The following is a 140342-nucleotide window of genomic DNA, read 5'->3' as shown; positions in this document are numbered from 1 at the left end:
AGCAATTTTGGGGGCCCCTTCCATAAAAAAAAGGTGCAATACTCTAGTAACATGTATTTGGATATGTAAAAAGTAACCAGTCAAATAGATTCAAAAATTAAATTTTAATAATTTGAAAACATACAAAATACATTATTTGAAAACATTAAATGCTTTAAGGGTATGTATACATTTGCAATTACATAATGCTTCTTATGAAATCGTTTTATTACGAATTGTTCTGAACATTAATTATACAGTTGTGCAGAGATATAGGAAGAAGGGGACACACATCAGGTCCCAAATGGGGCTCTGGGTGATCACTACTTCCCACCACCCAACACAGATGTAATGAGGTTAAGTGGTGTCCATATAAAGAAATTAAAACTACTGAATATGCCTCAAGATAGGCTTTTAATGACTTACGGCTATAAATGTATTACAGACAGAATAAGAAAAGAAAAATTAAAGACCGGCATTGAATAAGGATTAATATAAATGACAAATTATATTGCAAACAAGCACAAGTACCGGTAATGTTATGCATTAGCTACTTATTATTATAAAAGCATGTCCTTACTTTTTACTGATGACAGGCATGAGTACATGCAAAGTTGTTATTGCTTATTAACTATTAACCTTACAAGTTCTATTCCTGCCCTTAATAACCATAAGTATAAACAAAGGTGCTATAAATTGCCAATTTTCTACTACTTCTAAACAACTTAACACTAGTATTAAACTTTAACTACTATTTTAATACTGCAGCATTAATATAATCAGAGATCAAATTATCCTGACACTACCATTCTTAATACTATAGTGTTAGTACCACTTGAGCAGCTCGAGCAACCCAGACTTAACCACAAGTTTCAAAGGTGGTCTTAATAAACTCTACCCATGGGCATGACCTATTTTACTGCATAGGAGTCAGCATAAAATGTTGCCTGGTTGCAGGTGTCTTTTGACCACAAGTTGGAGCTTAATTTTGCAAAGCTTGCTTTTTAAAGATAATTTTACAAAGCTCACTCTATAAAGCTTCCGGAAGTTTTAGGCCTAACACTGGCAATACTGTTGTTCATCTTAAGCTTCCCAATACTCTTGCTCAAATTAATCACAAGGTGCAATTTTTTTCCTCGCTTTCATTTTGGCAAACTCATTAATAATGTCATCAAAACTTATGTCGTTGGCCATTTCATATTCTATGCTCAAAGTCAGCAAATGGTTCAGCCTTTCTTCCCCAGTGGCTGAACGCAAACGATTTTTAATCAATGTTAGCTTACTAAATTCACGCTCTCCTGATGCTACTGACACTGGCAACACTATTAGTAGGCGTAAACAAATACAAATCTGTGGAAACACATTTTCCAACCCTTTTTTGAAGAGAGCATTAAGAAGTGTAAGTGCAGAGGTTATATGTCCATCAACTCTTAAGTTGGAATCGTCTTTTATTTTGTAAAAGATTCTAAGTTCCTCTTTAAGATCTTCTCTCTGGAGGTCTTTTGGATATGCTGTGGCCAAAGTGTCAACAAAATTTTCTATAGAAGATTCATCCACTGTATCTGGCGGAAACAAAATAGGTGAAAATAAATTTGAGACCTCAGCCATTCTTTCGCCAAGATCTCCTAGCTCTGATAGAAGCAAATCCATTGTAAGGAAGAACACCTGTACTTTGAACTGAATATAGCGAGAGTTAAACGTATAGTCTGCACCCCCTGTGTCATCAAAGAATCGCTTGTTCTTCCGAATCCTTGAGTCACTTTTCATTTTTGGGTCAATGCCGAGGCTTGAAGCGACTTGTTTAGCTTCTTCAAAAAAAATTGGCCAAGAATCTTTCAGTGTTTGAATTTCCTTGACTAAGTTGCTGACATGTTTAGCTCCCTCTTCCATTGTTAATTTGGAGCTTTGTAGGACCTTGTTCTTATCATCAATACACTGAAGCACTTACTACAATTTATACTTCATATTGTAGTAAGAAGTACAAATTCAAATGACTTAAGCCACTTAATTAAACAGTCAACATCTGCCTGGATTTCAGGAGGTAAATGAAGCTCTTCTTCAATTTTAATTAAACTTTCCAGCACACCGATGTGGTTTTTGATTAGGGGGCGAACAGCATCAACTCTTGCGCTCCACCTAGTTTTAGATACAGAGTGAAGAGATATATTCGCAGTGGTCTGCAAAATTTTCCATCTCGCAGGGCTAAGAGCAAATACTTTATAGAGTTTATGCACATTTCCAAAATATGTTTTTATCTCTACACTGGTTTCCATAGCGTGGATGCCACAGAGGTTCAGCGTGTGAGTGCTGCATGGAGAGAAATAGGCTTGGGCATTTTCTTCCAAAATTCTTGTCTTTACTCCCTGAAATTTTCCTGACATGTTAGAGGCATTGTCATATCCCTGCCCTCTGCACCAAGATAGTTCTAAGTCACATTCTTTTAAAAACCTCTTTATCTGTTCTGCGATATCTGCCCCAGTCTTCTTTTCAAAATCTACTAGTTTAACAAATCTTTCATGCACATCCCAATTTCGGTTTTTTTGCATCACATATCTGAGAATAAATACTAACTGCTCTGTGTGTGAAACATCAGGTGTACCATCAACAACAATGCTGAAATATCGGGCTTTTCTTACCTCTTCAAGAATAGAGTTTAAAACTTTCTCCCCACACAGTTTCAAGAACTCATTCTGACTACACCATGACAGGTAGTGAGCCTGCATTCTTCGACCAGACTCTCTGCATTGAGCTACCATCTCTAGATGTTGTTTCACCTCAGTATCGTACCTGCCCACAAGCTTCAGTGTTGACAAGAAAAGCCCACAATCATCATAATCAACAGTAGAATGGCTACCACGAAATGGCAGATTATTCTTTGCTAGGAAAAGAATTACGTCAACAATGGCAGTTAATATTTTACGCCATTTTTCCTCCTCCTGTTTAATACTATGTTGTAATGCTGCATCAATGCCTCTTTTATCACTGAGTGTCTGAAATAATTCCTTCCACTTAATGTAATTGCTCAAATGTGAAGCGTTTTCTTCATGATTCTTGATTTTCTCGTAAATCTTTTTCCAATTATCTGCAATTCCACCTTTGACAAATTTTGAGTGCTGTATTTGCTTACATTGAGTTTCACTTCTGTAGAGACTGCAGGGAAAACAAAATATTGCTGCAGCATCTTTACTCCACACCATCCAGTCTCTTTCAATAGATTCGCCATTACTTAGATGTTTAGAAAAAACGATTATTGGCAATTTCCTGCCAAAAGAATCACGAGGAAAGGTTTTGGGCTTCTGTGGTGGACCCTTCAATACAATAAGATCTCTTTTCTTTATATCTAGGTACTTCCAAGAGGCAGAGTCATTACTGCACAACTCTTCTTTGTCATTCCCACCTATAGCAGCAGGACTAGTCGACTGTACCAGTTTCTCAGTTGTAGCAGTGTTACCGCTGTGTTCTCCATCGTCTATCCAAAGAGGCTGGATTTCCTTCTCTTCCTCCACAACAACCATAAAACTGTTTTCTGAATGTGTTAATATTTTGGATTCCTCACACACCGCCTTTTCTTTTTCTCTTACAACACCACTTTCACTTCCCACCTCTGAAGAGCCTTCAATGACAGCATCGCTCAACTCAGTCAACTGACTTGACTTATATTGTGCCTGAAGAAATTTGTGAAGAGTTATTTTTCCCTTTTCTTCTTGCGTCTGTCTAGATCTCTTCTGCTTTCTCTTCTTAAATCCTGAAGCATATGTACATTTCATTTTTCTAAACGCACGATTGTTGACTATGTGATGATACCTGCAAACAAATTAATTCCCTTGGTATCTTTCATTTTGTTAGTGTGACACTGTATCGCATAATGTCTTATGGGAATATGACGTAACTGGAATACGGTATACTGAATCTATGCTACATATGCTATACAATGTATCTATATAAAGGTTATGATCCACTGAATCTATTAATCCTATCTCCATGCATGTGTCATTTTTCAATTCAAAATATTGGCTGTGTACTGGCTTGATTTCTAAATAACCTTAGTAGAGCATTTGGTCAGTTCCTGGAGAAAGGAATGTTCAAGTTAAGTCCCTAATGAAGAGACACTTAAAGGACACTGGATCTTGGAATGCTCCAATCCAGATAAGAAGTCTACTTGAGGACCCATGGCTGCTACCTGGTAAGAAACTGTGAGTCATGCATTAACATGTCACTTGCCCAGGTAACTCCTAAACTCCATCTTGGAGCTGGACTGTGAGTGCATAGGAGTGAGGAGGAGGTCTCCAGTCCACCTAGAAGAAAATGTCTATTTAAACCCCTGGGAGACCCCTCCATGGTGGTCTTCAGCTGACTAAAGAGAGAGCCTCCCTACCCCCAAGGATACTTGACAGGAACTGGAGCAAAGGACAGTAACTACAGGGGGTGCGAGTGACTGCTGGACCCAGGATAAAAGGAGATTAGTCTGTAAAAAGGAGCATTCTGGAACTGGTGAGGATCTTATCTTTATTCACTTTGATTAGACATACTTTGCACATTTTATTTGGCTTGGTGACTTACTTTGTTCTGGCTGTTACTACTTGGAACAACTTAAATCCTACTTTCTGTATTTAATAAAATCACTTTTTACTTTATTAACTCAGAGTATGTATTAATACCTGGGGGAGCAAACAACTGTGCAGCTCTCGCTATCAGTGTTATAGAGGGCGAACAATTTATGAGTTTACCCAGTTAATGAGCTTTATACTGGGTAAAACGGATTTATTTGGGTTTAGACCCCATTGGGAGTTGGGCATCTGAGAGTTAAAAACAGGAACACTTCTGTTAGCAGCTTTCAGGTAAACCTGCAGCTTTGGGGCAAGTAATGCAGACCCTGGGTCTTTGTTGTAGCAGACGGGTGGGTCCGTCTCAGCAAGACAGGGTACTGGGGTCCTGGCAGGGACTGCAGGGATAGAAGAAGTAGTCTCTGAGCATACCAGGTGGGGCGGTGGCAGCTTCCAGGGGGTTTCTGTGAGCATGGGTGGCAAGTTTGTAAAAATGTTGGTGGTGCCCAGAACCCACGCCCCAACTCCGTCCCCCCAAACTCCGCCCCCACCTGCCTAAGGCTCTGGGAGGGGGCTTGGCGGGGGAGGTCTGGGGTGCAGATCCTGGGCTGGGGATTAGGGTGCAGGAGAGGTGCAGAGTGCAGGCTTTGGGATGGAGTTTGGGTGCTGGGTGCAGGCTCTGGGCTGGGGCAGGGGGTGGGTGTGCAGGAGGGGGTGAAGGGTGCAGGCTTTGGGACAGAGTTTGGGGTTGGGAAGGGGTGTGTGGGAAGGGGGAGGGGGTGCACCTTCTGGGGAGGGAGTTTGGGGATAGGAGGGAGTGCAGGGTGAGGGCTGTGGGGCTGAGGATGAGGGGTTCATGATGCAGGGGGGCTCAGGGCTAGGGCAGAGGTTTGGGGTGTGGGGTGAGGGCTGTGGGGCTGAGGATGAGGAGTTCATGATGTGGGGGGGCTCAGGGCTGGAGCAGAGGATTAGGGTGCGAGGGGATGAGGGTTCTGGCTGGGGATGAGGGTTTCATGCTGTGGGGGGAGGCTCAGGACTGGGGCAGAGGATTAGGGTGCAGAGGGATGAAGGTTGGGGCTGAGGATGAGGGGTTCATGCTGCGGGGGGGTTCCCCCCGCCTCCCCTATGTGGCTTACCCCCACCTCTCCTGGTTTCCTCTCTCTAATGTACCCCATGTGTTGCCCCCACCCCCACCATGCGGCTTACCCCTGCCTCTCCTGGTCTCCCCACTCTCAGAGCCTCAGCCACCGCGGTGCCCAGCAGCTGCCCTCGACAGCGCGGTGGCAGCGTGGCTACGGCGTGACTGGAGATCACAGCCCCGCCCCCTTAGCACGCGGCCGCAGCTCTGACTCAGCGGCGCTATCCAGCGATGTTCCTGGCCGGGTTACCCCCGCGCCTGTCTGTCCCATCTCTTCAGCGCCTGGCCCCTGGACAGCGCGGCTCCGGCAGGAGCGGAGCTCTCAGCCCCGCCCCCTTAGCCCGCAGCTCTGGCTGAGCGGGAGGCGGCAGCGCTCACGCCGCTGCTGTACTGTCCAGGGCCGCTCCTCCTGACGGCCCGCTGAGGCGCCGGGGCTGGGGAGTATCAGGCAGTCTTGTGCGGCCGGGGGCCCCTCCGGGGCACAGGGCCTGGGGCAAATTGCCCCTCTTGCCCCCCCCTCTGGGCGGCCCTGCCGGCAGAGCTCTGCCCGCCCGGGGCTGCAGCTGGTTCTCTCCGGTTCCTCCGCACTAGAGACTCCGCGTGTCACGTGACCGGGGGCAGGCACCGCCTCTGGCTGCTTGAGACTGGAGCATCCCGGGGAAAACCAGATGGGTCATTAGTGCCCAGCAGCAGCAGCCCCCGCCCCCTTCCCTCCTCGCCTCCCCCAGCGCCTCCTGCCCGCTGACAGGGGGGGAGGGAGAGGAGTTGGACGCGGGAGTGGGGCATTGGGGAAAGGGAAGGGGTTGGGGCCTGGGAGGAGCCCGAGGGGGGGGCAGCCCCCCAGCATAGTGGAAACTCGGTGCCCCTACATCCTACTAGTGCAACCTCAACCAGGGCCACGCGGGGGGGGGTAAGTGGGGCAATTTGCCCCAGGCTCCGGGTCCCGCAGGGGCCCCCACGAGAGTTTTTCGGGGCCCCTGGAGCAGGGTCCTTCACTCGCTCCAGGGGCCCCAGAAAACTCTCGCAGGGCCCGGGCCCCCGGAGCTTCTTCGCTCCCGGTCTTCGTTGATGGGGGGTCCTTCCTCTCCGGGATAGAAGGACCCCCCGCCACCGAATTACCGCTGAAGCGGGACCCGCCGCCGGAGTGCAGCCGGATCTTCGGCGGTAATTCGGTGGCGGGGGGGGTCCTTCCGTTCCGGGACCCGCCACCGAAGTGCCCCGAAGACCCACGGTGGGGGCTGCACTTCGGCGGCGGGTCCCGCTTCGGCAGTAATTCGGCAGAGGGGGGTCCCTGCCGTGGATCTTTGGGGCACTTTGGCGGCGGGTCCCAGAACAGAAGGCCCCCCGCTGCTGACCTACTGCCAAAGTGGGGCCCCCCGCCGCCGAAGACCCCAGGCCCCCGGAATCCTCTGGGCGGCCCTGACCTCAACCATTTAAATGCTGCAAAGCGGAGGCCGAGCAGCAGGATTTGGTTCAATTGCTGCTCTCAGCACAATTCCTCAACGCCGTGCACGGTGTATCCAGGAGACAGCAAGTCTCGAGTTTTGCAAGTATATCGCCACGATTCCCCCCTTGAAACAGCAGCACCCATAATTCATAGCAATCTAAATATCAATAACTGTTAGTGAGCCCAGCCAAATAGTCTTGAATGAAAGCTAGAGAGAGCTGCCATCGGAGTCAGGTACTGGACACGTTTGCCTCCCTGGAGAGTATTCGGTAAAAATCTGTAGAGATGTAAAAGGTATTTAACTACAGTCTCTTTCTCCTGAAAAGTGGGAAAAGGCAAAGGCTTAAAGCTGCCTGTAGGAGAATTTTCAAAGCCATACAAGTGATCTGGGCACTCAATTCCCACTGATTTCTAAACTGGTTTTCAAAATCCCTCACCACAAACAAATAAAAAGAAAGGCTGAGTGAGCAAACCCCTCACAACAACGCATAAAAAAATTAAGTATTCTATAGATTTAGAAACAAAACCAGCTGTTATAAACTTCCCAAAGCATAATTTAAAAAGTCATATTTTAAAGCTTTTGCATTCATTGGTTTAATACAACCCCTCCCCCCGCAAGTCTATGCTGTCTCCCTCCTGCTTCTCCAGCGGGAAGAAGCAGCGGGCATCAGCGCCAGACAGCAGCTGCATTCAAGCAATCCCGCCTATTCGGTGCCTGATTGGAAGAAAACATTGTAAAAATCGTCCTCCAACAATCCCTTTCGGAAGCACGTCTCTAGCTAAGCGCCGGCCATTTCTCCTGCAAAGACACCCTCCCTGCTGCCAGTCCCCGGCTACCCTGATTAACGTCGTAATGACTCGTTTTTTAAAACAAGTGGTCACGAAAGAAAATGGATCGTACCTTTTGCAAACAGCTTTTTTGTCAGCAGATGGCCACGTTCTTCACAGAAGTGGGGGGAGCACACTTTGTAGTTTGTACAGGTCGAGTTTATTGCCTGTCCCAGAGGCTCCTAGCACCCCTCAGTTCCCTCCCACAAGCTCCCTATGTGCCCTCTCCCATCCCACTCTTTTTAGGGACTCCCTGAAATTCCCCCAGTCTCAGACCTTACCAGAGAATCTCTGCACCCTTATTCTCCCCATACCAAGTTCCCCACACTTCTTCCCACACCAAAGGCTCAGTTCACACCCCCATTCCCACTTCCCCATGGCAGGGACTCTGTGTTCCCTCTATTCCCCCATGCCGGGGTCTTTGTGTACTCCCCATGCCAGGTTCTTCCAATCTCCATAGGACTAGGGGTTCTGTGTACCTCCACTTATCCCTTCGCTTCATTTCAGGGCCCCCATTCTCTCCACCACTGTAGAGACTGTGTGCACCCCTATTTGCCTCTTCTCCCCCATTCCTCCCTCCTTCCCAAACCAAGCTCTCCCAGTCCCCTTACCTGCCAGGGGTTCTGTGGGTCCCGTTTTCTCCTCCCCCACTTCCACCTTACGCACTGTACTAAGGGCTCAGAGAGGCTCCCAGAAAGTTGCATACCAACGAACTGGCAGAGCATTAGGGGTAGAAATAGGGGCTACTCGAAATGGGGGAGAGGGTGGAGAAAAGAAGAAAAAGTGGAAAGTGGAGAGAACTTGCAGAATTAATATCCCTGAGCCTATAACTTTAAACTAGAACGAGGGCGGACAAAAGAGAGGGACACTGCATAAAAAGGTGGACTTAGAAGTTCAAGCAATTAGAAGTTCAATTAAGCAACTGTTTAAATAAAAACTGTTGTATTTTACACTGCATTTTCTTCTTCATGCTATTGGAAAACTCGCTGAAAAACACCCACATCCTCCCACAATACAGAAGTAATAATATTAGTTACAATCACTACATCCCTTCTCTCTATATACACATCAGAAATAAAAGTTAAACACCAACTTCAAAAAAATGTTTTTAATGTAGTTTATACAGACTAACCACTCAGTCTGTGTTCTTTCCCTTCTACAACCCCCAGAGGGAAGAAAGAAAAATCGTCAATAACAGACAACAACTGCATCAAAGCAATACTGCTTACTCGCTTTACACTCAGGAAAGAGCACTTTAACTCATCCTCCTACTTAGGGAGACCAATCACTTTGTGTTAAAACAACCTCCCACGGCTATAGTCTAACGTCTAAAGCGCCCATATTTAGTGGTTATAATGTGTAATTTAATACATCAAATCTCCCTATGATCAGAGAGACAGCGAGACTGACAAACAGCACACTGCATGCTTGTCTCATTGTGGCACCTAACATATGAAGAAACTTTTTTAAATGCCCTCTTTAACTTCTGTTACAAATAAACGTCTTCCCAAATTTCACCAATCACTTCTTCTAACTAACAGAGGAACACTCCTTCAGCCAATCAGATATTTCTTCCATAGCTCGTACTCATAGAGGTGGGACTAACAAACGGGAACTGGCTACGGAGGAATGATGCATCGGAACAGTTACACACAAGCAGGAGGCATTGCAAGAGCTGAAGGTGCTAACGTGCTTCAGAAGAGAGGTACAAAGTAAGCAATCCGCTCTTAAAGCAATGACGTCTGTTCCCCAGAGATCCCTGTTAGGCCTGCTCTACACTACACATTTATACCAAATTTAGCAGTGTTAAACTGAATTTAACCCTGCACCCTTCCACACACTGAAGACCTTTACCCCCAATCGGGGCTATTGCAGATTATGTATTCCTTACGCCACCTGATCTTAAACCGGCTGCCCAGCTCCCAATGGGGTCCAAACCCCAAATAGATCCCTTTTACCCTCTATAAGCTGTAAAATCCTGTCAGCGTGTGAGCTCATAAGTTAGAATCCTGATAGTGGCAGCTGGGTGACAAAGAAATCAAAAGCCAGCAGAGTTGTGCAGCAGAAGCGTGCTGGACCTATAACCTAGAGATCAATGGATCAAAACCATCCTCTGCTACGTGTGTGGACCCTAGACAGATTTAGATTATTTAAAGTAAACCACGTTTACTATTTTATTTTAATAAAGGTTGTATTGCTCTAAACCCTGGCAGGGGGGAGAGGAGATGAGCCTGGCCTTTAACTGGGAAGGAGCAGAGGCATGGGAGGCATGGCCCCCGTGAAGTGTGGGGCCAGGTGATGGGGGACACAGCCCCCCAATTTTTTTTGTCTAGCCCACCTCAGTCCCCCACCAAACGAGAAGAGTCTGATGCCACCTGCTGGTCACTGGGTGTCACTGCTGCTCCATGGGAAACATGCTCTGTGCATTACCCAGACTGGTGAGAAACACACTCTGTGCATTACGGTGACTGGTCCGTGGGGGTCACTGCTCCTAGAAGGCAGACACACGCTGTGCATTACGCCACCTGGCCACTGGGTGTCACTGCTGTATCAAGGGAAACACCTTCTGTGCATTACCCTGAATGACCACGAGGTGTCACTGCTGGTCCAAGGGAAACATGCTCTGTGTTACCCTGATTGGCCACTGGGTGTCACTGCTGCACCCAGGGAAACACTTTCTGTGCATTACTCTGACTGGCCACTGGGTGTCACTGCTGCGCCAAGGGAGACATAAGAACGGCCAGACTGGGTCAGACGCAAAGTCCATCTAGCCCAGTATCCTCCTGTCTTCTGACAGCGGCCAGTGCCAGGGGCCCCAGAGGGAATGAACAGAGCAGGGAATCATCCAGTGATCCATCCCCTGCCACCCATTCCCAGCTTCTGGCAAACAGAGGCTACAGGCACCATCCCTGCCCACCCTGGCTAATAGTCACTGATGGACCTGTCCCCTGTTTAGTTATCTAGTTCTTTTTTTGAAGCCTGTTATAGTCTTGGCCTTCACAACATCCTCTGGCAAGGAGTTCCACAGGTTGACTATGCAACTGCCCTGAGTTTACCCCCCCCCACCCCGGGTTATATATGGAAAAGAGGATGAGGATGAGGAGAGCCATGATGTGTCTGTCACTGGCTGGTGCCTCAGTTTCCTCTAGGCAGCAGTGCTGCAGGCTCCTTTGGTCAGTTCCCATGCAGCTGTGTCGGGGGAAGGGGGAGTAGAGGCTCATGCTCCCCAGCCCCATGCCCCTCCAGCAGCAGCTGGGGAATCCAGGCCAAATTTAACCCTGGTAGCTGGGCCGGGATTATCCTTGGCTGGGGTAGGGCTGGGGAGGAATTTGGGGGGAGACAGATGCACCCGCTGTGAGGGGAGACCCTCCCATTCCCTGCCAACCCCCCTCACTCCTTGCAGCACTGCGCCCCCTAGCACTTCTTTCTCTGTCATGGGGGTGTCTGCTGCCTGCTTCTCCCTTAACATCATGTCTCCCCCGAGGCACTCGTGTTGCCCGTCCTGTGCAAACAGGCAGCCTCTGGTGTGCCTCGTGGCACTGCCCTGCAGTGGGGGGAGGAAGCTATTGGATGGAGCCATATCAAAATATGGGGGTGGGCAAGGCTGGGGACCAGGACTTCTTGGTTCTCCCCTCAAATGTGGGAGGGGAGGGGAGGGGAGGGGGGTTAGTGGGTAGAGTGAGGGAGGGGCAGAGCTGGGATCCAGGGCTCCTGCTTTTTCTGGTTTTCTCCACCTCCTGCAGCTGCCTTGGTCCTTTCAGTGCATTTCCTCTTCCAAATTCATTTGCTGACTTGTGCAACCCACCCCAGAGGTGGCTGCATCTCTGTGTTGGGTGAGGCATCCTTGGCTGCATCACCTCCTAACTGCGTCTCTCTCTCCCTGCAGGTGACCCTGCAGCACTTGGCAAACATCCGCAAGATCATGGGGCGCTTTGAGCATTGGGCAGGCAGGGGTCAGGTGCCCAGTCCCCCCCCGCCCGAGAATGGGACCCAGCCCCCCCTACTTTTTACAGGGATTAAAGAGGGGCAAAGGGGGGGCAAATCAGAGGAGGGGGGTGGCCAGGGTCTGAGCAGGGGGTGGAAATTGACTGGTCGGGGGGTCAAGCAGCTGGAGGCAGAGTTAGGAGAGGGGCTGAAGGGCAAAGTCAGGGAGGGGGGAAGGAGCCGGGTTAAGCCCAGGGGGAGGCGCTGCCAGAGGGTTAAACCCCGGCACAGGCAGGGGCAGAGGGATAACAGTTACCCCGGGGGACTGAAACTCCAGTGTTTGCAAAAACAGGGTGGGGGGAGCAGAGGGGCTTTTCTATTTCCCCTCCCACAGGCAGCACCTCTCAGCATGGGCTTCCCAGGGCTGGGCTCTTAAAGGCACAGGCATCCCACTGCCTAGACACTGCAGCTCCTCTCTGATGTAACCTACTGAGGTGCTGCAGTAGGAGACTCAATTCAGTGAAACCGGGCATTCCCTATACGCCCCCCAGCCAGGGGGCTGTGCACCCCTCCCCCGAATTTCCCCAACATCCCCCAGTGGTCAGCTAGTTACATGCAGCGCTGCCAATCATGGGCGCCAACTTATATGGGCTCCTGGGGCTAAATCCCCAGGAATATTCACAGTCAGGGGCTCTGCTCCACCAATATTTGGAGCTAGGTTTCTCCCCTTTAAATCCCAGCCGCGGCAGGGAATTAAAAGGCTCTGGGTTGCCCGCAGCCGCAGGGAGCCCAGAGCCCTTTAAATCTCAGCTGCAGCTGGGAATCAGAGGGCTCTGGGCTGTCCGCAGCCGCGGGGAGCCCAGAGCCCTTTAAATCTCAGCTGCAGCCGGGAATCAGAGGGCTCTGGGTTGCCCGCAGCGGCGGGGAGCCCGGAGCCCTTTAAATCCCAGCCGCAGCCGGGAATTAAAAGACTCTGGGGTGCCCGCAGCGGCGGGGAACGTAGAGCCCTTTAAATCCCAGCCGCGGCCGGGAATTAAAAGGCTCTGGGTTGCCCGCAGCCGCGGGGAGCCCAGAGCCCTTTAAATCTCAGCCGCGGCCGGGAATCAGAGGGCTCTGGGCTGTCTGCAGCCGTGGGGAGCCCGGAGCCCTTTAAATCTCAGCCGCGGCTGGGAGTCAGAGGGCTCTGGGTTGCCCGCAGTGGCGGGGAGCCCAGAGCCCTTTAAATCTCAGCCACGGCCGGGAGTCAGAGGGCTCTGGGTTGCCCACAGCCGCGGGGAGCCCAGCGCCCTTTAAATCCCAGCCGCGGCAGGAATTAAAAGGCTCTGGGCTGCCCGCAGCGGCGGGGAGCGTAGAGCCCTTTAAATCCCAGCCGCGGCCGGGAAATAAAAGGCTCTGGGTTGCCCTCCCCTCCCCTCACCTGGAGGAGACGCGAAGGGGACTTCTGGCCAGGAGACGGACATCACTCACCTTAGCAGCTGCTGGGGCTTCCATGAGTGTTTGACCCTATGATTCCCCCCCTGCCCCAGCCCCAGCCCCCACTCCTGCCCAACGCTGGGGAAGGGGTAGCCCCATGCCATCCCCTCCCACCGTCTCCCAGTGAAGCTATGGTGAGGGGCAGCAGGCTGCATAGGGGAGGCAGGAAGCCACATGTGAAGGCAATGCCCTCTCCCCCAGCACACACCAACCCACCCGCCACAGGAGGGATGGGAGAGGGAGTCTTCCTAGACCTGAGCAGCTGGGGCTTGGGTGAATTTTATGACACCTTGCTCCCCTGCCCCATAGCCACCACCCTGCAGACCCCACTTCTGCCCCATGCTGGGCAAGGGGCAGCCCCATCTCCCATCCACAATGAAGTTATGGTGAGGGGCAGCAACATGGAAGGCCACCTGTGATGGCAACCCCGCCCCCCCCCGACCCAGTACCCATCATAGGGGAGGTGAGTGAGCTTTCTGGACCTGAGAGGGGCCCTAGGAGCATGTGCAGTGACTGTGGTGCAGAATGAGTGTGCTGTGGGGAGCGGGGGGGGGGAGGAGGGGTCCCTCCCCTGGAGCTTGCTGCTGCCTGTGGTGGTGATGGGGAGTCCTCTCTGGCCCTAGCCCTGGGGCAGCCTGTCTGCACCCCAAGTTCCTCATCCTCAGCCCTGCCCCACCCCAAAGCCTGCACCCCCAGCACCGAGCACGCTCCTGCACTGTGAACCCCTCATCCCCAGCCCCACCCCAGAACCCTCACCTGAGGGGAAAAACGTGCAACTTAAATTTGGTGGTCAGTTTGGAATATCATTTTGTTTAGCACGATACTTGACTATTTTACACCCCTTTAAAGTATATAACTAGTCGTATACAGGTGTTAAAAAGTGGGAATGTTCTTAATGTTTTCTCTGAATACTGTGTGAGTGCCTCAGTTTCCTCTCTGCATTTCTCAAGGCTCTAGATGGTGGGATAAGGGGGTGTGATTGTTGTAGAGCCCTAGAGGGACAGTGTGAGCTGTCTGCACAGAGAATGGCTGAAACCTTGTCTCCTGGTAACTGATGGCCTGGGCCACTCTCCTGCAAGGTGCCAACTGAAGGTGTTGGAGAACAGAGAGATCGGGTGGCCTCCTAATGCCTGGAAAAGAGACAAAGGCCAGAGGAGGGAGTGTCAGTGCCTGTGCGGACTTCCGGGAAGTGCATGGTGTGAAAGGGGATGCTGTGATGCTTTGGAAGAACTCCATACAAAGCCAGTCAGGACTCTGGGGGAGCCTCCTCTCTCGGAGCATACTGTCTCCAGGGAAAGAAGCTTACACCTTCCTGGGTCTGACCTCGGAGCATTCAGCATGCCCTTCCACATCATGCACTTTCCACAGCGAGTCTGCCCAGGCGGGTCCTGGGGCAATCAGAGGTCCCTGCACCCCAACTCCGCAGTCAGATGTGACTCTCAGCCAGACAGTAAAACAGAAGGTTTAGTAGATGACGGGAACACAGTTTAAACAGAGCTTGTTGGTACAGAAAACAGAACCCCTCTGTCAGGTCCATCTTGGGGGTGGGGGGGAGCCCAGAACTTGGTTCTGGGCCTCTCCCCATTTCCTCAGCCAGCTCCAAACTGACACTCCCTCCTCTGGCCTCTGTGTCTCTTCCGGACAAGGAGGCCACCTGATCTCTTTGTCCCCAACACCTTCAGTTGGCATCTTGCAGGGAAAACTGAGGCACCCACACAGTATTCAGAGAAAATATTAAGAACATTCCCACTTCATCACAACAGGTGCAACAAAATATAATACTGTATATTGAAGTAGGCAAGTGCTGCTTCTGACTTTCCACTTTTAATTGACCCTTGTAATCTTGTGGAACTGACACGTTGTAGCTTCATTTTATATCGGTTTACAGGGCGGGAGCGGGGGGGCACCACCATTTTGGGCCCCACCAAAAATTATACAAACCTGCCACCTATGCTGCCAATGTTGTCAGTGGTTGCAAATCTGAATTGAAATTGCAACGTTAACACACACTTTAAAAGCAGATACAAGGTATGAAAAATACTTGTACCTAAGAAAGTAGAATAGGTTTGAAAAGTCTGGTTTCCTCACCCAGCTGTTGTGTTTGCTGACAATGTCGGTGCATTGGCTTCGGCAATGTTGGCCAACCTCAGAATTTCAAATGATGATTTGGAAGCAAGGTGTGAATGAGCTCTCCCCTGACAGCTAGTGACGAGCCAGGGTTGGGGGAGGCTTTGGGACCAGACTGTATTTACATGAACTCACCTACTCTGCCGAGGTGTCCAGCAGACAGAGCTGGGCCACCTCTGCTCTAGGTGCCCAGAGGAGGAGGGAAGGTGTGTGGGGCTCCTCCTCCCTCCTGCCAAGCCCTGACTATCAATCCCAGCCCTGACCCTCCTTTCTTCAAGTGCCATGTGGGCCCCAGGAAAAGTGTGGAAGGAAGTACCAGGGCCAAACATGTGGGCACCAGGTGAAGCAGCAAGAAGCCCAACCATCAGGATAGCAAGTTCTAGAGCCCCAACCCATTGTGACCATCACAGCCAGAGACCTGGCTCTAGGAGGTGTGAGTCACCCAACAGGATGGGGAAGACTGGCTCTTGTACAGCTGGAGACAGGGAAGTTGAGCACTGTGAGCTCCAGGGCTTCACCACAAGGTCCCACTGAGATTTGAACTCAGATTGCAGGATTCAGAGTCCTGAGTGCTGCCCGTTACACCATGGGACCAGCTCATGCTGCTTTTTCTGCACATCGGTGATCCTCATGGGGCTGGCTTGTGTAAGGGGGCTCTTGGCCCTTTACTAAAACTTAGTGTGTGTGTGGGGGGGTGGTTTGGTTGGCTAGCTCCCAGCACCAATAGAAGGGCGAAGGGCCAATGGGAAATCAGGACCCTGAGACTGACAATCCCCAGGGGCAATGGGGAGAGGCCAAAGCTCCAAGTTAGCCGCACTGACAGGCCAGGCAGTGTAATGAGGGAGTCACCAGGCCAGGGGGGCCCATCCTCCGTGGGAGCTGGAACTGCCTGGGCCAGAGTGGGGCAGAGCTAAGGAGAGAGCAGGAACCCGAGAAGAGCCAGGGAGCAGAGCTGCACAGGTGTAGTGCCAGAAACTGCTCCCTGTAGGACTTTGCTACCTGCAGCAGCTACTGACACCTGAGGTTGTTCTTATTTGCTGACTTGTCCTAATTGGCTAAAACTTGACAGTGGTGGGGGATGGAAGCATAAAGGCTTCATCCTCCAAACAACCCTGCCTGGTGTCCATCTGTATCTATTACCTCTTAACACAGGATTGTAAACAACAGAGTGAGGTCATTTAACCATCATTTATTTTGCAGCTTCATTTACTGTGCTAACAATGTAGTATCCTGACACCGATACTTCCGCCCATGTGCCCTGTGGGTTGGATTCATTTTAGTGGGACGTGGGACATGTGGAGGATAATTTAAACTCTTAATGTCCTTATGGTTTCCGTGCAATATACGTCTCTGCTGGAGCGATTTCTGACCATTGCACATCTATTGTATTTATTACAATAGCACAAGTAAGTCACACAAGTGACATAGTCTAGGGGCTTGGCTACACTTGCAAGTTAGAGCCCATTAAAGCAGCCCCAGGGGTCCTAACTCCTGAGGTGTCCACACTGGCAAGGCACATGGAGCACCTGGGCTCTGCAGCTAGAGCGCTCCTGGTAATCCACCTCCACGAGAAGTATAAAGCTCGCGGAGCCTCAGCTGAAATGCCCAGGCATCAGTGTGGATGACGTGTTGCATCACTGCACTGTGTTTGGCCTCAGGAAATGTCCCATAATCCCCTGAAGTCAAGTGCCCACTCTGGTCATTGTTTTGAAATCGGCTGCAGGCATGCGGATATCCCCTTTCAAAGCTCCGTTTCTGACAGCTGGCTGCTTATCTGCTCCGGGACAAAGCAACCATTAGTGTGGAATGCTGCTGTTGTGAGTGTGTGTGAGAGAGGGGGGGTCTGCTGCTGTCCGAACACACAAGACAGCATGCTGACACACTCTCACCCCCCCAAACACACTGTCGCTCCCCCCCACGTACACACAACACACTCCCTGTCACACTCCACCCCCACCCCCCATTTGAAAAGCACGTTGCAGCCACTTGCACACTGGGATAGTTACCATAGTGCACTGCTCTCTGTGGCATTGCCAGAGCTGCTAATGTGGCCACTCCAGTGCGCTTGCAGCTGTCAGTGTGAACACACGGCAGCGGTTTCCCTGCTATGGTTTAACTCCCAGCGATCTACCTCTGCAAGTGTAGCCAAGCCCTAAATGTGCCAGACCAACCGAACTCAGTAACTGCCCTCCACCACCATGTGCAGGGAGTAGGGGCACCGTGGAGCACACACCACACTTGCCGGCTCAGCCTTGTGCATGGTGGGGTGGCCACCTCCCCGTTGATGGGACCTGGTCCCACCATCTCCATGGAGCTCCAGTCTGCCCTGCTGCCATCCCTGTCTGTGTTGTCTTCTCTAGCAGTTGACTGGAAGGTAAGCATTGGCCGCATGCCATGTAGCCGTGTTGTCTTGAAGGGTGAAAGCAGGAGGAATGGTGCCTTCAGCGCCCACCCAATATTCCATAATCTAGTTAAGGAAAATATTTCTCAATGAACTCTCAGTAAAAGATCAGAAGCAGCCAGTGTCCGCATCAGTCTACGAGCATTGGTATTTTCTTGAAATTTGTCAGACCAACCTAACTAACACCCATTTGAAGTTCTTCTTTTCACACTGTCGCTCATTCTCAGGGGCTGCTTTGCCTCCAGACAGATCCATTCTCTCTCAGGACAGCCTTGCTCTTTGTGTCTGTTTCACTCACTGAGGTGTCGGAGTAAACACCCCCCTTCCTTCTATTCTCAGACAAACACTAGTATTAAGTGTTTGCTACTGATGGGTCTAGAAAGCATTTGTCAAGTGGAAGATGCCCTTTCTGGGGGATTGTTCCCAAGATCCAGTACTTCCCAGTATCCCAAATGTCTTCCAGTGTCCTTGGTGAAAATAACACCGAGGCTTCTTTGCAATATAGAAGGAGAAAGGAGTTTTTCACCCCAGATGGGACTTGAACCTACAATCTCTGGCTTTGAAAGCCAATGCCTTATCCAAGGCCCTGAAATGCACTTGAAAGAAGGATGGAAATTTCCTCTCAAGATTGCACATTCTTTCAGAAGCCAAATACCCCATTTAATGGCCTTACAGAAACGTCTTCATCCCCTGGCAGCGAGGCACCTGGGCAGGTCGCTGACAGAGCTGAGCACAACCTTTCTGTCAGCCATCTTTAGAGAAGAACCCCACCCTAGAGTCACCCCTCCCTCCTTCAGCATCTCCACGGCTGTGGCTCTGAGTGGCAGTAGGATGATTATGGGGCGAATCCGGGGCTGGAATGGGGGTAAGGTCAGCCTGTAAGGAGTAACCAGGTGGGGCAGACCCAGGGGGAGGCTGTGGGCTGCTGGTCGGTTTTGGGATCCGAGCTGTAGATCAAAGCTGCACAGTGACCTGACACACAGGGTTATAGGGCCGACATAGTGACCCCCTTACTGGCCTCGGTGACCCCCAAACCCTTGTTACTAAGGGCATTGAGGTGTCTCTGTCCATTAATAACTTCTGGGAGCTCCCCAGCAGGCTGCGGGCATCAGCCGCCTCCTGCCTCACAGGTTAGACTCTTGGCGCTGTGCCAGCCGCCCCCTCGATTGCAGGCCCAGTGTAAGAAGCAGGAGGCCTGGTGCTGTCACAAAAGGGTTTTGATTAATCGACCTCTGTGTTATGGGCACAGGACGCTTCCACTCAGTAGCATAGCTGGGGGGGAGGAGGGGAGCAGCTACGGGTGCCGGGTTCCTCCGGTGGGGGTGTGGAGCAGCCGTTCATTTTCCTGTTCACACTCCTCTGCAGTGTGAAAATCGGGGCGGGGAGGTGGAAGCCCCACCTCCCTCCCGAAATGACACCCAGTGGGGGAAGCCAGGACAACAGGGTGGGGTGGCAGGTGGTGGCCAGACTCTCACCGCCAGGGTCTAGTCTAGCTCAGGGTCCAGCTCAACTTCCTCCCTGTGCCACTGGCCCCCAGTCCCCTTCCACCACCAGGTCGACCCGGGCACTAGGGCAGGAACAGGGTGAGGCAGCAAGTCAAGCTGAGCAAGGCAGGCAAAAGCGAGTCTTGTCTTTATGGGCCGCTCCCAATGACATCCTTTTTATGTGCAACTGCTGCAAAAACCTCCCAGCCAGAGAAGCAACAGGCCAAAATGCTGTCATGCAGCTGCCAAAGTAGCGCAGTTGGGCGAGCATTAGACTAAAGATCTCTGGTTCAGTCCTGGGCTTTGGCAGGCCCTTTCATCCCTTGCTTTTTGGGATGGGCCGGGGCTTGTTTTCTGGGAGGGCAGCAGCACCTTTACCTGAGGCAAGGACCTGATTTTCAGCTCCCCAGCAGGACAACAGAGAGCATGGGCTTCTCCCCCTAGTTGGCCCACCTGACCTATAACGATGAGAGATGGGAGCTGTCTTTCCCACGTGACTTATTTGTCGACCCAAAATGGCGGGAACAGAGTGAGGCAGGACGGCCCTCAGAGATGGTGCCAGAGGGGGCAGGGACTTGGGAGGAAAGCTCCTCTGCAAAGCTGAGTGACGACAGTACTGGGGAAGGGGCATCTGGCACGTGGAATGTGGCAGGGATTCAGAGGCCCAGGAGGAGGCACTTGATGTTAAGGTGTGAAAGGAAAGGTCTATAGTAGGAACTGGCTCCCTTCCTCTGGACCACTTGGTGTTGGGGGGGATTTTAATTGTCTCAGCCGGCCTGACAAACGCTGGTCCCGTTTTCTCAACTGTCAGAGGAAACGTTTTTACAATGAGCACTACCTGGCGCAGGTCTGTAGCGAGGTCAGCTTAGAGGACGTGTTTCGCCATAATGGAACCAGTGGAGGGTGGGTGGTAGCCTCCTATTCCTCTGACCCGAGCTCACACCAGCCGCAGAGGGGATACACCTTTCTGTGGGGACAGGCCACAAGTCACACTGACCAGATTTCCGTGAAGGAGAGCACGTCGACAGCCCAGTGCAGGGTGGTGCCAATGGACTGTTCGGATCATGCAGCTCTCACCGTGTGCTCAATGTGGGCAATTCCCTGACCCATGGCAGAGGATATTGGAAGCTGAACATCCAGAGCTTGCAAGATAAAGGAGCACAGGGGGGCGAGGCCTGGCGAAGTTGGCAGAATGGGAAAGCATCAGAGGGTCCTATGGCAACCAGGGGGATTGGTGGGAGTCGATGAGGGAGGAGTTGGCAGCTTTGTTCCAGCAGCTGGGGAAACACCACAACATTAAGGAAACCAACAGTGCCAAGTCCTGCAGCATCGCCTGTGGGATTTCCACAAGACCATCTAGGCAGGGGAGCCAGTCAGCGTGTGACTGTACGACCGGATCAAGCGACAGCTGCCCGAGTTCCAGGAGATGAGGCTCCAGCTGGCCGATATGAGTGGGAGCACTGAGTGAAGGGAGGGGGCGGCCTCCCCTGACATTTTTGCAGCCTGCAGGGAACAAACACAAAGTAGGGGGATGCGGGGACTCAGGGAAGCAGGGCCGGCTCTAGACCCCAGCGTGCCAACCGCGCGCGTGGGGCGGCATTTTGCCGGCAGGGCAGCAGGCGGCTCCGGCGGACCTTCCGCACTCATGCCTGCGGGAGGTCCACCGGAGCCGCGGGACAGCGGACCTCCCACAGGCATGACTGTGGAGGGGCCGCTGGTCCCGCGGCTCGGGTGGACCTCCCACAGGCATGACTGCAGAGGGTCCGTTGGTCCCGCGGCTCGGGTGGACCTCCCACAGGCATGACTGCGGAAGCTCCACCGGAGCCGCGGGACCAGCGGCCCCTCCGCAGGCACGTCTGCAAGAGGATACCAGGAGCCGCGGGACCGGTGCCCGGCAGTGCGCCCCCTGCGGCATGCTGCCATGCTTGGGGTGGCCAAATTCTTAGAGCTGCCCCTGCAGGGAAGGCCCCACGGACGCGGTAGATCAGGATTATAGTTGATGGAGGAGGAGAGAGAGTCCTGCGAGAGGAAGCTGCTGGTGGGACGAACATGAGGCTTTTAACTAGGGGGTCCAGTGTTTGAGCCCTAGTTTTAGCAGCTGGCTTTTAAGCTGCTGTGCAGGCCAGTTCAGCTGTCAGGACACTGACTAGTGCAAGCTGAGCTCAGATCTCAGTGGGAATTTGGGACCTGTTGCTTCAGACCTAAGCATAGGTGGAGTTTCAAGGCTTTGTCTTGCTCTTTCAAATGATGTGGGAACCGGTGTTTTGCCTGCTGGCTGTTGTGACTTGCGCACCAGAGGGGATGCCGGATCCAGCAGGCTGGCCTTGTCTGGAGCCCTGTAGGGAGGGATGGGAGCTGGGTTTACTCTGAGTTCTGCAGCTGGGCTGCAGCCACGCACGGGAGGCCGCCCTCTTGGTTGACCTACTGGCCCAAAGTCACTTTGGCAGGATTGGTCTTTCCCCAGGAAAGCTGAAGCACAGGCCTGAGGGAGGGAGACTCAATCCCCCTCCCTCTTGGTCAGGGCGGAAGAGGTGGCTGTAAGAGCGGCCAGGTTCCTGAGCTGGGCCTGCCAGCGTTTGGGGAGGGTGGAGCTGACTGGGGCATGGTGCTGGCAAAATGCCTCAGGGTGCTGGCGGGAGGAGCAGGCCAGGGCCAGGGCTGGGGAGAGAGAGAGAGAGACCAGCAGGTTTCCTCTAGTGTTTCCTGCTCTTTTTCTTCCGTAGTTTCTCCTCTGCATGAACTTGCTCACTCTCTCCATGAGCCTGGCTAGCTCAGTTGGCAGAACATCAGACTTGTAATCTGAGGGTCCCTGATCAAGCACTCAACTATTCCCCAAGGTCTTAAAAAGCTCTGTCTCTGGAGTCCTTCTTGATGTTACTTTTTCTCTTCAGGATTTTGCCTTTCCTAAGAAGGGGGTTTGTGTGGGTGTTTGAAGGGGCAACTTCCTGACACCTACTCTGTCCTCGCAGGCTGGAGGAATAAAGGCCTCTGGGCAGGGGCAGCCCTAGACTAGCAGCCAGCACCTGGCGCCCCAGGCAAACCCTGCAATTGTCACCCCCCGCCCCCAAACCCCAAGGGCAGATCTAGGCTGAGGTATTTTGGTAAATGGGGAAACATTTTGCCCCTTTTTTCCATTTAATGTTTTTAACCGTTTTTGTGGGTTTTTTTAAACAGAGGCTTAATTATTCGGTTTGTCTGTCCGTCCGTCTGGCCAACCAATGTTTCTTTCTCCATTCTTCTGGTTCTGGCTGCCCCTTACTACAGCCATAACTCTGGTCTTGAACTTTATAGAGTAGTGAGGTACCTTAAGGGTTAAATGCTAAATCCCAAACCCAAACAACACTAGTTACCTGTGTCTGGCAAAAGGTGTCTGGCAGTTTTGCCACTTTGAATGATTCAAATGGATTTTCAGTGGCATTATAAAAAAATCCCAACAAAGCAGAACCAAACCAATTCACCTTGAACCTACAAAACAAGAGTTTTACAAACCATGAGTGTCAATTTAGGTCCTTAAAACCTTACATCATCACACACAAAGTTCTCTTTTGCCTGACATCCCTTGCACTGCGATTACTCTTTTTTACACAACTGTACCCCGATTGCACGTCCATCTTGTACAACCAGAGCCAGCCAGGGGCAGGCAAGTTAAGTGCCAATAGAAACCCCTGACATTCCTTTAGTGATTTTGATTACATTACCCAGTAGTCAAATAATTTTGATGAGATTATCTCTCCGCCTGCTGCCTGCAGCCGTCCCCTATAGACCATTTCTGTGGGCAAAGGGCCCATTTCCTGCCTCTGCCTCCTTAAGCTCGTGTTTTCCATGCCTAGAATTCAACTGTCACCAGATGGCTCAGACTGAACAGGTTTCAAACCTCGAGGAGGCTCTTACCTTCTAAACAGGGACGGCTGTTTTCTAGTAAAATCACTAAAAAGGAAGGAGAAAACTCGAAAGAGGTGCCTCCTGGCGCTCACGTCTGTGAACGCGAATACTCTCTCAGTCCTCAAAGAGAGACCTGGAGAAGGAGACTTGCTGAAGCAAAGCCACAGGGGGTCACTGAGGTTTCCCTGGCCTCTCGCCCCTGTCCTGCCTGGCTGATGTCAGCATCTCTCTGTGAGGTCACCACCTCCCCACCACCTTTGACCAATAGTCTGAGGTCCTGAAAAAGCCTTTGTGATGTCTCTTTTCACCTTCCAGCCATTGGGTCTTGTTATGCCTTTCTCTGCTAGATTAAAGAGCCCTTTCCTATCCAATATTTTCTCTCCATTAAGGCCCTTCAACACTTCAATGAAGTCACCTTTCAATCTTCTTTTGATAAGCTAAACAGGTTAAGTGGCTTAACTGCACCCACAGGAAAACTCTCTCCCATCAGCATAGAGCAGTGGTTCTCAAGCTGTGGGTCAGGACCCCAAAGTGGGTCATAACCCTGTTTTAATGGGGTCGCCAGGGCTGGCATTAGACTTGTTTGGGCCTGGGGCTGAAGCCAAAAGTCTGAGCCCCACCACCCAGGGCTGAATCCTTCAAGCTCTGGTTTTGCCCTCCCGCAACTGGGGCAGAGCTCAGGCTTTGTCTCCCCTGCCTCTGCCCAGTGTGGGGGGGGCTGGTCCCTCTTTCCAAGGCCATATAGTAAGGTTTTTTTTTGGCAGAAGGGGGTTGCAGTGAAAGGAAGTTTGAGAAACCCTGGCACAGAGCCTCTGAATATGTCTAGACTTGGCTCCCTGGGGCACTGTGGGTGATCAGACACTGAAAGTACAGCCATGGAGACACCACACGCCAGCCTTGCCTAGCAGGCAAGAATCAAACCTCCACAGAAAGACACCTGTTGCTTTCTACCCTATCTCCCTAAGCCCTCAGCCACCACCACTTAACAAAGGGGCTTTTCTACACTATGGTTCTGGTCTCACTGAAGGGTCATTTCCAATTGTTTGCTCAGACCAGCATTAGGGAAAATGGTGCCCTGGGCAAAGCTTGTACTTTGGCACTTCCCCATTGCCCCTGGACGATCCCCCTCCCCCTTTACCGCTAGCTCCTGCACTCCCAACCCTTGCGCCTCCTTCACCCCTAACTCCTGCCCCCTCCTGTGGCCCCTTTGCCCTTAACTCCCTGGGCCACCAGCCAGTGCCCCTCTCCTGCAGCCCCTTCACATGGCTCCAGTGCTGGGGGCCCCGCACTTGTTCTCCCTTTCCCTGGGCTTTGGCATCACTAGCCCCTGATTAGTGAGTAGGGTTCAGTGGTTCCCAAAATGTGGGGCATGACTCCTAGGGGGACACAGAGGAACATTCATGGGGGCACCTCAGGGCCTGAGCCAGCCCCCATGGAGGGAGCAGCACTCAGCCCCACTCTGCCCCAGCTCTTCCCCAACCCCACCCTCAGCCTGGGACTCTGACTCCCAACTCGGCCTCGACCCCCTTACCCCTGTCTCCACCCCTCTCCCCAGCAAGCAACAGCCCCACTCCCAGCCTCGGTTCTTGACTGTGGCTTCTGAGGCGCCATAACCATGGATAAGAGGGTGTGGGCATACACTGTGTTTTAGCCAGCTACAGGCACCATGGCTTAGCTGGCTAAAACATCTGTTTTGTAAACAAGCGATCCTGGGTTCAACTCCCGCTGGTGCCTTGTTGATTAACTTTTGGGGCACCTGGTATTTGCTATTGTCAGAGGATAAAACACAGAGCTAGATGGGCCCTTGGTCCAGCCCAGTATGGCTGTTTAAATTATACTCACAGGCACTGATAACAGAATTATTGGGAGTTAAGAGCTGATAGGTCAATGTTCCAAGCCCATCACAGATGACCCCCTCCCTCTGGGACAGGGGCAGGTCTGAGCTCTCACATGGAAGGGTGAATAACGTAGCTGAAGTCGAAGTATCTTATATCGATAACTTACCCGTCCTCACGGCGCGGGATCGATCTCCGGGGCTCTCCATATCGACGCCGCCACCGCCGTTCGCGGTGGTGGAGTTCCGGAATCGATATAAGCGCGTTCGGGGATCGATATATCGCATCTAGATGAGACGCGATATATCGATCCCTGAAAAATCGATCGCTACCCGCCGATACGGCGGGTAGTGTAGACGTAGCCTAGACCAGAGAAGTGGGGTTCATCTAGCAGCTGCTCAGAGAAACCTGGGTGGGAGGGTGGAATTTAGGATTCTCCCACCAGGAGGAGGTGCTGTTTCTCAGAAAAAGCTTCTCAGCGCCCAAAGAGGGGGCAGAGAAGACAGTTCCCCGCCGGCCGCCAGACACATCTTTTCGCAGGGAATCAGAACCCCCTGGGGTAAAACTCCTCCAAGGATGTGCGGCTCCAGGAATGTCAGAGAAGGGAAGGACTGTTTGCTTTAGGAGGTGGGTGCAGGAACCTGCAGGTCCTTAGTCCCTCCAGCGTCTGATGAAAGCATTTGGGGGGAAGGGTCCGGGGTAGACAAAGACAGGAAAGACGGGCTTGCAGCTCCTGTGCAAACACCGTGTTGCCAGCGGTCCAAGAGAAGCGGGTGGGGGTTCGAGCATTTTGGCTGCTTCCTGAGGGCACGGAACTCACAACCTGGCAATGCTCAGAGCCCCGTTCCTCGGGAGTTTTCTTTGTGTTGGTCTTGTGATGCTGAGGGAGGAAGCTGAAGCATCATTTGAGTTTGTTTCAGTGCCTTCGGTTGGGCTAAGGTTGTGACCCTGAGCACAGGGGTTCCAGCTCTTAACCCCTGAGGGGAATGGGCAATGGACCAACTTAATCTGTTGGACAGAAAGTAGCCAGAAAAAAATCAAATGATGCTTCCGGTTCCTCCGTCAGGATCACAAGAGAAACACAACAAATCCCAAGAGGAACAATTCTTCTCTGCTTTAGTTACCTCCATCGCAACCCTCTCCACCTCTTCTTCTGCCTACCTAGCGGCTCTTTGATGGAGAAAGATCCTGGAGCGGATAGAATTTCTGAGATACAAACTGAGAGAGAGGCTTTGAGACCTCCTGATAGGATTTTGACACAATCTAACAGGGCTCTTGGTTGTAGCTGCCTCCTATCTCTGCTCCCTATGTTGTCAATTCTGTGCCCTCATGAAGCAGCCAAACCAGAGTACGTAGAGCACCCAGTTTAGGACTCAAGCCCAAACCCTGAGACTAAGAGTCTTACCTTCCCTTTATCAGTGTCTACTGTACTGCTCCCTTCTTCCTCCACCTGTATATGTTTGACATCCATACCTGCCCAAGATCAAGCAATGCCAACTTTCTGGTGGGGAATAAACTGGAATTTACCCAACTAGGTGCCTTGAGCGCATGGATTCCAAAGGTATTTACGATTCCCTCTAACTTCTCTTGCTGCTACTCTAAGAAAGCTCCTAAACAAGGGCTCTTCCAATGTAACAAGGGGAATTGAAACCAGGCCACCTCTTGAGGTGGAATCAAGAGGCTGTGTCAGGAGTGGGATTTGAACCCACGTCTCCTGCAAGAGACCAGAAGCCCCAGTTGTGGGAAAGACAGAGCCTTGAGTCTGGCACCTTAGACCACTCGGCCATCCTGACACTGGGACAAAAGCAGCTCTCTCCACCCTCCTTTTCTTCAATATTGTATGAGCCGCTCAAGGAGGCCAAGACAGCGTCTCTCGTTCAACACCTACATCACATCTGGTTTTTAGACACCATCACCCTCATCTAAAGTTTCAGGTTTCCTACAACCCTGTGCCTTCTGAGGTGTTCTAATCTCCCCCCTCACTTATTAGATGGACACTAGGACAGAGGCAGAATAGAGACACTTAGCTTAACGAGAACCTCAAACTCCCGCACGGTGGGCCACAGAGTCAAGCAGCCAGCACTCACAATCGGTACCGGCCTTGTTTGGGTTTTTTTCCCAAACTAGCTCAGCACTCAGGGTGTTGAGCCCTTCTGGAAATCTTGCAAAAGAGTTTGGAGCCTGAATGGGTGTTGAGTTCTTAAGAAAACCATGTTTTTGTTTTGTTTCCCCAAGAAAATTGGGGAAAAAAGATTAAACTAGGGTGAACCTGGATGTTTATTGCTGTTTTCGTTCAGCTCCACTAGGCTGTTTCGAAAGCTGGTCCATTCCCCATTACAGAGGGTGCAAGCAGAGCGAGTGAAGGAACCCCTGTGCTCAGCATCACAACCTGAGCCCGAGGAAAAGCCCTGAAACACGCTCAAATGACGCTTTAGGTTCATCCATCAGAATCACAAGAGCAAGACAAAGACATCTCAAGAGGAAGAGTCCTCGGCTTTCATTTACCCCATCGCAACCCTCTTCACTTCTTCTTCTGCCTACCTAGAGGCTCGTCCAGGAAAATCACTCAACTGATTATAATTTGGGCAGAGAAACCCAGGGAGGGCTTGTGATCCCCCTCCATGTGAGCGGATAGCATTCTGACTTCGTCTACGGGGTCTCTCAGCTTTGGCTTCCCCAGTTTGTCAACTCGGTGCAGGCAGGAAGCAGGCTCTCCTCGGCTTTGGCAAGCCACTTTCTGTCCAAATTGGGAAACCGATCCAGTCTCCATTCCCCTGTGAGAACAAGAGCAGAGAGTTCATCAGCTGAACCCAATCCGAGGCATTGGAAAAAATGGAATTATGCTTCCCGTTCCTCCGTCAGGATCACCAGGGAAACACACCAAAATCCCAAGAGGAACAACTCGTCTCTGTTTTATTTACCCCCAACGCAATCCTCTCCGCTTCTTCTGCCTCCCTCGAGGCTCTTCCAGGGACAAAACTCATTGAGCTGATAGGATTTGGGGGATGGAAACGGAGAGAGGGGGTTTGACACCTCCTGAGAGGATGTGGACGCGATAGAACAGCTCTCTCGGTTTTAGAAGCCTCCTAGCCTGGCTCTTTTGTTGTCAATTCTGTGCCATCAGGAAGCAGCGAAAGCAGGGTAGGTAGGGCACCCGGTGACGTTGCACTCCATACGTTTTATGAAAAGATGCTTATAAGTGTGAGTATGATGTAAGTGGAATATGCTTGATGCAAAAGGTCTCTTGTAAGGTATCATAACAAAGGTTCTAACCTACTGAATATATGCCTCCTATTTGTATGCATGTCTCATTCTTGTCTCTGAAGCTGGAAATATGAAGTCTAACTCTGAGGTCCTATTGTAATTGTGCAAAGCGTGGGCCACTAATGGCGGTTTAAAACCTTGACGGCTCCCATTGACAATTGGTTGTAAATGGTTTATTGACCTGCAAACCTTCCTGTGTACGTGTGGGCCAACCCAGGAAGAATGGAAAGTAGGGGTCTTACAGAGACCACGATAGTGGAATCCATCTTAAATCTGGTATTTTTCCGTTTAGAAGGAAGGGTGAGGACCCGGAGAGACAAAAGATTCCCGCCTTATGCCAAAGCTATAAAAGGGGGTGAAGCAGGACAAAGGGGCTGCCAGTCATGAGAAAACCCCTGCCAGTCATGAGAAAACCTAAGATGTCTGCTGGAAGTAACAAAGACCGAAGCAGGGGAAAGGATTGGGCCCAGACTAGGCAGGAGTCTAGTCTGTGAAAGAAGCTGATTGGCACACCTCTGAGGGTGAGCTATTCCCTGGAATCAGTTTCTTAATGTATTAGGCTTAGGCTTGCGTGTTTTGTTTTAGTTTGCTTGGTGACTTCCTTTGTTCTGTCTGTTATTACTTGAAATCACTTAACTCCTACTTTTTAGCCTTAATAAAAATGACTTTTGTTTATTAATAAACCCAGAGGAAGTGATTAATCGCTGGGGGAGCAAACAGCTGTGCATCTCTCTCTATCAGTGATCTAGAGGGTGAAGAATTTAGGAATTTACCCTGTATAAGCTTTATAGAGAGTACAAGGGATTTATTTGGGGTTTTGGATCCCACTGGGAGCTGGATGCTGGAGACAGGTGCTGAGCTGTTTTGAGTTAAAGTCTGCAGCTTTGGGGGTGTGGCCCAGAGCCTGGGTCTGTGTTGCAGCAGGCTAGGGTGTCTGGCTCAACAAGGCAGGGTTCTGGAGTCCCAAGCTGGCAGGGAAAACGGGCTCGGAAGTAATTTCAGTCCCAAGGGGATCTCTGTGACCGAACCCATCACAGTGGCGTAGTCGAGCAGGATATGTGCACAGCTGATTGCTTTGAGACACTGGTAGTGATTTTTAAGCGTGTTGCCCGGAGGACAGACAAAGTGCTTATTCGGGAAAGGGAAGATGACAACTTTGGTTGCCAAATTGGCTGGGAAAGCTCTGGATATATTCAGTAAGATGCCTATTGCTGAGACTTCAAACTATGGTCTATTTAAGGAATTGGTTTTGAAACAGTTTCAGATTAGGCCCGAAACCTAGAGGGTTAAATTCACAACTCTTTCAACTCCCAGAGCCCTTCTACAGCACAGATAATTTGTATACACCTTCACCGTGAGCCAAATTGGCAGGTTTCCGGGAGCCCTGTGAGTCCGATGTTGTTTTAGTCTCCCTGCTGATTTATTAGGAGACTAAAAGATGGACACCAGAACTGAGGCAGACTACGGACACCGCATTCTGAGAAAACAATGGTGAACCTCCAACTCCAGCAGGGTGGGCCACATAGACAAGTAACCAGCACCCACAATCTTTACAAGCTTTTTTCCAAAATAACTCATCTTTTGGAAAAATAGGTTGAGCCTTTTTGACAATCTGGCTAAAGATTTTAGTGCCTAACTGGGAGCCTAGTTCTTCTGAAAAGCTGGCCCTAGCGGTGGGTGTGAGACCTTCTGAAAATTCTGGCCAATGTGTCTGGAAGCTCCAAGAAGCATCGCAACTTTGAGCATTTACTAGAACAGGATGAACAAAACCTTCCTTCCTTGACCTACAATCACCTTGATTCCAGGTTGAGGTTTCAAGAGAATTGATTTGATTCTTAGATGCAATGCGAAACAAACACCCTCCTGTAGACATTGGAAGAGGGAGGCTGAAATGGATCTGCTACTAAACCACGTTGCCTTTCATCAGTAGCCACCTGAGCAAGAGGGTAACCACTGGCCTAGAGGTGAAAGGCCCATAGCCCATGCTCAGAAGCCTTCAGCGGCTAGATCTTAGGAATGGAAAAGCTTAATGATCTTTCTCCGGGGTGGTTACTTCCAAAGACTTGTATATAGCGCTGGGTGAAAGGTTTTGGGATGAATATTATATTTAGTGAAATATTTTGGTGGACCCAAAATGATTGTTTGGTTTGGTTTGGTTTCACCAAGAAAAGTGAAAAGAAAAAAAAAAGATCTTGGGTCAAAGTGCAATGTTGTTCTAATTTAGGTTAGGCTAGGTAAGAAGGAAAAACTAAATAGTTTGCACAAGTAAGTGTATTTGTGTAAAAGGGTGCAGAGGCTGGGCTTTAAAGGGCAGAGAGCCATATGGTAGTAGTTGGAAGCTTTGCTTTCCCCATGGCCTCCAAAGAGTTTCTAAGCATTCTGAAGGAGGCCAGGAAGTTGCATTCTTCCGGTTGAACTCCAAGTGAGGAAGGCAAGGTAGGCTTTTGTTGAAAAGAATAACTCCCTGACCAGGAATCGAACCCGGGCCGTGGCGGTGAAAGCGCCAAATCCTAACCACTACACCACCAGGGAGATTGTATTTGGGGGGTTGGGCTTGACTTTCTAGGCCTACTTTCTGTCCAACTGAGGCCATTCGTTCGTCTTCAAAGGAGGTTAACACAAGCTCTGAGCTCTTCGTTTCCTTACGGTTCCCTTCCTATTTTTAGCACTGATATGAAAAAGAAACAGAAAACATATTAAAACAATTTCCAGTATTGTTATACATTGAGGCCACGTCTTTTTTTTTTTAAACAGTTTTATTGCTATCTTGTTTTACTCTCCATGGGCTTACAGAAATGTACGAGGGATGAATAAGATGTGGTTGGAATCGTCAGCCTTAAGCAATCTCCATCCCAATGAAGAGGGCTGGTGGAGGATTTGAGAAAGAAGCAGTTATCTCAACTACTGAGCGCTGGCGAAGGTATAGAAATAAGTAGAGAAGCTCTAGATGGCTGCTCAGGGGGTGGGGAGGCAATCAGCTTCTGACAGGTTATTTTTTCCCTCTCTTGCCTGGGCTAGAAGAGACTCAACTCTCTTAGGACCATGGAATTGTCAATGTATCTTGTCTTCATGATGTACTAAAGGTCCAAGACCACCTCAGCTGGTTAAGAGGACAAAGAGTGGATTCTGTTTTCCTCTGAGACTCTAAGGGAGAGAGTGATGTCGAAGAGTGCAAGATCAAACGCCCAACGTGGGGCTCGAACCCACGACCCTGAGATTAAGAGTCTCATGCTCTACCGACTGAGCTAGTCGGGCTAGGCCTCAAGGGATCACAAAGGCGCAGACAGTGCAAAAGAAGAGCGAAGGAAGTTTCTTTGCGTGCTGAGATTCGTTTCCTGACATTTGCCTTCTTTCCTGGTTCCTTCGCTCTCCAGCTAGCAAACAGGTCCCGTTCCAAGGCTAGTTAGATGCTGGTGTCTAGACCAGAGAAGTGGGGTTCATCTAGCAGCTGCTCAGAGAAACCTGGGTGGGAGGGTGGAATTTAGGATTCTCCCACCAGGAGGAGGTGCTGTTTCTCAGATAAAGCTTCTCAGCGCCCAAAGAGGGGGCAGAGAAGACAGTTCCCCGCCGGCCGCCAGACACATCTTTTCGCAGGGAATCAGAACCCCCTGTGGTAAAACTCCTCCAAGGATGTGCGGCTCCAGGAATGTCAGAGAAGGGAAGGACTGTTTGCTTTAGGAGGTGGGTGCGGGAACCTGCAGGTCCTTAGGTCCCTCCAGCGTCCGATGAAAGCATTGAGAGCCCACTGCCAACTCTGTCCACATATCTATTCAGGGGACACCATCATAGGACCTAATCACATCAGCCACAACTACAATACCAACCTGCTGAAGTGAAAAAACAGATTGACAGAGCCAGAAGAGTACCCAGAAGTCACCTACTACAGGACAGGCCCAACAAAGAAAGTAACAGAACCCCACTAGCCGTCACGTTCAGCCTCCAACTGAAACCTCTCCAGTGCATCATCAAGGATCTACAACCTATCCTGAAGGACGATCCCTCACTCTCACAGATCTTGGGAGACAGGCCAGTCCTTGCTTACAGACAGCCCCACAACCTGAAGCAAATACTTACCAGCAACCACACAACAAAAACACTAACCCAGGAACCTATCCTTGCAACAGAGCCCATTGCCAACTCTGTCCACATATCTATTCAGGGGACACCATCATAGGACCTAATCACATCAGCCACACTATCAGAGGCTCATTCACCTGCACATCTACCAATGTGATATATGCTATTATTTGCCAGCAATGCCCCTCTGCCATGTACATTGGCCAAACCAGACAGTCTCTACGTAAAAGAATAAATGGATATAAATCACATGTCAAGAATTATAACATTCAAAAACCAGTTGGAGAACACTTCAGTTTCTCTGGTCACTCATTTACAGACCTAAAAGTCGCAATATTACAACAAATAACCTTCAAAAACAGACTCCCATGAGAGACTGCTGAATTGGAATTAATTTGCAAACTGGACACCATTAAATTAGGCTTGAATAAAGACTGGGAGTGGATGGGTCATTACACAAAGTAAAACTATTTCCCCATGTTTATTTGTCCCACTACTGTTACTCACACCTTCCTGTCAACTGTTGGAAATGGGCCATCCCGATAATCACTACAAAAGGTTTTTTTCTCCTGCTCATAATAGCTCACCTTAAGTGCTCACTCTTGTTATTGCGTGTATGGCAACACCCATTTTTTCATGTTCTCTGTGTATATATATATATATATATATATATATATATATATATATATATATATATATATATCTTCCTGCTGCATTTTCCATTGCATGCATCTGATGAAGTGGGTTTTAGCACACAAAATCTTATGCTCAAAATTTGTTAGTCTCTAAGGGTATGTCTACACTACAAGAGTAGTTCGATTTAACTTAGGTCGAATTTGTGGATTCGACCTTATGAATTCAAATTTGTGTATCCACACTAAGGACACTAATTCGACTTTGTGAGTCCACACTAACGGGTCAAGCGTCGACATTGGAAGCCGTGCATTCTGGGCAGCTATCCCACAGTTCCCGCAGTCCCCGCTTCCCATTGGAATGCTGGGTAGAGCCCCCAATGCCTGCTGGGGGAAAAATGTGTCGAGGGTGGTTTTGGGTAACTGTCGTCACTCCCGCCCTCTCTCCCTGAAAGCGCCGGCGGGAAATCTGTTACCGCACTTTTCTGGTCAGTGACAGTGCGGACGCCACAGCACTGCGAGCATGGATCCCGCTGCGATCATCGCTGCACTTATGGCCGTTGTCAACTCCTCGCACCTAATCGTCCACCTCTTCCACAGTCAGCTGCTGAGAAATCGGGCGAGGAGGCTCCGGCAGCGCGGTGAGGACATGAAGTGTCAGAGTGGCACAGACCTCTCAGAAAGCACGGGACCCCGCGCCGCGGAGATCATGGTGGCAATGGGTCACGTTCATGCTATGGGATGGCGATTCTGGGCCCGGGAAACAAGCACGGACTGGTGGGACCACATAGTGCTGCAGGTCTGGGATGAATCACAGTGGCTGCGAAACTTCAGGATGCGTAAGGGCACTTTCCTTGAACTGTGTGACTTGCTGTCCCCTGCCCTGAAGCGCCAGGACACCCGGATGCGAGCAGCCCTGAGTGTGCAGAAGCGAGTGGCCATAGCCCTCTGGAAACTTGCAATGCCAGACAGCTACAGGTCAGTAGCGAACCACTTTGGCGTGGGCAAATCTACCGTGGGGGTTGCTGTGATGCAAGTAGCCCACGCAATCGTTGACCTACTGCTCTCAAAGTTAGTGACCCTGGGAAACGTCCAGGTCATCATAGATGGCTTCGCCGCGATGGGATTCCCAAACTGTGGTGGGGCTATAGATGGCACTCACATCCCTATCCTGGGACCGGCCCACCAGGCCAGCCAGTATATTAACCGAAAGGGCTACTTTTCAATGGTGCTGCAAGCACTGGTAGACCATAGGGGACGTTTTACCAACATCTACGTCGGGTGGCCGGGCAAGGTTCATGACGCGCGTGTTTTCAGGAACTCTGGTCTGTTTAGACGCCTGCAGGAAGGTAGTTTCTTCCCGGACCACAAAGTAAGTGTTGGGGATGTGGAGATGCCTACAGTGATCCTCGGGGACCCAGCCTACCCGCTAATGCCCTGGCTCATGAAGCCCTATACAGGCGCCCTGGACAGTGACAAGGAGCTCTTCAACTACCGGCTGAGCAAGTGCAGAATGGTGGTGGAGTGTGCTTTCGGACGTCTCAAGGGGAGATGGAGGAGCTTACTGACTCGCTCAGATCTCAGCAAAACCAATATCCCCATTGTTATTGCAGCTTGCTGTGTGCTCCAAAATCTCTGTGAGAGCAAGGGGGAGACCTTTATGGCGGGATGGGAGGTTGAGGCAAATCGCCTGGCTGCTGATTACGCTCAGCCAGACACCCGTGCGATTAGAAGAGCCCAGCGGGAAGCGCTGTGCATCCGGGAGGCTTTGAAAGCTAGGTTCCTCAGAGAGCAGGGTAACCTATGACTGTCCAGTCTCTTTACAGAGAAGCTGAACCTGCACCTGTTTCAGTTACTATTCACTTTTTTCAGCGGTTACATACCCCGTTCACCAGGTTTCCCCCCTTCCAACAGACGTTTAAAAATAAAGTTATTGGAACATTTTTAATTAACAAAGTTTTCTTTACTAACGAATTCGCGTTCAAGGGTTCAAACAGGGACGCAGACTGTGGTGGGTACGGTGTGCAGTGATGTACAGACCGCTTCTACACTCGAGGACTGACAGGCTCCTGCTCCTACAGCGGTCTCTGGGGGGAGGACGGTTACAGGAGGGTGTGCAGGAAGGGGTGGGTTTGCAGGAAGGGGTGAGGGGTGTGTGGGAAGGGTGAGTAGGTGTGGGGGGATGATGGCTCTGGCTGGGCCTCAGGGCATCGGAGAGGTTCACGGCTAGGGTGGAAGGGCATGGTAAGGGCAGCCTGCCTTGCCATTTGTGGATGCCAGGCGCTCGGACCCTGGGGCAACATACACCTCCCAGACTGACCTGGGGCAGCAGACACCTCGCAGAGTGACCCGGGGGCCTAGTGACTGCACTCTGTGTGTGACCTGCTGTTGATCCTGCCCCCATGTCTGTACCCTGTTAATGGTGGCTGTCCTATGCAATTAACAAACCCCTCCCCCGCCTTCACACAAAGTCTTCTGCAAAGAAACATGACGGAAACAGTAATGAACAGCAAACTATTTTTAATACTCAACTACACAGTTGGGGGATGAAACTGGGATTTGGGATCGGGTGAGCCAGGAAGGGAAGCAATTCTCATACTTTAGGGAATGAGAGCTGTTTGGTACATGAGCGCTCTGCTGGGGTGGAGTGACAGTTTTCACGGCCCCTAGCGCCCCTCCTTCTTGTGATTTTGGGTGAGGGGGGGACAGGACTTTGTGGCGGGGGATGGGGGTTGCAGATATAGTTCAGGGGGGCTCTCTGCTCCTGCCTGCAGTCCTGCAGAACATCCACAAGGCGCCGGAGCGTGTCTGTTTGCTCCCTCATTAGTCCAAGCAGCATTTGAGTCGCCTGCTGGTCTTCCTGCCGCCACCTGTCCTCCCGTTCGCTGTGTGAGCGCTGCTGCTGAGAGGGGGTCTCCCTCCACTGGCTCTGCTGGGCCGCCTCGGCTCTGGAGCAGGCCATCAGTTCAGCGAACATCTCGTCCCGAGTCTTTTTCTTTCGCCGCCTAATCTGCGCCAGCCTCTGTGAGGGGGATGCCGGGGCAGTTCGGGAAAGAGCTGCAGCTGTGTGATGGGGAAAAGGAAGTGATTTCCTTGCAAAGATTCATGTTTGCGAACACTGAACACAGTCTACTCAGTTTCTGTGAACAAGACCATACAGGGCACCTAATCTCATGTGCTCTCAGGACAAGTTCGAATTTTCGGCATTCGCTTTCATTGCCTGGGGTCTTGCACTGGAGATCGGACAAGCGGGGCAGGACAGCAGAATCCGTGTAGTAGCCAGGCCTGGTAAGCCATAAACTTTAGGCTGCTTAACAGTTAATGGATAGCAGTGCCCTCCTGCTGCAGGCAATCTGGAAAGCATAAAGTCTGACCCTGTTCCAGCCCCTTGCGGCTGTCCCCGGGAAAGATCCCTGTATGCTTTTTCTCTGCAGCCTCCAACACGTGGCTGTTAAACGACGGTCATTGTTATGCAAAGGAAAAGTCAAGCATTCACAATAGTAACATTAAAGTAATTAGATGCAGCAGTTGCCGAGCGAGATCACCCTGAGGCGGGTCACCAGGAGAAACAGAGAGCGCATGCTGCGTGAATCCCTGCACAGACCAGGGCCCTATGCTGCCATGCTGGTCGAGGCAATGCTCCCACTATACCTCAGGATGGCCTGGCGCGGAAGAGTGTGCTTCCACGGAGCACCCAATAAGGCACCTCTCCCCAGGAACCTCCTGCGGAGGCTTTTCGATTACCTCTCCGAGAGCTTCGTGGAAATGTCCCAAGAGGATTTCTGTTCGATCCCTATATGCATTGACCTTCTTTTCATATATCAGAGGGGTAGCCGTGTTAGTCTGGTTCTGTAGAAGCAGCAAAGAATCCTGTGGCACCTTATAGACTAACAGACGTTTTGCAGCATGAGCTTTCGTGGGTGAATACCCACTTCTTCGGAAGTCTGCTTGCTTAAATTAAAGAACCCTTTAAATCACATATTCCCCCCTCTGGGAATTTGTAAAACGTATTTAAAAAATTGATTAAATCACCTCTTAACCTCCAGTCAATGAAATCAATTGAGCTTCTTCAATCTCTCGCTGTAGACAGAAGAAAACAATGCACATTTTCCTTGTTTTTAAAGGCAAAAATCCTGATCTTTCCAAGGGGATCTTCTGCTTCAACTGTCAGTTTGGGGAAGGATTTGGCTTCCTGGGTTATAATCTCCCGCTTGGTTATAATCTGCAGTCTGAAGGGACAATTTTAGATGAGACCGTTAGTGCTGCCCCCGTGTGGCCGGAGAGGAGAGCTGACAAGCAGAGTTGAAAGCTGGAGCTGGAACTGACCTGGCTGGACACGTGGGGCACAAAGGCTCTCGCGTGGGATCCTTGGTGTGCAGTCGGAGGCTGAGGCGACCTGAAGGAATTCAGGGCAGCACCCTGCCATGCTGAGCAGTGTCTGTGCTAAGCTTGGCATCAGGTGATTCTGGGAAGTTCGGGGTCCCCGGGCTCCCAAAGGAGGGTGAAGCAGGTCACCCCTGGAGCAGGTTAAAGCTGCAGGGTGACAGTGGGGTTGCTGCCCCTGTGAACAGCTGCTGTAGCACCGCCTGGGCAGGACAGGGAGAGCCAGTTATACCCCCCCCCAGCCTGTATCGGGGGATGGGAGCACTCACACCCTGAGGACCCACCCACCAGAGATCTACTTGGGGGGAGAGTGGCACCCACACACCCAGGATCTTGTAGGGGGCGACAAGGGCATCCACACTCCAGGATCCTCTGCAGAGGGATGGACACCCACACATCCAGGATTCTGTATGGGGGGCAGAGGTACCCAGACACCTGGGCGGGGGAAGGGGGCACCGAAACATCTGGGATCTTACCTGGGAGGACAGCGGCGCCTGCAGCTCGACATGAGACGGGGGCGGGGGAAGCAGGAGCATTTCCCAGTTCCAGGCTGTCCCCGTCTGGCCAAGGCACAGAGCTCACAAACAGAGTTTAAAGCTCCAGCTGCCAAGCAATAAAAACAGCCGGGCCCTGTGGCTGGTGCCTGTGATCCCAGCTCCTGGGAAGGCTGAGGCAGGCGGGTCGCTTGAGCTGAGGAGTTCTAAGCTACAATAGGCTGTGCCAATCGGGTGTCTGCACTAAGTTTGGCATCAATATGGTGATCCTGGGGAAGCTTGGGGTCCCCAAGTTACCTAAGAAGGGGTGAACTGGCCCAGGTTGGAAACGGAGCAGGTCAAAACTCCCATGCTGACCAGTAGTAGGATCGCACCTGTGAATAGCCCCTGCAGCATAGCCTGGGCAAGACAGTGAGACGCAGTCTCTTTTTAGACACCCCCCCACCCCGCAGAGCCTGGAGGGGGGATGGGAGCACCCACATGCTGGGGATTCTGACTTGGAGGGAGGGACGCCCCCCTACAACACGTATCTTGAAAAGAGGAACAACGACACCCACACACCACACAGCCTGGATGGGGGCAGGGGAACCACACACGGGAGCTAGTTCATGGGGTGGGGGACACACCCATATGCTCCGTTGCACCATTCTTAATGAGAAGAACGGGGGCATCCACACAACACGGATCCTTAACGGGCGGGGGGACACCCACACACTCCACTGTTAACCCGGAGGGACAGGGGCACCAGACACCCCCAGTAGCGAGGAGAACACCCACATCCACCGGATCCATCATGAGGGGTAAGACAGAGGGGATTGTAATGGGGCCCAGCGCACGCACGCACCAGGGATTGTTAAGGGTTGAAGGGACAGGGACACCCACACACAGTAAGATCACAGCCTTGGAGGAACGCAACCCCCCCACAGAAGGACCTGGTCTGTTCCATGGTGGCAGCCCAGCCTGGGTGAGTCAAAGTCTCCTTTTATACAGGCACGCCCCAGAGATCCTGACTAGGGGGAGAGAGACACCCACCCACCAGAGATCCTTAATGGTCTAGGGTGCACCCACACACCAGGGATTCTTATGGGTGGGAGGAATGGAGACAGCCAGACACACTGAGATCACTTCCTCCAAGGAGCCTAGGCCAGACAGGGAGACACAGTCCCCCTTTACAGATCTGCCAGACAACCTTCCTCCCACTCCCTCCACACAATGTTCTTATCTGGAGGTGAAGCCAGGGAAACCACATGGAGGATTCTTATCTGGGGAACTGGGGGGACCCACTTACCACCAGAGATTCTTAAGGGCAGGAGGAACAGGGACTCCCACCTCTGTGGCATGGGTGTGGGTCGCCTGCTGCGATCATCTAGGCATATTTCACCTCGTCAGTTCCCTGCCATTGCCTTGGGGGCCCCTTGTTCGCTGCCTCTGGTACCCAGTTTAGCCTCCTTCCTGAGGGCAGAAACGCTTTGATGTATCTAAGGTCTGTGGGATCAATGTGTGTCATGGTGTAATTCTGTGTTATTCGGGGGTCAGACTAGCTGAGCTAATGGCCCCTTCTGCCCTTAAACGCCATGAAAACATTTCCCTGGTTTCTCCTTGCGCCTGACAGACACCACGGTGAGGGGCCCAAGAGGAGATCCTGGACACAGGGCTCTGGCTCTTACTTTACTTGGGGACGTCAGCGCTTTCCTAGCAAAGCTGCTGCTAAAGCGCTGGGTTTGGGGAACTGTTCGGCTCCGATTCAGAGATCTGCCTGCGCGGTGTGAACCTGTCACGAGGAGTGGGAAACGCAACCAGCAACAGGAGGCATTGGCTGAGCTCCAGGCTGCCCCCGTGTGGCCAAAGCTTAGAACTGAGCAGCGGAGTTTAAAGCTGGCGCTGGGAGGGACCTGAACACGCGGGGCACGAAGGCTACTGCGTGTAACACTTGTTGGGTGGGCAGCTGAGTGTAGCTGATTGCCAGAGTTCAGGGCTGCACCCCGGGGTGCTGAGCAGGTGTCTGTGCTCAGGTTGGCCTCGCTATGATGGTTTCTGGGAAGTTTGGGGCTGCCAGTTCCCCCTAGGGAGAGAGGAGCCCGCCCAGGAAAGGAGGCCGGCGAAACTCTGGTACCAATAGACAGTGGGACTGCCCCTGTGAAGAGCTGCTGTAGCCCCGCCAGGGAGTGCCGGTCTCTCTTTATGCAGCCCCCCTCCCCCATTCCTCAGGACAAGGGTTGTGCTCAAAGATCTGTGCCCTGTGTTTTCACCTCCATGTGAAGCACGCAGTGCAAATAACCCTCAGCGCATCAGCTCAGTTCCAGGCTCCACTTCCACCCGCTCAGGCAAGATGGTGCAGAGGAGAACCTGGGTGGCTGTGGGCCTGGGGAGGATGGCTTCTGATTTTTCAGCCTGACCGCTCTACCACTTGAGCTAATTCCCCTACCTTGGCAGGGGGCGTCTCAATCCATCCATTCGATAACGGAGGCCACATCGTTCCCCGCGCCAGCCAGTGACTCCTTCCAAAAGGGTCAGGCAAGACAGGTCTTGCCGTTGGCTGGCTAGCTCAGTTGGTTAGAGCGTGGTGCTAATAACGCCAAGGCCATAGGTTCAAGCCCTATGCTGGCCACTCCGGGAGGGAGAGGGTGGCTTCTGATCTTTTGGCTGACTGCTAGGGGTGGCAGAGGCCAAAACCAGGTGGGCCGGGAGCGGGCAAGAGCCCTGCTGGGTGCAGGCGCCGGGCAGGACCACGCTACTGACACCTCCCTGGGCTCCTCGCTCCACCTGCTGCCTGAAAGGAACTTGGAGACGGGTGAGCCCGGCCGGCTGCCTTCCAGGCTCATAGGAGGCCAGGCTTGAGCTGCCCGCCCGCGAAGCCAAAATCGCAGGCCTGCCGGCTCGCCCCCATTGTCCACAGAGGGTTGACCTGATGGCCCGAATTCTTGCCGGCCGCCAGCTCCACCCAAATGGACCCGACGCCGGATCACGCTCCCCAGCCCAAGCCACAGAGGAAGGCTTAATCCTCGGCACCCCAACCTAGGGGAGAGGCTTCACACTCCGCCGGCGCAGGGTGACCTTTGGGACTTCCCTGGACACCATCCTCCCACCGCCCACAGCCAGACCCCCCAAGCCCACCCCTCCGACAGGAAGGAGCAGGAGGACCACTCCGCCAAGGGGCACCACCACTCGAAGTCAGCTTCACTTGCTTTCTCTTCTACCCCTTTCCTCCCAAGTTATGCGCGCCTCACGGGAGCCGACCCTGGGAAGACGCAGGCACCGCACTCTGACTGGCGCAAGCCAAACGCCCACACCGAGAGTTTAGCACGGGCTCTTGAGGCACTGGAGGAACCCCATGCAGACGCACTGACGGAGCTAAGCTTTACGGCCAAGGGCTCTACCTGTGCAGAAAGCCAACTTGCTTGTGAAAAAGACTCCTTTTCGGCTCCCCTTCCAAACTTCCAAATGCCTCCAAATGGGAAAACACACCCACTGAAACACCCAAACGGTCCTAACGCTGGGGCCAGGCGAAAAAAAAAAGCAAGGAAAAGATTTCTAAATGGCCACCCTGCCAGAGTCGTACAGCTCCGCAAGTGAAACCCGTGGGAGGGACATTACACAGAAAAGGGGAATGGGAAGCTGCCCAAATTGAGATGCTGTGGAAAGCTACAGCCCCATCGCTACTCCTACTCTGCACACTTCTTGCAACAGCTGATCAACGGCCAGGTGCTTTTCGCATCCAAGCCCCCACAGCAGGGGAAGACCTTGAGAAGTTTCCCGTGGCTTGCCTGGTTCAGCTGGTCAGAGTGCGGCACTCATGGAGGCAAGATGGTGCAGAGGAGCCCCTGGGTGGCTGTGGGCCTGGGGAGGATGGCTTTTGATTTTTCGGCCTGACCGCTACGGGCAGCAAGGCCAAAAGTCAGATGGCCGACTCTCCCGTCCACCACGCTCATCAGGAGCCCTTAGTCGACAGGCTCGGAGAATGCGGGCATCGCCCCCTGTTGTGTATTTGGTTGTCATGGTTTTGTTGCTATGGCAACTGAGTTAGATTATTATGGGTTAGCTCAACCGGTTTCAACCGGCTGAGGAGCTCTCTGTATATATGTAAATAAAATGGAGGTTTTGGTTAGCTGCCTGCTCTCTGGCCTCAAGTGATTGTTTCCTACACCGGCTGCCCCAAGGATATAACACTGGCGACGAGGATGGGATTCCGGTGCTGCTCCAGTAACAGAAGGAAGTAGAAGTTAAGGTAAAGAACAAACAAACAAAAAAGCTGCTTGTTTGCACTGACTGTGAAAGTGAAACTAAAAATCATGGCTACTCTGACCAGGCCCCTGGAGCCTTTTGATGAGAATACAGAGCAGTGGCATGTGTATACTGAGCGTTTTGAGCTTTTTGGTATTGCAAATGACATTACAGAAGCGAAGAAGGTGCCAATATTCTTAACTGTTGTAGGGGCTAAAACCTACTCTCTGCTACGCAGCTTACTACACCCTGTTAAGCCTGAGACTAAATCTTACAGTGACATTGTGGAAATCCTGGGGTCTCATTTCTCCCCAAAACCACTGGTAATTGCTGAAAGATATAGGTTCCACAAAAGAGACCAAAAGGAAGATGAAACAGTTGTACAATTTGTAGCCATTTTAAAAAAGCTAGCAGAACACTGTGAATTTAAAGAAATGTTACATGATGCCCTGCGTGACAGGTTAGTGTGTGGCCTGTACAGTGAAGCTATACGGAAGCGCCTACTGACAGAGGCTCAGCTTACCTTACAGAAGGCTGTTGATATTGCTGTCTCCATGGAACTGGCTACAAGGGAGGCACAATACATCGGTGCACCCCCTAGGGTGCAAAAAGTGTCACAAGAACCGACCCACAAAACTGTGCAGAGTCAAGAATGTTACCGCTGTGGTAAGCCGGGTCACCAGGCATCAGAATGCTGGTGTAAGGACCTGGTGTGTCGACACTGTGGCAAAAAGGGACACATTGAGTGTGCCTGTAAACAAAAGAAAAAGAGGCCTGTGGTCTGGCCGACAAAAAGAGGAACCCTGCATACCCTAGAGCAGACCCAGGATGATCAAGGTGACACCTCATCGCAAGAGGAAGTGCCACTGCATGTTTTGTCTTTGGCAATGGGCTCACATGAATACTGGGTAACCCCGTTATTGGATGGCAAACTTATACGCATGGAACTGGACACCGTTGCCGCCGTCTCACTGATCTCCGAGACTGTGTATAAAGAAAAGCTACAGCATCTTCCGCTTAAGGCAACAAAAACTGTTCTGAAGACGTATACGGGAGAAGCTGTGCCTATGCTGGGCACTATTGATGTTAAGGTGGAGCTCAATGGACAGGTGGCTAAATTGCCACTGTTTGTGGTGAGAGGTAACTACCCAGCCTTAATGGGTAGGTCTTGGCTTGGGAAGATTCAACTGAACTGGGGAGAAGTGCACCGGATGACTAAAGAAGAAACCAGTCTAACCCCTATACTAAGGAAACATGCTGCTGTTTTTGGAGATGATTTGGGAAGTATGAAGGGAATCACTGTGACATTGAACATTAAACCTGGCAGTCCACCAAAATATCTGAAAGCCCGAACTGTGCCATATGCCATCCGGCCAAAAGTTGAAGCAGACCTGGAGCGCCTGGTCACCAATGGAGTCCTAATACCAGTTACCCATAGCTCATGGGCCACTCCTATCGTTCCAATCGTGAAGAAAGATGGCTCTCTCCGGATTTGCGGTGATTTTAAAGTCACTGTCAACCCAGTGTTGTGTGCAGAGCAATACCCGCTTCCCCGCATCGATGACCTCTTCGCAGGCCTGGCTGGGGGACAAAAGTTCAGTAAGATTGATCTGAGTCAAGCATATTTACAGATGCACGTCGATGAAAAGTCCCAAGAGCTGTTGACTATTGTGACTCATAAGGGGCTTTATCGATACTGTCGTCTACCCTTCGGAATAACATCTGCTCCCGCCCTGTTCCAGAGGGCTATGGACCAGATCTTGTGTGGCTTGTCAGGAGTTCAGTGCTATCTGGATGATATCCTGGTCACTGGAAGAAATGAAGAGGATCACTTAAAGAATTTAGAGGCTACCCTACAAAGACTGGAAGAGTATGGCCTACGAGTTCGCAAAGACAAGTGTGAATTCTTCAAGCCCTCTGTTGAATATTTGGGACACATCATTGATTCTGCAGGTCTTCATAAGGCCCCTGCAAAAGTTAAAGCTATTGTGGAGGCTCCCCCACCTCGAAATGTAAGCCAGCTGCGCTCGTTTCTAGGACTCCTGAACTATTATGGAAAGTTCATCTCACAGTTAGCCACACTGCTAAAACCACTTCATGAGCTCCTTGGGCAGAACAAGGCCTGGAAGTGGACTGAAGCCTGTGATGTTGCGTTTAACAAAGCTAAGGATGCATTGCTAAATTCTGAAGTTCTAACGCACTTTGATCCATCCTTACCACTGCAATTGGCCTGCGATGCCTCCCCTTATGGAGTGGGAGCAGTCGTGTCACATATTACGCCTTCAGGAGAAGAGAGACCTATTGCTTTTGCTTCACGCACTCTAAGCAAAGCAGAAACTAACTACGCCCAAATCGAACGTGAGGCATTAGGAATTGTTTTTGGAATTCGGAAGTTTCATCAGTACCTGTTTGGGCGAAAATTTACTCTTCTCACAGACCATCGACCTCTGACATCAATTTTTGGACCTTACACAGGCATTCCCCCATTAGCTGCTAGTCGTATGCAACGTTGGGCATTGTTACTTTCAGCACACACATATGAAATCAAATATCGGAAATCCACTCTACACGGCAATGCAGATGGCCTCTCAAGGTTGCCTTTGCCGGTCAAACACCAAGATAGTGCCCACAAGGAAATCTTCTACTTTGAACAGGTAGAGAATACACCCATCACTGCTACTCAGATAAAGAAGGCAACTCGCGTTGACCCAGTATTGTCCCACGTTATGGACCTGGTGATGCATGGAACATCTCGACAAACCTCTCTGGTCTCATCCGACCTTGTTCCCTACATGTCCAAGCGGACGGAGTTATCGGTCCAATCTGGTTGTTTGTTGTGGGGGAGACGTGTCATTATTCCACCACCACTGAGATCACAGATGTTAGAACAGCTACATTCCGGTCACTGTGGAATAGTGCGCATGAAGGAAATTGCACGAAGCTATTTTTGGTGGCCTGGACTGGACAGCGCTATTGAAGAGAAGGCAAAAGCTTGTATGTCATGTCAGGGTGTGAGGAATGCACCCCAGTGGGCACCCCTACACCCATGGGACTGGCCTGAAAACCCGTGGCAACGTATTCACGTTGACTTTGCTGGCCCCCTTGAAGGAAGCATGTTCTTGGTGGCAATAGATGCCCATTCTAAATGGCCAGAAGTCTCTATAATGCAGTCCACTTCTGCAGAGAGTACTATCCAAAAACTGCGAGGACTCTTTAGTCGTTTTGGTCTGCCAGAACAACTTGTGAGCGACAACGGACCGCAGTTCGTTTCTCAGGAGTTTCAAAATTTTATGAAAGCAAATCCGTCCACCAACGGATTAGCTGAAAGATTTGTGCAGACAATGAAAAACGCTTTGAAATCAGCAAGGGGACAACACTCCATTCAAAAGCGTCTGGATACCTTTTTACTTTCCTACAGAAACACACCTCATGCTACGACCCACGCATCTCCGGCCTTTCTAATGATGGGACGACAGCTGCGCACTTGCTTTGATCTGCTGAAACCTTCTGAACCCCGACAAATTGTGCAACATCAGCAGCAATATCAAGTCATCAGACGGGCACCCAGAGCAAAAGACCGAACCTTTAGCCCGGGACAGCCAGTTTTGGCTCGGAATTATACTTCCAGAGCTAAATGGGTTCCGGCCACAGTCATCACTCAAACAGGACCTGTTTCCTACACAGTCCGGACTGCAGAGAATCTTACCTGGCGGCGACATGTAGATCAGCTGTTGCCAGGTCATGCCAGTCCTCAGGACCCATCTGCAGTTGAGGGGTCTGACTTCACCTCTTCTGGTGAGGGATCGAATCACGAGTCACCTGTTTCTGACTGTTCTCCTCCATTACTGCCGGCGGCTGAGATACCCCTTTGCCCAGCACGAGCTGATACCACCTCCTCACCTGTTCGTGCTGCGGACCCTGAGCCCCTAGTGCTTTCGGGTGCAATAACACCAGTAGTTCGCCGTAATCCACCTAGAGACAGAAGGCCTCCTCATCGGCTGGATCTTTAGCTAGGGCGAACCCACGGTTATGGGGCAAAATAATCCCCAGGGTTTAGCCGGGAATGGAGGCAGTCTACCCTCCTTCTCTAGTCTAGTGTGTGTTTTATTTAGGGGATGTTCTTATTAGGGGGGAGGAATATGTTGTGTATTTGGTTGTCATGGTTTTGTTGCTATGGCAACTGAGTTAGATTATTATGGGTTAGCTCAACCGGTTTCAACCGGCTGAGGAGCTCTCTGTATATATGTAAATAAAATGGAGGTTTTGGTTAGCTGCCTGCTCTCTGGCCTCAAGTGATTGTTTCCTACACCGGCTGCCCCAAGGATATAACACCCCCCACTACCTATCGCATGCAAAGCGAGCTCTCTGCTGCTTGAGCTAATTCCCTGCAGCTGGCCTGACTCTCAGGCACCGGGCAAAAAAAAGCATGGGCTCTGTGGCCTTAAGCAGAACACAGCCTGAAATGGGGGCGGGGCGCTACCCAGAGCTGGGGAAGGGGGTCCGAGTCCCAGCCACGCTCCTCGGCACAAACACCAATGCTCCCTCCCTGGAGTGTGTCTGGGCTGAGAGTTAGCCCCTGAAACAAGCACCAAGCTTCAGAAGACAACACAGGGATAGATCACTTGACGATTGCCTGCTCTGGCCATTGCCTCTGAAGCGCCTGGCATCGGTTACTGTCAGATAGTGGCCTAGCTGGACCATCGGTCTCACCCAGGAGGGCCGTTCTCATCTTCACCACTTTCCTCTAACCCAAGCAAAGCCAGGAGCAGGCCCAGCTCAGCAACTCTAGCAGGCTCCCTGGCCCCTGGCCCAGCATAGAGCAAAATGACCCTGCCTCCGCCAGGATAGACAGCCACCGACTCCCTCTTCCAGACCAACGCAGCCCTTCCCCGCTTTGGCTGTCTCCAAGCTGTCTGCGTGCTCTGCTCTGCTCCATGGCTGCCATGCTGCCTGAGATCAGGAGCCTGCGAGGTCTCACGGTCTCAGCTGAGCTGGTATCGCGTGCCACCCCGCCCATCTCCTCATTCCCTTCATGGACCCCTGGGATGTGAGTAATTCTGTATTTGAGTGGCTCTCCCTCCCGGCCATTGAGCTTGGGGTAGACTAGCAGGGAGAGAGGAGGAAAGGGATTGTGCTCCAGTGAGAGCTCAGAAAGGTGCAGGTCCCCCACTAGAGCCCAGCCCAGCAGAGCACAGCAGGCTGGAGAATGTGTGTCTGGGTCTGACTACTTCTCCCATGCTCTTCCATTTGAGCTAACTTCCCCCAGCTGTCTCCAGCCTCCCAAGGGGGAGAAGGGCCGGGGAGGAAGAGCTTTGTGCTCCGCAAGGGCTGGCTTTTTGGGAGGCCAAGCGGGGAGAGGGATGGAGGCCACTGGAGGAGCTGAGCTGGCTGACTGTCAATGGCTTCTAAAAGAAGGTCCCGGGGCTGCCTTGCCACTGGAGAATGCGGGCATTGATCCCGCTGCCTCTTGCATGCAAAGCGAGCGCTCTACCACTTGAGCTAATTCCCCTCCCTTGGCACATGGTGTCTCGATCCATCCATTCGATAACGGAGGCCACATCGTTCCCCGCGCCAGCCAGTGACTCCTTCCAAAAGGGTCAGGAAAAGGAGGGCTTGCCGTTGGCTAGCTAGCTCAGTTGGTTAGCGCGTGGTGCTAATAACGCCAAGGTCATGGGTTCAAGCCCCATGCTGGCCACTCCGGGTGCAGGAGGGAGAGGGTGGCTTCTGCTCTTTTGGCTGACTGCTAGGGGTGGCAGAGGCCAAAACCAGGTGGGCCGGGAGCAGGCAAGAGCCCTGCTGGGCGCAGGCGCCGGGCAGGACGAGGCTCGGGATACCTCCTGGTGCTCCCCTCCCTGGGCTCCTCGCTCCACCTGCTGCCTGAAAGGAACTTGGAGATGGGTGAGCCCAGCTGGCTGCCTTCCAGGCTCATAGGAGGCCAGGCTTGAGCTGCCCGCCCGCAAAGCCAAAATCGCAGGCCTGCCGGCTCGCCCCCATTGTCCACAGAGGGTTGACCTGATGGCCCGAATTCTTGCCGGCCGCCAGCTCCACCCAAATGGACCCGACGCCGGATCACGCTCCCCAGCCCAAGCCACAGAGGAAGGCTTAATCCTCGGCACCCCAACCTAGGGGAGAGGCTTCACACTCCGCCGGCGCAGGGTGACCTTTGGGACTTCCCTGGACACCATCCTCCCACCGCCCACAGCCAGACCCCCCAAGCCCACCCCTCCGACAGGAAGGAGCAGGAGGACCACTCCGCCAAGGGGCACCACCACTCGAAGTCAGCTTCACTTGCTTTCTCTTCTACCCCTTTCCTCCCAAGTTATGCGCGCCTCACGGGAGCCGACCTTGGGAAGACGCAGGCACCGCACTCTGACTGGCGCAAGCCAAACGCCCACACCGAGAGTTTAGCATGGGCTCTTGAGGCACTGGAGGAACCCCATGCAGACGCAATGACGGAGCTAAGCTTTACGGCCAAGGGCCCTACCTGTGCAGAAAGCCAACTTGCTTGTGAAAAAGACTCCTCTTTCGGCTCCCCTTCCAAACTTCCAAATGCCTCCCAATGGGAAAACACACACACTGAAACACCCAAACGGTCCTAACGCTGGAGCCAGGCGAAAAAGAAAAGCAAGGAAAAGATTTCTAAATGGCCACCCTGCCAGAGTCGTACAGATCCGCAAGTGAAACCCGTGGGAGGGACATTACACAGAAAAGCGGAATGGAAAGCTGCCCAAATTGACATGCTGTGGAAAGGTACAGCCCTACTCTTGCATGAGCTGGGGTTGTTGATATCCTTACTGCTGTGGAAAGGCAGAGGTGATTTTGAAGTTCTTCACATTGTTGTTAGTGTTGCAATTGCTCACCCTAAGCTTATGCCATTAGATCTTTTTCATGGTGTATTTTGTTTCTGAGGGCTTGGCTACATTTGCAAGTTGCAGCGCTGGTGGAGGCTTTCCAGTGCTGCAATTATTCTTTTTCCACACTTGCAAGGCACATCCAGCGCTGCAACTCCCTGGCTGCAGTGCTGGCTGTGCACCCGTTGGGGTATAAGGAATGCAGCGCTGGTGATCCAGCGCTGCTCATGAGGTGTGGACACACACCAGCACTTTAATTGTCCTCCAGGGAATAAGGAGATATCCCAGAATTCCTGTTCAGCCACTCTGCTCATCAGTTTGCACTCTACTGCTCTGGCCTCAGGTGACCCGCCCTTTAAGTGCCCCAGGAATTTTAAAAATCCCCTTCCTGTTTGCTGCAGCCAGGTGTGGAGTGCAATCAGTTAATCTTTCCAGGTGACCATGCCTCCACGCGGCAAACGAGTCCCAGCATGGAGCAATGGCGAGTTGCTGGACCTCATTAGTGTTTGGGGGGAGGAAGCTGTGCAGTCCCAGCTGTAGGAATTATGATATCTTTGAGCAGGTATCAAGGTCCATGCTGGATAGGGGCCATGATCAGGATGCGCTGCAATGCAGGGTTAAAGTAAAGGAGCTGTGGAGTGCCTATTACAAAGCCCGCGAGGGGAACCGCCGATCCGGCGCTGCCCCCACGACCTGCCGTTTTTACAGGGAGATGGACGCGATACTTGGGGGTGACCCCACTGCCAATCCGAGGACCACGATGGACACTTCTGAGCAGGGTGGGGGACAGGAGCAGAAGGAGGAGGCGTGGGGCGTGGAAACCGCGAGTGAAGCTACTGGGATGGGGGAAGACACCCCAGAGTCCCAGGAGGCATGCAGCCAGGAGCTCTTCTCAAGCCAGGAGGATGGAAGCCAATCGCAGCAGCCAGCAGTTGCTGAAGGACAAACAGAGGAGCGAGTTACCGGTAAGCATCTTTTATTTTCAGGGTAGAAATGTTTCGGGAGAGGAGTGGGGGTTAGGGCTGCATACATGCATGCCTAGATGTGGAATAGCCCCTTGATGTGGTATATCACGTCGCGGTAATCGGCTGCAGTAATCTCCTCAAAAGTTTCAGCCAGAGCGTGGGCAATGTGCCTGCGCAGGTTTATAGGGAGAGCCACGGTGGTCCTTGTCCCAGTCAGGCTAACGCGTCCACGCCACTGTGCCACGAGGGGTGGGGGGACCATTGCTGCACACAGGCAAGCTGCATAGGGGCCAGGGCGGAATCCGCATTGCTGTAGAAGACCTTCCCGCTCTTCCCTAGTGACCCACAGCAGGGAGATATCTTCCAGGAGTAACTCCTGTGGAAAATGTTGGGAGACTGTTTAGTGCAGATCCCCCATGCAGCTGTTTGCTGTCCCCAATGCACAGAAACCCCTGCACAGCCCTGAAGCAATCTCAGTACCCCTGTCATAAATAGTTAGTTAAGGGTTAAGTTTCCACCTGTAAAGGGTTAACACATAGTACCTGGTGAACACCTGACCTGAAGACCAATCAGGGAAGAGAATTTAAAATTCCTAGGAGGGAACTTTTTCCCTCTGTTCGTGTGTGTGTTGTTCTTAGCCGTTTGGAGTTACAAGGGTTCAGATGTTTAATCAAGTCTTCTGCAAGTTTCCATCTTTCTGAACTAATTTCTTCTAGTCAAGATAGTGAGTATTAGAAAGGTACTTTGTGTCCTCATCTAATAATCCTATGTTTGCAATTCTGTGTGTTTGTTATTGATTATTCTTAATTCTGCCTGTATTGTTTGTACTGAGAAGGAGAGAAGATTCTCTCCAGAAATTAGTAAGGTTAAACCCTATGAATGTCCAGCTTGGATTCATAGAGATTGTGTATTTTCTTGTTTTTCTTTTAATAAATTCTTTCTATAAAGATTTGATTAAATCCCTTCTACTGTGGATACAGGGGGAGGGGGCTAAGAAACTCTCTCTCAGTGGTGAGACAAGCTTATCTCCGGGCAGAGAGGGGAGGGAGGAGGCGGGGAGGTTTCTCCCTCTGTGAGTTGATCTGTGTTTCCCCAGGGAACGTCTTTGGAAAGAGGATGGGGAAAACAGGGGTGTCCCGGCCCACGTAAATTGACCGGGTGGTGGCAGCAAAAAGGAGACCTACCTTAGGATTTTAGGGTGGGGGGGGAAACATGCTGGTCCTCAACTTGAAACCCCCCAGTTTCAAGTGAGGGTGAGACCATGACAACCCCTTACTCACCATTTCCTGTCTCCTGTTGTGTTATGTGTGGTCTTATTTGGTATGGGAAAAGAATGCTAAAGTGAACACTGAAAACTCCTTCAGTGTGTGGGAATTACTGTTTGGATGAGATAATTAACAACGCTACCCTGTTAAATGTTGCCATTTTTGCCTTCAAGAAGTGACCTTGACTGCTGGACTGCCCAGATCTACCACAGCACAGAGACGACAGAATCTGAGGAAAAAGCCTCGAAAAACCAGGGAAGACATGCTGAAAACAGTTATTGATCACTCTGCTCGAGAGAGTAAACAGCTGCAGGAGTGGAGAGAAAGGGAAAGCAGGATCCGCCAGAGGGACAGCAGGATCCGCCAGAGACATTGGCGGAGAAACGCTGTGGCAAAGAGGAAAAGCACAGACCAGCTGCTAGGAATCCTGGCGCGCCAAGCAGACTCTCTCCAGGCACTCGTAGCCATGCAGGCAGAGCAGTCCCGTGCTGCCCCACAGCCCCCCCGTCCCAAATTTTATTCTTTTCTGCCCCAATGTTAGCTCCAACCCCCCTTCCACAGCATCCAGGTTCTTACCACCACCAGCTGCCTCCAACACCTGTACGTTCACCAACCAGCCCTGAGAACTACGACCCTTACCCTCTGCACTCAACCCCCATCACCATGCAGTATATGCACCCTGAAGTGCAGCAGCCATTGCACAGCACTGCAGACAGGACATATGCAAACTTGTGACTGTACAGTTCACCAACCCACCCCCCTGCCCTAGGTTCCTGAAATGTTGTGTGTCTGTCAATGAAGTATTTTTCATTTAAATAAAATAAATCTTGGCTTTGAAAACAGTTTTTATTATTGCAGATAGTGAAAGATACCTTATCCCAGTAAAGAAACAGTCACTGGAAATCATGTTAGGGATAATAGAATCCTAACAGTGTAACCACTGCACTTCACTCCCATGCAAGGCAGCAAACATTACTGTTGGCTTTCAGCCTCAAATTCTTCCCTCAAGGCATCCCTAATCCTTGTAGCCCTGTGCTGGGCCTCTCTAATAGCCCTGCTCTCTGGCTGTGCAAATTCAGCTTCCAGGACTGGAACCTCGGTGGTCCATGCCTGACTGAATGTTTCACCCTTCCCTTCACAAATATTATGGAGGGTACAGCATGCGGATATAACCGCGGGGATGCTGCTTTCCCCCAAGTCTAGCTTCCCATACAGGGACCGCCAGCGGGCTTTTAAACGCCCAAAAGCACACTCCACAGTCATTCGGCACCGGCTCAGCCTGTAGTTGAACCGGTCCTTGCTCCTGTCAAGCTTCCCTGTATAGGGTTTCATGAGCCAAGGCAGTAACGGGTAAGCGGGGTCTCCAAGGATCACAATGGGCATTTCGACGTCCCCTACTGTGATCTTCCTGTCTGGGAAATAAGTTCCTGCCTGCATCTTCCTGAACAGGCCACAGTTCCGAAAGATGCGTGCATCATGCACCTTTCCAGGCCAGCCTGTGTAAATGTCAATGAAACGCTCACGGTGATCCACAAGCGCCTGGAGAACCATAGAGAAATACCCCTTCCGATTAACGTACTCTGATGCTAGGTGGGGGCGTGCCAGAATAGGAATATGCATCCCATCTATCGCCCCTCCACAGTTAGGGAAACCCATTTGTGCAAAGCCATCCACAATGTCCTGCACGTTCCCCAGAGTCATGGTCCTTCTTAGCAGGATGCGATTAATTGCCCTGCAAACTTGCATCAACACGATTCCAACAGTCGACTTTCGCACTCCAAACTGGTTCCCGACTGACCGGTAGCTGTCTGGAGTTGCCAGCTTCCAGATTGCAATAGCCACCCGCTTTTCCACCGTCAGGGCAGCTCTCAATCTTGTGTCCTTGCGCCGCAGGGTTGGGGCGAGCTCAGCACACAGTCCCATGAAAGTGGCTTTTCTCATACGAAAGTTCTGAAGCCACTGCTCATCATCCCATACTTCCATGATGATGTGATCCCACCACTCAGTGCTTGTTTCCTGAGCCCAAAAGCGGCGTTCAACGGTGCTGAGCATTTCCGTGAATGCCACAAGCAATGTAGTGTCACACGTGACAGGCGACTCGATATCGATATCATCGTCGGACTCTTCACTGTCACTTTGGAGCTGAAGGAATAGCTCAACTGCCAAACGTGTTGTGCTGGTGACACTCATCAGCACAGTCCTCAGCAGCTCGGGCTCCATTTCCCACAGAAATCGCAATTCACAGACAGAGAGTAAAAAACAGAAAGAGACTCACAATGGCACCAAACGTGGCCGGAAAAACTGTGAATGCTGGGATGTGAAGCGATGCACCATGGGGCGTTGGGACAGGAAGCGGAATGACCCGCACCCTTCCGTCCCCTTCCCACAACCCACAGCGCCAAAATGGGACGAGGTGCTCTGTGGGATAGTTGCCCACAATGCACCTCTCAGTACAGCGCTGCAAATGCTGCAAGTGTGGCCACACTGCAGCGCTGGTAGCTGTCAGTGTGGCCACACACCAGCGCTGTCCCTACACGGCTGCACGACCAGCGCTGTAACTCCCAGCGCTGCAATTTTCAAGTGTAGCCAAGCCCTGAGAGGTAAAAGGCTGCTCAGTGTGTGGTGTTATGGAGTGAGATAGCAAACGTTAGTTGCAGAGGTGGTGCATGTGCTGCAAAAGTCATGCACTGCCCCCTGCCCTGCCCCGGTCTTAGAGTCCATAATTTGCATAAACCCACCCACTGATCTGTGACTAACAATCTTGCTCTGCTAACTCTTCCAGCAAAACTTTTCTGCCAGGTTCTCATTCAGCAGTATATTCCCACGATATTCAACTTTTAAGTGAGATCAGAGATGACCTGTTTAAGTGTAACTAAAATTTCTACTTATGCCTCAAAGATTCTAAGGGTGTAGTATAACACATTATTTGTAACAGGATAATAAATAATTCTATTTTTAAATTAAAGAGAGAGGAAAACCATAAAATCTGTATTTACAGATTTCAAAAAAAATCCCATGGTAAACTCAAAAAATGACTTTCAATCTCTCTTAATTTGCTATTGTTTGGAACCCATGTCCCTTGTCTAACGATTTTTATGTAGGTTCGGGTGAGTCCCGAAATCATGAGCTGCTAAGTACTGTTCTACTGTCCTTGATTCATACCTCTGTGCATTAGCCAGATTGGAGGGAAACACACTCTGTGCATTACCGTGACTGTTCCGTGGGTATCACTGCTCCTAGAAGGCAGACACACGCTGTGCATTATGCCACCTGGCCACTGGGTGTCATTGCTGTATTAAGGGAAACATCTTCTGTGCATTACTCTGTATGACCAAGAGGTGTCACTGCTGCTCCAAGGGAAACATGCTCTGTGTGTTACCCTGATTGGCCACTGGGTGTCACTGCTGCGCCAAGGGAAACACTTTCTGTGCATTACTTTGACTGCCCACTGGGTGTCACTGCTGCTCCAAGGGAGACATAAGAACGGCCAGACTGGGTCAGACGCAAAGTCCATCTAGAGCAGTATCCTCCTGTCTTCTGACAGCGGACAGTGCCAGGGGCCCCAGAGGGAATGAGCAGAGCAGGGAATCATCAAGTGATCCATCCCCTGCCGCCCCTTCCCAGCTTCTGGCAAACAGAGGCTACAGGCACCATCCCTGCCCTCCCTGGCTAATAGCCCTTGATGGACCTGTCCTCTGTTCATTTATTTAGTTATTTTTTTTTAAACCCTGTTATAGTCTTGGCCTTCACAACATCCTCTGGCAAGGAGTTCCACAGGTTGAACTCAAGCGCCTCTGGAGGGACGCAGCTTCCCAGGCACGCAGATCCTTCCCTTCAACGCGCACTGGACGGACATTCCAAACACAGCCCTTTCCAGGAGGGAATGCGCTGCTTTTGGACCCTGGCGCCCAGCAAGAAGTCCTGGGACTCTTTTTCTGACGGATGGACCCCACTGACTTGCCTTTACCAAGCAGAAACTAAGGACCGGCCGATGGCTCTCTTTGCAAATGGACGCCATCAGACTGAGCCACGAGGCGTGCTGCAGGATAGCCCCTCCCCACCAAAAATTAATGCTGTGACCCGGATTCAAACCGAGGTTGCTGCGCCCACGGCGCAGAGTACTAACCACTATACGATCACGGCCAGGCACTGGGCGAACAGGCAGCAGCCCAGCGCAAAATGCTCAGCTCTGCGCTCTCGGGGCAGCCACCTACCTCGCCGGCAGGCACGGGTATTTCTCAAGACTGCCCATTACAGTCACAGGTAAAATGCTGAGCAAAGGAAAAAAGACAGGAAGCCAATCCCATGCCTGTCCCTTTTTCTGTCTTCCTCCACCCCTGGACCAAGTCCCTCCCCGTTTGTCTGGGCCATTGTCCTCATGCCCCTGGCCAGCCTATTTCCCTTTGCCGCTCTGAAACGTGCCCCCACGTGCAGGCCCCGAAGCTGGGCCCGGGGGCGGAAGCCAGGGAGAGGCTTTGGCTAGGGCCAGCGTGCCCTTGCGAGGTAATTGTCTCTCTGGAGGAGAAAGTCATCAGTTCGGGGTGCGAAGGGAAGTGGCCGTAGAAGGAGAATGGAAGGCATGGAGTGGGCAGGCCAGGGATTTCTTTGTTCCCCCCTTGAAAAGGGGTCACCCTCCCCGTCGGGGAATCGAACCCCGGTCTCCTGCGTGACAGGTGGGGATACTCACCACTATACTAACAAGGAAAGGGGCACAGGGAGGGGCCCCAGCTCCCACAAACCAGCTATGGTCAGCGTACACCTACACCGTCGCATGGGCCCCAGCAGGCAACAGCACCCCTGGCCCTCTTCTGCTTCCCAAAGGCTTTGGCCGCAGCAACAGCCCTGGGAAAAGCCCTGGCCCTCCTCACCTGCCCTTGCCCAGCACGATGCCTTTTTGGGCCTACACAGCTCCTCACAAAACACCCGCCTGGGACTTTGCTCTCACCTACCAGCTCAGCAGCACCTTTTTTCCTCTCAAAACCTCCTCTTGACACCCTCCCCCTTCCACACTTCAGACTCACCTCATCACAAACTCTCCCACGGCCCTTTTGGCTTCTCAAGCGCCTCTGGAGGGACGCAGCTTCCCAGGCACGCGGATCCTTCCCTTCAACGCGCACTAGACGCACATTCCAAACACAGCCCTTTCCAGGAGGGAATGCACTGCTTTTGGACCCTGGCACCCAGCAAGAAGGCCTGGGACTCTATTTCTGATGGATGGACCCCACCGACTTGCCTTTACCAAGCAGAAACTAAGGACCGGCCGATGGCTCTCTTTGCAAACGGACGCCATCAGACTGAGCCACGAGGCGTGCTGCAGGATAGCCCCTTCCCACCAAAAAGCAATGCTATAACCTGGATTCGAACCGAGGTTGCTGTGGCCACGGCGCAGAGTACTAACCACTATACGATCACAGCCAGGCGCTGGGGGTGCAGGCAGCAGCCCAGCGCAAAATGCTCAGCTCTGCACTCTCGGGGTGGCCACCTACCTTGCCAGCGGCCACAGGTATTTCTCAAGTCTCCCCATTACAGTCACAGGTAAAATGCTGAGCAAAGGAAAAAATAGAGGAAGCCAATCCCATGCCTGTCCCTTTTTCTGTCTTCCTCCACCCCTGGACCAAGTCCCTCCCCGTTTGTCTCGGTCATTTTACTATACTATACTCCCCACTATACTCAAGAGGATAGGGGACCTGGCCAACCTCGGGGGGGGGGTGGGACAGACCATGGGACGAAGTGGCCGGAAAAGGTTACTGTGGGAGAAGGGGTTCCTGTACCGAGAATGGGCTCCCCCAGGGAAAATGGTGTTGGGGGGATCAGGAGGCAGCTTGTGGTACCCCAGGAGTATCGCCACCAGCTGCTGTGCCAGGTTCATGACATTCCCCCCTCAGGGTACCAGGGAGCCTGGCGTACCCAGCAGAAGCTGCTACGGAGCTTTTACTGGCCTGGGGTCTTTACCCATGTCCGGCAGCACTGCCGCTCCTGTGACTTCTGCCAGAGGGGGAGGAAGGATTTGGACTGCACCCTTAGCAAGTTTGCAGATGACACTAAACTGGGAGGAGTGGTTGATACGCTGGAGGGTAGGGTATAGGATACAGAGGGACCTAGACAAATTAGAGGATTGGGCCAAAAGAAATATGATGAGGTTCAACAAGGACAAGTGCAGAGTCCTGCACTTAGGACGGAAGAATCCCATGCACTGCTACAGACTAGGGACCGAATGGCTGGGTAGCAGTTCTGCAGAAAAGGACCTAGGGGTTACGGTGGACGAAAAGCTGAATATGAGTCAACAGTGTGCCCTTGTTGCCAAGAAGGCTAATGGCATTTTGGGTTGTATAAGTAGGGGCATTTCCAGCAGATCGAGGGAAGTGATCATTCCCCTCTATTCAGCACTGGTGAGGCCTCATCTGGAGTACTGTGTCCAGTTTTGGGCCCCACACTACAAGAAGGATGTGGAGAAATTGGAGAGAGTCCAGCGGAGGGCAACAAAAATTATTAGGGGGCTGGAACACATGACTTATGAGGAGAGGCTGAGGGAACTGGGATTGTTTAGCCTGCAGAAGAGAAGAATGAGGGGGGATTTGATAGCTGCTTTCAACTACCTGAAAGGGGGTTACAAAGAGGATGGATCTAGACTGTTCTCAGTGGTAGCAGAGGACAGAACAAGGAGTAATGATCTCAAGTTGCAGTGGGGGAGGTTTAGGTTGGATATTAAGAAAAACTTTTTCACTAGGAGGGTGGTGAAACACTGGAATGGGTTACCTAGGGAGGTGGTGGAATCTCCTTCCTTAGAGGTTTTTAAGGCCCGGCTTGACAAAGCCCTGGCTGGGATGATTTAGTTGGGAATTGGTCCTGCTTTGAGCATGAGGTTGGACTAGATGACCTCCTGAGGCCCCTTCCAGCCCTGATATTCTATGATACTCTAAACTGACCACCAAATTTAAGTTGCGTGTTTTTCCTGTCAGGTGAGGACTCTGGGGCAGGGCTGGGGATAAGGAACTTGCGGTGCAGAAAGGCTGCCCCAGGGCTAGGGTCAAAGAGGACTCCCCTCCACCCTCCTTGGCAGCAGCAAGCTCCAGGGGAGGGACCCCTCCTCTCCCCCGCAGTTCACTGCACATGCTCCTAGGGTCCCTCTCAGGTCCAGAAAGCCCACTCGCCTCCCCTATGGTGGGTACCGAGGGGGGAGGTTGCCATCACGTGTGGCCTCCCCTGCTGCCACCCCTCACCATAGCCTCACTGGGGATGGGGCTGCCCCTTGCCCAGCATGGTGCAGGAGTGGGGACTGCAGGGTGGTAGCTGGGGAGGGGCACAGTATCACAAAATTCACCCAAGCCCCAGCTGCACAGGTCTAGGAAGCTCCCCTCCCCAGTGGTGTAGCCAGGTTCTAACATCAGGGGGAGTGAACACGTAAAAAAAGATGCCAGCCAACATATCCAATTACTAATCAGGTAGTTCTATAACAGGCTATAACAGGCTGCCCTGGACCCCATCACCCCCTGAAGCACAAGGTAGGGGTAGGCACCACCATGTTGTGCAACAAACACTTGACAAAATTACTGGACTTAGTGATGGACAATGCGGGCAGGTGGGTATTATGTCATTCAATCATTCAACCCATAAAATTGCACACATTTTGCCTCAGTGAAATTAAATATCCAGAGAATTACTGGGCCTGTGATGATGATGATGACCAGGGCTTGCTCACCTGTGGCTCCCCCTCCCTGTGCTGTGGAGGCACAGCCAGGCAGGTCTGCATCTGCAAGCAGGCACCCTTCCTCAGGTGCAGCTCCCATGGGCCCTGCTAGCCACTAGACTGGGAGCCTCCCGGCCAATGGAATGGGCTGGGCTGGGGGGCGGAAGGCAAAGGGGGAGATTGTAGGGAGCTTTGGAGGAGGGGAGGCAGTGGGGGAGGGGAGTGGGCTGGCACAAAGGGGAGGGCTCTCTGGAGAGGAGTGACAGGGACACAGGGGTCATTGGGAGTCTCTCGAGGGGGCAGAGGGTTGTGTGGGTCTCTGTGGGGCAGGGGGCTGTGATGGGCGGAGCCAGCTGCAACCTGGGTCTGCTCTGCAGGGGGTGTTGCTATAGTCCTCTCAGGAAGCCCCCCCCCGTCCTGTGTATTTTATACCAGCCCCGGGGTGCCCATTGCTGCTCTTTTCCCCGCCCACGGCTCCATCTGTCTGTCCCCACAACCCCCCGCTGTGTCCTGGTGTGTGTCTGTCCCACAACCCCCGGCTGTGTGTGTCTGTCTGCCCCAACCACCCCCGGCTGTGTCTGTCTGTCCCCCTTCCCCCCCGCTGTGTGTGTCTGTCCCACAACCCCCCAGCTGTGTCCTGGTGTGTGTCTGTCCCACAACCCCCTGGCTGTGTCCTGGTGTGTGTCTGTCCCACAACCCCCGGCTGTGTCTGTCTCTCTGCCCCCACCACTCCTGGCTGTGTCTGTCTGTCCCACAACCCCCTGGCTGTGTCCTTGTGTCTGTCTGCCCCCACCACCCCCGGCTGTGTCTGTCTGTCTGCCACCACCACCCCCGGCTGTGTCTGTCTGTCTGCCACCACCACCCCCGGCTGGTGTCTGTCTGTCCCACAACCCCCAGCTGTGTCTGTTTGTCCCCACCAACCCCCCCTCCCCAGCTGTGTCTGTTTGTCCCCACCAACCTCCCCTCCCCGGCTGTGTCTGTCTGTCCCACAACCCCCTGGCTGTGTCCTTGTGTCTGTCTGTCTCACAACCCCAGGCTGTGTCTGTCTGTCTGCCCCCACCACCCCCGGCTGTGTGTGTCTGTCCCACAACCCCCCAGCTGTGTCCTGGTGTGTGTCTGTCCCACAACCCCCTGGCTGTGTCCTGGTGTGTGTCTGTCCCACAACCCCCGGCTGTGTCTGTCTCTCTGCCCCCACCACTCCTGGCTGTGTCTGTCTGTCCCACAACCCCCTGGCTGTGTCCTTGTGTCTGTCTGCCCCCACCACCCCCGGCTGTGTCTGTCTGTCTGCCCCCACCACCCCCGGCTGTGTCTGTCTGTCTGCCACCACCACCCCCGGCTGTGTCTGTCTGTCCCACAACCCCCAGCTGTGTCTGTTTGTCCCCACCAACCCCCCCTCCCCAGCTGTGTCTGTTTGTCCCCACCAACCTCCCCTCCCCGGCTGTGTCTGTCTGTCCCACAACCCCCTGGCTGTGTCCTTGTGTCTGTCTGTCTCACAACCCCAGGCTGTGTCTGTCTGTCTGCCCCCACCACCCCCGGCTGTGTGTGTCTGTCCCACAACCCCCTGGCTGTGTCCTTGTGTCTGTTTGTCCCACAACCCCCCACCTGTGTCCGTGTGTCTGGCTGCCCCCACCACCCCCAGCTGTGTGTGTCTGTCCCAGAACCCCCCAGCCGTGTCTGTTTGTCCTCACCAACCCCCCACCCCGGCTGTGTCCTTGTGTCTGTCTGTCCCCACCAACCCCGGCTGTGTCTGTCTGTCTGTCCCCACCACCCTGCTGGCTGTGTCCTTGTGTCTGTCTGTCCCACAACCCCCCGGCTGTGTCCGTGTGTCTGGCTGCCCCCACCACCTCCGGCTGTGTCTGTCTGTCCCATAACCCCCCCAGCTGTGTCCTTGTGTCTGTCTGTCCCACAACCCCCAGCTGTGTCCTTGTGTCTGTCTGTCCCCACCACCCCCTGGCTGTGTCCTTGTGTCTGTCTGTCCCACAACCCCCGGCTGTGTCCGTGTGTCTGGCTGCCCCCACCAACCCCAGCTGTGTGTGTCTGTCCCCACCCCACCCCGCTGTGTGTGTCTGTCCCACAACCCCCTGGCTGTGTCCTTGTGTCTGTCTGTCCCACAACCCCCAGCTGTGTCTGTTTGTCCCCACCAACCCCCCCTCCCTGGCTGTGTCTCTGTGTCTGGCTGCCCCCACAGCTCACCGGCTGAGTCTGTCTGACAGGCACAGACCCTGCTGCTCGCTCTGCCCAGGGCTCAGCCGCTGCCGGTGGCTCGGTCCCCCTCCCTGCTGTGGAGGCGCGGCCAGGCAGCTCCGGCACCGCCCCCGGCAGCTCCCATTGGCTGGGGTTCCCGGCCAATGGGCTGTGAGCCCAGTCGCTGCTGGGGCCTCTCCCGGGAGCTGCCGCTGCGGTGAGAGCGCCCGGCAGTGCGACGCAGGGACCCCCGAAGCACAGGGCCTGGGGCCCAAACATTGGTGGAGCTGGGCCCAGCTTCAGGATTATTGGTGGGGCCTGGGCCCCATGGGCCCACAGAACTCGCCGCCTATGTGCCAGGGCCCTGTCGAAACTGTTCGAATTGGGCCCCGCACTCCCTAAAGCCGGCCCTGAGCACAGGCAAAGCAGAGGATGGTTTTGATCTATCAAGCTCTGGGTTACAGTGTTGTACCAATATAATAAAAACCAGCAGGATCTTATTAAGAGGGATAAGGCAAAGATGCCACAGTTATTGTAAATACCATAACAAAACAAAAGACAATGTTTTCCTACTTGTTTCCATTACTACTTATTCCTTATACACACACACACACATATTCATCCACACAATCATTCATTCAGGTTCTGTATAGATGTTATAGTTACCAGCCTAGATGTTGCTCATGCCAAGTTACTGGCCAGGTATCTTGGTCATGAGGATGGAGCCGAGTCTGTGTCAGATGCATCTGATGCTCCTGGAGGTTGGTATCAGAACCATAGACTCAAAGTCCTCAGTCTTTAGAGTCCAGTTTTATAGGGATTTTTCCCTATGTTAGTTCATAGGAGTTGCCTCATTCTGCTGTTGCTAAATCAATCAGCAGATGGCTGGCTCCATTCTGTCAGATGCTTGTTTTTCCTTCCTTTGAGGTGTGGTGGGTCATCTGGTTGATCCCACTTGACACCTTCTTCAGCCAACACTGAATTCTTCAGACTGGTAACTCCCTAACCATTCAGTCACATACATTCTCTATCTTAATCACATCTATTTCACTGTTTCTTTACTTTTTGGGGTGTTACCAATTTATGTGAGACTCCCTGTCTTTTAACAATCAAAGATAAAGTGAGATGAAAACTTACAGAGGGTGGGGGTCTCTATTTATACACTATAACAGCTACTGTTTTGGCTTACTTAGAGTTAATTAATGTTTAACAAGTTTTATACAAAGTATTTCTTTGAGCAGGCTTCACACAGACACAGCTGGTGGCTTGCAGGTTAGAATCACAAATTTACTTTTAACATAAACCTTAAGTTATAAAGTATTAATTAACAATAAATCAATAAATCATTTCTCATATAAACCATGTTTAATATAAACCTTCTTTAATATCCCTACAACAGGCCTAGCACACTTCTGCTGCACCACTCTGCTGGCGTCTCACTCACAGTCCCCAGCACCCAGTCTCCAGCATCCACACTAGCACCTTGCGAGCTCTAGCACTGGCAGGCAGATGCACTGCTTTTTGCTGGTGCTACCAGCAGGGGATCGGCGTCATGTACCACCCAGCCTGCCGGGGGCTCCAGGAAACACATCTGCAGGCATGGCCACACTCTGAGGCCACCAAAAATATTGTGATGAGACCCCCTGCTCCAGAGCATGGAGGGGGAAGCACCTAAGGCCAGCGGACAGCCTGGGCTAGGCAGATGCTCGGAGCAGAGCACCAGAGGGCTGCACTGGCTACCTTCTTAGCAGCAAACTATCAATTCCCCTGACCCCTGAGACCGCAGCCTGCAGCTAAGGGTAGCGCCCACTGGGGGTTAACAGACAAACACACTCACCCATTGCACCACAGAGACACATGGATACAAAACTGCTGTTACCAAGGCTGCTGCCTAGTAGAGTGCGCACCTGCCTGCCAGTGCTAGTGCTCACCAGGTGCAGTGTGGAGGCTGGAGGCTGGGTGCTGGCTGTTACTTGCAAAAATCCAGCAGAGTGGTGCAGCAGACGCGTGCTGGGCCCATAACCCAGCAATTGATGGATCAAAACCCTCCTCTGCTAAAGATGTGCTTGTTTCCTTTCCCTCTGGGCCTTCAAGCGAGGCGGTGACCAGCAGAGTACCAGGAGCCTAGGCCATGAGGCAAGAGGTGGCTGAGGCAGGCGGCTGCCTGCCAGGGAGCTCCCCGACACCTCTGGCTGCCTGGGCTGAAGGCAAGAGGCAGGCCTGGGTGTGGCGAGGGCCTCCTGTCCTGGAATGAGGCCGCAGTGCTTCCTGGTCCCCTTTTCCCATCCACACCGGCAGGCGGCTGCTGCGGGAGAACACGAGGGAGGCTCTCGGGATGCTAGGCAGCTCTGTGTGGCTGTAAGGGGAAAGAGCCTTCTTCTCTAAAGATGGCTGGCAGAAAGGTGGTGCTCAGCTCTGTAAGCAGACCTGCCCAGTAGCCTCACTGCCAGGGGATGCAGACATTTCTGTAAGGTGCAGAAAGAGGGTATTTGGCGTCCAAATTAATATGAGAAATATGCATTTAGGAGATGGAATTTCCATTCTTCCCTCAGGGCCCCAGTGGCCTAATGGATAAGGCAATGGCTTTCTAAGTCAGAGATTGTGGGTTCAAGTCCCATCTGGGGTGAAAAACTGCCTTCTTCCTGTATACTGCAAGGAAACCTTGGCTTTACTTTCACCAAGGAAGCTGGGAGATGTTTGAACACAAAATACTGGGTCTTGGGAAAAATCCCCCAGAAATGGCATCTTGACAAATGCTTTCTAAACCCATCAGTAGCAAACAGTTAATACTAGTGTTTGTCTGAGACTAGAGGGAAGGGGAGTGTTTACTCCCACACCTCAGTGAGTGAAACAGACGGAAAGAGCAAGGCTGTTCTGAGAGAGAAGGGATCTGTTTGGAGACAAAGCAGCCCCTGAGAATGAGCAATGGTGTGAAAAGAAGAGGTTGAAATGTGTTAGGTGTTAGTTAGTGTTAGAGGGTTTATCCCTTCACCCTCCCATTACCAGGTCCTTCTTGCGTATACACAGAGCAGCAATAACCCAAGGTGCAAACAATGAGATGTTTATTGGATTGAACTTCCAGCAAGCAATGATTCCAGTTTCCTTCCTCAGTGTCCTCATCCCAGCCCTGATGCCACAGAGCCTTGCCTGTGTCCCTGTTCCCATTCACCCCCTTAGCAAAACATAGGACATATGGTGACACATTTCCTGATAGGGCCAGGCATCAAGGTGGAAGGTGTTGATATTCCATTTGTCCCACTGCCCTGTGCGTAGTGCAGTGCCCTGCACCTTCTCTTGTACGGGCGTGCCACACCCGTTCCAATTAGTGTTCCAGACTTCCCACTATAGTGGGCCTGGGAAGGTTGGGTCCAAGTTGTCTAGTACAGGGGGGAGGGGCTTACTCCATTACTTCTCGGTTATTTCCATAGGCAACGTAACACAAGTATACTTAGCAATACACCAGCCGCTGTAACAATCCACAGCAACACCGAGAGACCTGAGCACTGCCGCATGGTCCAACATCCCGGCCACCACCAAAACACCACCTCTCCTCCTTCGACGGGGTCAAGCTCTTAACATGCCCAGTTGCTGGCAGCTGCAATACGCTGCCGCTGCAGGTTTTCGTGCTTTTGTCCATATCATAAGTCCATTGAATGTCCACAGAGAAATGGGTTATTGTCCAAACCAACTTAACCACGTGGTGTGGAATCAGGCCATATGCCCTGGTTCGATTATTCACAGCAGTAAGATTCACAGGTCTATCTGTGCACCAAAGCCCAGAGAGCAGTGTGTAGTGTGGAATTTGGTTAGGGGCTGGTGTAATTGTGCCCCCAGTAATATGTACATTTCCAGCAAAACACCTCATACACAGTACACCCAATTGTCCACCCCTTGCCATGGGCCATTGGGTGTGCTCCTTCATGGCCATCAGGAAGGGGCACATTCAAACATCTTCTCTGGATTTACACCATTTTACACACCCCTCCATTGATTCCCAGCGAGCAAATCCCCTTCTCATTATTCCCATACGGCTTGTGGGGCCCACCTTAGCTGCCGATTCACTTCCAGATACCACGGTAGCTATTACACAGGTGCTGGCCTCCTTGTCGAGCATTTTGAATTTCCATACATATCTTCCCCCAGGTCAACCTTTTGAAGCCATCCTCACTCATGTCATGAGGTTTTTCTGTTCATTGAAACACAACAATGCTAACAACAAGACAAACACCACAGACAAACAACACAAAACATAGATTCATGGTATTATGGGTTATTCTTTTGCTGGTGCCAGCTTGCTTGTAGAGTGTCTGAAAAACAAAATAAACAATTTCCACCCCTCTCCCCCGTTGGTGGGGACAGATTAGTGCTTAATAATAATACCACTTCCTTTTACAAATGTCCTTGCTAATTGCAGGAAAAACAGAATAATTACCTCCAGGCTGTCCTTACTGTGGTCTATCGTCAGATAGTGAATTACCCCACTCGCTGGTCATTTATGAAATTCATGAGGTGGTGTGCCTCAGTGTCCCCTCTTGTACAACAGACCAGGTTTGCAATAGTTTCTCTGCTGTACTAAGCTTTAAGTTTATTCTCAGGTGGTGAGAGACACCTTTAGATTTAGCTTTAGCACTGTGCACACACACACACCCTTAGGGTTAACCTGTCCCCCTTATTTTCAGGCTTAACTTGTTTTTTCACCTCCCTTTCCTGGAGGGCCACAATCTGAATCTTCCAGTAGCTTGTTTGCTGACCAGATGTATTCATTATTTGCAGCTCCTTTATGCTGCTACTTATGGGCAGATCTCTCCTTCCACCATCAGCTAGGTAATTTGCATTCATACAGGCTTTCGGGCTTGCTTTTGGATCCAAAGCTATCAGCAAGGCCGGCTCTAGGCACCAGCCCTCCAAGCATGTGCTTGGGGCGGCACTTTCTAAGGGGCTACACTCCGCCCCCCCCCTTTTTTATTTTTATTTTTTATTTTTTTGCTTGGGGCGGCATTGCCCGGAGCCAGCCCTGGAGCAGCCACTTGCCCGAGCCAGGATCCACGCCCCCTGCCCAGCCCAGCAACGCCCTGCCCAGCCCACTCTGGCAGGGAAATGCGGCGCCACCCAGAGTGGCAGCAGCAGCAGGACCTCGCCTTCCTCCCTGCATCCTGGGCCCCACTTCCTTCCCTCACACATTCCGGGAGCCCCTCTCGCCACCGCCTCAGCCCAGGCTTGGCTCCCACTCCTTCCCTGGCTCCTCACACACTCCGGGAGCCCCTCTCACTGCCGCCTCAGCCCAGGCTCGGCTCCTCCTCCCTCCCCGTCTCCTCACATGCTCCGGGAGCCCCTCTCACCGCCGCCTCAGCCCGGGCTCAGCTCCAGGAACCCCGCCTCCCTCCCTCCCGGGCTCATCACATGCTCCGGGAGCCCCTCTCACCGCCACCACAGCCGGGGCTGGGAAGGGAGGGAAGCGGGGTCCCCTGGAGCAAAGCCCGGGCTGCGGCAGCAGTGAAAGGGGCTCCTGGAGTGTGTGAGGAGATGGGGAGGGAGGGAGGGAGCCAGGGTCCACTGGAGCCGAGCCCAGGCTGCGGCAGCGAGAAGGGCTCCCAGGGTCGGGGCCACCCAGAGGGGGCAAGTGGGTCAATTTTCCCCAGACCCCAGGCCCCGCAGGGGCCCTCATGAGTATGTCGGAGGCTCCCCCCGCCTCCGTCTTCGCCCATCCCCCGGTGTCTCAGCTGGTGGGGGCGGGGCTGCGAGCTGCAGCTGAGCGGCGGGAGGTCAGTCCCCGCTGGAGACACCAGGCTGCTGCAGTGCTGTCGGGGAAAGAGGGTAAGCAGCGTGGTAAGGGGCTGGGGACAGGCAACCCCCTGACCCCATCCCCCCAGCCCTGACCCCCAGCTCCAAGCCCAGCCCCTCTGAGCCAGGCACCCCCCCAACCCCATCCCCATCCTCCCCACAGCCCTGACCCCCAGCTCCGAGCCCAGCCCCTCTGAGCTGGGCACCCCCTGACCCCATCCCCCTCAGCCCCGACCCCCAGCTCCAAGCACAACCCCTCTGAGCCGGGCACCCACCGACCCCATCCCCCCCAGCCCTGACCCCCAGCTCCGAGCCCAGCCCCTCTGAGCCGGGCACCCACCCAACCCCATCCCCATCCTCCCCACAGCCCTGACCCCCAGCTCTGAGCCCAGCCCCTCTGAGCCAGGCACCCCCTGACCCCATCCCCCGGAGCCCTGACCCCCAGCTCCGAGCCCAGCTCCCCTGAGCCGTGCAACCCCCCGACCCCATCCCCCGCAGCCCTGACCTCCAGCTCCGAGCCCAGCCCCTGTGAGCTGGACACCCCCTGATTCCATCTCCCCACGGTCCTGAGCCCAGCCCCTGTGAGCCGGGCACCCCCCAACCCAGAGCCCAGCTCCCCACCCAGCCCTGGACAACAGCAGCACCACTCCCAGGCAGCAACAGCCCATTGGCACTAACCATCACCATCACCCAGCAACAGCCTATTATGTAATTTCAAATGTAGACATACCAGTAAAGCATTTAATGTTTTTAAATCATGTATTTAGTGTATTTTCAAATTATTACAAATTAATTTTTGAATGTATTTCACTAGTTATTTTTTACATTTCCAAATACATGTTACTATAGTATTGCAACTTTTTTTTATGGAAGGGGCCCCCAAAATTGCTTTGCCCCAGGCCCCCTGAATCCTCTGGGCGGCCCTGCCCAGAGTGTGTGAGGAGCTGGGGAGAGAGGGAAGCGGGCTCCCCTGGAGCCGAGCCCGGGCTGCGGTGAGAGGGGCTCCCAGAGTGTGTGAGGAGCTGGGGATGGAGGGAAGCGGGGTCCCCTGGAGCTGAGCCCGGGCTGCGGCGAGAGGGGCTCCCAGAGCGTGTAAGGAGCTGGGGAGGGAGGGAAGCGGGGTCCCCTGGAGCTGAGCCCGGGCTGCGGCAGCGGCGAGAGGGGCTCCCGGAGTGTGTGAGGAGGTAAGCGGCCGCCTGGGTTCATCGGTGCTGAGCAGGTAGCCCCGCAGCCGGAGATCCTCGCCTTCCTGCCCGCCGGGGCTGGGCCAGGGCACCATGAGGCTGAAGAGCAGCAGGTCCGGGGGACTCTCCAGGTCCTCGGCCACCAGCATGTCGGGGGTGAGGGCAGTGAGCACGAGCTGATCCACCTCAGCCACCAGCAGTGCCGCGAAGCCCAGGGAGGGGGCTGTGTTCTCCGCACCGCCCCACAGCCGCACTGCCACCTGGAAGTACTCCCGCTCCACGCCGCCCCGCAGCCGCACTGCCACCTGGAAATACTCCGCTCCGCACCACCCCACAGCCGCACTGCCACCTGGAAGTATTCCCGCTCCGCGCCACCCAGCAGCTCCACCCGCACGGGGACAGAGTCGCAGCTGGGCCAGGGTTTGGCTGCCGTGTGCTGGTAGCGGATCCCACGTTTGGCGGGGAGCCCAGTGCTGGAGCGGCAGCAGGTGTAGAGGAAGAGAGATCCCAGTGCTGGGGTGGCAGGGAGGCACTGGTAGGCCGGGGGGGGGGAGCTCAGGGCTGGGGAAACAAGGGGGGCAGCCAAATTTTTTTTGCTTGGGGCGGCAAAAAACCTAGATCCAGCCCTGGGAACAGGTGAAAGGACAAAAGAAGCAAGAGATGAAGAGAAAGGAGGAAGGGATGGATGGAGGAAAAGGTGAAACACAAAGGACAAACCGTAATGTTCCCAGGGATTATAAGGGACAAAATCCCAGGTGCAGAATAAAATTCTGCCTCCTTAAGCTCATGTTTTCCATGCCTAGATTTCAACTGTCACCAGATGGATCAGACTGAACAGGTTTCAAACCTAGAGGAGGCTCTTACCTTCTAAACAGGGACGGCAGTTTTCTAGTAAAATCAGGAAAAGGGAAGGAGAAAACTTGAAAGAGGTTCCTCCTGGCACTTACATCCATGAACCCGAATATTCTCTCAGTCGTCAAAGAGAGACCTGGAGAGGGAGACTTGCTGAAGCAAAGCCACAGGGGTCTCTGAGGTTTCCCTCGCCCCTCTCCTGCCTGGCTGATGTCAGCATCTCTCTGTGAGGTCACCACCTCCCCACCACCTTTGACCAATAGTCTGAGGTCCTGCAAAAGGCCTTTGTGATGTCACTGCCACACCCCTCCCTTGCTGTGCTAATGTCCTGCCCCTGGCCAGGCACTTTGGAGGTTTGAGCTACTCCCTGTGGATCACCCCACTCAAGGAGCGTTCGTTCTAGGCAGCAAGCCGGCTAGACAGGAAAACATCAGATGCTGCTCCCAGTGCTACACTCAGTTTTTCAGAAATTAGTTGACTTTATGGCCAGAAGAGACCATCAGAGCATCTAATCTGACCCCCTGCATATCACAGGCCTCCTGTATGACATAATAGCTACTTTTGTGGCAAACACATTCTAGAAAGGCATCTAGTCTTCATTAAATGACATCAGGAAATGGTGAATCCAGCACTTTCCTTGGTAGCTTGTTCCTGTGGTGAAACATCCTTGCTGTTGAATTTTTGTGCCTTATTTATAATATGAATTTGTCTCTTTTCACCTTTCAGCCCCTGGGTCCTGTTATGCCTTTCTCTGCTCAATTAAAGAGCCCTTTAATACCCAATATTTTCTCTTCATTAAGGCCCTTCAACACTTCAATGAAGTCACCTTTCAATCTTCTTTTGATAAACTAAACAGGTTGAGCTCGTTCAATAGCTCACTAGAAGGCATTTTTCTCCAGCCTTCAGAACATTTGTTGGCACTTTGCTGACAATTTCACAACATCTTTTTCAAATGAGGACACCAAAACTGGAGGCAGTATTCCAGTATCAGTCTCACTGATGCCGTGTCACCTCCTGTGACGTTATTGACATAATCTATAACTGTATAGATCACCGTTGCGACCACTGTTCTATATTTGCAGCCAATATGGTAGAAAGGTTGTCATGTAAGGGGTCTATGGAGAGGTTGTGATTGGCTGATTATAATGATGCTATCTCTAGATATGTATCATTTTTGTAGTTGACATTATGAATATTGGCTCTATGCTGTCCGTATTTCAAACTTGTGTTATGCTTCCGGGAATCATCCCAGACCAGTTGGTGTCAGTTCTGCCTAGCCTGCTTGATGGCCCATTAAGGACCATCAGCTATACAATCGACCCATTGAGAGAAGGCAGATACACCTTGTGCCTCAGCAAAGTATGCAGGGACCTGCCTATGCACAGAACTCTAAGGTTTTTCTATGCCACATGTTGGATAGACTGTCCTTGGGACAAAGAAAGCAAAGACCACATGGCAAGAGACTATAAAAGGCTGATGCCTCATCTCCATCTTGTCTTCAATCCTGCTTCATACCTCTGGAGGGACTTTGCTACAAACTGAAGCTCTGTACAAAGGACTGAATGACCCATCCCAGCTGTGGATGGACTCCAGAGACTTGATTTGAACCTGCAGTTTATTCCATCACTGCTACAAGCCTGAATCAAGAATTTTGGCATTACTGTAAGAGAAAGCCTTGCTTGCTAAGATAGGCCTGGTCAGCAAATTGCCAGGTGTTGGAGCTAAGAACTAAAGAATTGTGTCTTATTCAGAGTTGCAGACTGAACAAAGAATCCCTGTTCCTATTGTGTTAGTCTCTTCTGTAGGGAGACGTTCTTCCCACAGAGCCAACCTTGAGTTTATGAGAAGTTGGCACATGTCAGTATAAGATATTGCATCCGTCCACCTCCCTTCCCAGGGACCAATGCCTTGCCTTTAGACACACAGAAAACAATCTTTATTGCCATATACTTTCACTGTTTCTTTGCTTTAACTCCTAGGAATGTACCTGTTGGACAATGAAAGGAGTTGCTCCATTCCTATGGACCCCAAATCAGATATTTTATACTAATAGCTTTCTCCACTGATGTCAGCACCCTCTGTCATGCAGGGGTTGGAGTTATCCCAGGGACAGGCCAATAGGAGAAGAAGTGCCTTCCTGAACAGCAAGAGGATCTGAGAAAGGGAAGCCAGTATGTTTCTGCCTGGTTTTGATCCAGGGACCTTTTGTGTATTAGGCAAATGTGATAACCACGACACTACAGAAACTCTATCAACTTGGCTGGTGCTTGCCCTGGCACACACCGATGGGGAAACAGAGCGAGTGATGGCAGCCCTTCGACAGGTCAGCTGGTAGAGTAGAGGACTGGAGCCGGTGCTCAGGAAGTCATCCTTACGTCCCCCTTCTGAACCTTGCTTGAAGGGGAGCTTCTTTTTCTCCCCCTTGCTGACAAAGAGCAAGAGAAGAATGAAAGGTCAGGTGGGCCAACTCGGTGCAGAAGCCCATGCTGCCTTTTCCTGCTGCATAGCCTGAAATGAGGGATTTGTGGCAGTCAAAGGAACAGCCCACCCTTGCACAAAGGGGGAAAGAAGAACCCCCCCCCCAAAGCTTGGGATTGAACCACAGACCTTTAGTCTTGCCCAGCTCAACTACTTCAACAGCTGCTAGGTTTCTTTTTAGCCTGTTGCTTTTCTGTCTGGGATGCTTTTGTCAGCGGCCCATTAAAGCAAGATTCACTTTTGCTTTTCTTAGCTGGCTAAAGCCCTTGTTTAATAAACCAGGAGATCCTGGGTTCAACTCCCAGTGGTGCCTTGTTGAGATGCTTTTGGGGCACCTGGCATTGGCTACTGTCAGAAAACAAGATTCAGAGTGAGATGGACCTTTGGTCTGGCCCAGTGTGGTTTTTCTTATGGTTTAAATTACACTCACAGGCACTGATAATAGAATTACTGAACGTTTAGGAGTTAGGGGCTGATAGGTCAGTGGTCCAGTCCCCTCACAGATGACCCCCTCCCTCTGGGACAGGGGCAGGTCTGAGCTCTCCCACCAAATGGCTCTTTGCAGCTGCCAGAATCTGTGGGCAGCTCATTTAGTTTATGCCGAGGGTTGAGTCCTGCTTTGTGCCCAGTGTCTGAGAATGAAAATCCTAAACCACCCTATGAAATAACGAATGCAGCAGGATGTGTTTTTGTCCCTGCCTCAGAGCAGACAGAACAAAGGAGAAATGCCGTCAAGTCCATGGTAATACTTCCCTGCGGTTTTACCATTTCCACTCGCTAAACTCCCTCCAAACCTTCTGGGCTCCTAGAGCAGGGGACTGAGCCTGAGCCCAGACACGGACACTGCAACTTTACTCCAGACCAAGCTGCATGGCCCTGATTAATCCGACATGGGCCAGCCGAGGGTGTTTCATTGCACTGGAGACGTAGCCTAATGTTGTCTACACTGTGATTAACACACCCAGGGCACCTGTCGCAAAGCCCGGGTCAGCTGACTCAGGGTAATGGGGCTTGGGCTGCAAGACTATAAAATTACAGTGCAGACATATGGGCTTGACCCCAACCTCTGAGGCCCCATGAGGAGTGAGGGTTTCTGAACCCAGGCTTCAGTGTGAACACAAATATCTGCACCACAGTTTTTAGCCCCTCAGCTTTAGCTCCATGAGCCCAAGTCAGATGACCCAGGCCAGCCCTGCTGCCATCTTTTTCCCAGGAGAGATGGACTCTAAGGTACGTCTCCATTGCAGTGTAAACCCAGGTGTGGCACGCTGTGCTCAAAGCAGCACCTGGAAGCCCCATATTCACCACTCTCATATAATGATGACATGGTTTGTACAAAGTCTGCCTGGTGAGGTATCATTTCAAAAGTCTTGATCTGTTGAACATTAATATCTTGTTGGATTGTGTGTGCTCGCATTGGTTGGGAAGTTATGAAGTTTTGCTCTGTGTGCATTACTGAAATATGAGGTTTCAAAATGCCCCCCACCAGCCTTTCAGGTGTGACAAGGGAGGAGCCAGACTTGCTGCTGGCCCATTGAAGGTATCCACACTCCCAAGGACTATCCCAGGAACTGTGTACAATGCATACTTCTCCGAGATAGCACAGCGACATTGGACACTGCTTGACTCACATCGTAGCAAAGGAGCTTCCTAGCAAGTCGGAAGAATCTATGAAAGAAGGGTAGAGACATCATGACTTGGCCTCTCTCCCCCACAACTCAACATCTGGAAACATATCGGGAGGACAAAGACTGGACTGAACTGATTCAGAAATCCGAAGCGAATAATAACAATAATACTTTCAAACCAGTCTCCAAACAGACTAGTATTGGGTTCTCAGCAGAAAATTTTCAGTTTGGGGAATTTTGTTTTCTCAGTCAGACTTTACCAAGGGAAACAGGGAGAAAATGTTTGAGTTGCCTCCTTCAGAACAGCTTGGCCTAGACACTAGCTCTGGTTCACTGTTGTAGCCTTGCTCGGGTTGAGGGTATTTTAATAATTTGGGGAGGTCCTGGGGTGTTTGGGGGAGATGATGAGGATGTTACCTTTTGAGATAAAAACTAAGAAATATGGGACTAGAGAATTTCTTTAAAAATCTGGGATTTAGACATTTTATTTAAAGCAAGGAGGGTCTGAGTTTCTGAGAAGGTTTTAGTTTGATCTGTCATTGTACCAAAGGGGTAGATGGTTGTCTATAAATAAAGAAGGTCTGAAGACTAAACACATCCTATGAGAAAGGGATTTGAACCCATGCATACAGAGCACAATAGATTAGCAGTCCTTCACCTTAACCACTCAGCCACCTCACCTGAACTAGCAAAAAAAGGGACAGGAGGAGAAATCTAAGGTCGGCAGTGATAGGGCCAATATGGAGTTTTTAAATACTAAGCATAAGCAGGGGCTGAATGAGCTGGGGGAAAGACTTTAGGAACAAACTGTGTTTGCACAGACACACCTACTCTGCCTAGGTATGCAGCATGATGGGGCCACTTCCACAAAATGAGCAGTTTTGGCTGGTGGTGGGTTACAAATCACTTTAGGATTGAGTGGAATGAAATGTTATTATCCTTCCTGCATGAGTGAAGGGCAGCAGAACATGCCTAGTCCGTCCTGATGGAGAGGTGGGTGGGTGAGGAATAGCTTTTATTGGACTGCATAGATATGATTGAGGACATCCATGGTTGTGTCCCCTCGGAAGCCATTGTCAAAAACAGGGGCTGGGAGTGGGGCTGTTGCTTGCTGGGGAGGGGGGTGCAAACAGGGGTAAGGGGGTCAAGGTCAGGATGGGAGTCAGGGGCCCAGGCTGAGGGTGGGGTTGGGGAAGAGCTGGGGAAGAGGTGGGGCTGAGTGGTGTTATCTCCCTGCCCTCCATGGGGGGTGGCTCGGGCCCTGAGGTGCCCCCATGAAACTTCATCTGTATCCCCCTAGGAGTCATGCCCCACATTTTGGGGACCACTGAACCCTACTCGCTAAGCAGGGACTAGTGATGCCAAAGCCCAGGGAAAGGGAGAACAAGTGCAGGGGCCCAAACTGGAACCATGACCCCCCATTACTGTCTGTGGCTCTGCCCCCTTCCACACACAGCCCCATCCACTGTCACCTCTGTTCCACCCCTTCCCCCACTGGCCCCACCCTGTCACTCCTTTGCCCCTGCCCCGCTGCGGCCCCGAGACCAGAGAAGCTCTGTGCCCCTGCTGCAGCCCCCGGGCCGTAGCAGGGAGTGGGAGATCCTCCAGCCCTGGGGCCAACATGGGGGAGACTTTTCCAGGGGGGCCCAATTTGGCCAGGGCCCCTAGTCATGGGCCCCACTGTCCCCTTGGCGACGCAAGGTTTGGGGAGGCTGAGCCCCCCGAGCCTCCATTACGAGCCGCCCAGGCTACCACTGCTCAGTGGGTGGCCAGTCTCCCTGTGTCTCTGCTGTTCGTGCTGGGGAGCCTGGCCGGCCTTAGGGGTGGGGCCCCCCGGCAGCCGCCCAGGGCTCCAGGGGTCAAAGGGCACCATGTGCCAGTGCAAAGGTGCTCACTGCTCTCCCCTGCCCCCAATGCTCGTCCATGGCCCCATAGAGGGTTGTGGGGAGCGAGGAGCAGCACTATGTGCTCCATGCGTCCTGGTCACTTTCCCCACCTGGGCTGTGCTGTGACGGGAGCATCAGAAGCTGCTGCTCTCTGCCCTCCCCTGATGCAGCCCGGCTGAGGAAAGTGACCTGGATGCAGGGAGCTCGGATGATGTCGCTTATCACCCTGCCCCCGCAGCCCCTCGGGGTGCCCGGAGGAGCAGCATCCCAGGGAGGAGCGGGCAGCACCCTCCCACCGGTTTCACTTGCGGAGCTGTACGACTCTGGCAGAGTGGCCATTTAGAAATCTTTTCCTTGCTTTTCTTTTTTGCCTGGCCCCAGCGTTAGGACCGTTTGGGTGTTTCAGTGGGAGTGGTGGTGCCCCTGGGCGGAGTGGTCCTCCTGCTTCTTCCTGTCAGAGGGGTGGGCTTGGGGGGTCTGGCTGTGGGCGGTGGGAGGATGGTGTCCAGGGAAGTCCCAAAGGTCACCCTGCGCTGGCGGAGTGTGAAGCCTCTCCCCTAGGTTGGAGTGCCGAGGATTAAGCCTTCAACTGTGGCTTGGGCTGGGGAGCGTGATCCGGCGTCGGGTCCATTTGGGTGGAGCTGGCGGCCGGCAAGAATTCGGGCCATCAAGTCAACCTCCTGTGGACAATGGGGGCGAGCCGGCAGGCCTGCGATTTTGGCTTTGCGGGCGGGCAGCTCAAGCCTGGCCTCCTATGAGCCTGGAAGGCAGCCAGCCGGGCTCACCCGTCTCCTCCCCGGGCCCAATTTCCTTTCAGGCAGCAGGTGGAGCGAGGAGCCCAGGAGGTGTCCGGAGCCTCGTCCTGCCCGGCGCCCAGCAGGGCTCTTGCCCGCTCCCGGCCCACCTGGTTTTGGCCTCTGCCACCCCTAGCAGTCAGCCAAAAGAGCAGAAGTCACCCTCTCCCTCCCGCAGTGGCCAGCATGGGGCTTGAACCCATGACCTTGGCGTTATTAGCACCACGCTGTAACCAGCTGAGCTAGCTGGCCTACGGGAAGCCCTTCTTTGCCTGACCCTTTTGGAAGGAGTCACCGGCTGGCGCGGGGAACGATGTGGCCTCTGTTATCGAATGGATGAATCAAGACACCATTTGCCAAGGTAGGGGAATTAGCTCAAGTGGTAGAGCGCTCGCTTCGCATGCGAGAGGCAGCGGGATCAATGCCCGCATTCTCCTGTGGCAAGGCAGCCACGGGACCTTTCCTTGCCCTTCTTTTAGAAGCCATGGACAGTCAGCCGGCTCAGCTCCTCCCGTGGCCTCCATCCCTCTCCCTGCTTGGCCTCCCAAAAAGCCAGCCCTTGCGGAGCACAAAGCTCTTCCTCCCCGGCCCTTCTCCCCCTTGCGCTGACTGGGAGGCTGGAGACAGCTGGGGGAAGTTAGCTCAAATGGAAGAGCAGGGGAGAAGTAGTCAGACCCATACACACATTCTCCAGCCTGCTCTGCTCTGCTGTGCTCTGATGGGCTGGGCTCTAGTGGGGGACCTGCACCTTTCTGAGCTCTCACTGGAGCACAATCCCTTTCCTCCTCCTTCCCTGCTAGTCTACGCCAAGCTCATTGGCTGGGAGGGAGAGCCACTCAAATACAGAATTACTCACATCCCAGGGGTCCATGAAGGGAATGAGGAGATGGGCGGGGTGGCACGCGATACCAGCTCAGCTGAGAACGTGAGACCTCGCAGCCTCCTGATCTCAGGCAGCATGGCAGCCGTGGAGCAGAGCAGAGCACGCAGACAGCTTGGAGACAGCCAAAGCGGGGAAGGGCTGCATTGGTCTGGAAGAGGGAGTCGGTGGCTGTCTATCCTGGTGGAGGCATGGTCGTTTTGCTGTATGCTGGGCCAGGGGCCAGGGAGTCTGCTAGAGTTGCTGAGCTGGGCCTGCTCCTGGCTTTGCTTGGATTAGAGGAAAGTGGTGAAGATAAGAACGGCCCTCCTGGGTGAGACCGATGGTCCAGCTAGGCCACCATCACGTCTTCTGACAGTAACCGATGCCAGGCGCTTCAGAGGCAATGGCCAGAGCAGGCAATCGTCAAGTGATCTATCCCTGCGTTGTCTTCTGAAGCTTGGTGCTTGTTTCAGGGGCTAACTCTCAGCCCAGACACACTCCAGGGAGGGAGCGTTGGTGTTTGTGCCGTGGAGCGTGGCTGGGACTCGGACCCCCTTCCCCAGCTCTGGGTAGCACGCCCCCCTCCCCCCCATTTCAGGCTGTGTTCTGCTTAAGGCCACAGAGCCCTTGCCTTTTTTTGCCCGGTGCCTGAGAGTCAGGCCAGCTGCAGAGAATTAGCTCAAGCGGCAGAGCGCTCGCTTTGCATGCGAGAGGTAGTGGGGGGCGATGCCCGCATTCGCCGAGCCTGTCGACTAAGGGCTTCTGATGAGCGTGGTGGACGGGAGAGCCGGCCATCTGACTTTTGGCCTTGCTGCCCGTAGCGGTCAGGCCGAAAAATCAAAAGCCTCCCCAGGCCCACAGCCACCCAGGGGCTCCTCTGCACCATCTGGCCTGAGCCGGTGGAAGTGGAGCCTGGAACTGAGCTGATGATCTGAGGGTTATTTGCACTGTGCGCTTCACATGGAGGTGAAAACACGGGGCACAGATCTTTGAGCACAACCCTTGTCCTGAGGAATGGGCGGAGGCTGCATAAAGAAAGACCGGCTCTCCCTGGCAGGGCTGCAGCAGCTCTTCACAGGGTCCGTCCCACTGGCAATTCGTACCATTGTTTTGAAAGCCTCCTTTCCTGGCCTGGCTCCCCTCCCTTTAGGGAGACTGGTAACCCCACACTTCCTAGAAACCATCATAGCGAGGCCAATCTGAGCACAGACACCTGCTCAGTACCCTGGGGTGCAGGCCTGAACTCCGGCAATCAGCTACACTCAGCTGCCCACCCAACAAGCGTTACACGGAAGAGCCTTCATGCCCCGCGTGTTCAGGTCCCTCCCAGCACCAGCTTTAAACTCCGCTGCTCAGTTCTAAGCCTTGGCCACACGGGGGCAGCCTGGAGCTCAGCCAACACCTCCCATTGCTGGTTTCATTTCCCACTCCCCGTGGCAGGTTCACACCCCTCAGGCAGATCTCTGAATCGGAGCCGAACCATTCCCCAAATCCAGCGCTTTAGCAGCAGCTTTGCTAGGAAAGCGCTGACGTCCCCAAGTAAAGTAAGAGCCAGAGCGCTGTGTGCGGGATCTTCTCTTGGGCCCCTCACCGTGGTGTCTGTCAGGCGCAAGGAGAAACCAGGGAAATGTTTTCATGGCGTTTAAGGGCAGAAGGGATCATTAGCTCAGCTAGTCTGACCCCCGAATAACACAGAATTACACCATGACACATATTGATCCCACAGACCTAAGATAGATCAAAGCGTTTCAGCCCTCAGGAAGGAGGCTAAACTGGGTACCAGAGGCAGCGAACAAGGGGCCCCCAAGGCAATGGCAGGGAGCTGACGAGGTGAAATATGCCCAGATGATCCCAGCAGGTGACCCACCCCCATGCTACAGAGGTGGTAGTCCCTGATCCTCCTGCCCTTAAGAATCTCTGGTGGTAAGTGGGTCCCCCCAGTTCCCCAGATAAGAATCCTCCATGTGGTTTCCCTGGCTTCACCTCTAGATAAGAACATTGTGTGGAGGGAGTGGGAGGAAGGTTGTCTGGCAGATATGTAAAGGGGGACTGTGTCTCCCTGTCTGGCCCAGGCTCCTTGGAGGAAGTGATCTCAGTGTGTCTGGCTGTCTCCATTCCTCCCACCCATAAGAATCCCTGGTGTGTGGGTGCACCCTAGAACATTAAGGATCTCTGGTGGGTGGGTGTCTCTCTCCCCTAGTCAGGATCTCTGGGGTGTGGCTGTATAAAAAGAGACTTTGACGCACCCAGGCTGGGCTGCCATCATGGAACAGACCAGGTCCTTCTGTGGAGGGTTTGCGTTCCTCCAAGGCCGTGATCTCAGTGTGTGTGGGTGTCCCTGGTCCTTCAACCCTTAACAATCCCTGGTGCGTGGGTGCGCTGGGCCCCATTAAAATCCCCTCCTGGTTAATAGTGAATTGTGTGGGTGCCCCCCCCGCCCGTTAAGGATCTGTGTTGTGTGTATGCCCCTGTTCTTCTCATTAAGAATGGTGCAACGGAGCATATGGGTGTCCCCCCCACCCCATGAACTAGCTCCCGTGTGTGGTTCCCCTGCCCCCATCCAGGCTCTGTGGTGTGTGGGTGTCGCTGTTCCTCTTTTCAAGATCCGTGTTGCTTGGGTGCAAGTCAGATTCCCCAGCGTGTGGGTTCACCCATCCCCCCATCCAGGCTCTGTGGGGTAGGGGTGTCTAAAAAGAGACCGTGTCTCACTGTCTTGCCCAGGCTACGCTGCAGGGACTATTCACAGGTGCGATCCCACTACTGATCAGCACAGGAGTTTTGACCTGCTCCATTTCTGACCTGGGCCGGTTCACCCCTCCTTAGGCAACCTCGAGACCCCAAGCTTCCCTGGGATCACCATATTGATGCTGAACTTAGTGCAGACACCCGACCGGCATAGCCCCCTGCAGCCCAGAAGTCCTGAGCTCAAGCGATCCGCTAGCCTCAGCCTCCCCAGGCGCTGGGATCACAGGCACCAGCCACAGAGCCCAGCTTGTTTTGCAGCTTGGCAGCTGGAGCTTTAAACTCTGCTTGTGAGCTCTGTGCCTTGGCCAGACGGGGACAGCCTGGAACTGGGAAATGCTCCTGCCCCCCCCCGCCCCCGTCTCATGTCGAGCTGCAGGCGCCGCTGTCCTCCCAGGTAAGATCCCAGATGTTTCGGTGCCTCTTTCTCCCGCCCACGTGTCCGGGTACCTCTGCCCCCCATACAGAATCCTGGGTGTGTGGGTGTCCGTCCCTCTGCAGAGGATCCCGGAGTGTGGATGTCCTTGTCCCCCCCCACAAGATCCTGGGTGTGTGGGTGCCACTCTCCCCCCGTAGAAGATCTCTGGTGGGTGGGTCCCCAGGGTGTGAGTGCTCCCATCCCCCGATACAGGCTGGGGGGCGGGTAAAACTGGCTCTCCCTGTCCTGCCCAGGCGGTGCTACAGCAGCTGTTCACAGGGGCAGCAACCCCACTGTCAACCTGCAGCTTTAACCTGCTCCAGGGGTGTCCTGCTTCACCCTCCTTTGGGAGCCCTGGGACCCCGAACTTCCCAGAATCACCTGATTGATGCCGAGCTTAGCACAGACACCGGCTCAGCCTGGCAGGGAGCAGCCCTGAGCCCTGACAATCAGCTTCCCTCCGCCTCCTGCTGCACAGCGAGGATCCCACGTGAGAGGCTTTGTGCCCAGTTTGTTCAGGAGCGTCCCAGGCTCCAGCTGTAAACTCTGCTGGTCAGTTCTAATCTTTGGCCACACGGGGGCGGCACTAACGGTCCCATCTAAACGCTGTTTGCGTTCGACCCTTCGGATCGCAGATTGTAACCGCGGGCAGATCTCGGAGCGCAGCCAAATCCCTCCCCAAACTGAACATTGAAGCAGCAGCTCCTGTTGGAAAGATCAGGATTTTTGCCTTTAAAAACAAGGAAAATGTCTACAGCGAGAGACTGAAGAAGCTCAATTGATTTCACTGACTGGAGGTTGAGGCGATTTAATCACTGGTTTAAATACGTTTTACAAATTCCCAGAGGGGGGGATATGTGATTTTAAAGGGTTCTTTAATTCACCAGACAAAGATTGAACAAGGCCCCATTGGCTTGCAGTCGATGTCAGAAAATCCCAACTGGAAATGACCGTTTTTTAATCGTGAGGCTAATTATCTAGTGGAACAAGCTCCGCAAGGGAGGTGGTAAATTCCCCATCACTTGCAGTTTGTAAATCAAGACTGCAGCTCTTGCTGCAAGATACCTGGTGTGTGGCTCTCCCTGTTCTGCATTTCGGGATCCCTGGTACATGGTGCCTCCCTCCCACCAGTTCAGGATCCCCACAATGGGAGCTCCCATCCCGCCAGCCAGGCTCTGCGGGGGAGGGGGGTGTATAAAAAGAGACCGTGTCTCACTGTCTTGCCCAGGCTACGCTGCAGGGGCTACTCACAGGCGCGACCCCACTACTGATCAGCACGGGAGTTTTGACCTGCTCCGTTTCCGACCTGGGCTGGTTCACCCCTCCTTAGGCAACCTGGGGACCCCAAGGTTCCCATGGATCACCATATTGATGTCAAACTTACTGTGGAAACCCGATCGGCACAGCCCCCTGACCAGGCCAGAGAGAGCAGCAGGTTTCCCCTATTGTTTCCCGCTCTTGTTTTCTTGACTACTTTCTCCTCTGCACCAACTTGCTCTTTTGCTTTGTGAGCCTGGCTACCTCAGTGGGCAGAGTGTCAGACTTTTAATCTGAGGGTCCAGGGTTCAAACCCCGAGTCAGGTGATAAACTACTCACCAAGATCTTAAACTGTCTTGCCGGAGTCCTCTTTGATGTTACTTTTTCTCTGTAGGATTTTCCCTTTCCTCAGAAGGGTCTTTTTGTGTTGGGTTTGAAGGGGCAACTTCCTGACAGCCCCTCTGTCCTTGCAGCCTGGAGGAATAAAGGCCTCTGGGCATAGAGCATGTTCCTTCCCTGCACACACACACATACAAACACACAAAATATCCCTAAGGAATTAGAATCACCTGCTGCCTTCCCCTGTCCTGCTGGATCCCCAAATGAAGATGCTCTTCAGCCTAAACCCAGGTCCCCTCTTTTCCCAGTGCCCCTCAATCCCAACCCTCAGTCCCTCCTATGCTCACTGCTCCTCAGTCCCAACCAGAGCCTGCTCCTCTTCACCCTTCTCCTCTGTCCCAACCCACAGCCCCCTCCTATTCCCAGTGCCCCTCAATCCCAACCAACAGCCCCCTCCTATTCCCGGTGCCCCTCAATCCCAACCCACGGCTCCCTCCTTCCCTCCAGCAGCAGGTGCTTCAGACCCCTCAGAAAGATTTTCTTGCAAGGTTTCGTGTATGAGTCTGCATGTGAATTTTAAAGTATGTTGGAAATAGGTTGGGTTGCTTGCTGAAATGATCACTTGTGGCTGGTGTTGGATTCCCAGTCTCCATGTTACAGGGGCAGGAGAAATAAAGGTTTGTTATCCTTGTTGTGTGAATCAAGGGCAGCATAACTGTGCTTGCCAGACCCTGACTGAGGGACTCACCCTCAATTCAAAAGCACTTGCTAGGCAGGGGACAGGGGTTCCAAAGCCAAGTGGGTCAGGGTCTGGGTCCCAATACTAAAATGTAGGTGTTAGACCAACGTTAGGACAGGGGGGCTGTGGAGGGATGAGTGAGTCCCTAGACAACATAGTGAGTACGGTGCCTTCTTATTTTCCCCCTTTTCCACCCAGGATGGCAGGTGAACTCTACAGAGGCACCTCTGGGCTTGCACTGACTAAGGACAACAGCTGTGAGTGGGGTGCAGAGAGGGGATGGCTCATGTTAAAGGACTTTTGGTTGCTGGACTTACGAACCGTAGGGAGAAGGACACTGCCCAGCTTATCTTGGGGGGTGGGTCTTTCCCTCGTGGTTTATGTTTATGTGTTGGGGCTGCTGACATGACTTCTACTAACCCTGGGCTTACATTGCAGTGTAGACATATCCTGAGAGGGCATCTGTACTGTGACAAAATCCCGCTGGCCTGGATGGTCTGATTTGGGCTCCTGGGGCTCAGGTTGTGGAGCTAAAAACTACAGCGTAGACATCTGGGCTCAGACTGGAGCCCAGGCTCGGAGACCCTCACCCCTCGTGGGGTCTCGGAGGCTGGGCTGAAGCCCATGTGTCTATGCTGTAATTTTATAACCCTGCAGCACAAGCCTCACAAGCCTGAATCAACTGACCCAGGGTTTGAGAATAGTGACTTGGGTGTGTTAATGGCAGTGTAGACATAATGCTAGGCTATGTCCACACTGCAATGAAACACCCACAGCTGTCCCGTGCCAGTGCAGGCTCCCAGGCTAGGGCTGTGGGGTGGTAAATTTGCAGCGTAGACATCTCGGCTCAGGCTCAATACCGGGCTCTGGGAGCCCTCAAGGTTGGGAGGGAGTTTAGCAAGCAAACAAGGTAAAATGGCAGTGGAGTATTACCCTGGACTCAATGGCATTTCTCCATTGGTCTGTCTGCTTTGGGGCAGGGACAATAACACGTCCTGCTGCATTCGTTATTTCAAAGGGCGGTTTAGGATTTTCATTCTCACACACGGTGCACAAAGCAGGACTCAACCCTCCGTGTAAACTAAATGAGCTGCCCACAGGTTCTGGCAGCCACAACGAGCCATTCAGTGTGAGAGCCCAGATCTGCCCCTGTCCCAGAGAAAGCAGGATCATCTGTGACAGGCTGGAACACTGACCTATCAGCTCTTAACTCCCAAACTTTCAGTAAGTCTGTTATCAGCACCTGTGAGTATATTTTAAACAACCATACTGGGCTGGACCAAAGAGCTCTGTGTTTTGTCCTCCCACAGTAGCCAATACCAGGTTGCCCAAGAGTTAGTCAACAAGGGACCACTGGGAATTGAACCCAGGATCTCCTGTTTACAAGACAGGTGCTTTAACCAGCTAAGCCATGGTGCCTGCCTGTGGCAACAACAGTGTCTGCCCACACCTGACTCCCTGCCATCCCCACTGGGGCCTGAAAAGCTTTGCTTGTGTTTGGATTCTGCAAAGCAAAGGAGCAGGTGAGGTTTTCCTTGCAAGCTGTGTGTGTGTTTGTGTGTGTGAATCTTTGGCCAGGTCTGCACTACAAAGTTATTTCAGTATCATTATATTGCTCAGGTGTGTGAAAAACACACAACGGTCCCTCGGTCAGCAGGTGCACACACTGCAATGCCACGTCTGGCGACAAAATTGCCCTGTTTTGGTGACAAAATAAAACCACATCGACGAGAGGCCTAGAGCTTTGTGCAGCAAACTTAAAGTGACAAATTGTCAGTGTAAATGCTGCTGGTCATTATATCACCATAACTGGCCTCCACCAGTATCCCATAATGCCCGCCGTGAACTCGCCTGCCCTGCATTCCTGCTACAGAGGCTGGGCCCCTCCCCTTTCATAGCTCCAGAAAGTTCTGACAGCTGAGCCACTATCTACACTGGGATTAGGTTGATAGAACTGCATTGCCAGCCCAAGTAATGTAATTACACCAACCTAATTTTGTAGTGTAGACCTGTCCAAAGAATCACACACACACCTTGGGAGCAAAACTTCATCTGCTCCTCTGCTTTATAGAATACAAACACGAACAACACTTCTCAGGGCCCAGTGGGGATTGGCAGAGAGTCAGGAGTGGGTCATCTTTATCCCAGGAGAAATGGACTCTAAGGGTACGTCTCCATTGCAATGTAAGCCCAGGTGTGGCACGCTGTGCTCAGAGCAGGACCTGGAAGCCCCATATTCACCACTCTCATATAATGATGACATGGTTTGTTCAAAGTCTGCCTTGTGACGTATCATTTCAAAAGTCTTGATCTGTTGAACATTAATATCGTGTTGGATTGTGTGTGCTCGCATTGGTTGGGAAGTTATGAAGTTTTGCTCTGTGTGTGTTACTGAGATATGTTATGAGGTTGAGAAATGCCCCCCACCAGCCTTTCAGGTGTGACAAGGGAGGAGCCAGACTCGCTGCTGGCCCATTGAAGGGATCCACACTCCCAAGGACTAGCCCAGGAACCGTGTACAATGCAGACTTCTCCGAGATAGCACAGAGACAAGGGACATTGCTTGAGTCACATGGTAACAAAGGAGCTTCCTAGCAAGTTGGAAGAAACTATGAAAAAGGGGAAGAGACATCATGACTTGGCCTCTCTCCCCCACAACTCAGCAGGTGGAAACACACCTGGAGGACAAAGACTGAACTGAACTGACTCAGAAATCAGAAGAGAATAATAACAATAATACTTGCAAACCAAAGTCCCCAACCAAACTAGTATTGGTTTTTCAGCAGAAAATTTTCAGTTTGGGGAATTTTGTTTTCTCAGTCAGACCTTGCCAAGGGAAGCAGGGAGAAAATGTTGGAGTTGCCTCCTTCAGATCAGCTTGGCCTAGACACTAGCTTTGGTTCACTGCTCTGGCCTTGCTCGGGTTGAGGGTATTTTAATAATTTTGGCAGGTCCCAGGGTGTTTGGGGGAGATGATGAGGATGTTCCCTTTTGAGATAAAAACTAAGAAATACAGCACTAGAGAATTTATTTTTTAAAGAAATCTGGGATTTAGACATTTTATTTAAAGCAAGGGAGTTCTGAGTTTCTGAGAAGGTTTTTGTTTGCAAGAAGCAACATTGTTTGATCTGTCATTGTACCAAAGGGGAGATGGTTGTCTACAAAGGAGGGGTGAAAACTAAATACATCCAATGAGGATGGGCTTCGAACCTATGCGTGTAGAGCACAATGGATTAGCAGTCCATCACCTTAACCACTCGGCCACCTCATCTGAGATGCTAGAAAATGGACAGGAGGAGAAAGCTAAGGCCAGCAGAGCTAGGGACAATAAGGAATTTTTAAATACTAAGTGGAAGCAGGGGCTGAATGAGCTCCCCCCTCACATCTAGTGAGGAGCTGGGGGAAAGACTTCAGGAACAGACCGTGTTTGCACAGACACACCTAGTCTGCCTAGCTATGCAGCATGATGGGGCCGCTTTCCCAAAATGACCAGTTTCGGATGGTGGTGGGTTACAAATCACTTTAGGATTGAGTGGAATGAAATGTTATTATCCTTCCTGCATGAGTGAAGGGCAGCAGAACATACCTAGTCCGTCCTGATGGAGGGGTGGGTGGGTGGGTGAGGAATAGTTTTTATTGGACTTCATAGAAATGATTGAGAACATCACCCTAACCAGTGGTCCCCAAACATTTCACTCTGTGTCCTCTTAGCCATGGCTGTGACCCTCGGAAGTCACAGTTGAGAACATGGGCTGGGAGTGGGGCTGTTGCTTGCTGGGGAGAGGGGTGCAGACAGGGGTAAGGGGGTCAAGGCCGAGCTGGGCACCAGAGCCCCAGGCTGAGGGTGGGGTTGGGGAAGAGCTGGGACAGAGTGGGGCTGAGTGCTGCTCCCTCCATGGGGGCTGGCTCAGGCCCTGAGGTGACCCCATGAATTTTTCTCTGTGTCCCCCTAGGAGTCATGCCCCACATTTTGGGAACCACTGAACCCTACTCACTAATCAGCGGCTAGTGATGCCAAAGCCCAGGGAAAGGGAGAACAAGTGCGGGGCCCCCAGCACTGGAGCCATGTGAAGGGGCTGCAGGAGAGGGGCAATGGCTGGTGGCACAGGGAGTTAAGGGCAAAGGGGGCACAGGAGGGGGCAGGAGTTAGGGGTGAAGGAGGTGCAAGGGCTGGGAGTGCAGGAGCTAGCGGTAAAGGGGGAGTGGGGATCGTCCAGGGGCAATGGGGAAGTGCCAAAGTACAAGCTTTGCCCAGGGCACCATTTTCCCTAATGCTGGTCTGAGCAAACAGTTGGAAATGACCCTTCAGTGAGACCAGAACCATCGTGTAGAAAAGCCCCTTTGTTAAGTGTTGGTGGCTGAGAGCTTAGGGAGATGGGTTAGAAAGCAACGGGCGTCTTTCTGTGGAGGTTTGATTCTTGCCTGTTAGGCAAGGTTGGTGTGTGGTGTCTCCATGGCTGCACTTTCTGTCTCTGATCTGCCACAGGGAGCCAAGTCTAGACATATTCAGAGGCTCTATGCCAGGGTTTCTCAAATTTCCTTTCACTGCAACCCCCTTCTGCCAAAAAAACCAACTTACTGCATGGTCCTGGAAAGAGGGACCAAGCCCCTGGGCAGAGGTAGGGGAGACAAAGCCTGAGCCCTGCCCCAGTTAGGGGAGGGCAAAACCAGAGCTTGAGGGATTCAGCGCTGAGTGGTGGGGCTCAGACATTTGGCCTCAGCCCCAGGCACCAACAAGTCTAATGCCAGCCCTGGTGACCCCATTAAAACAGGGTCACGACCAGTGATGAGCTGCTAAAATCTTAACAACCGGTTCCCTATAAAAAGTTCTGATTTAAGGGATGTGCCACAGTATGGATTTTTTGTACCAATAGGCTTACCATACATCTGTATTTTTCCGGGAGGAATTTTTAAAATTTACCACCCAGACAGCGATTTAAGAACCAAAAAGCCTGACATGTCCAGGAAAATACGGCTGTATGTTAACCCGACCTAAAGTTCTTTTTTAAAAAGATGGGCCTGCACTAGAAACGAGCTCCGTTTCACATGTGTGGGTCCCCGCCACTCCCTAGGGGTGTGCTAGGGTGACCAGATGTCCCGATTTTATAGGGACAGTCTCAATTTTTGGGTCTTTTTCTTATATAGCCTCCTATAACTCCTCACCCCATCCCAATTTTTCACACTTGCTGTCTGGTCACCCTAGGGTGTGCACATATGTGGGTCCCAGCTGCTCCCTGCCCCCCCTCATTGAAGCAAGTGTGCAGGGTTACTGCCCTGAGAACTGCAGGGCACCAGTGGACATGGGGCTGGCTGCAGACAGGGGCGTGGGGCAGGGCTAGCTGGAGGCAGGGAGTGTGACACGGGCTGGCTGCAACAGGGGCTGGCTGTGGGCAGGGGGTGCAGACAGGCTGTGGAGGGGAAAGGGACTGTGGCAGGGGTCGGGGGGTGGCAGGGGCTGTGGGCAGGGGCTGGCTGCAGGCAGGGACTGTGGCAGGGGGCAGGAGGGATGGCAGGGGCTGTGGCAGGATGGATGGCAGGGGTTGGCTGTGGGCAGGGGCTGGCTGTGGGCGGGGAAGGGCAGGGAGGGGCTGGCTGTGGGCAGGACGGATGGCAGGGGGGTGGCAAGGGCTGGCTGCGGGCGGGGGAGGGTGGCAGGGCTGGCAGGGGTTAGGGGCTGTGGCAGGACAGGTGGCAGGGGCTGGCTCTGGCCAGGGTGTGCAGACAGGTGTTGGCTGGGGGAAGGGGGGGGCAGAGGCTGTGGGCGGGGGTAGAGTGGCAGGGGGCAGCTGTGGGTAGAAGCCTGAGCGGGCAGGTGCAGACACTCACACAGGGAGAGTGGCTGGGAGCAGGAGATAGCTGAAGGCAGGGGGTGCAATGGGGGGTGGCAGGACAGGAGCTGCAGATGGGGCAGGGGGTGCAATGGGGGGTGGCAGGACAGGGAGATGACAGGGACTAGCTGCAGGCAGGGGGTGCAGGCTGGGAGCAGCCCGGGACCCACCAGGCAGTAGCAGAAGCCCCAGGGTCAGAGGTCTGAGAAGCAGCAGCAACAGAACCAGAAGACAGCTCACATGGCTCCCACAGAACAGCACCCCCTGCAGACCAGGAGAAGGGATGACACCCTTCCCACCAGAGCCCATCAACGCTTCCATCGCGGGGAAGCCAGTTTGCAAGCAGTTCTAAAATCGCTTCTAAATTTAACAACTGGTTTGTGCAAACCACCTCCAGCTAACCACTGGTCACGACCCACTTTAGGGTCCTGACTCACAGTTTGAGAACCACTGCTCTGTGCTGAGGGGAGAGAGTTTTCCTGTGGGTGAAGTTAATCCACTATCCCAGGGGCCCGAGCGAAGGGGCGGAGCCGCGTGAGCAGGTATGCAGATCTGTGTGCTGAGCAGAGCATTGTGGGAGCGGATGCAGGCTGCCAGGCAGGGCCCGACTTTGGCACCGGGAGCTCGGCGTGGGGAAGGGACAGTCTCCGGGGGCCGCGTCAGGGCAGCTGTCGGCAGTGGGGGCCGGTGTGGGCGAGGCCGGCGGTGGGGGGGGGGGCGCAGCGGTCCGCCCCGTGTGTTATAAGTGTGGGGCAAGCGAGGGCGGGCGGCGGCCGGGCAGCAGAAGCTCATACTTACCTGGCAGGGGAGATACCATGATTGTGAAGGTGGTTTTCCCAGGGTGAGGCTCATCCATGGCATTGTAGGTGTGCTGACCCCTGCAATTTCCCCAAATGCAGGAAACTCAACTGTATAATTTGTGGTAGTGGGGGACTGCGTTCGCACTCTCCCCTGGTGATTGGTTTGAACAACAGAAAACCGACAGTGGGCTGTTTAGGCTTAGTGCACTGCAAAGCAGATTCTCAGGAAAGCAGTTGTTATTCTGGGCCTTTGGGAGTGCTCTTTTCCACAGGCCCTGTACTTCTAGATATCTTTGTCCCACGTTCCTCCTTGTAAGCAAAGCTGAGCTCTGAAACTTTACTTGGGTCTTATAAGGCTCTCTCTGTGTTCTTGGCTTTCCCTGGTTTTTTGCAGCTGATCTGCTCTCTAGTCTGCTTTTGGGGGGCTTGGACCAGTGCCTTCCTTGGCTCTAAAGGGAGCTGCTTACCTGCTCTGCTTCTTTCCCTGCTTGTAGCTTCTTGCCCGGCCCTTCTTCTCAGGCTCTTCCTCCTTTGACGGGAGGACGGCCTGTCCCACCTGGTTTCCTTGTCCAACAGGCAGCCTCGCCCCCTGCCCTGGGGCCGCTTTGGCTTTCGCTGTCTGTTCCTGACTCTTGGTGTCCCCCCTGTCTGTGCTACGGAGACTAGGCTGTCACAACCCTGTGCTGGAGGAGGGCTTTCCGTCGCTTGAGGCCCACCCATCGCCTCCCCGAATGCCCTTTAGCTACGCTGCGGGTTAGGGCGGCGTGGCCGCGTCGCCCAGGAGCGGGTTTTCCCTTTTGCACACCTCTGACGGACGGAGCTGTTTTGACTTAACTGTTCAGCACGCACCGACCCTCGGGCCTGGGCTGCACGGGGAACGTAAATCGGCGCAGCTACATCAGTCCGCGCCTTGGTCGGAAGAATTCTTCCGTCGACGTCAAACTAGCTCCCGCCTTTCGGGGAGGTGGATGGCCGGCACCAACGAGGAAAACCCTCTCCAGGGCCCTTCTCCGGGAACAGTGCCCTTCCGTTTGGGGAGATTATGCTGCTTTAAAAAAGAGAAATTGTTTAAGTGCCTTTCTCTGAGGCAAGGTTGACTTTGTATTGCTTCCCTCGTGGCTCCTTATAGCAGTTGTGTTCTGAAATCTTTAGGCTTTGACTTCATTTATGATGAAATCTTGCTGTAACTTTATTCTAATTTTCAATGAGTAACTAGACCTGAGCTGTTTGGTTTGTTAGTGGAGGATTGTTTAAAAACCTGGGATTCCACTTTCGGCTGCCTTTCCATTACATTTCCTCTGAAAGCCCACCGAAAGCCTCCACTTCCCACATAACTCTCTCAAACCTGCAGTCATCAGGCATACAGAAGATGCTTACAGTTTCACTCCATACGAGTCCAGTTCCTCGCTGTTTCCTGTCTAACCACTGCACACATATGGTATCCCCTCCCTACCCGGAGCTGCTTCCTGGCTTTTGCGCTCAGGACAGGAAAACGAGAATGGAGAGGTAAGCTGTGCAGGGAACTCTTCCTCAGCTCGCACTCCACCCCCCAAGGGCCTTTCAAGGTCTTCTACGGACTTCAGGTTTCATTTGATTTCCAAGGTTTATGGGCTCATTAATTAGCCATCTCTCCTAATGCAGGGATCCTGTGGGTCAGACCAAAGATCGATGGCCCAAAAGAGCTAAGAAACAGAAATAAAGGTGAGCGCTAGGCGTTACATTCAGATGAGCATCCAGAATCTGACTGTGCCCTGGCATGTTCAACGCTGCCGAAAAGAAGGAGCTCGTCGGGTCCCGCTGCTAGCACCCAAATCTGGTGGCTAGTCGGTCTGCTGGGAAATAAGGAAAAGGAAAAGAATTAAAGGAGTCAGGCAAAAACAAGGAAATGAAGAGGTTTGTCGAACGGGTTCTGTCTGATTTACCGTCTTCCCAGCTACCCGTCCAAGTTAAAGACCTAGCCCAGTATCCTGTCTGCTGACAGCGGCCAATGCCAGGTGCCCCATACTATACTTTTTTCATACTATAGAAAAGCTTCAGCCAGTGACACCAGCTCAGGGAGCACTCTTCTGTTTTTCTTACAGCAGGCAACAGCCTTACCAAAGCAAAGCCTTAAAAAATTGGGTACAAACTCATAAACATTCCTCTCCACGGAAATTTTTAGTAAAAGGCGAAAGATTTATACGAACTGAAAAGAAAGCAGAGTATGTAGAACACGCGGCAAAGGCACTGCCGGGGCAACCGCCTACGCTCCCAAAAGTCAGGGTGACTACTCTCCCAGCCCGTGTCAAGGCCTTTTGGGGCTGATGTCATTTGCATGGTTACACCCACCCCGGATTGCATGATGGGAGTGCTTGTCCAAACGGTCATTTCAGCTGCTGTGATATCCCCAGTCTCTTTGTTATTGGGTCAGGAGTAATCCAGTGTATTTTCCTGTTGATTTTGGATCAAGGACAGAGTAACTGTACCTGGCATTTGAGGCCTGAGAGCATCACCCTCTTCTTAAAAGTACTCACCATAAAGGGTTATGGGTTCCTAACAGCCACCTCATGGTGGGAGGTAGGAATGGATGTTTGTTGGTGCTTTGCAGGTGGTGTTGATGTCCTTTCTGCTGTTCCTGGTGTGGAAAGACAGAGGCCGTTTCGAATCTCTTAAAATTGTTGTTAGTGCTGCAGTTGCTTACCTTAAGCTTATGCTGTTAGATTTCTTTCATGGTGTATTTTTGTCCTGAGAGGTAAAAGGTGTGTTGTTATGGAGTGAGGTAGCAAACGTCAGTTGCAGAGGTGGTGCATCTGCCCCCCCCCCCGGTCCCAGAGTCCAGAATTTGCATAAACCCACCCACTGTCCTGTGACTAACAATCTTGCTCTGCTAACTCTTCCAGCAAAACAGGCCAAAGAACGTGTATGCGAGCGCTGTACCACAGCCCCGTTGCTCTTTTCGGTTCCTTCCCACAGAACTTTCCCTTCATAGCAGTCCAGTTTCTTGCTGTTGCTTGTCTAACCACTGCATACATGTGCTATACCGTACCCTGAGCTGATTCCCGGCTTTTGTGCTCAATACAGCCTGCTCCCGCCGTGTCTCTGTGGCGCAATGGGTCAGCGCGTTCAGCTGTTAACCGAAAGGATGGTGGTTTGAGCCCACCCAGGGTCAACGCTAAGCCTCTGCTGCTTTCTTGCTTCCCTGAGGCCTGTGGGGGGAGCCTCAAATGTCCCATTTTGCTGCCTCTTGGCCTCAGTGCTTTGAGCTGGTGGTCCAAAGAGCGGGCTGGATGCCATTCAGAAACCCATCTGCCAGCAGCCGTGCCGGAGGCTCTGGTTTAATCCTCAAGGATGAGCACAAAAACTTTCAGCCAGGAACATTTCGCTCCCTTCCCGCCTCCGCCCAAGCAGCAAGGGAGAAGCGGAGGAGACAGGCCGGCTCAAAGACGCCTCCCTCCCACTTCCCTGTACGCTGTACAAAGCTCTTGGCCTGCCTCATGCCTCGTCAGGAAAGCATGGCCATGCGGCCCAAGCCTGAGTCACGTCCGCAGCCTGGCCCGCCCCGGCTGACGGCGCGCAGAGCCACGCGAGTCAATGGCAGGTCGAGTCAGGAGCCTCGTCTCTTTCCCCTTACAGCCACACACACAGCGCTGCCTAGCGCCCCCAGAGCCTCCCTCGTGTTCTTCCGCAGCAGCCACCTGCCGGGGTGGTGGGAAAAGGGGACCAGGAAGCACTGCAGCCTCATTCCGGAACAGGAGGCCCTCACCACGCCTAGGCCTGCCTCTTGCCTTCAGCCCAGGCAGCCAGAGGTGCCGGGGAGCTCCCTGGCAGGCCGCTTCGCCTCAGCCACCTCTTGCCTCATGGCCTAGGCTCTTGGTGCTCTGCTGGTCACCGGCTCGCTTGAAGGCCCAGAGGGAAAAAGAAACAAGCGCACGCGTAGCAGAGGATGGTTTCGATCCATCGACCTCTGGGTTATGGGCCCAGCACGCTCCCGCTGCGCCACTCTGCTGGTTTTTCGCACCCTTCCCCTGCCACCTAGCCACCACTATCCGGATTAGTGCCTTACGCGCTCTCGTGCTGGCAGGCAGATGCGCAGGCTGCTAGGCAGCTGCCCTGGTCACAGGATTTTACAGCTTCTACAGGGTAAAAGGGATCTATTTGGGGTTTGGACACCATTGGGAGCTGGGTAGCTGAGTGCGGGAGACGGGAGCACTTCTTAAACAGTTTTCAGTTAAGCTTTCAAGCTTGTGGGGGACGAGGTTCAGCCTTTGATCCGTGTCTGCAGCAGGCAAGCGCCTCTGGCTCAATCGCCCCCCACCCCCACCCCGCAGTATTAGCAGACTGAAATACGGAGCAAACGCACACGCCTTGCAAAGGAACAGGAGCCGGGATCTCAAACAAATGTCAACATTTTATTAAGATGATGTTCAAAGAAAAAAAAAGTGTACGGTACAGCATTTAGGCGTAGAAGTTTCTGGTGATCAGTGAACAACGTACAGATTACTCAAGGGGTGAGAAGTTCGGTTTAAGATCGGGTGGCGTAAGGAATACATAATCTGCAATGGCCCCAACTGGGGGGCAAAAGGTTAACGTACAGACACTGAGTTAGGAGGGTATGTTGACCATGTGAGGGCTACGTTCAGGTGTGGAGTATAACGAGCGGATATGACGATGAGGATGAATTGACGGGCGTTTGGTGAGTTTTAACGTTCAGTGTTTTTTAATCTTTGCCACAATCTAATTGAAGCAGGGTCAGTATGAACTCTCCCCTGCCATCTGTTGGTGATGTGTTGTCAAGGCCTTTTGGGGTGATGTCATTTGCATGGTCACACCCACCCCGGATTGCATGATGGGAGAGCTTGTCCAAACAGTCACTTCAGCTGCTGTGAGATCCCCAGTCTCTTTGTTATTGGGACAGGAGTAATCCAGTGTATTTTCCCATTTATTTTGGATCAAGGACAGAGTAACTATACCTGGCATTTGAGGCCTGAAAGCTTCACCCTGGCCTGAAAAGTCCTCACCATTAAGGGGTATGGGTTCCAAACGCCAAAACTTGGGGGCAGGTAGAAATGGATGTTGTTTGTTGCTATTCTTTGTGTGCTCCCTGGTGTGTAAAGACAAAGGCATTTTTTAATCTCTTAGAGTTGTTTTTGGTGATGCAGTTTTTTGTTCTAAGCTTATGCTATTCTATCTCTTTCACTGTCTATTTTGGTCCTGAGAGGTAAAAGGTTGCTCTGTGCGCGGGCTTATGGAGTGAGGTAGCAAAGGGTGGTGGTGGTGCAAGTGGTGCATGTGCTGTCAAAGTCGTGACCCTCTTTCCCCCAGCCCAGCTCTGGTCCCAGAGTCCAGAATTTGCATCAACCCACCCTGTGACTAACCATTTTGCCCTGCTAACTCTTCCAGCAAAACAGGCCAAAGAAAGTGTATGCAAGTGCTGTACCACAGCCCCGGTGCTCTTTTCGGTTCCTTCCCACAGAACTTTCACTCCATACCAGTCCAGTTCCTTGCTGTTGCTTGTCTAACCACTGTATGCGTATGCTATACCGTACCCTGAGCTGATTCCTGACTTTTGTGGTGCTGATTCCCTGCTTCAATCCCAGGCTTTGGCAGGACCTTTCATCCCTTTTTTGTGCAGGGATGGCTTGTTTTCTAGGAAGGCAGCAGCACCTTTATCTGAGGCAAGTACCTGATTTTGAGCTCCCCAGCAGGACAAAAGAGAGCATGGGCTTCTTCCCCTAGTTTGCCCACCTGACCTGTGCTGTTAAGCACCATGGTGCTGTATTGTACAGCACAAGAGATGGGAGCTGTCTTTCCCACATGACTTATTCGTTGACCCAAAATGGCGGGAACAGAGTGAGGCAGGACGGCCCTTGGAGATGGTGCCAGAGGGGGCAGGGACTTGGGAGTAAAGCTCCTCTGCAAAGCTGAGTGACGACAGTGCTGGAGAAGGGGCATCTGGCACCTGGAATGTGGCAGGGATTCAGGGGCCCAAGAGGAGGCACTTGATGTTAAGGTGTGAAAGGAAAGATCTATGGTAGGAACTGGCTCCCTTCCTCTGGACCACACAGTGTTTGGTGTTGGGGCGGATTTTAATTGTCTCAGCCGGCCTGAGAACCGCTGGTCCCATTTTCTCTACCGTCAGAGGAAACGTTTTTACAATGAGCACTACCTGGCGCAGGTCTGTAGTGAGGTCAGCTTAGAGGACATGTTTCTCCGTAATGGAACCAGTGGAGTGTGGGCAGTAACCTCCTATTCCTCTGACCCGAGCTCACAGCAGCCGCAGAGGGGATACACCTTTCTGCAAGGACAGGCCAGGAGTCGCACTGACCGGATTTCCGTGAAGGAGAGCACGTCGACAGCCCAGTGCAGGGTGGTGCCAATGGACTGTTCAGATCACGCAGCTCTCACCATGTGCTCAATGTGGGCAATTCCCTGACCCACGGCAGAGGATATTGGAAGCTGAACATCCAGAGCTTGCAAGATAAAGGAGCAGGGGGTGAGGCCTGTCAGTGTTGGCAGAATGGGAAAGCATCAGAGGGTTCTATGGCAACCAGGGGGATTGGAGGGAGTCGGTGAGGGAGGAGTTGTCAGCTTTGTTCCAGTGATCAGGCAAACACCAAAACATTAAAGAAACCAATGGTGCCAAGTCCTGCAGCATCGCCTGTGGGATTTCCACAAGAGCATCCAGGGAGGGGAGCCAGTCAGTGTGTCACTGTACGACTGGATCAAGTGACAGCTGCCCGAGTTCCAGGAGATGAGGCTCCAGCTGGCCGATATGAGTGGGAGCACCGAGTGAAGGGAGGGGGTGGCCTCCCCTGACATTTTTGCAGCCTGCAGGGAACAAAGACAAAGTAGGGGGATGTGGGGACTCAGCGCAGGCCCCACAGATGCGGTAGATCAGTATTATAGCTGATGGAGGAGGAAAGAGAGTCCTGCAAGAGGAAGCTGCTGGTGAGAAGAACATGAGGCTTTTAACTGGGGGGTCCAGTGTTTGAGTCCTAGTTTTAGCAGCTGGCTTTTATGCTGCTGTGCAGGCCAGTTCAGCTGTCAGAACACTGAATAGTGCAAGCTGGGCTCAGATCTCAGTGGAAATTTGGGACCTGTTGCTTCGTACCTAAACATAGGTGGAGTTTCAAGGCTTTGTCTTGCTCTTTCAAATGATGCGGGAGCCGGTCTTTTTCCTGCTGGCTGTTGTGACTTGCGCACCAGAGGGGACGCCGGATCCAGCAGGCTGGCCTTGTCTGGAGCCCTATAGGGAAGGATGGGAGCTGGCTTTACTCTGAGTTCTGCAGCCAGGCATGGGAGGCCGCCCTCTTGGTTGACCTACTGTCCCAAAGTCACTTTGGCGGCGCTGGTCTTTCCCCAGAAATGCTGAAGCACAGGCCTGAGGGAGGGAGACTCAATCCCCCTCCCTCTTGGTCAGAGCAGAAGAGGCGGCTGTAAGAGCGGCCAGGTTCCTGAGCTGGGTCTTCCAGCGTTTGGGGAGGGTGGAGCTGACTGGGCCATGGTGCTGGCAAAATGCCTCAGGGCGCTGGCGGGAGGAGCAGGCCAGGGCCAGGGCTGGGAAGAGAGAGAGAGAGACCAGCAGGTTTCCTCTATTGTTTGCTGGGCTCTTTTTCTTCAGTAATTTCTCCTCTGCATGAACTTGCTCACGTTCTCAGTAGGAGACTGGCTAGCTCAGTGGGCCAAGCGTCAGACTTTTAATCTGATGGTCCAGGGTTCAAGTCTTTGGTCAAGCTCTTAACTATTCCCCAAGGTCTTCAAAATCTCTGTCTCTGGAGTCCTCCTTGATGTTACTTTTTCTCTTCAGGATTTTGCCTTTCCTCAGAAGGGCCTTTTGTGTGTGGGATTGAAGGGGCAACTTCCTGACACCCCCCTCTGTCCTCGCAGGCTGGAGGAATAAAGGCCTCTGGGCAGGGGCAGCCCTGGAGTAGCTGCCAGCACCTGGTGCCCCAGGCAAAGCCCGCAATTGTCACCCCCCACCCCCAAACCCCAAGGGCAGAGCTAGGCTGAGGTTTTTTGGTAAACTGGGAAACATTTTGCCCCTTTTTTCCTTTTAATGTTTTTAAGCCTTTTTTTAAAAACAAATGCTTAATTATTCGGTTTGTCCATCCGTCCGTCTGTCCAACCAATGTTTCTTTCTCCATCCTTCTGGTTCTGGCTGCCCCTTACTACAGCCATAACTTTGGTCTTGAACTTTATAGAGTAGTGAGATACCTTAAGAGTTACATGCTAAATACCAAACCCAAACAACACTAGTTACCTGTGTCTGGCAAAAGGTGTCTGGCAGTTTTGCCACTTTGAATGATTCAAATGGATTTTCAGTGGCATTATTAAAAAAACCCAGCAAAGCAGAACCAAACCAATTCATCTTAAACCTACAAAACAAGAGTTTTACAAACCAGGAGTGTCAGTTTAGGTCCTTAAAACCTTACATCATCACACACAAAGTTCTCTTTTGCCTAACATCCCTTACACTGCGATTACTCTTTTTTATACAACTGACCCCCGATTACACGTCCATCTTGTACAACCAGAGCCAGCCAGGGGCAGGCAAGTTAAGTGCCAATAGAAACCCCGGACATTCCTTTAGTGATTTTGCTTACATTACCCAGGAGTCAAATCATTTTGATGAGATTATCTCCCCGCCTGCTGCCTGTAGCCGTCCCCTATAGACCATTTCTGTGGGCAAAGGGCCCATTTCCCCTCAGAATGGCTGTAAAGGCTTCTTGGGACAAAATATAGTGGTGGTAGTAGCCACTTTACCTGACCCTCTTGTATAATTTAATTACCAAACTTCTATCAAATATGACTGCACAGAGCTGCACATACAGTTACATACAGTTATATTCACTGAAAGTGAGCAACTGTCCCCAGAACGCACTGCCGGGAGCCTTAAAGTATCTGCTAGTGGCACAGGTACCTTTTAAGTACCGAGACGTGCAGTGACACATCTTCCATGGGAACCGGTCGGCGTATGCAGAGCAAAGGTTGCCCACAGGCTCTATGTCAGGCTCTGGCACCGCATGAGACAATGGACCACTTTCTGGTGGCTGGTTTGTTTCCCCAACAGGTGTGGGGACTTCTGGCTACATGATGGCGGCTGCCAGACTCGGTTGGACAGGATTCTTTTCAGCTCACCTGAGGCTTGTTCCTGGATGAACGAGGGCAACCACAGGGGACCAGCAGAACCAGCTGCAGCTGCAGCAAGGACGCCCTCAGCAGGGGCCGGCGTATAGCGGGCAGGTGTCACGGGGCACACTGCGCCTGCTCAATGTCGGAAAAATCCTCTTCAGACTAAACCAGTTTGTTTCTCGAAATCAAAACAAGTGGGATGAAAGTTCTTTGCAAAAATATTTTGTTGCCAAACAAAAGCATCTTCTGTTTGTCACAGTGTGTTAAATTGTCTCGTCACACACAAAGAGGAGACACTTAGATCACAAACATTATATGAGATGCTTCAGTTTGAGCTAATTAGTTGCTGCTCATAACAATTTCAAAATAAAAAAATACAAATAAAATAGACTATTTCAGCTATTCTATTATGTCATAATCTGATCGGAGTAAACATGATAGGACACCTCATATTATGCATTACTCCTAGTGACACTCTCCAATGGATCCCCGTCCTCCACCCACTGTGAGGTAGGTAGGAGCGGATCATTATTATCCCTACTTGAAAGAGGGAGAAGCTAAGGCTGAGAATTGACTTGTCTTAGGTCACACAGCCAGCCAGTGGCAGAGTTGGGAGTAGGACCCAAGAACCCTGATTTTCAAACTAACCATCAGATCTTGAATTTCAAACATTGAATGACCTGAATAAAGTGCTCTCACATGAGTTCCAGACCAACAACAATGCACAGTAATTATTCAGCAAGTATTTGAGGAGAACTGCAAGGTTAGAGAGAATCATGAACTGCTCAGAGACCATTAATGCAGAGAAGCAGCAAAATTCATCAAACATAGAACTGGTTATGACTTATTTACTTGGTCTTAAAAGAGAACAACAAGGACCTGAGTCTCCTCCCTGTCAATAACCCCCTGCTCAGCCAATCAGGGTAGAGACTGAGGAAGGGAGGCTGAGGGTTCTCACCAGAGAGCCCAAAGGATGGCCCAGGTCACTGGTGGGGATCACTGCCCAAGCACTATTTCAGCCCCACATTTTTGGGTGGACCTCCCACAGTGGGAGCTGCAGAGCACTCCCCTGCAACACATACACACACACACTCATACACACACACACACCGCTCCTGCTGTTGGGAGGGGAACAGGTGAAAGGACAAAAGAAGCAAGAGATGAAGAGAAAGGAGAGAAGGGAAGGATGGAGGAAAAGGTGAAACAAAAAGGACAAACCCTAATGTCCCCAGTGATTCTATGGGACAAAATCCCAAGTGTGAAATAAAATTCTGCCTCCTTAAGCTCATGTTTTCCATGCTTAGAATTCAACTGTCACCTGATGGATCAGACCAAACAGGTTTCAAACCTCGAGGAGGCTCTTACCTTCTAAACAGGGACGGCTATTTTCTAGTAAAATCACTAAAAGGGAAGGAGAAAACTCAAAAGAGGTTCCTCCTGGCGCTCAGGTACCTGAACCCGAATACTCTCTCAGTCCTCAAAGAGAGACCTGGAGAAGGAGACTTGCTGAAGCAAAGCCACAGGGGTCTCTGAGGTTTCCCTGGCCCCTCACTCCTGTCCTGCCTGGCTGATGTCAGCATCTCTCTGTGAGGTCACCACCTCCCCACCACCTCTGACCAATAGTCTGAGGGCCTGCAAAAGGCCTTTGTGATGTCACTGCCACACCCCTTCCTTGCTGTGCCAATGTCCTGCCCCTGGCCAGGCACTTTGGAGGTTTGAGCTACTCCCTGTGGATCACCCCACTCAAGGAGCGTTCGTTCTAGGAAGCAAGCTGGTTGTTTTGGATCATTTGCAAATTTTGTCAGCTCACTGTTTAGCAGATCATTTATGACTATTTTGACTAATACTGGTCCCAGTACAGACACCACTAGTTACGTGCTTCCATCCTGAAAACTGGCCATTTAGTCCTACCCTTTGTTTCCTATCTTTTAACCAGTTATTGATCCACGTGGGGACCTTCCGGAGGTGAAAGTAAGCTGGTATGTTCCGGTATGGGGTACCGGCAAGAGCCGGTACGCTGTGCCAGCCCAGCCCGGCTTCCCCAGGCTGGTGATTTAAAGGGTCCAGGGCTCCCTGGAACGGCCTGAGCCCCGGGCCCTTTAAATCGCCTCCGGAGCCCCGGGGAGCAAATCACTGCCGTGGATGCTGCTCTCTCCCACTCTGCCAACACAGAGCAGGGTGGCAGAAGCTTCCTTACAGTGGGGGAGGGGCACCGTTGTCCGAACTGTGGCACCCCCATGACACCCCTTCCCTAAGGACCCCCACTCACACCACCTCTCCCCCCAAGGCCACACCCACAGAACGCCTCTTCCCCAAGCCTGCACCCTTCCCCCCCATCATTTGTCCTAACAGCCAGTAAAGAGTGGTGGGGCCATGGCCCTCTAAACCCCCTGTTCCAGCACCCCTGACACAGAGCTAAGCAGGCAGCAGTGTGTGTGTGTGTGACAGAGAGTGCTGTGCTGAGCTGAGCCAGTGAGAAAAGGGGGGCTGATGTCAGGGCTGTCCCCTGCCTCAGGACTGGTTGCTTCCAGCAGCTGTCTGAACTTAGAGACAGTGTGTGACACACTCACTCTTCCGCAACGCACACACTGTCTCTTCCCCACACACACACATGCTCTCTACCCCACCACGCACATTGCAGTTGAAAAGCAGCTGGCAATGGAACAATGGGATAGAGAAACCTGTATCATGTGATGCTGTACCAGCCCATGAGGCATTGCAAACCCTTCCCAAAGCACCCTGCAGCCAGTTGCACAGTGGAATAGCTACCCACATTGGTGAGCTGCACCCGGTTCACACCGGTTCGCGCGAACCGGTTGCTAAATTTAGAAGCCCTTTTAGAACCGGTTGTTCCCCGTGGGACAAACTGGTTCTAAAAGGGTATTTAAATTTAACAAGCGCTCCCTGCTGCCCGGCCCCAGCTCACCTCAGCTCTGCCTCCACCTCCTGCCATGAATGCTCCTCCTTGCTTCTCCTCCCTCCCTGCTTCCTGCGAATCAGCTGTTCGCGCGGGAAGCCTGGGAGGGCTGAGAAGCAAGCAGGCTTCCCCAGCCCAGGAAGACGACGCTGAGGCAGGAAACTAGGAGGGGCCGTGTGCCCCGGCCGGTCTCCAGCCGCGGCCCGGCCCCGACCCTCCCCAGCTCCGCGTCCCCAGCCACCCGGCCCCGGCCGTGGCACCCCCCCCGGCCCTGCGTTCCCCCCCCCCCGCGTCCCCGGCTGCTCGTTCCCGGACGCGAACCTGCCCGGCCCTGCGTCCCCGACCCTCCCCGGCAACACGGCCCCGGCAGCGCCCCCCCCGCCTCCTCCCGGCCGCGACCCTGCCCGGCCTCGCTTCCCCCCCTCCCCGCATTCCCAGCCACGACCCTACCCGGCCCTGCGTTCCCGGCCCCGGCCCTCCCCAGCCATTCGGCCGCAGCCCCCCCCGGCCTCGTGTCCCCAACCCTCCCCAGCCCCGGCCGCGGTATCCCCTCTGGCCCCGCATCCCCCCCCCCGCGTTCCCGGCCCTCCCCGGCCACCGGCCGCGACCCTCCCCGGCCCCACGTCCCGCACCGGCCCTGGCTGCGGCACCCCCCGGCCACCCGGCCCCGACCCTCCCTGGCCACCCGGCCACGGCCCTCCCCGGCCCCACGTCCCGCACCGACCCTGGCTGCGGCACCCCCCGGCCACCCGGCCCCAACCCTCCCTGGCCACCCGGCCACGGCCCCCCGCCTGCCCGGCCGCGACCCTCCCCAGCCCCGCTTCCCCGCCCCCCGCGTTCCCGGCCACGACCCGGCCCAGCCCCGCGTTCCCGACCCTCCCCGGCCCCGGCCGCGGCCCCCCCAGGCCCCGCGTTCCTGCCCGCGACCCTCCCTGGCCCCGCGTTCCCGACCCTCCCCGGCCACCCGGACCCGGACCCGCGTCCCTGACCCTCCCCGGCCCTGCGTCCCCGGCCGCCCGGCCCCGTGTCCCCGACCTCCCCCCCCGGCCCTGCCGTGCCCCCACCTACCCGGATGCCCGGCTCTGGACACAGCCCCCCAGCTCCGGCCTGGCCCCATGGCTCCAGCCACCCCTGCTGTTTTGCCAGCCTGCGCGGTAAGGGGGCAGGGAGGGGGTGTTGGAGAGAGGGTAGGGGAGTTTGGGGGTGGGGGGTCAGAGGGCAGGGAACAGGAGGATTGAATAGGGGCAAGGGTCGTGGTGGGGCAGTCATAAAGGATCAGAGATTGGATGGGGCGGTGGGAGGTAGTCAGGGGCAAGGGTTCCAGGGGCTGTCAGGGGACAGAGAGAAGGGGTGGTTTGATGGGGCAGGGGTCCTGGGGGGCCATCAGGAATAAGAGGAGGGGTTGGATGGGGCGGCGGAGGGTACTCAGGGTACAGGGAAGGGGGGTGGATGGGGCAGGGGTCCCTGGGGTGGGGGGAGGATCAAGGAACGCAGGGGGTTGGTTGGGGCAGGAGTCCGGGGGGGGGGCATGATCCCTCCTGGGGTGAGGAGGGAACCAGTTGTTATGATTTTGGCAGCTCATCACTGGCTACCCACAGTGCACTGCTCTCTGTGGCAATCCAAGAGATGCTAGCATGGATGTGCTCTGGTGACACAGGGTGGACATGCAGCAGCTGTTCAATTAAAACACTGTAACTAAAGCCAGGTTACTCTTTCAGGTAGACACAGCTTACGAGGGAGACAAGACCAAGCTCCCTTGAAAGTAAAGAACCATGAGTTCCTCTGTAGTAAGCAGGATTTGAACCTGCACTGGGAGACACCCCCCCCCCAAAAGATTTTTAGTTTAGCACCTTAACCACTCAGCCACAACTACTTGCTGGAGTTGTGATTCTCACTACACTCTAGTTCTGTTCTCGCTGAGTGATCAATTCCAGTTGTTTCCTCAAACCAGCTTCCACAACACACTCACTGCTGTGCCCTTGTGTAAGTGTGTCCATGGCTGAACAGCAAGAATTCCTGCTCCTTTCCCTTCTGGCTGGAGCACGAGGCGAGTGCATTTGTGGCTAATGACGTCGCTGTAGATTGTTGTCCATTTCCTGCCTTGATCATTCAGACAGTCCCTTTCCTATCACATCCCCAGTACATCAGTGATTGTGATAGCAGGGGGCAGGTTTTCTCTGGGGCACTGAGCTTTGCCAGGGGGTTGGTGGCTCCTTTCTTTCCTCAACCTGGAGTAAACTCAGCTTTAATTCCATCCTTGATGTTTCAAGGAATAACAACAGATGACCAAAGAAAGAGGTGGACAGGGTGGGTCTCAGGGAAGGGGCAGAGAGGTCGGGGCAGTTGGCAGGTCAGGTCAGGGGAGGGGGCAGAGAGGTGTGGGCGGTGGGCAGGACAGCTCTCAGGGGAGGGGCAGAGAGGTGTGGGCAGGGCAGGTCTCAGGGGAGGGGCAGAGAGGGGCGGCCCTGCCCTCAGCCTCTCCTCGTAAGTCCCCTGCCCCCTTATCATTTTTGTTGCCCTCCCCTAGACTCTCTCCAATTTGTTTCTGTAGTCGGGGCGGGGGGAGAGAACTGGACGCAATGCTCCAGATGTGGCCTCACCAGTGCTGACTAGAGGGGAATAATCACTTCCCTCCATCTGCTGGCAACGCTCCTACTAACCCAGCCCAATATGACCAGTTACCCATATTGAATGCAGACACAGCAATATCTGATACATTGGTTCCTGTCCATTCAGGAGGTTATTTCCCACCTATTCATAAATAATGAAGATGCTCTAAGCGGAGGGGAGAGAGCTGTCCCGTCCGTGCAGTTAACCCATCTCCCCGAGAGGTGGTAGCTATGTCAGTGGGGGAAGCTATGTTGGTGTGTGTGCAAGCTGTGGTGTCTACATGTGTATGTAAAGTTTAATTAACTCCCATTTTTAAAACCCCTGTGGCCTCGGAATAGAAAAGGAGCTCTCTGAGGCAGAGCCCGTCCTTCAAAATCCTTAAGATCATGGACTTGCCTATGCAAATGTCATGGGGGTATAGCTCAGTGGTAGAGTGTTTGACTGCAGATCAAGTGGTCCTTGGTTCAACTCCAAGTACCCCCTTCAAGCCTGTTTATTCAATAAAAATAATTTGTTTTCCAGTATGCTCAGGAGCTCCACTAAATAGGGATCCTTGAAATGAATGGACACACTCAATGTTTTCCTGTGCAAATGCATAAAAACCTAGCAAACATTTCCCCCGGCTGAAATCAGTTCCAATCCTCTAAGTGTCGGTTTGTTTTCATTAATTAAACAAAGGCACATGAAGACACATTTGCAGGTCCTTGGCCTCCATGGGCTACAATGTGCAGAAGAACAAGAACCACATCCACATGGGAGGCATGGACTAGTCTGTATTACATTTGGTAAGTAAGTTGCCATTGGGACTGAAAACTCTACTGGGGGTGGACAGGAGCCTGTTACAAAACTAAAATAACCAAGATTTACCAAACTCCCTGTTACACATTCAATCCTCTGTGCACACGGCATCAACTGGGGCTCTAATAAATGGCAACCTTCCTTTAACACAGATCGTTGTTCCTTGTGACTTTCAGATACATTCGAATGGCAGCTGTTCAGAGGTCATGTGCTGCTAGTTCATGAGCAGCAGCAGAGTCTCTGTACGTTTACCAACCATAGAGCTGGGTGTGTCTGCATCCAAGTAACTGCAGAGTCAGTGTAGTCCCAGACAGTTAATTGCACAGTCTCACTTTCTGGTCTCATTGATCATTTGGGTAGAAACAGCAACGGTTTGGTGGGTTTTGGTTTTTTTCCCCTTCGTTTTCTCCCAAGGAATGTGTGATCTTGAGCATGTTATTTTAAGTTCCCTGTGGGTCAGGAAAATTCCATCTCCTTGAAATAGCTGGGGAAGTGACCTGTTTGTATAACCTAGAATAAAGGAGCTTTTAAAGAAGAAACTGCTTTACAAATATGCTGAGATAAAATCAGTAAATTCCACAGCCATACACCAGGCCAGGATCAATTGATGGGGCCAGGATCAATTAATTACAGAAGAAACAAACTCTTGGGAAGTAGCTGTAATTTGTCCCCATACCGTTCCTTGTTCTCATATGCTATCAGGGATTCTCTTCTAGAGGGCAGAGTTAAGGTTATCTTGGCATGTACCCTCACTCTGTATTCCGTTTCTCCAGAGTTTGAGTTTTACTGAACTGGATGTTCTGGAAGGTAAGAGATAGTCACAGTCAAAGTTAACTCTCTGTTAACAAAGGTTTTGTTAGTGGCAAATAATGAGACTAATCCCTCATTGTGGTAATTCTACTGACTTCAATGTGCTCTTTCCCCATTTCTAGTTCCAAAAAAAAAAGCAAAATTAAAACAACCTTGAGAACTAAAATGCTGTGAGAAAGTGGAAATTTTAGTAGCTCAAATATTTCAGTTTCTTCTGTGTTTTGTACGTATGTAAATGGCACAACATGTTAATTTATAAGCACATCTTTCTTAACATCTTTAAATATTCTGTAGTATATTGACTAGATCAAGTGGGTTGTTCAATGCAGTGAGGTTTTCATGCATTGCCCAAAACATATTTTTCATATTATGTAAATTAACACAACTCATTGAACACAAAATTCTGTATTTCATGCTGTGAAGTGTGTTGGTAGCACAAATTAATAGCTTTATTTTCTCTCTCTCTCTCTCTGTGAGGCACAACAAAATAATTTAGTGATGCTGAAAACGTTCCCTTCTCCTCCAGAACTGCCTTGGAATCACCTTCCCTTTGTAGATTAATCTGCCCCTGAGTCTCTACGAGGGAAATATAGTTTCTATGAAAAAAAACACAGTTTTTTAATTAAAGGGACTGAGCCAGAATAGGTTACTCAGACATAGGTTAGGGGGTTGTTATAGAAGTGGGTGGGTGAGATTCTGTGGCCTGCGTTGTGCAGGAGGTCAGACTAGATGATCATAATGGTCCCTTCTGACCTTAAAGTCTATGAGAATAGCCACATGATGGCGACACATCAGGAATGCAAAGCAACAGGTTCCTGGTTTGCACATTGATGGTGACAAGGGATTGAACTCAACTCCCCTCTTTTCACAGACACATTTGTTTTATTCTCTGAGGTCAAACGTAAGTTTAAATGTTGTACTTAGTCCTCTGCCTTGTAGCTTCAACAGCCGCAGATCAAGATGAGTTACTGCAGCCTAGACCTTGTGTCCGTGTTTAGGTGGTTTTCACCTAAATGTTCAAGCAGCTCATAGTAATGTCCCGAGCTCCCCAAGTCCCACTGACAGCTGAGCTCTTCCTGCCCACTGAGCCCAGCCCAGACAGTGGGTGGGGGATGAGTTTGTACCCAAATAACTGACAGAGCCAAGCAAGGAGCAAAGAAATGTTTGCTCCGGTCACTAGGTCTCTGTTTCTATTGCTCGTTTGCTCTCTCCCCTTCCCTGATAAGGAGCAACGGTAAGAGAAGAAGAGGTTAAAACATGTGCTAGGTGGTGGCTGGGTTTGGATGACAAATTTAAAACCATCTCAGCGCCCTCTAGTGTGACACTGACACCATCAGATTCTCACCTTTCACTCACACTTCATTAATAACAGTTTCCCTGAACTACTTTGCTATGATGATTTCAATGGCTCCTACATGGATACCTGCTGCCCCTTCTGGCTGGTTAATTGCACTATTTGGAACCTGCTCCTAAAATTACACCCTTCCTGGGAGCAAGATTCAGAACTGCCCAAGGAAACCCCATTGGGTTTCAAGTGCAGCCCAGGCAGGGTGGCAAGGGGACAGCACAGGGGTCTCAGAGCTTCTTCTTCCTCCTCACAGAGAGAAGGTTAAGGGGGACCACTAGTTATGACTCCTGGGTTTTAGTCCTGGCTGTGGGAGGAAAGGGGTGTTTAGTGGATTAGAGTTGGGGGCTTAGGAATCAAAGAGGAAACATCTCCCTTTTCAGCTTCAATGCACATTGAACAAGAACATGGCTTCTCATCTCCTCAGTTTCAGAGGAGCAGCCGTGTTAGTCTGTATCCACAAAAAGAACAGGAGTACGTGTGGCACGTTAGAGACTAACAAATTTCTTAGGTTCTGTTGACATCATGTGGTCATTTCATTTCACTTCTTATTGTTAAAAGGTCTGGGTACTTCAGTGAGGCTAATTATCTAGTGGAACAAGCTCCACAAGGGATGTGGTTAATTCCCCATCACTGCCGTGTGTAAATGAAGACCGCAGCTCTTGCTGCAAGACACGTGGTGTGTGGGTGTCCCTGTTCCCCCTTCAGAACCTCTGGGGTACATGGTGCTTCCCTGCTCCCAGTTCAAGATCCCCATCATGTGGGTGCTCCCATCTAGGATCTCTGGTGGGTGTCTCTGTCCCCCACCCCATGAACTACCTCCAGTGTGTGGTTTCCCCTGCCTGCCCCCATCCGGGATCTGTGGGTGTCTCTGTTCCCCTTTTCAAGATCCGTGTTGCTTGGGTGTGTCCCTCCCCCCAAGTCAGAATCCCCAGCGTGTGGGTGCTCCCATCCCCCCCTCCAGGCTCTGTGGGGGGTGTCTGTATAAAAAGAGACCGTGTCTCACTGTCTTGCCCAGGCTACACTGCAGGGGCCATTCACAGGCGCGACTCCACTACTGATCTGCACGGGAGTTTTGACCTACTCCATTTTTGACCTGGGCCGGTTCACCCCTCCTTAGGCAACCTGGGGACCCCAAGCTTCCCCGGGATCACCATATTGATGCTGAACTTAGGGCGGACACCCAATCGGCACAGCCCCCTAGAGCCTAGAACTCTTGAGCTCAACCGATCCGCCAGCCTGTCTCAGCCTCCCCAGGCGCTGGGATCACAGGCACCAGCCACGGAGCCCAGCTTGTTTTGTGGCCTGGCAGCTGGAGCTTTAAACTCTGCTTGTGAGCTCTGTGCCTTGGCCAGACGGGGACAGCCTGGAACTGGGAAATGCTCCTGCTTCCCCCGCCCCATCTCATGTCGAGCTGCAGGCGCCGCTGTCCTCCCAGGTAAGATCCCGGATGTTTCAGTGCCCCCTTCCCCCGTCCAGGAGCCCAGGTGTCGGGGTACCTCTGCCCCCCAGACAGAATCCTGGCTGTGTGGGTGTCCGTCCATCTGCAGAGGATCCCAGAGTGTGGATGCCCTTGTCCCCCCCTACAACATCCTGGGTGTGTGGGTGCCACTCTCCCCCCCAGTAGATCTCTGGTGGGTGGGTCCCCAGGGTGTGAGTGCTCCTATCCCCCGATACAGGCTGGGGGGGTATAACTGGCTCTCCCTGTCCTGCCCAGGTGGTGCTACAGCAGCTGTTCACAGGGGCAGCAACCCCACTGTCACCCTGCAGCTTTAACCTGCTCCAGGGGTGACCTGCTTCACCCCCCTTTGGGAGCCTGGGACCCCAAACTGCCCAGAATCACCTGATTGATGCCGAGCTTAGCACAGACACCGGCTCAGTCTGGCAGGGAGCTGCCCTGAGCCCTGACAACCAGTTTCCCTCCGCCTCCGGCTGCACAGCGAGGATCCCACGCGAGAGGCTTTATACCCAGATTGTTCAGGAGCATCCCAGGCTCCAGCTGTAAACTCTGCTGGTCAGTTCTAATCTTTGGCCACACGGGGGCGGCACAAACGGTCCCATCTAAACGCTGTTTGCGTTCGACCCTTCGGATCGCAGATTCTAACCCACGGGCAGATCTCTGAGTGCAGCCAAATCCTTCCCCAAACTGAACATTGAAGCAGAAGCTCCCTTTGGAAAGATCAGGATTTTTGCCTTTAAAAACAAGGAAAATGTCTCCAGCGAGAGACTGAAGAAGCTCAATTGATTTCATTGACTGGAGGTTAAGAGGCGATTTAATCACTGGTTTAAATACGTTTTACAAATTCCCAGAGGGGGGGGATATGTGATTTGAAGGGTTCTTCAATTCACCAGACAAAGATTGAACAAGACCCCATTGGCTTGCAGTCGATGTCAGAAAATCCCATCTGGAAATGACCATTTTTTAACTGTGAGGCTAATTATCTAGTGGAACAAGCTCCGCAAGGGAGGTGGTAAATTCCCCATCACTTGCAGTTTGTAAATCAAGACCGCAGCTCTTGCTGCAAGACACCTGGTGGGTGGGTGTCCCTGTTCTGCGTTTCGGGATCCCTGGTACATGGTGCCTCCCTCCCACCAGTTCAGGATCCCCACAATGGGTGCTCCCATCCCCCCATACAGTCTCTGCGGGGGAGGGGGGTGTATAAAAAGAGACCGTGTCTCACTGTCTTGCCCAGGCTATGCTGCAGGGGCTACTCACAGGCGCGATCCCACTACTGATCAGCAGGGGAGTTTTGACCTGCTCCGTTTCCGACCTGGGCCGGTTCACCCCTCCTTAGGCAACCTGGAGACCCCAAGCTTCCCCGGGATCCCCATATTGATGCCGAACTTAGTGCAGACACTCGATCGGCACAGCCCCCTGACCAGGCCAGAGAGAGCAGCAGGTTTCCCCTATTGTTTCCTGCTCTTGTTTTCTTGACTACTTTCTCCTCTGCACCAACTTGCTATTTTGTTTTGTGAGCCTGGCTAGCTCAGTTGGCAGAGCATCAGACTTTTTATCTGAGGGTCCAGGATCCAAGTCCCTGGTCAGGTGATAAACTACTCACCAAGATCTTAAGGTGTCTTGCTGGAGTCCTCTTTGATGTTACTTTTCTCTGCAGGATTTTCCCTTTCCTCAGAAGGGCCTTTTTGTGTTGGGTTTGAAGGGGCAACTTCCTGACAGCCGCTGTGTCCTTGCAGCCTGGAGGAATAAAGGCCTCTGGGCATAGAGCATGTTCCTCCCCTGCACACACACACACACACACACACACACACACACACACACACACACACACACACACACACACATACAAACACAGAATATCCCTAAGGAATTAGAATCACCTGCTGCCTTCCCCTGTCCTGCTGGATCCCCAAACGAGGATTCTCTTCAGCCTAAACCCATGCCCCCTCTTTTCCCAGTGCCCCTCAATCCCAACTCTCAGTCCCTCCTATGCTCACTGCTCCTCACTCCCAACCAGAGCCTGCTCCTCTTCACCCTTCTCCTCTGTCCCAACCCACAGCCCCCTCCTATTCCCAGTGCCCCTCAATCCCAACCCACAGCTCCCTCCTTCCCTCCAGCAGCAGGTTTTGTGTATGAGTCTGCATGTGGATTTTACAGTGTGTTGGAAATAGGTTGGGTTGCTTGCCGAAATGATCACGTTTGGCTGGTGTTGGATTCCCAGTCTCCTTGTTATAGGGGCAGGAGAAATAAAGGGTTGTTATCCTTGTTGTGTGAATCGAGGGCAGCACAACTGTGCTTGGCAGCCCCTGATTGAGAGAGACACCCTCAATTCAATAGCACTTACTAGGCAGGTGACATAGTGACTACGGTGCCTTCTTATTTTCCCCCTTTTCCACCTAGGCTGGCAGGTGAACTCTACAGAGGCACCTCTGGGCTTGCACTGACTAAGGACAACAGCTGTGAGTGGGATGCAGACAGGGGATGGCTCATGTTAAAGGACTTTTGGATGCTGGACTTACGAACCGTAGGGAGAAGGACACTGCCCAGCTTATCTGGGGGGTGGGTCTTTCCCTCGTGGTTTATGTTTATGTGTTGGGGCTGCTGACATGACTTCTACTAACCCTGGGCTTACATTGCAGTGTAGACATATCCTGAGAGGACATCTATACTGTGACAAAATCCCGCTGGCCTGGATGGTCTGATTTGGGCTCCTGGGGCTCAGGTTGTGGAGCTAAAAACTACAGCGTAGACATCTGGGCTCAGACTGGAGCCCAGGCTCGGAGACCCTCACCCCTCGTGGGGTCTTGGAGGCTGGGCTCAAGCCCAAGTGTCTACACTGTAATTTATAACCCTGCAGCACAAGCCCCACAAGCCTGAATCAACTGACCCAGGGTTTGAGAATAGTGACTTGGGTGTGTTAATGGCAGTGTAGACATAATGCTAGGCTATGTCCACACTGCAATGAAACACGCACGGCTGCCCCGTGCCAGTGCAGGCTCCCAGGCTAGGGCTGTGGGGTGGTAAATTTGCAGCGTAGACATCTCGGCTCAGGCTCAATACCCGGCTCTGGGAGCCCTCAAGGTTGGGAGGGAGTTTAGCAAGCAAACAAGGTAGAATGGCAGTGGAGTATTACCCTGGACTCAATGGCATTTCTCCATTGGTCTGTCTGCTTTGGGGCAGGGACAATAACACATCCTGCTGCATTCGTTATTTCAAAGGGCGGTTTAGAATTTTCATTGTCACACACGGTGCACAAAGCAGGACTCAATCCTTCATGTAAACTAAATGAGCTGCCCACAGGTTCTGGCAGCCACAATGAGCCATGCAGCATGAGAGCCCAGACCTGCCTCTGTCCCAGAGGAAGCAGGATCATCTGTGACAGGCTGGAACACTGACCTATGAGCTCTTAACTCCCAAACTTTCAGTAAGTCTGTTATCAGTGCCTGTGAGTATGATTTAAACAACCTTACAGGGCTGGACAGACCAAAGAGCTCTGTGTTTTGTCCTCCCACAGTAGCTAATACTAGGTTGCCCAAGAGTTAGTCAACAAGGCACCACAGGGAATTGAACCCAGGATCTCCTGTTTACAAGACAGGTGCTTTAGCCAGCTAAGCCATGGTGCCTGCTTGTGGCAACAACACAGCGTTTGCCCACACCTGACTCCCTGCCATCCCCACTGGGGCCTGAAAAGCTTTGCTTGTCTTTGGATTCTGCAAAGCAGAGGAGCAGGTGAGGTTTTCCTTGCAAGCTGTGTGTGTGTTTGTGTGTGTGAATCTTTGGCCAGGTCTGCACTACAAGGTTACTTCAGCATCATTATATTGCTCAGATGTGTGAAAAACACACAACGCTCCCTCGGTCAGCAGTTTTTGGCTGCAATACCACGTCTGGCGACAAAATTGCCCTGTTTTGGTGACAAAATAAAACCAACTCGACGAGAGGCCTAGTGCTTTTTGCAGCAAACTTAAAGTGACAAATTGTCAGTGTAAATGCTGCTGGTCATTATATCACCATAACTGGTTTCCACCAGTATCCCACCATGCCTGCCGTGAACTCACCTGCCCTGCATTCCTGCTACAGAGGCTGGGTCCTTCCCCTTTCATAGCTCCAGAAAGTTCTGACAGCTGAGCCACTATCTATACCGGGATTAGCTTGATAGAACTGCATTGCCAGCCTAAGTAATGTAATTACACCAACCTAATTTTGTAGTGCAGACCTGTCCAAAGAATCACACACACACCTTGGGAGCAAAACTTCATCTGCTCCTTTGCTTTATAGAATACAAACACGAACAACACTTCTCAGGGCCCAGTGGGGATTGGCAGAGAGTCAGGTGTGGGCCATCTTTATCCCAGGAGAGATGGACTCTAAGGGTACGTCTCCATTGCAATGTAAACCCAGGTGTGGCACGCTGTGCTCAGAGCAGCACCTGGAAGCCCCATATTCACCACTCTCATATAATGATGACATGGTTTGTACAAAGTCTGCCTTGTGATGTATCATTTCAAAAGTCTTGATCTGTTGAACATTAATATCTTGTTGGATTGTGTGTGCTTGCATTGGTTGGGAAGTTATGAAGTTTTGCTCTGTTACTGAAATATGTTATGAGGTTGAGAAATGCCCCCCACCAGCCTTTCAGGTGTGACAAGGGAGGAGCCAGACTCGCTGCTGGCCCATTGAAGGGATCCACACTCCCAAGGACTATCCCAGGAACCGTGTACAATGCAGGCTTCTCTGAGATAGCACAGAGACAATGGACACTGCTTGACTCATATTGTAGCAAAGGAGCTTCCTAGCAAGTTGGAAGAAACTATGAAAGAGGGGAAGAGCCATCATAACTTGGCCTCTCTCCCCCACAACTCAGCAGGTGGAAACACACCTGGAGGACAAAGACTGAACTCAACTGATTCAGAAATCAGAAGAGAATAATAACAATAATACTTGCAAACCAAATTCTCCAAACAGACTAGTATTGGTTTTTCAGCAGAAAATTTTCAGTTTGGGGAATTTTGTTTTCTCAGTCAGACCTTGCCAAGGGAAGCAGGGAGAAAATGTTTGAGTTGCCTCCTTCAGATCAGCTTGGCCTAGACACTAGCTCTGGTTCACGGTTGTGGCCTTGCTCAGGATGGGAGTATTTTAATAATTTGGGCAGGTCCCAGGGTGTTTGGGGGAGAAGATGAGGATGTTCCCTTTTGAGATAAAAACTAAGAAATGCAGCACTAGAGAATTCTTTTTTTAAGAAAACTGGGATTTAGACATTTTATTTAAAGCAAGGGAGTTCTGAGTTTCTGAGAAGGTTTTTGTTTGCAAGAAGCAACATTGTTTGATCTGTCATTGTACCAAAGGGGGAGATGGTTGTCTACAAAGGAGGGGTGAAAACTAAATGCATCCGATAAGGATGGGATTCTAACCCATGCCTGCAGAGCACAATGGATTAGCAGTCCATCACCTTAACCACTCGGCCACCTCATCTGAGCTGTTAGAAAAAGGACAGGAGGAGAAATCTAAGGGCAGCAGAGCTAGGGACAATAAGGAGTTTTTAAATACTAAGTGGAAGCAGGGGCTGAATGAACTCCCCCCTCACATCTAGTGAGGAACTGGGGGAAAGACTTCAGGAACAGAGTGTTTTTCCATAGACACCTACTCTGCCTAGCTATGCAGCATGATGGGGCCGCTTTCCCAAAATGACCAGTTTTCGCTGGTGGCGGGTTACAAATCACTTTAGGATTGAGTGGAATGAAAGGTTATTATCCTTCCTGCATGAGTGAAGGGCAGCAGAACACACCTAGTCCGTCCTAATGGAGGGGTGGGTGAGGAATAGCTTTTATTGGACTTCGTAGAAGTGATTGAGAACATCACCCTAAACCAGTGGTCCCCAAACATTTCACTCTGTGCCCTCTTAGCCATGGCTGTGGCCCCTCGGAAGCTGCAGTCAAGAACCGAGGCTGGGAGTGGGGCTGTTGCTTGCTGGGGAGAGGGGTGCAGACAGGGGTTAGGGGGTCGAGGCCGAGCTGGAATCCAGGGGCCCAGGCTGAGGGTGGGGTTGGGGAAGAGCTGGGGCAGAGTGGGGCTGAGTGGTGCTCCCTCCATGGGGGCTGGCTCAGGCCCTGAGGTGCCCCCATGAATGTTCCTCTGTGTCCCCCTAGGAGTCATGCCACATATTTTGGGAAGCACTGAACCCTACTGGCTAAGCAGGGGCTAGTGATGCCAAAGCCCAGGGAAAGGGAGAACAAGTGCGGGGCCCCCAGCACTGGAACCATGTGAAGGGGCTGCAGGAGAGGGGCAATGGCTGGTGGCCCAGGGAGTTAAGGGCAAAGGGGGCACAGGAGGGGGCAGGAGTTAGGGGTGAAGGAGGTGCAAGGGTTGGGAGTGCAGGAGCTAGCGGTAAAGGGGGAGTGGGGATCGTCCAGGGGCAATGGGGAAGTGCCAAAGTACAAGCTTTGCCCAGGGCACCATTTTCCCTAATGCTGGTCTGAGCAAACAACTGGAAATGGCCCTTCAGTGAGACCAGAACCATCGTGTAGAAAAGCCCCTTTGTTAAGTGGTGGAGGCTGAGGGCTTAGGGAGATGGGTTAGAAAGCAACGGGCATCTCTTTGTGGAGGTTTGATTCTTGCCTGTTAGGCAAGGCTGGTGTGTGGTGTCTCTATGGCTGCACTTTCCGTCCCTGATCTGCCACAGGGAGCCAAGTCTAGACATATTCAGAGGCTCTATGCCAGCGTTTCTCAAACTTCCTTTCACTGTAACCCCCTTCTGCCAAAAAAACCTTACTACATGGCCCTGGAAAGAGGGGACCAAGCTCCTCCACAATGAGCACAGGCAGAAGAGACAAAGCCTGAGCCTGCCCCAGTTAGGGGAGGGCAAAACCAGAGCTTGAGGGATTCAGCCCTGGGTGGTGGGGCTCAGACTTTTGGCTTCAGCCCCAGGCCCCAACAAGTCTAATGCCAGCCCTGGTGACCCCATTAAAACAGGGTCACATCCCACTTTGGGGTCCTGACTCACAGCTTGAGAACCACTGCTCTGTGCTGAGGGGAGAGAGTTTTCCTGTGGGTGCAGTTATGCCACTTTGGAAGTGGTGGCAGCGATGTCACTGGGAGAAGCTATATCGGTGGGTGCGCAAGCTGTGGTGTTTGCCACATTTAAGAAGTTTAATCAAACCCCATTTTTTAAAACCACCTGTGGTCTGGGAATGGCAAAGGAGCTCGATGAATCAGGGTTTGTCCTTCAAAGTCCTGGAAATCACGATTCCCTACTCAGGTCATTGTGGGGGTATAGCTCAGTGGTAGAGTGCTTGACTGCAGCTCAAGTGATCCTCAAGTGGTCAGATTAGGTGCTCTAATCGTCTCTTCTGGCCATAAAGTTGACTAATTTCTGAAAAACTGAGTGTAGCATTGGGAGCAGCATCTGATGTTTTCCTGTCTAGCCGGCTTGCTGCTAGACCGAACGCTCCTTGAGTGGGGTGATCCACAGGGAGTAGCTCAAACCTCCAAAGTGCCTGGTCAGGGGCAGGACATTAGGCCAGCAAGGGAGGGGTGTGGCAGTGACATCACAAAGGCCTTTTGCAGGACCTCAGACTATTGGTCAAAGGTGGTGGGGAGGTGGTGACCTCACAGAGAGATGCTGACATCAGGCAGGCAGTACAGGGGCGAGGGGCCAGGGAAACCTCAGCGACCCCTGTGGCTTTGCTTCAGCAAGTCTCCTTCTCCAGGTCTCTCTTTGAGGACTGAGAGAGTATTCGGGTTCATGGATGTGAGCGCCAGGAGGAACCTCTTTCGAGTTTTCTCCTTCCCTTTTGGTGATTTTACTAGAAAACAGCCATCCCTGTTTAGAAGGTAAGAGCCTCCTCGAGGTTTGAAACCTGTTCGGTCTGATCCATCAGGTGACAGTTGAATTCTAGGCATGGAAAACACGAGCTTAAGGAGGCAGAATTTTATTTCACACTTGGGATTTTGTCCCATAGAATCAGTGGGGACATTAAGGTTTGTCCTTTTTGTTTCACCTTTTCCTCCATCCATCCCTCCCTCCTTTCTCTTCGTCTCTTGCTTCTTTTGTCCTTTCTCCTATTCCTCTCCCAACAGCAGGAGCGGTGTGTGTGTGTGTTGCAGGGGAGTGCTCTGCAGCTCCCACTCTGGGAGGTCGACCCAAAAATGTGGGGCTGAAATAGTGCTCGGGCAGTGATCCCCACCGGTGACCTGGGCCATCCTTTGGGCTCTCTGGTGAGAACCCTCAGCTTCTCGTCCTCAGTCTCTACCCTGATTAGCTGAGTAGGGGGTTATTGACAGGGAGGAGACTCAGGTCCTTGTTGTTCTCTTTTAAGACCAAGGAAATAAGTCATAACCAGTTCTATGTTTGATGAATTTTGCTGCTTCGCTGCATTAATGGTCTCTGAGCAGTTCATGATTCTCTCTAACATTGCAGTTCTCCTCAAATACTTGCTGAATAATTACTGTGCATTGTTGTTGGTCTGGAGCTCATCTGAGAGCACTTTACTCAAGTCACTCAGTGTTTGAAATTCAAGATCCGATGGTTAGTTTGAAAATCAGGGCTCTTGTGTCCTACTCCCAACTCTTCCACTGACTGGCTGTGTGACCTAAGACAAGTCAATTCTCCTTTCTCAGCCTTAGCTTCTCCCTCTTTCAAGTAGGGATACTAATGATCCGCTCCTACCAGGGCCGGCTCCAGGCCCCAACACGCCAAGCACATGCTTGGGGCAGCATGCCGCAGGGGGCGCTCCACTGGTTGGTGGGAGGGCGGCAGGCGGCTCCAGTGGACCTCCCGCAGGTGTGTCTGCGGATGCTCCACCGGAGCCATGGGACCAGCGGATCCTCCGCAGGCACGTCTGCAGGAGGTCCACCAGAGCCTTGGGACCGGCGACCACCAGAGCACCCCCCCGTGGAGTGCTGCCATGCTTGTAGGTGGCGAAATTCCTAGAGCCACCCCTGGCTCCTACCTACCTCACGGTATGTGGAGGCAGGGCCGGCTCTAGGTTTTTTGACTCCCCAAGCAAAAACAATTTTGTCTGCCCCCCGCATCCCCTTGCTGCCTGAGCCCTGGGCTCTCCCCTCCCCACACCTGCACCCCCTGCCTCCCCAGCTCTGGGCCTCCCACCACTCGCACCCCCCTGCTGCCCCAGCCCTGGGCTCTATCTCCTGACCCTCACCCCCCTGCTGCCCCAGCCCTGGGCTCTCCCCCCCACACACCCTGTCCTGCCCCAGCTCTTGACTCTCCCCTTCCCCCCTACCAGTGCTCCCCCACCCACACACCCCTTGCTGCCCCAGCCCTTGGCTCCTCCCCTCACCTGCACCCTCCTTCCGCCCCAGCCCATGGTCACTGGTAACTTGCTCCTAGTTTAATAGTATAGAAAAAAGAGAGGATTGAATGTGTAACAGGGAGGTTGGTAAATCTTGGTTATTTTATTTTTGCAACAGGCTCCTGTCCACCTCCAGTAGAGTTTTCAGTCCCAATGGCAACTTACTTACCAAATGTAATACAGACTAATCCATGCCTCCCACGTGGATGTGGTTCTTGTTCTTCTGCACATTGTAGCCCATGGAGGCCAAGGACCTGCAAATGTGTCTTCATGTGCCTTTGTTTCATTGATGAAAACATAAACTAGACACTTAGAGGACTGGAACTGATTTCATTGGAGGGACATGTTTGCTAGGTTTTTACGCATTTGCACAGGAAAGTGGTGAGTGTTCTCATTCATTTCAGGCCTTGCTAGTCAGTGCAGCTCTTGAACATAATGGAAATAGATATGCAACTATTTTTGTTGAAGTGCCAGGTTTTTAAGGGGGCACTTAGATTTGAACCAAGGAGCACTTGATCTGCAGTCAAACACTCTACCACTGAGCTATACCCCCTGACAATTAGGTTGGCAAGTCAGTGATCTTAAGGATCTTGAAACCTGAGAGTGGAGTTCGTTTCTTCCACACCAGTGTTGCTGTCTGTGCATCCCGGAGCTATGGGGTGAGTGGGAAAGGCCCACAACTAGCTTGTCACTATCAACAAAGGAGCAGCCGACATCAGGACCAGCGAGACGTGTTGGTGGCCCATCAGGAAGAATCCACTCTCCCAGAGACTTCTCAGTGAGGGCAGGGTACACAATGGGGGCTACCTACCCGCCATGTCCCATCAAGGGTCTTTCTAGTCCCACTTCAGTGTTACCCAATTTCTAATCAGGCTTTGGCCCAGATTCCCTCCCTGAGCGGCACCAGCACATGCCTGGGCCCCCTGCTAGTGTTAAATCTGCCTTGAGCTGGGACCCAGCTTGGCAAAGAGCCTGCAGCCCCCTCTGTGCTGGGGAGTGAGAGCAGCCCTGGCACTGGGCAGGGCAGCCCTGAGGGAATGAACCCAATGTGCCCGTGAGGCCCTGATCCAGAACCTCTGCCAGGCAGCTCGTGCTGCTCGGGCGTCTCTAGTCTCCAGCGAGGATTCAAAGCTTCTCTGCTCCAGGGGAACCCCTGGGGGAGGGAGGCAGGGCTCCTGCAGGATAAATCTTCCTGCCGGCAGAGCTCCGGTCCCCTCCTCATGGGCACAGGGCGTTGCACATGGCACCCACCACATGCACACACCCCTTTGTGGGGAGAATCAGCTCTGGGATATTGGGGTCAAACCCTTCCCACCTCCTCCCTGCAAACCTTCTCCTGGCTTCAGTGAGGGAATGGGGGCGTGAGGGGCTAGTGCGGTAACAGCAGCAGCGTGGCCGTGGGGCTCGGCCAGTGGCTGGGGCCAGTCGCCTGAGCATGAACCCAGCCGACCCCAGGAGATGGACCCGGGTCACCAGCCCAACCCACCACGCGGCTGCTGCCGCTGCCCCGTTAGTGCGCGAGCTCCCACAGACCACGCTGGGGAGAGCCCCCAGCTGCAGGGGAGATGCCCCTGAGTGCCTGGCAGGGCCCAGCTCCTGGCTGACCTGCACTGCTGGGGGTCAGGGGGCTGGGTGATGGGGGGCGTTGGCTCTGGGGTGGGACTGTCACTTCCCCCCCTGCCAAGCCAACAGGATCACAGCAAACGAAACCAGCTCGGCCAGCAGGGGAAGAGTTCAGTCCAGGGCCTGGTGCATTCTGGGAGCAGGGGCGGTGCAGAGAAAGGGCAGATACGGGGCAGCTCTGAACACTCCGTGCAGAACTGCCTGTCCTGTCCCGCAGCCCCTGGTACAGGGGGCTTTTCGCCATAGTTTTAATCAGGCCAATAAATTGAAACAAACCCCTGTTAAATCATTGCTCAGCCCGAGTCCTTCACCCACATTCCTTAGGGCAATGGGTGTTTCATGTCCTGCCTCCATTTCACACAGAGACACAATTTCCTTTGCACAGATCCATGAACAGCAAAACCTCCCTGTGTCTCTGGTCTGAGCCAGGGCATTCGATTCCAGTGAACCCTTCTCTCCTGCAATGCGATGGTCAGACAGAGGGGACATGGCACCTGCATCCCTGCCAGGGAGATATTGGCTCGGCTCTTTCTTTCTGCTGCTGTTGTTAGTCCATGAAACATCAAGGGTGGAATGCAAGGCTGCGTTCATGCACCAGCCCCCTGAAGAAATTTCAGTGCCCCAGAGAAATCCTGCCACGTGCTATTGGAATGATGTGCTGGAGATTTGAATGGGAAAGGGACTGTCTGAATTGTCAGAGTGGGGAATGAACAACAAGCTACAGCAATGTCATTCACACAAACACACTCTCATGCTGCTCCAGCCGGAAGGGAAATGGGCAGGAATTCTCAGTGTTCACCCAAGGGCACACTTACACTGATGCACAGTCATGAGTGTGCTGGGCAAGCTGGTCTGAGCAATTTGAAGTGACAATTCAGTGAGAACAGACTCATTGTGTAGTGCAGCAGCTGCAAACCGAGTGGTTAAGGTGATGGATTAGAAATCCATTGGGGTCTCCCTGCGCAGGTTCAAATCCTGCCAACTATGCAAGCACTGCACTGTTGTTATTATTACTGTAGTCTTAGCGCCCGAGCATCCAGAGTGCAAACTGGAGCCAGATCTACTTTCACTCTGTCTACACTTAAAATGCTGCTGTGGCACTGCTATAGCACTTTGGAGTAGACAGTGACTAGAGGGGTTTTCCCATCCGTGTAATAGCTACATGGACAGAACAATTCTTCCTTTTCTTTAGCACTATCTAACCAGGGCTTAGGTCATCTTAACTCTATGGGTTTGGGGGGGGGGGTTTCACACCCTGAGAGACGTCGCTCTGCTAGTGAAGTGCCCAGCATACACCAGCCCTTAGATCCCTCTTGCTATTTCAATGCAGGCACTGACCTGTGACAGGAAAACATCAGCTCACAAACACAGAGACTGAATTCCCCACATTTAATCTCGCTGCACTTTCCAGAAAGTCATGAAATTCAATTCATTCTTGCTAGGCCAGAGAAAAAATAAGTGCCACTAAGTTTTTGGCTTGGGTAAATAAAATTAAGTGTTTAATTAATATAGTAAAAAAATCTGTATTGATTCCGCTAACAGGACAGCATGAAATAGGAACAGAGACAAAGCTTGTCAGTGACGACTAATTTCGCAAATGATCTTCCCATTATTAATTTCCACGCTGCCCCCATTTGAGGTCTGGGCATCGCCAGTGTCATTGCTCTGCATTCACCTTCCCTTAGAATTGATCCCGGACATTTGCCTTCCTCTGCAGCGTGGGGCACGGGTCACTTGCTGCAGGATTCCCTGCACGTTGAGGTCTTTAAGCCACAATTTGAGGACTTCAGTAACACAGACATAGGTTAGGGGTTTGTTACAGGAGTGGGTGGGTGAGATTCTGTGGCCTGCATTGTGCAGGAGGTCAGACTAGATGATCATAATGGTCCCTTCTGATCTTAAGTCTATGAATCTATGAATCTATTCCCAAATTTGGAAAATTGTGCAGTTCAGAATGTGAATAGTCACCCCGTCTCCTTCCTACACCTGCTCTACATTGCTCCACAGCAGCTTCTCCCCCTGCAGAGTCACCCCAGCCCCGCAGTGCAGCCGCCCAGGGTTCAGCAGGGGCCCCTGGCAAGGATAGTGGGTGCAGCTAACAGCCCGGTGTGCCTGGCCGTGAGGCAGCTGTAAAAAAGCAACACCCCCTCCAGAAGTACAGAGACTGAATCCCCCAACTATAACATCATGACCCCCTGTAGAAAGCCACACTTGTCAGTTGTATTTTCACAGGGAGATGCAAAAATCAAGTGACCAATTTTTAAGTTGAGTAAATAAAGTTGAGGAGATAGTTATTAACCTCACAAAAATATACTAAAGATCCCTCAAGATAACACCTGAAGGTGAAATATGAACAGAGACAAACCTTGTCAGCAAAGGCTCATTTCCCAAATGATCCTCAAGATGTTACTAATTCCCACCCCTCCTCCACAGGAGCTCTGTGCAGTGTAACTGTTCTGCAGGCAGCTTCCCATTAAATGCTGTTGTGGGACATTCCCAGGCCTGGAAATGTACCAACGACAGAATTTGAAGAGCAAACCTGGCTCCCTGCAGCAGGCGGGATTTGAGTGGTTTGTCCCTGTTACTTAGTCTGTGTCAATAGTACAGACGCCAGGGGCAGGACTCCAGGCTCTGCTTGAGGGATCCTGGCACAGGGGCTGGGGGGGAGAAAGGATTATAGATTCTGACCTGGAGAGGAGGTAATAAGTGAAGGGGGCATTTTTTATTAGCCCCCTCCTCAGTGTCCCCAGGGCTGGAATTCTACATTCCACAGGGCCAAATGAGGGGGGTGACACCACTTGGTTAATGAAAACCAGAGCTCCAGGTGAGGTTTGAACTTACAAACTCAGCATAGCTCCTCTCAGCACTGCCCTATAAGTACTGCGTGCTAACCAATTGCACCACTGGAGCAAATGTTAATTAAGATTCTCTGACACCCCTAGGCTGATAAAGCCAAGGAGTGACCCCAAAACATTCTCAGTGGAGCTGACAGCAGGTAGCGACAAGTGTTGTACTCGGTGGGGTGGATTCTTCTTAAGGGTTCCAGGCCCCATTTGACCCTTTTGTTCTTCCCTGTGTAATAACCGAGCTGGTTAAGACTCAATGGAGAGTCTTGCTGCAGCCCAACAGATCTGAAATCACTGAGAACCAGCTCTAAGCATTAGTCCTGCTTTGGGACAGTGTCTCTCATGCAACAAACTGCCCAGTCTGCGCTAGCAGTGAGGCTCCCTCACTAACAGCTGAAATCAGGGAGAGCTGTGTGAAGTGCAGGGCCCCAGGGGGGCCTGAACAGGGGGGAACAACACCCCAGGTGCCCAGAGGAGGAGAGGTGTGTTGGGCTCCCGCCTGGGACTCTGCCTCCCTCCTGCCTAGCCCTGACTGTGAAGCCTGGCCCTGGCCCTCCTTCCTTTAAATGCCATGTGAGCAAGAGGAAGAGTGTGGCAGCTGCAGGGACCAAAGTTGTGGACATCAGGTGAAGCAGCAAGAAACAACCATATGGTCAATCCACAGGAATCTCTAGCCAGACTGTTAAATTGTAGGACCCCAACCTATAGCATCCAGCCCATTGAACCAGCCAGACCAAAGACCTATCTCCAGTGGGCATCAGTCACCCAGCAGGAGGGAAAAACCTCACTCTCTACCTGAGAGAAGGTAGCCAAACACATTGAGCTCCAGTGCTTTGTAGCAAAGCAACATATCTCCACAAGGTCCCACTGAGATTTGAACTCAGATTCCAGGATTCAAAGCCCTGAGTGCTGCCCATTACACCATGGGACCTGCTCCTATTTCATTTTCTTGACCCCTGTGACTCTTGGCTGGTTTGCAGTCTGCACTTATTGCTTCCCACCATCAGCTTCCTCTCGCAGGACTCTCTCTCTTCCTCCAGTGACTGTGGTCCTGCACTATCAGATCCGTGGGTCCTGCCCTGAGTCCCTGCATCCCCCTGCTTTGTCTCCATTCCCTGCAGGCTGCAAAAATGTCAGGGGAGGCCGCCCCTCCCTTCACTCGATGCTCCCGCTCATATCAGCCAACTGCAGCCTCATCTCCTGGAACTCAGGCAGCTGTCGCTTGATCCGATCGTACAGTCACACGCTGACTGGCTCCCCTGCCTGGATGCTCTTGTGGAAATCCCACAGGCGACACTGCAGGACTTTGCACTGTTGGTTTCTTTAATGTTGTGGTGTTTCCCCAGCCGCCGGAACAAAGCCGCCAACTCCTCCCTCACCGACTCCCACCAATCCCCCTGGTAACCACAGAACCCTCTGATGCTTTCCCGTTCTGCCAACACCTCCAGGCCTCGCCCCCCTGCTCCTTTATCTTGCAAGCTCTGGATGTTCAGCTTCCAATATCCTCTGCCGTGGGTCAGGGAATTGCCCACACTGAGCACACGGTGAGAACTGCGTGATCCGAACAGTCCATTGGCTCCACCCTGCACTGGGCTGTCGACGTGCTCTCCTTCACGCAAATCCGGTCAATGCGACTCCTGGCCTGTCCCCGCAGAAAGGTGTATCCCCTCTGCGGCTGGTGTGAGCTCGGGTCAGAGGAATAGGAGGTTACTGCCCTCCCTCCACTGGTTCACTGCGGAGAAACACGTCCTCTAAGCCAACCTCGCTACAGACCTGTGCCAGGTAGTGCTCATCATAGAAGAGTTTCCTCTGACGGTTGGGAAAACAGGACCAGCAGTCCTCAGGCTGGTGCAACAATTGAAATCCCCCCTGACACCAAACACCGTGCGGTCTAGAAGAAGGGAGCCAGTTCCTTCATAGAACTTTCCTTTCATGCCTTAACTGGGGACCATATATAGCAGTAACCAGTGCCATGGAGCACAAAGCCACCAGTAATGCCCTCCCTGGTCGGAGCTCCAGCACCTTCTGTACTCGCACCATGAATGTGAAGAACAAGACTCCAGCCCCATCATTCTTCCCTGGCCTGGAGGACCAGAGAGATGGGCCCTTCCTCCAATCACCCTCTGCCCATCAAGCTACCCTAGAGTCGTTAATGTGCATTTCCTGAACACCCACCATCTCCAAGCCCAGCTGCTCCAAGACACTGAACATCAAGTGCCTCCTCCTGGGCCCCCAACTCCCTTCCACCTGGCCACTTTCACACATGCCCCTTCCCTGGTACTGCCCTCCCTCAGCTGCACAGAAGAGTTTTCATCCCCTATACCTGCCTGTCACTGCCCAGCACCCCCTCTAGCACTCTCTTCCTGCCATATTGGGTCCACCAATAACTCACTTAGGAGAGACAGCTCCTGTCCCTCATTGTTAAATGTCAGGCCAGCCAATTAGGGGCAGAAGCCCACAATATCTTTCCTTACTGCAGAGCCCAAGCTCAGGGACTCACCTTGGGTGCAGGGACCACTGTGCTCCCAGAAAACAAGCCACCACTGTGCAAAGAGGGATGAAAGGGCCTGCCGGAGCCTGGGATTGAACCAGGGACCTTTAGAACTTCAGTTTAATGCTCTCCCAACTGAGCTACTTTGGCAGCTGCATGGTAATATTTTGGCCTGTTGCTTCTCTGCCCGGGATGTTTTTGCAGCAGTTCCACACAAAAAGGACGTCATTGTGAGCAGCCCATGAAGACAAGACTCGCTTTTGCCTGCCTTGTTCAGCTTGACTTGCTGCCTCACCCTGTTCCTGCCCTAGTGCCCGGGCTGACCTGGTGGCAGGAGGGGCCTGGGGGCCAGTGGCGCGGGGAGGAAGTTGAGCTGGACCCTGAGCTAGACTAGACCCTGGCGGTGAGAGTCTGGCCACCACTTGCCGCCCCACCCTGTTGTCCTGGCTTCCCCCACTGGGCGTCATTTCTGGAGGGAAGTGGGGCTTCCGCCTCCCCTCCCCGATTTTCACACCGCAGAGGAGTGTGAACAGGAAAACGAACGGCTGCTCCACACCCCCACCGGAGGAACCCGACGCCCTTAGCTGCTCCCCCCCCAGCTACGCTACTGAGTGGAAACGTCCTGTGCCCATCACACAGAGGTCGATTAATCAAAACCCTCTTCTGCCAGCACCGGGCCTCCTGCTTCTTACACTGGGCCTGCAAGTGAGGGGGCGGCTGGCACAGCACCAAGAGTCTAACCTGTGTGGCAGGAGGCGGCTGATGCCCGCAGCCTGCTGGGGAGCTCCCAGAAGTCATTAAGGGACAGAGACTCCTCAATGCCCTTAGTAACAAGGGTTTGGGGGTCACCGAGGCCAGTAAGGGGTCACTATGTCAGCCTTATAACCCTGGGGTCAGGTCGCTGTGCAGCTTTGATCTAGATCTCGGATCCCAACAACCAACCAGCAGCCCACAGCCTCCCCCTGGGTCTGCCCCACCTGGTTACTCCTTACAGGCCGACCTTACGCCCCTTCCAGCTCCTCCGTGCTCTGGAAAGCGTCTGTATTGCTCTGTCAACCCCCCGTCTTCACTGCGCCAGTCTGGTAAGGTCCCAAGTGCCCCCCACTCTGTGCAGACATCAGCCCCCCTGCCAGCCCCACAGGCAGCAGCAGCGCCAGCCCCCCAGCACCACAGGGCAGAGAAGCATCAAACAACAGCCATCTTACCCAGCTGCCAAAGTAGCTCGGTTGGGTGAGTGTTAGCTTGAAAATCTAAAGGTTCTTGGTTCAATCATAGGTTTTGCCAGGCTCTTTCCTCCCCCTTTGTGTAGGGAGCAGCTTGTTTTCTGGGAGGGCAGCAGCAGTACCTTTACCTGAGGCGAGTACCTGACTTTGAGCTCCCCAGCAGGACAACAGAGCATGGGCTTCTGGCCCACCTGCAGGGCCGGCTTTAGGTTTTTTGCCGCCCCAAGGAAAAAATTGTTTTGGCTGCCCTCCACCCCAGCCCTGGGTTCTCACTCCCTTCACCAGTGCCCCCCCCCCCCGCCCAGCCACCCCAGCACTGGGCTCTCACCCCACCCGACCCGCATCCCCCACCCCCTACCACCCCAGCCCTGGGCTCCCCCCACCAGTGCTGACTCTGCCCATGCCCCCCTCGCCTGCAGTCGGTCCGGCGCTGGCAGGGTCGGGGTAAGCAGCAGGACTCCCGGGCCAGGCCTCAGCCCAGAGTCCCTCCAGACAGGGTTCACGCCTCCAGGACCGGCTGGGACCCGGGAGGGCAGAGCCGGGGGACTGCCCCGGCAGGGGGCTGAGGAGCCGGGGCAGGGGAGCCCCAGAGGGAGCAGAGCCCCAGAGAGTGGGACATGGGCCCCGCATGGCAGCATCCCGCCCTCTATGACCCCGCAGCTGCTGCTGCTTCTGGCCACCCTGCCGCAGTCCCTGGGCGGCTCGGGCCGCTTTGCCCAGCCCCGGCTGTGGCGCTGGGGGGCAGCCACCCTGCAGCACCTGCATGCAGCTCCGTGCGCCCCGCGGGGTGGCCCCAGCCCGAGTGTCCGCTGCTCGGAGCCTGCCTGGCCCAGCCACAAGGTGTGGGTGCTGCTCCCCCTGGGCACGAACTGCAGCAGCCCCAGCGCACAACGTGCTGCTGCTGCCATGGCCGGCTCTGGGCTTTTGCCACCTGAAACAAAACAAAACAAAACAAAACAAAACAAAAACAAAAAGACAGCTGGAACGCTGTCCCTGAAAATGTCCCGTCCCAAGCACGTGCTTGGCTTGCTGGTGCCAAGAGCCGGCCCTGCCCACCTGACCTTTTACAATGAAGGACGGGAGCTGTCTTTCCCACATGACTTATTCGTTTATAGAGTAGTGAGATACCTTAAGGGTTAAATGCTAAATACCAAACAACACTAGTTACCGCTGTCTGGCAGAAAGGGTCTGTCAGTTTTGCCACTTTGAATGATTCAAATGGATTTTCAGTGGCATTATTAAAAAAAACCCAGCAAAGCACAACCAAACCGATTCATCTTAAACCTTCAAAACAAGAGTTTTACAAACCATGAGTGTCAGTTTAGGTCCTTAAAACCTTATATCATCACACACAAAGTTCTCTTTTGCCTAACATGCCTTGCACTGCGATTACTCTTTTTAACACAACTGTACCCCGATTGCACTTCCATCTTGTACAACCAGAGCCAGCCAGGGACAGGCAAGTTAAGTGCCAATAGAAACCCCGGACATTCCTTTAGTGATTTTGCTTACATTACCCAGGACTCAAATCATTTTGATGAGATTATCTCTCTGCCTGCTGCCTGCAGCCATCCCCTATAGACCATTTCTGTGGGCAAAGGGCCCGTTTCCCCTCAGAATGGCTGTAAAGGCTTTGCGGGACAAAACATAGTGGTGGTAGTAGACACTCTACCTGACCCTCTTGTATAATTTAATTACCAAACTTCTATCAAATGTGACTGCACAGAGCTGCACATACAGTTAAGTACAGTTACATTCAGTGAAAGTGAGCAACTGTCCCCAGAACTCACTGCCGGGAGCCTTAAAGTATCTGCCAGTGGCACAGGTACTTTTAAAGTACCGAGACGTGCAGTGACACATCTTTCATGGGAACCGGTCGGCGTGTGCAGAGCAAAGGTTGCCCACAGGCTCTATGTCAGGCTCTGGCACCGCGTGAGACAATGGACCACTTTCTGGTGGCTGGTTTGTTTCCCCGACAGGTGTGGGGACTTCTGGCTACATGATGGCGGCTGCCAGACTCGGTTGGACAGGATTCTTTTCAGCTCACCTGAGGCTTGTTCCTGGACCAACGAGGGCAACCACAGGGTGCCAGCAGAACCAGCTGCAGCTGCAGCAAGGGCGCCCTCAGCAGGGGCCACCGTATAGCGGTCGGGTGTCACGGGACACACTGCACCTGCTCAATGTCAGAAAATCCCCTTCAGACTAAACCAGTTTGTTTCTCGAAATCAAAACAAGTGGGATGAAAGTTCTTTGCAAAAATATTTTGTTGCAAAACAAAAGCATCTCCTGTTTGTCACAGTGTGTTAAATTGTCTCATCACACACAAAGAGGAGACACTTAGATCACAAACATTAGATAAGATGCTTCAGTCTGAACTAAGTAGTTGCTGCTCTTAACAATTTCAAAATAAAAAAATAAAAATCAAATAGACTATTTCAGCTATTCTATTATGTCATAATCTGCTTGGAGTAAACGTGAAAGGACACCTCATATTATGCACTACTCCTAGTGACACTCTCCAATGGATCCCCATCCTCCACCCACTGTGAGGTAGGTAGGAGCGGATCATTATTATCCCTACTTGAAAGAGAGAGAAGCTAAGGCTGAGAAAGGAGAATTGACTTGTCTTAGGTCACACAGCCAGCCAGTGGCAGGGTTGGGAATAGGACCCAAGAGCCCTGATTTTGAAACTAACCATCAGATCTTGAATTTCAAACACTGAGTGACTTGAGTAAAGTGCTCTCAGATGAGCTCCAGACCAACAACAGTGCACAGTAATTATTCAGCAAGTATCTGAGGAGAACTGCAATGTTAGAAAGAATCATGACCATTAATGCAGAGAAACAGCAAACTTTGTCAAACATATGACTGGTTCTGACTTATTTCCTTGGTCTTAAAAGAGAACAACAAGGACCTGAGTCTCCTCCCTGTCAAAACCCCCTGCTCAGCCAATCAGGGTAGAGACAGAGGACGGGAGGCTGAGGGTTCTCACCAGAGAGCCCAAAGGATGGCGCAGGTCACCGGTGGGGATCACTGCCCGAGCACTATTTCAGCCCCACATTTTTGGGTGGGCCTCCCACAGTGGGAGCTGCCGAGCACTCCCCCGCAACACACACACACACACACACACACATAAAATGCTCCTGCTGTTGGGAGGGGAACAGGTGAAAGGACAAAAGAAGCAAGAGATGAAGAGAAAGGAGGGAGGGATGGATGGAGGAAAAGGTGACACAAAAAGGACAAACTCTAATGTCCCCACTGATTTTATGGGACAAAATCCCAGGTGAGGAATAAAATTCTGCCGCCTTAAGCTCTTGTTTTCCATGCCTAGAATTCAACTGTCACCAGATGGCTCAGACTGAACAGGTTTCAAACCTCGAGAAGGCTCTTACCTTCTAAACAGGGATGGTTGTTTTCTAGTAAAATCACTAAAAGGGAAGGAGAAAACTTGAAAGAGGTTCCTCCTGGCGCTCACGTACGTGAACCCAAATACTCTCTCAGTCCTCAAAGAGAGACCTGGAGAAGGAACTTGCTGAAGCAAAGCCACAGGGGTCTCTGAGGTTTCCCTGGCCGCTCCCCCCTGTCCTGCCTGGCTGATGTCAGCATCTCTCTGTGAGGTCACCACCTTCCCACCACCTTTGACCAATAGTCTGAGGTCCTGCAAAAAGCCTTTGTGATGTCACTGCCACACCCCTCCCTTGCTGTGCTAATGTCCTGCCCCTGCCCAGGCACTTTGGAGGTTTGAGCTACTCCCTGTGGATCACCCCACTCAAGGAGCGTTCGTTCTAGGCAGCAAGCCGGCTGGACAGGAAAACATCAGACGCTGCTCCCAATGCTACACTCAGTTTTTCAGAAATTAGTCAACTTTATGGCCAGAAGAGACCATTAGAGCATCTAATCTGACCCCCTACATATCACAGGCCCTCTGTATGACACAATAACTTCTTTTGGAGCAAACACATTCCAGAAAGGCATCTAGTCTCCATTAAATGACATCAGGAGATGGAGAATCCACCACTTTCCTTGGTAGCTTGTTCCTGTGGTGAATCATCCTCACTGTTGAATATTTGTGTCTTATTTGTAATATGAATTTTTCTCTTTTCACCTTCCAGCCACTGGGTCTTGTTATGCCTTTCTCTGCTAGATTCAAGAGCCCTTTCATACCCAATCTTTTCTCTCCATTAAGGCACTTCAACACTTCATTGAAGTCACCTGCCAATCTTCTTTTGATAAGCTAAACAGATTGAGCTCTTTCAATAGCTCACTAGAAGGCATTTTCTCCAGCCCTCAGAACATTTGTCATCAGACTCCTGAACTGTAGCTGGATGTGGTTCTTGTTCTTCTGCACAGCACAGCTCCTGGAGAAGAGGGATCTGCAAATGTACATTTGTATGATACCTTTGTTTAATTGATGAAAACATAAACTAGACACTTAGAGGATTGGATCTGATTTCAGCTGATGGACAGCTTTGCTAGGTTTTTATGCATTTGGACAGCGAAATGTTGATTGTTTACATTCATATCAAGCACCCCCGTATAGTGGAGCTCCTCAACAGAATGGAGAATGGAAATGAAAATGTTTTCCTTTTTTTTAAAAAAAAGAAAGAAGGTTATAAGAGAACACTGGGGTGTGAATTGACGACCATTTGAGCTGCAGTCAAGCACTCTACCACTGAGCTATACCACCATGATGATAAATGAATTGTGATCTCCAGGACTTTGAAGGACAGACCCTGCTTCATCGAGGTCCTTTGCCATTCCCAGACCACAGGTGGTTTTAAAAATGGGGTTGGATTAAACTTCTTAAATGTGGCAAACACCACAGCTTGCACACCCACCGATATGGCTTCTCCCACTGACATAGCTGCCATCTCTTGGGGAAGTGGATTAACTGCACCCACAGAAAAACTCTCTCCCCTCAGCACAGAGCAGTGGTTCTCAAACTGTGAGTCAGGACCCCAAAGTGGGTCGTGACTCTGTTTTAATGGGGTCGCCAGGGCTGGCATTAGACTTGTTGGGGCCTGGGGCTGAAGCCAAAAGTCTGAGCCCACCCCCCGGGGCTGAATCCCTCAAGCTCTGGTTTTGCCCTCCCCGAACTGAGGCAGGGCTCAGGCTTTGTCTCCCTGCCTCTGCTTAGTGTGGAGGGGCTTGGTCCCTCTTTCCAGGGCCATGTAGTAAGGTTTTTTGGCAGAAGGAGGTTGCGGTGAAAGGCAGTTTGAGAAACCCTGGCACAGAGCCTCTGAATATGTCTAGACTTGGCTCCCTGGGGCACCGTGGGTGATCAGACACTGAAAGTGCAGCCATGGAGACACCACACACCAGCCTGGCCCAGCCGGCAAGAATCAAACCTCCACAGAAAGACGCCCATGGTGTCATAGCCCAGCCCCCTAAGCCCTCAGCCACCAACACTTAACACAGGGGCCTTCTACACTACGGTTCTGGTCTCACACCAGCATTAGGGAAAATGGTGCCCTGGGCAAAGCTTGTACTTTGGCACTTCCCCATTGTCCCTGGACAATCCCCACTCCCCCTTTACCGCTAGCTCCTGCACTCCCAACCCTTGCGCCTCCTTCACCCCTAACTCCTGCCCCCTCCTGTGCCCCCTTCGCCCTTAACTCCCTGGGCCACCAGCCATTGCCTCTCTCCTGCAGCCCCTTCACATGGTTCCAGTGCTGGGGGCCCCGCACTTGTTCTCCCTTTCCCTGGGCTTTGGCATCACTAGCCCCTGATTAGCAAGTAGGGTTCAGTGGTTCCCAAAATGTGGGGCATGACTCCTAGGGGGACACAGAGGAACATTCATGAGGGCACCTCAGGGCCTGAGCCAGACCCCATGGAGGGCAGGGAGGGAGCAGCACTCAGCCCCACTCTGCCCCAGCTCTTCCCCAACCCCACCCTCAGCCTGGGCCCCTGGCTTCCAGCCCAGCCTTGACCCACTTACCCATTTCTCAACCGTGGCTTCTGAGCGGCCACAGCCATGGCTAAGAGGGCACAGTGTGAAATGTTTGGGAAATCACTGGTTTAGGGAGACGTTCTCAATCACTTCTATGCAGTCCAATAAAAGCTATTCCTCACCCCCCCCACCCCTCCATCAGGATGGACTAGGTATGTTCTGCTGCCCTTCACTCATGCAGGAAGGATAATAACATTTCATTCCACTCAATCCTAAAGTGATTTGTAACCTACCACCAGCCAAAACTGGTCATTTTGGGAAAGTGGCCCCATCATGCTGCATATCTAGGCAGAGTAGGTGTGTCTAGGCAAACACGGTCTGTTCCTGAAGTCTTTCCCCCAGCTCCTCACTAGATGTGAGTGGGGAGCTCATTCAGCCCCTGCTTCCGCTTAGTATTAAGTTGATCTCGGCTGAAGTTGATCTTCATCATCTGGATCCATGGAAAAGAAGCCCTTGAGGAATTCCACCATGATTTCAATAATTTCCATCCCACCATCAACCTCAGCCTAGATCAATCCACACAAGCGGTCCATTTTTCTGGACTCTACTGTGCTAATAAGCGATGGTCACATAAATACCATCCTATACCAGAAACCTACTGACCGCTATACTTACCTACATGCCTCCAGCTTCCATCCAGGACACACCACATGATCCATTGTCTACAGCCAAGCTCTAAGATACAACCGTATTTGCTCCAATCCCTCAGACAGAGATAAACACCTACAACATCTCTATCAAGCATTCTTAAAACTACAATACCCACCTGATAAGTGAAAAAACAGATTGACAGAGCCAGACGAGTACCCAGAAGTCACCTCCTACAAGACAGGCCCAACAAAGAAAATAACAGAACACCACTAGCTGTCACCTTCAGCCCCCAATTAAAACCTCTCTAGCGCATCATCAAAGATCTACAACCTATCCTGAAAGATGATCCCTCACTCTCACAGATCTTGAAACCTGTCCTCGCTTACAGACAACCCCCCAACCTGAAGCAAATACTCACCAGCAACCACACATCACTGAACAAAAACACTAACCCAGAAACCTACCCTTGCAACAAAGCCCGATGCCAACTCTGTCCACATATCTATTCAAGTGACATCATCATAGGACCTAATCACATCAGCCATACCATCAGGGGCTCATTCACCTGCACATCTACCAATGTGATATATGCCATCATGAGCCAGCAATGCCCCTCTGCCATGTACATTGGTCAAACTGGACAGTTTCTACACAAAAGAATTAATGGACACAGGTCTGACATCAAGGATCATAACACTCAAAAACCAGTAGGAGAACACTTTAACCTTTCTGGTCATTCAGTGACAGACCTGCGGGTGGCAATTTTGCAACAGAAAAGCTTCAAAAACAGACTCCAGTGAGAAATTGCTGAACTGGAATTGATGTGCAAACTAGATACAATCACCTTAGTTTAATAGGGACTGGGAATGGCTGAGCCATTACAAACATTGAATCTCTCTCCCCTTGTAAGTATTCTCACACTTCTTATCAAACTGTCTGTATTGGACTATCTTGATTATCAATTCAAAAGTTTCCCCCCCCCTTACTTAATCGGCCTCTTAGAGTTGGTAGGGCAGCTCCCACCTTTTCATGCTCTCTGTATGTGTATATATATCTCCTCAATATATGTTCCATCCATGCATCCGAAGAAGTGGTCTGTAGCCCACGAAAGCTTATGTTCAAATAAATTTGTTAGTCTCTAAGGTAAACAAGTACTCCTGTTCTTTTTGTAATTTTATAGTCTTGCAGCCCCATAAGCCTGAGTCAGCTGACCGGGGTTTGAGACAGGTGCCCTGGGTGTTTTAATCACAGTGTAGACATAACATTAAGCTACGTCTCCAGTGCAATGAAACACCCATGGCTGTCCTGTGTCATATTAATCAGGATCATGCATCTTGGTCTGGAGTAAAGTTGCAGTGCACGTGTCTGGGCTCAGGGTCAGTCCCCTGCTCTAGGAGCCCAGAAGGGTGGGAGAGAGTTTAGCAAGCAAAAAAGGTAAAACCGCAGTGAAGTATTACCCTGGACTCAATGGCATTTCTCCATTGGTCTGTCTGCTTTGGGGCAGGGACAATGACACATCCTGCTGCATTCGTTATTTCAAAGGGTGGTTTAGGATTTTCATTCTCACACATGGTGCACAAAGCAGGACTCAACCCTCGGTGCAAACTAAATGAGCTGCCCACAGATTCTGGCAGCCTCAATGAGGCATTTGGTGTAAGAGCTCAGACCTGCCCCTGTACCATAGGGAGGGGGTCATCTGCGAGGGGACTGAAACACTGACCTACCAGTTCTTAACTCCCAAACGTTCAGTAACTCTGTTATCAGTGCCTGTGAGTGTAATTTAAACCATAAAAACAGCCACCCTGGGCTAGACCAAAGGCCCATCTAGCTCTGAATCTTGTCCTCTGACAGCAGCCAATAGCAGGTGCCCCAAAAGCCACTCCACAAGGCACCACTGGGAACTGAACCCAGGTTCTCCTGCTTACAAGCTTAACCAGCTAAGCCGTGGTGTCTGCTGTTGCTGAAAGCGTCACATCTGCCCACACCTGACTCTCTGCCCACCCCACTGGGGCCTGACAAGCTTTGCTTGAGTTTGGATTCTGTAAAGCAGAGGAGCAGGTGATGTTTCACTCCCAAGGTGGGTGTGTGATTCTTTGCACAGGTCTGTGCTAAAAAATTATGTCAGTGTAACTACATTACTTAGGGGTGTAAAAAATGTAAACCCCCCCCCGAGCAATGCAATTCTATCAGCCTAGCCTCACTGTAGACATCGCTGTGTAACAGGAGCACTTCTCCCGTCTACAGAGCTCGGGCAGGGGCTTGGTTAGTGAAGACCCAGAGAACAGGTGGCCCATGACGCTTGCATTTGGGGAGGCTGGGGATGAGCACTGGCAGCTCCCTAGAAGTGGGGGGGCCATTGGTGCCCAGACCATGGCACTGCCCCCCCTCCACCCTTTCTCCTCTCTCTGGGGCTCCACCTGTGCTCCCCCTCGCTCCTGTTTGGCCTCTACCCCCCAGCTCTGCCTCTGTCACTGAGGCCTGCTGGTCTGCTCTTCACTCGCTCCTCTCCTCCCCCAGGGCCTCCTCGCCTGCTGCTCGCGCCTCTCCACCCCTTACCCCAAGGTCTGCCTGCTGCCCCCACCTCTCTGCCCCCTCCCCTGAGACCCGCCCTGCCCCCACCTCTCTGCCCCTCCCCTGAGACTCACCCTGCCCACTGCCCCCACCTCTCTGCCCCCTCCCCTGAGACCTGCCCTGCCCACTGCCCCCACCTCTCTGCCCCCTCCCCTGAGACCTGCCCTGCCCACTGCCCCACCTCTCTGCCCCTCCCCTGATACCGACCCTGCCCCCACCTCTCTGCCCCCTCCCCTGAGACCTACCCTGCCCCCACCTCTCTGCCCCCTTCCCTGAGACCCACCCTGCTCACTGCCCCACCTCTCTGCCCCCTCCCCTGAGACCCACCCTGCTCACCGCCCCCACCTCTCTGCCCCCTCCCCTGAGACCTGCCCTGCCCACTGCCCCCACCTCTCTGCCCCCTCCCCTGAGACCTGCCCTGCCCACTGCCCCCACCTCTCTGCCCCTCCCCTGATACCGACCCTGCCCCCACCTCTCTGCCCCCTCCCCTGAGACCTACCCTGCCCCACCTCTCTGCCCCCTTCCCTGAGACCCACCCTGCTCACTGCCCCACCTCTCTGCCCCCTCCCCTGAGACCCACCCTGCTCACTGCCCCCACCTCTCTGCCCCCTCCCCTGAGACCTGCCCTGCCCACTGCCCCACCTCTCTGCCCCCTCCCCTGAGACCTGCCCTGCCCACTGCCCCCACCTCTCTGCCCCTCCCCTGAGACCCACCCTGCCCCCACCTCTCTGCCCCCTCCCCTGAGACCCACCCTGCTCACTGCCCCCACCTCTCTGCCCCCTCCCCTGAGACCCCCCTGCCCACTGCACACACCTCTCTGAGCCCTCCCCTGAGACCCACCCTGCCCCCACCTCTCTGCCCCCTCCCCTGAGACCCACCCTGCTCACTGCCCCCACCTCTCTGCCCCCTCCCTGAGACCTGCCCTGCCCCCACCTCTCTGCCCCTCCCCTGAGACCCACCCTGTCCACACCTCTCTATCCCTTCCCCTTGGCTGCCGCCCGCTCATCTCTGCCCCCTCCCGTGAGGCACCTGCTGCTCATGCCTTGACACCCCTTCCCCAAGGCCCTTCGTGCCTTCTGCTGGTGACTCTCTGCCCCCTCCATACCAGTCCAGTTCCTTGCTGTTTCTTGTCTAAGCGCTGCACACATATACTCGCTCTAAGCTTATGCCATTAGATCTCTTTCTCGGTATGTTTTGGTCCTGAGAGGTAAAAGGCTGCTCTGTGTGTGGGGTTATGGAGTGAGGTAGCGAAGGTTGGTTGCAGAGATAGAGCGTGTGCCCCAAAAGTCGTTCCCCCCTCCCTTCCGCTGCTCGGGTCCCAGAGTCCAGGATTTGCATAAACCCACCGACTGATTTGTGACTAACAATCTTGCCCTGCTAACTCTTCCAGCAAAACAGGCCAAAGAAAGTGTATTCAAGCGCTGTACCGCAGCCCCGGTGCTCTTTTCGCTTCCTTCCCACAGAACTTTCACTCCATACCAGTCCAGTGCCTTACTGTTGCTTGTCTAGCCACTGCATGCATGTGCTATACTGTACCCTGAGCTGATTCCTGGCTTTTGTGCTCCAAAAGTATGTAACCCTTGCCTGTCTGTGTCTCTGTGGTGTAATGGGTCAGCGCGTTTGGCTGTTAACTGTAAAGGATGGTGGTTTGAGCCTGCCCAGGGATGGCGATAAGCCTGTGTTACTTCCTTGCGTTCCTCGAGGCCTGCAGGGAGCCTCAGAGGTCCCATTTTGCTGCCTCTTGGCCTCAGTGCTTTCAGCTGGTGGTCTAAAGAGTGGGCTGGATGCCGTTCAGAAACCCGTCTCCCAGCAGCCGTGCCGGAGGCTGAGGCTTAATCCTCAAGGCCGACCACAAAAACTTTCATCCGGGAACATTTCGTTCCCTTCCCGCCTCCGCCCAAGCGGCAATGGAGAAGCGGACGAGACATGTCGGCTCAAAGACGCCTCCCTCCCACTTCCCTGTACGCTGTGCAAAGCTCTTGGCCTGCCTCATGCCTCGTCAGGAAAGCGCGGCCATGCGGCCCAAGCCTGAGTCACGTTGCGCAGCCTGGCCCACCCCGGCTGACAGCGTGCAGAGCCATGCGAGTCAATGGCAGGTCGAGAGGGGAGCCTCGGCTCTTTCCCCTGACAGCCACACAGCGCTGCCTAGCGCCCCGAGAGCCTCCCTCGTGTTCTCCCGCAGCAGTTGCCTGCCGCTGTGGGTGGGAAAAGGGACTAGGAAGCACTGCAGCCTCATTCCGGGACAGGAGGCCCTCGCCATGCCCAGGCCTGTCTCTTGCCTTCAGCCCAGGCAGCCAGAGGTGCCGGGTAGCTCCCTGGCAGGCCGCTTTGCCTCAGCCACCTCTTGCCCCATGGCCTAGGATCTTGGGGCTCTGCTGGTCACCGCCTCGCTGGAAGGCCCAGAGGGAAAAGAAACAAGCGCACGCGTAGCAGAGGATGGTTTCGATCAATCGACCTCTGGGTTATGGGCCCAGCACGCTCCCGCTGCGCCACTCTGCTACTTCTTCACACCCTCCCCCTGCCACCTAGCCGCCACTATCTGGATTAGTGCCTTACACGCCCTCGCTCTGGCAGACAGATGCGCAGGCTGCTGGGCAGCTGCCCTGGTCACAGGAGTTTACAGCTTATACAGGGTAAAAGGGATCTATTTGGGGTTTGGACCCATTGGGAGCTGGGGAGCTGAGTGCCGCAGACGGGAGCACTTCTTAAACAGTTTTCAGTTAAGCCTTCAGCTTGTGGGGGACGAGGTTCAGACTTGGATCCGTCTGGCTCAATCAGCTCCCTCGCTGTGTTAGCAGACTAAAACCCGGAGCAAACACACACACCCCTCGCAGAGGAACAGGAGCCGGGATCTCGACCAACACACGCCATTGAGATTCTATCTGCCAGCCCCCGGCATTGGACCTGCTGCTTGGTCTCCCTCTGCTGCAAAAGTAGCTCCCCTCAGATCCTCGGGGTTCACTGAGCTGCAGCTCACCCGATCCGCGGGAACAGCTTGAAACAGCGCTGGCTGCCTGTGCACTCACCCGCCCTCACTTGGCAGGTAGGAAAAGGCATCAAGTGGCCGGAGTGGATGACACCAGCTGACCTTCTGCAATGACAAGAAACTGAGGTGAGCCAAGGCAGGGGAGGTCATTCTTGTATTGGCCCAGGTTCTGGTGGGGAGAGAGAGAAGCAAAATGCAACTTCTCTCTTTCCCAGCAGTAGTTGGGCCACAAGACAAGCTAGTCCCTTGTCTCTCGGCTGGCCTGGATTCCTGGGACTGGGCCCGGCTAGGACTCTCGGGCATCACTGAAGTGTTCTTGAAATCAGGTTCCAGCTTTGTCGGGCCCCCTCCTGTTCTGAGCTGGGCTGCAGCCCCTGACGCAGCCGCTGCAGAGAGCGTGCCCAGCAGAGGCCCCGGCGGGGACCGGGCGGCACTTCGGCAAGGGCCCCTGGTGGGGCTGGCGGCCGGGCTCCTAGCGCCGAAGAGCCGGGCTGGCCAGGGGAGTGCGCAGGGCCGGGCAGGCAGGGGGAGGGGCTCGACTGGAGGGCCGGAGCCGCAGGAGCATGTGTGCGAGCAGAGCATCATGGGAGAGGCAGCGGGCTGCCAAGCAGGGCCTGAGTTTGGCATCTGGGACTCGGCGTGGAGAAGAGGGGGGCCCCGGGGCCACGTGGGGGCAGCTCGGACAGTGGGGGCTGGTGTGGGTGGGGCCGGCAGGCGTGGGCGAGGAGTTCCCCACCCTGGGCGGAGAGTGTGGGGCGAGCGAGGGCGGGTGACGGCCGGGCAGTAGGAGCTTATACTTACCTGGCAGGTGTGAAAGTAGAATGAATTATATTGTAAAAATAAGAATGGATTAAAGAAATGTTGTATGTACCTTTAAGCAGAGATAAGATATGTTGAAATACAGGTGCCAGGAAAAGAAACATTAGGCATAAACAATGGTGCTAATGGTGAAACATTAACAGAAGATGGGTAATAGTTAGTAAGGAAATAAGATATGCATGCCTAGCCCAGGTAAACTTATCTGATTCTGCTTCCTTTGTTATTTTGTTAAGTTCTCACCCTTTTATCTGTATAAATAAGATAGTTTGTGTCTTGCATGGTGCTCACATTATCTGGGTGTCATTAGCAGAGCGCTGTGCTAATAAAACAGAGTGGTCTGACAAACTGTGAGTCCTGAGTCTAACTTTGACAATTTGGAGGTTCCACCGAGATGGCAACCATCTTCACTGGGGCTGTGTGATTCCTGACCATTTTTGTAGGATGACCGTGGCAGCCGGCACCTGGGCATTTGGCCCGAACGGTCCTCCACCAAAACGGAAAGGCGCACGACCACAGTGAAGTCTACGCCATCGAACCTGTTGGTTCCCACTCTGTTCTGGTAGGGATCCCGGGATCTGACATCAGGAATCTGGTCAGGTAATTATTTCTGTGTTTTGTCCGGACTGAGGACTGTCCTGTCTCTGTGTCTATCCGTCCTCCTGTGGAGTGTTTGAGTCTGGGTGCCATCTCCGTCCGGGGATCGGCCAACCAAGGGGTTCCTGTCCCCGCGGTCTGAGTGAGTGGAATCTGCACAATCGCAGCCGCACCGCACTTTGGGTAAAACCCTGGGTGTGAAAGCAAGGGCGATTAAGGCAGTAGCCTGTGGGCTCCTTTTGTATGTTGCACCGGGCATCGCTCTGACGAACCCGAATTTCCTTCTTGTGCGATTGGTGTGTGAAGTCCTCCTGTATGGGTAACCAGACGTCTAAGTAGGGACAGTTCCCTAAACGAACGCCGGCTCATTTTATATATTTGGGATGGGTCCAGACTCCTGTAAGAAGGGTCTGGACTCCTGTAAATTTCTGGAAAAATGGTCTAGGCTAACTCAGGGGGATCCCAAAACTCAGTGGCCACTGTTAAAATCTTGGAACAAAGACCGAGTGGACGTCTTAAAGGACAAACTCAGCCAACCTAAAACTAAATTGGCTAAAGAAGAGGTTAATTGTTTCATTCAGTGGTGGGAAGAGGCAAATCGTAGCTGGACAAAATCAAAACTTGCCTCTCTCAAATATTCAAATAATAAGTTAAAAGCTTTATTAAAAGCCTCTCTCCCACCACCAGACCGAGCGCTCCCCTTTACCCCGTTCTCAAAAACCCACCCCGGATCGATCCAACCCCCTTAATACTCCCATCTCATTGTAAAAAGGACAACAAGCCCCTTGTTCTGTTCCCCTTTGTTGTCTGCCTCAAAAACTGATTCTTTAGTGTTCCACTACCAATTCAGCAAGGGGAGGGGCTCCTCAACTAGCCCTCACCCTTCCTGGTCCCTTTCCTTGAACATTTATTTCAAAATTGTGACGTGACCACAATATCACTCAAACAGTTCATTCAAGAAAAAAAAAAAAAAAGCAGGATCGGGCCCAGAAAAGCAGGCAAGCAACAGATAAAGAAACTGAAAAACAGGTTGGAAGCCCTAAGGGCATAGTGTAAGGAGTAAGAAAAGCAGTAAGTGCAGGCATGAACCCCTGGAACAATACTTAAAATGGTGAAATCTGAGATGAAAAAGGTGTTATTTCGAGAGATAAACAAGTGATTTAAGGAAAGAGAGTGAAAAGTTAACTCTACAAAGGCTGGAGAGAATTAAGCAGTTAAACTTTGTGAAAATGTTAAAAAGGACCATGTTAAAGAGAGAATTCTTGGTTTCTTTGCAGCCATTCTGAAGGGAAAATGGGCCCTTTTTCCCAAAGAATGCCTGTAAATAATCCAAATATATGTAGAGCTATGTAAAAACAAAGCAGTGTAAAGGAATGTTAAGGAAAAGAAAATGTGTATGTATCTATTTGTCTGTGAAAATATGTAAAGTTCTAAGAAACTAAACCAGCACATCTGGTTTGTAAAACTCCTGTTTTGTAGGTGTAAGATAAATTGGTTTGTTTTTTTAATGCCACTAAAAATTCATTTGACTCTTAATTCAAAGTTGCAAAACTGACAGATCTTTTTGCAAGACACAGGTAATTACTGTTGTTTGGCTTTGGGATTTAGCATTTAACCCT

General features: G+C 52.6%; 23 non-coding genes across 23 annotated transcripts in view; 7 read left to right on the top strand and 16 right to left on the bottom strand.

Moving 5' to 3' along the window:
* The window catches only part of LOC123359460, a 227-nt gene extending 210 nt beyond the window's left edge, over positions 1–17 (bottom strand). The window contains exon 1 of the small nucleolar RNA XR_006575868.1: positions 1–17. This exon is cut by the window's left edge and continues 210 nt beyond it. This is a non-coding gene — a small nucleolar RNA (small nucleolar RNA U3).
* Positions 18–9066: 9049 nt separating this feature from the next.
* LOC123359459 lies at positions 9067–9279 on the bottom strand. Its single transcript, XR_006575867.1, has one exon. It is a non-coding gene; the product is annotated as a small nucleolar RNA U3 (small nucleolar RNA).
* A 6703-nt stretch (positions 9280–15982) lies between these two features.
* TRNAQ-CUG lies at positions 15983–16054 on the bottom strand. The gene has a single exon. It is a non-coding gene; the product is annotated as a tRNA-Gln (tRNA).
* Positions 16055–26746: 10692 nt separating this feature from the next.
* On the bottom strand, positions 26747–26855 carry TRNAL-CAA. The gene is made up of 2 exons: positions 26818–26855; positions 26747–26792 (listed from the first exon to the last, which is right to left on the bottom strand). It is a non-coding gene; the product is annotated as a tRNA-Leu (tRNA).
* A 3931-nt stretch (positions 26856–30786) lies between these two features.
* Positions 30787–30858, bottom strand: TRNAE-UUC. The gene has a single exon. It is a non-coding gene; the product is annotated as a tRNA-Glu (tRNA).
* Positions 30859–31508: 650 nt separating this feature from the next.
* Positions 31509–31581, bottom strand: TRNAK-CUU. Its single transcript has one exon. It is a non-coding gene; the product is annotated as a tRNA-Lys (tRNA).
* An 8865-nt stretch (positions 31582–40446) lies between these two features.
* TRNAI-AAU lies at positions 40447–40520 on the top strand. Its single transcript has one exon. It is a non-coding gene; the product is annotated as a tRNA-Ile (tRNA).
* Positions 40521–47754: 7234 nt separating this feature from the next.
* On the top strand, positions 47755–47828 carry TRNAI-AAU. Its single transcript has one exon. It is a non-coding gene; the product is annotated as a tRNA-Ile (tRNA).
* Positions 47829–63638: 15810 nt separating this feature from the next.
* Positions 63639–63711, top strand: TRNAR-UCU. The gene has a single exon. It is a non-coding gene; the product is annotated as a tRNA-Arg (tRNA).
* Positions 63712–75866: 12155 nt separating this feature from the next.
* On the bottom strand, positions 75867–75940 carry TRNAI-AAU. Its single transcript has one exon. It is a non-coding gene; the product is annotated as a tRNA-Ile (tRNA).
* Positions 75941–76052: 112 nt separating this feature from the next.
* On the top strand, positions 76053–76125 carry TRNAA-CGC. Its single transcript has one exon. It is a non-coding gene; the product is annotated as a tRNA-Ala (tRNA).
* A 7266-nt stretch (positions 76126–83391) lies between these two features.
* On the bottom strand, positions 83392–83465 carry TRNAT-UGU. The gene has a single exon. It is a non-coding gene; the product is annotated as a tRNA-Thr (tRNA).
* Positions 83466–88664: 5199 nt separating this feature from the next.
* On the top strand, positions 88665–88828 carry LOC123359457. The gene has a single exon (XR_006575865.1). It is a non-coding gene; the product is annotated as a U1 spliceosomal RNA (small nuclear RNA).
* A 1935-nt stretch (positions 88829–90763) lies between these two features.
* LOC123359456 lies at positions 90764–90879 on the bottom strand. The gene has a single exon (XR_006575864.1). It is a non-coding gene; the product is annotated as a U5 spliceosomal RNA (small nuclear RNA).
* Positions 90880–91748: 869 nt separating this feature from the next.
* TRNAN-GUU lies at positions 91749–91822 on the top strand. The gene has a single exon. It is a non-coding gene; the product is annotated as a tRNA-Asn (tRNA).
* Positions 91823–92587: 765 nt separating this feature from the next.
* TRNAM-CAU lies at positions 92588–92659 on the bottom strand. Its single transcript has one exon. It is a non-coding gene; the product is annotated as a tRNA-Met (tRNA).
* Positions 92660–103723: 11064 nt separating this feature from the next.
* On the top strand, positions 103724–103795 carry TRNAC-GCA. The gene has a single exon. It is a non-coding gene; the product is annotated as a tRNA-Cys (tRNA).
* Positions 103796–111273: 7478 nt separating this feature from the next.
* Positions 111274–111347, bottom strand: TRNAT-UGU. The gene has a single exon. It is a non-coding gene; the product is annotated as a tRNA-Thr (tRNA).
* A 1764-nt stretch (positions 111348–113111) lies between these two features.
* Positions 113112–113193, bottom strand: TRNAS-GCU. The gene has a single exon. It is a non-coding gene; the product is annotated as a tRNA-Ser (tRNA).
* A 4317-nt stretch (positions 113194–117510) lies between these two features.
* TRNAC-GCA lies at positions 117511–117582 on the bottom strand. Its single transcript has one exon. It is a non-coding gene; the product is annotated as a tRNA-Cys (tRNA).
* Positions 117583–121468: 3886 nt separating this feature from the next.
* On the bottom strand, positions 121469–121562 carry TRNAI-UAU. Its single transcript has 2 exons — positions 121525–121562; positions 121469–121504 (listed from the first exon to the last, which is right to left on the bottom strand). It is a non-coding gene; the product is annotated as a tRNA-Ile (tRNA).
* A 795-nt stretch (positions 121563–122357) lies between these two features.
* On the bottom strand, positions 122358–122429 carry TRNAQ-UUG. Its single transcript has one exon. It is a non-coding gene; the product is annotated as a tRNA-Gln (tRNA).
* A 1637-nt stretch (positions 122430–124066) lies between these two features.
* Positions 124067–124139, bottom strand: TRNAF-GAA. Its single transcript has one exon. It is a non-coding gene; the product is annotated as a tRNA-Phe (tRNA).
* Positions 124140–140342: the final 16203 nt, after the last annotated feature.

Source organism: Mauremys mutica, unplaced genomic scaffold, assembly GCF_020497125.1.
Source record: "Mauremys mutica isolate MM-2020 ecotype Southern unplaced genomic scaffold, ASM2049712v1 Super-Scaffold_100125, whole genome shotgun sequence".
In the NCBI taxonomy this organism is placed as follows: domain Eukaryota; kingdom Metazoa; phylum Chordata; order Testudines; family Geoemydidae; genus Mauremys; species Mauremys mutica.
The sequence above is the reverse complement of the archived record's forward strand: the minus strand, read 5'-3'. Positions and strand labels throughout refer to the sequence as shown.